Below are 143,522 nucleotides of genomic sequence, written 5' to 3'. Positions count from 1 at the left end.
CTCCGCTCCTGGTCCCCCTACCCAGGCACGCTGTGGCCACTCCGCTCAGCCTTTGATCTCCTGGGGGGACTTTGCTTTTCTCTTCTCTCTGCTCCTCCTGTCTCTTGTCTCTTGTCCAGATCAACCTTGGTTTGCAAAACTGAGATTTTTGCCATGTCTGAGGCGTTGAGCCTCCAATGGCTCCCACTGACCCCACAGTACAGCAGGACACTCACAGCCCTTTGCTCTGCTGGCCCCGCCTGCCTTTCCCTCCTCCCCATCCTTTCAACAAACCCTAAAATGCATGTTCCCAGGTGCTCTTTATTCCTGCTACCAAATGCTCCCAGAACCTGGCCTCCCCACCCCTGCGGCCTGCCACGGGCTCCTCTCTCTTCCTTGCAAAACCTTCCTGCCATTTCTACCAGCAGAACCGAGACCAGCCTCCTGGAAGGCTCCTCTGACAACGCTCCTCCTGCTGCTTCCTCAGTCCCCACTGGACAGAGCAAGCGAAGGTACAAGCAGGAAGTGAAGAGTAGCCAACTAGGTGGGGTCTTGAAAGTACCAGAGGGAAAAGCCTTTGCAAAAAGTCACTTTTGCAAAAGTATAACTTTTCAGGAAGCATAGAGACTCACCCACAGAAAGAAAAAGAGAGCAATTTCACACATTGGAAAAAGGCCCCGGGGCAGAAGAAAATGAAAAACCACCAGTTGGCGGAAGGTGCTGCTGAGCTTCGGCAGGAAACCCGGATCAAATGGGAGGCTGGGATGGTTCTGGAAGCATATGGACCCCAGGCCTCACTGACTGACTGACACTGGCTTCTGACGGACAGGGCAGCCACTTCTGTAAAGGGCTCAGCCCACCATCCATCAGGGCCCTTTCTCAAGGCCAACTAGCCAGGTGGGTGGATTGCTGATGGGCTCTGTCGGTCACCTAGGAAGACAGTGACATTTCCAGCAGGACCATCTCCCTCTCTGCCTGGAACATGCAGACAATTTCTGTCTAAAGCAGTCTCAAATTCAAGAAGCTGGACTAGGCAGGTGACAAGAGAGAATAATGTCATCCAGTAGAGATTAGGATAAGCAAACTGCCAAATTTTGTCACATCAGTGGATTTTTCTAGAGACATGATATTGGGACTTTGACAGGAAATCTGTTATTAAAATGTTTGCTCACCAGGCATGGTGGCACATGCCAGTAATTCTAGCTGCTTAAGAAGGCCAAGGCTGGAGGATGGAAAGTTCCAGGCAGCCTGGGTGACTTAGCAAGAACCTGTCTCAAAATAAATAAAAAGGCTGGGGATGCAGCACAGTGCTGGAAGGCCTCAGGTGCAACTCCCAGTAAAGAAAATTAATTAATTAAAATCTCGATTTTTTTAAAACACCATAAAGGGCCAAGGAAACACCACCACCATATTGTCTGATCTCTGTTATATAGGTTTGGATTAATCTCATTAATTTGGAGCAAAAAAGTATGACTTTTGATTTTGTATAACTCCATTTCTTTGCCTGATAATTGATAACTTTTCATTTAGTGGGATTTTTAAAAAATACTTAGGCATGTGCAACATATTCTGATTTTTCTCTGTGCATGCCCTGCATATCTGGATTTTTATGTGAGAGCAGCATTTGTGTTATCATGATTTTTCACTAAGAGAACAAGAAGACGTTCTCAGCCATCACTAGCCTCGGCTGCCCTGCACATTTTTACAGTTCAGGAAACTGAGGTCCCGAGAGGGAGACAAGCGCGAGTCGGGCCACGGAGCGAGTTAGACTTTGCAGCAGCGCCGCCACGCGCGCCTCGTGGATCTGGCGCACGCGTGTCTGCGTTTGCGATTTCCCAGGGCCTTAAGGGAAAGCCCACCCGGCCGCCAGATGTGCGGAGCTTGGGAAGTGGTTTCCCAGCGATGAGAAGCAGGCCTGGCTGGGCTGCAATCTGGCCTCCTCATCAGCCTCGCCTTTCCGCCCGCAGGAGATAAGAGGCCAGCGCGGAGGAACTGACGCGCTGTCACGCGCTGCAGGAAAGAAGTGCTCTGCCTTTTTTTATCATCGGTGGGCATCGGCTTGCCGCCCCTGGCCCTCGTAGGCATGAGCAGGGTCCCCTGGAAGCCGTCAGCCCTGGTGTGAGGGAAGCTTCTGCCTGTGGCGAGCACCAGCCATTCCCCTCCTGCATCTCTCGGGGTCCCCCTCTTCCGGGTCCTCTGGTGATAAAAGCACCAGAAGCATGCCTTTCTGTTCCCTGTGGCCGCTCAGCTCACTCGGAGAAGCTGCAGGAGGGAGGGACTGCCTAGCACAGCGGAGTGGGTGCTAATGGTGAAACGCAGGCTGATCCTCGGGACTTCCTGGTACACGTCAGGTGACACTTCTGGAGGGACCCCTTACTCCAAGTTCTGGTGAGGTTGCCCTGAAGCTCCAGAAAACTCTAGCGGCGGTCCCACGGGTCCCATCTATTTCCACATTGGCAGACCTTGGCTACACATTCCTTCAAGTGTCCACAGAGCCAAACGTGGGCTCACTTGCGTGTGCGTCAGGGGGCAGAGGGGGGAGGGGGAGAAGAGTGGGAGAGGCAGGGAAGCCATGTGTCCAAGCCATCCCAACAACCAGCCATCCCATGAAGTAGGTTTCGTTGTCCCTGTTTTCTGAGGGAGGACATGGAGGTGCCTGCCCATTACTGGCTTTCGTTGACTTCCCCCTCTTGTCCCCCCATCTTTCCTGCATCCTGGTCATCTTTAGTCAGGAAGTCAGCGTTGGTCGGTGCTGCCTGGCTGCGCATTCCCAACGCATGGATGTGGGACTGTGGTCCAGTAATCCATCTCTCCACCAGGCTCTGTACAGGGGAGTTTGCCTGTGGTGGGACATCTGGCCTTGGAAGCTGGCAGAGAGTCACAGGATACGGCTAATGGCTCTTTCGCTGGGCAGATGTGGCCCCAGAACCAAACACCACTGAGGTTCAGGACAGGAGCTCCAGTTTTGGAGTCAATGGAAGCAGGATTGCCTCTGTTGGTTGTGCCACTTTGGGTTAATGAGGCCACTTCTCTGAACCTAGTATATGTAGGATTCATACTAATGGCATAAGAAGAGTGTGGCAAAGATGAACTGAGATAATGGAGCATTTCCAAAGATACAGAGAGCATCGGTGGCACCTAAAATGATTTTGGATAATGCCCAGATGGCATTTGAAACAATGACTCCCACGGTAAAGGCACCTGGCCCCTTTTAACTCCCTTGGGATTCTCCTAATTCATCAAGAAAGTTTCCATTCACAGCAAGTGTATCTTTAACACCTCACGCCTGCTAATTATTTTGATTGGTTGTTTCTTGTATTAACAGAGAGAAGACCTCAGGCTCAGAGGCTACCGTAGGCAGCAGGATGTAAGCAGAATTTAATAAATATTTTCTTTGTATTGGAGTCACTTTTATGGTTACTGGTTGTCTATTTATAGTAATAACCTGAAAAAAATCTGCTTTGTCAGTAAATGAATTTAAGTTTTAAAGGCAGATACATGCAAAGGAAAGAAGGCCTTGGTAGATAACAGTACGGGAAGCATTCAAAGGAGGCCAAGATCATAAAGGAAGCTCGGGAGTGATCAACGTTTCAGGGTGATCGAGAGGGTCCGCATCAGCCACACAGTGATTAGGATGCAGGTTTGTTTGTTTGTTTGTTTGTTTTTGAGGGGGGGGGATACTGGACATAGAACTCAGGGGCACTCGACCTCTGAGCCACATCCCCAGCCCTATTTTGTATTTTATTTAGAGACAGGGTTTCATGAGTTGCTTAGCACCTCACCATTGCTGAGGCTGGCTTTGAACTCTCCATCCTCCTGCGTCAGCCTCCTGAGCTGCTGGAATTTTATTTATTTTTATTTTATTTGTTCCAATTAGTTGTACATGACAGTAAAATGCATTCACACATTTTGATAGATCATACATAGAGAGTAATTGCTCTTTTTTTTTTTTTTTTTTTTTTTTGCTTATACAGACTGTTCTGATGCCAACTCAAGAGGTGCCATGGGACCCGAGAAGCAGGACACGTTCCGGACGCAGACACTGTCCCCCATTCCCTCCACCACCAAAGCTCAGACCAAGAGAAAACCAAAGTTTTTGTCCCATGGGCAAGGCAGAAGCCCGGACAAGCCTCCTCACCCCAACCCTGCCAGCTGAAGCCAGGACACCAGGACGGGAATTTCTCCTCTCTCATTTCCTTCCTTTGCCTCAGTTTGTTCATCGAGAACAGATGGGACAGAGGAGCTGGTTTGGACCCTTCCAGTTCTGAAGATCTAACAATCTGGTACTAACCTCACTTTCTCTGTCAGGTTTGAAATTGGATTTTCCAAAGAGAAATGATCTTGATTGAATGCAACCTTGGGCTTCCTTCAAAGAATGTCACAATGGAAAGATGCTCTATGAAAAAAAAAAAAAAAATATATATATATATATAGATCTCAGGGAGGGTGGGGGTCAGAGAAGTTCACTTGACCTCCCTGTTTCAGTTCCTCATCTGCACAGTTCTGTGCCTGATAGTACCAACTTCTCAGGGTTCTGTGGATTCTACGAGGTCACGTGATGTCTCACGAAGCATGGGAAATGAGATCCGCGGCAGTTTTGTGAACAGGGCGTGGAGTCACGTGGCCTCCGACAGCAAGTCTCCCTGTTCACCCAGGAGAAAGTCTCAGCTCGGCGCTAATATGGTTTCAATGCTGTTCCGACACTTGCCCCGAATCCTTTTAACTAAATAGAAAGCAAAGCCTTAGGTCCTTGGCAGGCAGTAGGGTCCAACTGGAATATGAAAGAGACTCCAGGCTGTCCCTGGAAACAGAACTGGGGCTTGGGGACAGTCCCTGAAGAAAGAGACAGAGTCCTCCGGGCAGGCCAGGCACAGAGAGGTGTCAGAACAAGCAGGTCCTTTAGAGCCACAGGGGTCTCAGCCTAATTTGTGCAAAAGACCCTCAGATAAGACCTGTAAACCCCTTTACAGAATAATGTGGGCTTTTTAATGTGAAAAGAAAACATCTGGGCTGTTCCTGTGGATTTTTAAAAAAATCTTGATAAAATATACATGATCTAAAATATTTACCATTTTAACTTTTTTTCTTTTTTCCTTCTTCTTTTAGCAGTACTGGGGATTGAACTCTGGGGAGCTCTACCACAGAGCTACATCCTCAGTCCGTTTTATCTTATCTTTTATTTGAGACAGGGACTCGCTAAGTTGCTGAGGCTGACCTCAAACTTGTGATCCTCCTGCCTCAGCCTCCCAAATAGCTGAGATTACGGGGTGCACCTGCCATTTTGAGCATTTTTAGGGATACGTCTCAGCAGCATTGAGTACCTTCAAATTGCTGTACAAACGTTGCCACCATCCACTTTCCAGAACTTTCTCTTTTCTTCCCAACTGAAACTTAGTCCCCTTTAAGCAATAAGTCATTATTCCCCCTTCCCCTTTCCCCTCCCCTGAAACCACCCTTCTCTATGTTCCCCATAGAAGTGATATAAATGGAATCATTCCATATTTTATTTCTTTTTGTGTCTGGCTTATTGCATTTAGCATAAAATCCCCAAGGTTCATTACAGAATGTTTTCATGGGCACAAAATAAAAAATAGGATTACAAAGAAAATCAATCATAAGTAAAACAACAGTTCTCTAAATAATTTTTCAAACCAAGATAGCATCATATGGGCTTTTATTAAATAACAAGATCCAGAGGTGGACTTAACAATTGTTACAGCCTCCAGATAGTAATGAGTCTGTTTCAAGATAGCTCAGAACAGCTGGAGTGTGATACGAAAATATCTGTGATTTCTATTGAAGAAACATTTGACAAACTCCCTTGGAAGGCTGGGAAAAGCCTGACGTCTTGCCCACGTTCAAAACGGATAGGCGGGCTAACTTTCCGTTTGTAGGTAGCAAAAATAAAAATATCATTTTTCCCCATCCAATTTGTAGGCTCCCTGAATTCATTCCATGGAATCCTGAAGGGGCTCTTGCTTCATGGAACCCGAGTGAAGACCACCCGCCTAGAGAAGGGCTGTTTCTGTTCTCCACCAGTTTATATCATTGTTCACACAGAGGTGAGGCAAAGGCCTGATTCTCCCAGCTGCCGCCTGGCCCCAGAAATTTACCCATTAGCATGGGTCTTGGGCTAGTTTGGGGACACCAAACAGCTTTTTGCAAAGCCCTCAGCTCAGGCAGTGTGTCTGGGCAGCAGACTGTGAGAGGAAGAAATTAAAACAGAAGACAGGCCCGTTTTCCTCCACAAGCTACAGCGTTGGGCCTGGCTTGTTGCTGTTTGTTTATGCAACGAAGCACTCAGCTGCAAACACGGGCAGCCAGAAACCCGGATGTGCAGACTGCAGCACTCTAACCCAGAGGGGCCACGCGGCCTGTTTGTAGTAGTTGCTCAATTTTTCTCATTTACCAAAGGGCTTTGGATGGACAGCCTTTAATTAAGATGCCGTTTGCTTTTCAAAAGCAATGTGTTCTAATCGAGACCATCTGGGCCGGGGCGGGGGTACCACAGAAATTATAACTGCAGCTAAAAAACCAGGAGACTTGCAGCAGGCTGACCACGAAGGCCTTCAGGAAGGGAATGGTTTCCATGTGCCTTGGAGAGGAGGACGCGCCTCCTGGACTAGGTTCCGTGACTTCAGAGCCAAGCCACAGTGCCAGTGGCCTGAGTTCTGCCTGCGTGTGTGGAAGGGGGACAGGAAGAGGCAGAAAAGGAGGCAGGGTGTTGGCTTAGATGACCTCAGCCCTGCATCCCATGACTCGAGAACCTCCTGCGGATGAGTTGAGAAGCATCCTGCTTGCCGCCGAGATCGCTGGCTTTGGTAAAGGAGGTTCTTAGAAAACAGAGTTCCTACAGGTCGGAATGTCTCTGTAAGCCCATATTCTCCTCTTCCTGCCCCCCGCTTAGGGTTGCCAGATGAAATACATGATGTCCAGTTACATTAGAAGGCCAGATAAACAATGAATAATTTTAATGTAACTGTATACTACGCAATATGCTAAAATTATACAAGAAAACTGTTTGTTGTTTATCTGAAATTCAAATTTGAACAAGTGTCCTGTATTTTTATCTGAGAAATCTGGCAACTCTACCCCCACTCAAACTGGATTCTGGAAAACTGTTCTTCCGTATCTTTGTCCAAGAAATGCCTGGCCAGCCTGGGACATGCTAAGGTCGATTTGGAGACCTCTCTGCCATCAGCACGAGGTTGAAGAACAGGAACTTTCAAATCCTAAAGACTTCAAGTGGCTTTCAACCCACTCTCTGTTACCATCTCACATTTGTAAAGTGGCCTTTGGCTTTCTAGTTGGTTGACCTTGAGAAAGTTACTTGACCTCCCCCAGAGCCTCAGCCTTGTTCTCTGCAGAATGGAAAGAAGGAAAATTAGAGCTGAGGGCCAGCCCTGGCCAATGCCACCACCTGTACTAGGTGAAAACATTCCATCTGGTGGCTTCCCACTCTCACTCCATCCAGCCGCCCTGGCCCTCCCCTTCCTTTCCCCAACTTCTACCTTCCTTCATCCAGTAATGAATACCTGGCACAGCCAGGGGCCCCCAGGACCCTGTGGCTGTGCTTTTCTGAGCATCCTTTTTGATTGGCCAGTATTAGCCAATCAGCTATCACTCCTGTTAGGAATTCTCACCTCAAAAGGTTGCTGCAGGATTAAGTGAAATGGGGTGAAAGAATTGTGTGATCTAGGACTGGGCCTTAGGTATCACACATGCTGAATCAATCAATCGATGAGCCAATGAATGAATGGATGAATCCACGTGCTACTCACAAGGACTGTGCTGGGTTTTCTTCCTTCCTGGCAAAGCACTCTCCCTCGGTTTCCCCTCCCACTCTCTCCATAGGTTGCAATCACTAATAACACGGGCTTAATAAATCTTAAAGCTCATTCTACTTCCAGTTCAATCCCTTCCACCTTACATCTGAAATCGGGCATAATTCACTGACTTACCAGTGCTCTGTCTGAGCACTGGAGCTCTGAGACCTCCGTGGAAAGATCTTCTGCTCAGAAACCTCCCTCTCACCCAGCGGCGGCAAAGCCTGACATTTCATCATCAGTGTCTTTGTCATGTTGGAAAACCCAACAAAAGCTTCTCACGGTATTTTTCCAAGCCCACTCTCTTTAAGCTAGCAATGACCCAGCTCATCCTGAGAACCTTAAACACGGGGCCAGGGTGGTGGTAGGAAGGAGACTCTAAAAGAACCTGAAAGGTGACCTGGGACTTGCCAAAGACACGTGTGGCCAACCAGGAAAGTATGTGACAGCCTGGCTGTGCATTAAATTGTCCCAGTGGGCCAATTACACATTTGTGCTGTGGCATAACACAGAAGGACAAAAAGCATAAATACGAACTTATCATTTCATTCAAAAAAGCTTCCGACAAGACAGCCAGACCCCTGGATGCCGTCTTATGCTAAACAAAGCTAAAAGTCTTTCTTAGGTGGATGGTCAAGATTCCCCACCCCCAGACTGGATGGGTGGAAATGTTTTTCACAGATTTACAAAGCATGAATCATAAAACAAAGCTTCGAAATATCCAGGGGCAAAACTGTAGCTGGGATCGCATCTTTTCAGATGCACAAATTGGTTCCACCACTTGGATTAATGCTAGCTGCTGGGGTTCAGTGTCCCTTGCATCTGAATGTGTCTTTCTCTGCTGACAATTGAATTCAGTCCACCTGCATGTTGTTTTGAAGACAGTTGGTGAGAGGTAAGCAGCTGCTGATAGAGGCTAGACTGTTGTCCCCCAAACATAATAAAGCACAACATCAAAGAATTTGATTGGCTTACTTGGGATCGTCAGAATCTAAGAAAAGGAAGAAGGAAACTTCTAGAAAAACAGGAGTTAAAATTCTGGCATTTTCTTCAAATATCAATAACTGTGACTTATTAATTGCCAATGGATGATCACTGAATGAGGAAGGGATTTTCCCATCAGAGTCTAATTAGTCCCATTGTCTTTTCTCTCAAATCCATTGTCTTCCACTCTACCCATCAGCTGCCTGCTTTAATTAATTTTGCACTACATTCAAAGGTTTTGCTTTTGTGCCTCTCTGTTTGATTTAAATTCCTTTTTTTTTTCAAATAATAAATAAATAACTATCAAAGCTAATGAGACTCTGAAGATTTGAGATGTAAATATCATATGCAGATTCTTTTTGGGGCCCAGCTCAGCAGAAGACCAAAAATAACACTTGGAAGTTTGATTAAGAAATCTCAGGCTCACGCGCCCAGGCCTCCCTCCAGACAGTCTTTCTGCTGGCATTTTCAGTTATTTGACAAAAAAAAAAAATCATGCCCCCCCACCCCCAAAACCTCAGGAGTAAGTTCCTTTCAAGAATGGCCCAGATGGACATAGGATTGTGCTGAGCTACTGCGTAAGGTCTGTCCCCAGTGGACGGGTTGGAGTCATGCTGAGAGGGCTTCTGTGTGTGTCTGTGCACACACTCACACACATAAACACACACACGTACACGTTCACACACACACGTTTACACACACATACATGTTTACACACACATGCACACGCTTTTATCACACTCACAAACACACGCTTGCAACACAGGCATTTCACACTTATACATGTGCAAACTCATACTCTTATCCACACACATTCACATGCATGCACATGCTTGTACATATGTGCGTGTGTTCACACATCCTCACATAATCTTCCACGTACCCAACAGAGGCACTGAGCTTTGGCCAATCAAGGCTTCCAATTTCAAATCTATGTCCTGTGCAGCATATCCCCCCATTATCCCCACCCCCCTAAAAGGGATCTCTGCATGAAATTCCAGGACCTCCCTCCTGTGGGTCTATTACAGGACGGCTGGAGGTAGTTATTAAACTGTATCCAAAAAGCTCTTCAATTGTGCAATCTGCTTTTGCCTAAGATCTTTGTATCCTTTACCGAGAAAGTCTGATTCATTTCCCAGAAATTTTCATCTGATATTAATCTTTCAGGATATAGTTAGTGTTGTGATATTTTCAGATATTGTTTTCGGGTGACGGGGGGCAGGGAGGGCGGATTTCAAGTGGCCGTCCCCTGGCAGTCTCTGAGATTACTCAGTGCTTATAAGCAGCTCAGAACTCTGTGACAGCATTTCCATGCAAGGGACTTACAATCATGTTTCATTAATTCGACGTGAATGAAGCCTCATTTCTGGCCTTGAGGAGCTTAAGATTTATGTGAAATTAATAACAGAACAGATGTCTTCACAATTTGGTTCCTCTAGAAAGAAAAAAAAAAAAAAAAAAAAGGAACCTGATTACTTTGAAAACTTCAATGCTTTAAAATGCAGACCTAGGGAGTTCTCGCTCCAGGGTAGAGAGTTCCGCGTTGATATCGTCCGCATCTCAGAACTAAGTGGAATTTAAATGTCAGGTTTATATTAAATAGCCATATTCCCCATTATGACATATAATAAACAACAGCTTATTACTTTCATTAATAAGATGTGTTGGACATTTCCGCTAAAGCTGCGGAGATAAAGCTGGCACCTCATAAGCAGGAGGTGCCGGAAGCCTCTGGGGACGGGTGGGGGACATGCAGGCAGCCTGCTTTCTAGCTTGGTTTCTGATAATCTAATCATCGATTCCTCATAGGAGAACAGAACGCATCTGCTCACACAAAACTCACCACTTTATGAAGGAGTTGAGCCGTCTCCTGCGGGTGTGTGTGCCCGAGGCCAAATGCTCTGCTTCCAGGGACACTTTGGGTCTGGCCTGTTTATCCCATTTCTACCTCCTGCCTGAAACCCCATTTCTTCCTCTAGACTCTGTGGCTCTTGGTGCCCTGCTCGCCTCCCCGCAGGCGCACCCGTGGCTGCCCTCAGGTGGGGGCCACGCTGACCTCTCCAGGTCCAAAGGGGGAAGTGAAGTGGAAAGACCAGCCAGGGATGTTGCCCTGGGGGAGGGAGAACAGAGTCCTCGGTCCCCCTGCACCTGGCAGGAGTGCCCCCACCCCAGGTTAAACAAGCACATCGGGGTGGCCGGGAAGCAGTGTCCATGGTAAAGCTCAGAGTTAGCATATTAGGTCCCAAGACCTGGACCCCCAAACCACGTCAGATCAGGAGGCTTCGCTCTCCTCCAAACCCACTGTGTTCTTTGAACTTGTCACCTTAGGGTTTTCCCTGTCCAGGAATCTCGGGAGCTGGACCAGATGATCTGGAAGCTCCTTCCTCCGACGTACTCCATCCCTTCTCAGTTTTGGCTTCCTGATGCTGACTCCTTACTTCCTCTGCTCCTCTCTGGGTTGGGGGTTCCATGAAGCAATCTCCTCTGTAGATTGACCCAGAGATGACGGTCAGTCATCATCATGAGGAGCTGGCAGGAGATTTTGTCTGGCCCCAGCGCTTCCTAACGTGACCTTGGGTAAAACATGCAGCATGTCGGGCCCTCTGACTCTGAAAGGGGCAGGATGACCTGCCAGGGCTGTCACAGCAGGATCCGAGGCACAGAGCGTAGCTGCTCTGGGTATGGCTGACCCTCTGCATCTGGGAGCTCCCCATCCACGAATCCAACTAACAGTGCATTGGAAATAATAGAAAAAAGTTGCATGTTTTGCTGATTATGTACAGCCTTTTCCCCCTTGTCATTATTCCCTAAATGAGATTGCGCAACTCATCTCATTGTTAGCATAGCATTGACGTTGCATTAGGTACCGTAAGTCACCTAGAGGTAATGTCTACGGGAGCATGTGCACGGGCTCTATGCAAACCCTATGCCATAAAAGGGACAGGAGCATCTAAAGATCATGGTGTCACAAGGGCACCCTGGAAGCAATCCTCCCGGCAGACATGAAGGGAGACCGCTTTCACAGGTGGGAGGTGACAGTGGGCCAGAGGGAGACAGAGGTACCAGGAACCACAGCACTTTAGGATGCTCCCAGCCTGCCATGCCCTCCCCGCCCCCCCCCCCCATGCAAAGAGGATTGTCAAGTCGTCCCTCCTCTTGGCTGCTATGGGGTTGCTGTGTGCACAGCAGTGGGGACCAGCCTGGGATGGAGAGGTCGGGCCCCATCGAGGGGTGGAGGCAGCTCCATGGCAGGTGATCACCACAGGCGTGCATGCCCATGGCACTGTGTGGCAATGCCAAACCTTCTGCCCCTTTCAGGAAACCAGGAATGTGGAATTGTATGGGAAGACTTCTAGGTTTTGAGCAGAGGGCACCCCAAGTCTGCAAACCCTTATCTGCAATCCCTGGGCTCAGTTGCTTTTCAGTACCTGGAAATTTTCAGATTTAGTAAAATGATCTAATGCAACTTCTGTTTGTTACCTGACATCCTGACTGGGGCCTGGGGCCACATGTCACAGTCAAGCCCATTGATAATTCTGTGTCAAAATAGCCATACTGTGCCAGGCATAGTGACCCAGGCCTATAAACCCAGGAGCTCGAGAGGCTGAGGCAGGCAGAGTTCAAAGCCAGCCTCAGCAAAAGCAAGGCGCTAAGCAACTCTGTGAGACCCTGTCTCTAAATAAAATACAAAATAGGGCTGGGGAGGTGGCTCAGTGGTCGAGTGCCCCTGGGTTCAATCCTCAGTACCAAAAAAATAAAAAATTTAAAAAATTTTTAAAAATTAAAAAAATAATAGCCATACTAATAAAGGGTAGAGAGTCAAGGATTCATCACTTCCTTCTCCCCATGGGGCACCGGGCAAGCCCCACCTGCGGCGGATGCAGCGGGCACAGACAGATGTTCTGTCGTGGTTGTCTCCAGCAGAGCTGGCAGTTGTGACTCAGCTTCCTGCATCAGCACCTCTCACTCCAGGGACGCTCACAGGCTCCATGAAGCTTAGAGATTCCCAAACTGGAAAGACCCATGATGGTCCCTATGTGAATCACACCGTCACTACATAAGATCAACAAACCCAGCTCTAAGTGACAGAAACCCAAGTCAAATAGTCTTCAATAAGTCCTAGCACTAAGAATCAAATTTATTAGCTCATAAAACAGAAGACTACACAAAAATCTGGTCAGGGTCCTAGATCTAGGTCCTCTGACAATAACTCCAGGATTCAGTTTCTGTCTGTCCTGTGCCTCACTTTTGGCTAGGTTGGTTCCATACTCAAGCAGATACTTACCTCATGGTCACAAAATGGCTGCCAAAAGCTCCAGCCACCCCCACATTTCTAAGATTGAGTCCCAGGGGAAACACAGCCTGTACTAACCCAGAGTTCTCAATCAACACCACTGGGCATTTCAATGACTCTGATGGAGTCACTTGCCCATCTTGGAGACAATCACAGTGGTCAAGATTCCAGGCCCACCTGAGACTGACTGAGGGTTTCTTGTGGTCCACCTCTTCCAGACTTGAGAGCACAGGGAATGAACAGGAGGCTGAGGGTGGGAGCAAAGTCACAGACGTCCGTTGCCATGGAGATTCAACCGAACCCTCTTACTTCAGCAGAGCAGGTAGTAAAATTAAGAGAGTCCTGGCAAAGCCACGCGGCCTGACCACAAGGTCAAGGACGTGACCTAGATCTTTCTGTCTGTGAATCCCTCCACCACACCGTGTGAGCTGCCGGGCAGTGGAGGGGGGACCACACCAGGCTTCTCGGTAGAGCCACCCCAAAGCCCCCCATTGCCCCCCTTCCCTCGGGGCCGAAGGGGAGGAGCCGAGGAGAGCTTGGGAAGAGGTCACACGGCCCAGGCTCACCCCAGGACTGAGGCGCGAGGCCTCTGTTTTCTTACTGGTCCTGTCCATCTCTTCTCCTGGACCGCCCACCCGCAGAGCAGCCTCTACCGACTCCAGCGGAGTTGCACTCAACACGGGTCATGACTATTACTGCCCTCGTCCTTATTGTTTTTATTTCAGGGCTGTGATTCATTATCCCCCATATTCTCCTTGACCAGGGCTACGAATTTAGCTGAGATACAAATGATGGAGGGCACGGGAGGGGGCGGGGCATGATGGCCACGCCGAAGCCCCCAGAGAGGAGGCCCTTTGCGCAGGAGCTGAAGCTGAACTCAGGCGACGGCCGCCAAAGTCCTGATAGTTACTGGTGTACCTGGCTCCTTCCAATTCACACCACTTTCTCATGCTTCGCCTTGTTTGGTTCTTTAAAAACAAAATCAAAAAAGACTCAGGAGGGAAAACTGTTTCCATCCACAGATAAGAAATTTAAGACAGCCCCCACACCACCAAAGGGATATTTATGGAAGTTTTACAAGCAGTAGAATTGGGACAGGTGCTGAGTCGTGGTTGAGAAGTTTTTCTACTAAATACACGCGTGTGTGCAATGCAATGCACACATGTCCAGACATGCTTTGGACATACAGAAGTGTAGAAGTCTAAGTAAGTGGGTGGATCTAAAAGCAAAACACTCCTGGGTCTTACATTCCCCTGCCCTGATTCAACTTTGTATAAACATATCAAAAGCTCCCTGGGCCACAACTCTTTAAGTCATATGAAAAATAAGCCCCATTTCCTGCCCACCTGCTATGAGTGGGATATTGTTTATCCCCACAGGATCGTTGTTGGAAGCTGGGTGCCCAATGAGGAGATCTTAAGAAGTGATGGGACCTTTAAGAGGTGGGGCCTAAAGGGAGATAGTTAGGCCATCAAAGGTGCTGCCTCCTGAAGGGATCTCAGTGAGCGAGTTATTTTCCTTAAGAGTTTGTTGCTATAAAAGAGTGAGCCTGATCCCAGAATCCCTTTGGCTATCTGTCTTGCCATGAGACCTCTCCTCTTGTGCGTGTTCCTGCCACGATGCCATCCACCCTGAGGTAACTGATGCAGCCCTGGGGTCCTCACCAAAGGCTGAGCCAATGGGGGCACCTCTACCTGGACTTTTAACCTCCAAAGTGGTGAGCTAAGTAAACCTCTTTTCATTGTAAGTGCACATCCTCAGTTATTTTGTTATAACAACTAATATTCCCCCTTCCTGCCCTTCCTGCCCGTCCTTCATTACCAACCCCAAGGCCACCACACTGGTTGACCCATTCTCCTCTCTCTCACTTTCACGTCTCTCAATTGTGACCAAGAGGCTTCTCTTCCCTTTACTAATTAAAAAGAAATTTCACTTACTTAGCATTTACCAATCTCCTAGAAGTATTATCATCTCCATTTTACTAACCAGGAAACAAAGACTTGCAAGGTTTTCTGTAGTTGTGTGGCTAGACCCAATCATTTCCTTCTGTCACCCCATGGCCCAGGTGGCCTGTCATTTGATATCATCCAATTTCCCTCTTTTTGAAACCAGAATGACTAGATGTTCAGGTCCTACCCTTGAAACAAGGGGGAGAGAGTGACCTTCTAGCTCACCTCAGTGGAATCAGGTGCGTGAATTCCTTTAATAGCTTTTGTCGAGTTTCTACTATGGCTTTGTTCTCCTGGACCTGAGATTGTGAGGGGTTCGGAAGGCAAAGGAGAAAGGAAAAAAGAAGAAAAGTCCTTTTTAATTAAAATATAATTGATTCCAAAAGTGTTTGCTGCTGGGCTAAAGCTTATATTGGCAACTATTAATGGAAAAATAAGTCCAAGAATTGGGCTGGGGTTGCAGCTCAGTGGCAGAGTGCTTGCCTAGCACACTGGGTTCGATCCTCAGCACCACATAAAGATAAATAAATAAAGGTAAAAAAAAATAAGAATCAAGTCAGCAATACTATATGTGTATCTCTACATCTATATTTATAACTCATGTCTATATTGTAGATATATATTTATATCAGCAAAAATATATCCATTATGTCTGCAAATAGATATATTATTTTTTTTTTAGTATATAATACATGCATATGTTAAAATAATTTTAAAGTTATGAAAGTCTCTCTCACATATACACCCCATTCCTCCCCTTAGGGACAATGACTTTTTTTCTCATGAGTCCATCCAGAGAAGGTAAAGCATGTATCAATAAGACTGCTTATGTCTTCAGAACCTCCTAAATACAATATATTACCCAAATTTGTGGTAGCTGCCAATCTGATCAATGGCAAAAAATTCTGTGAATATTATATGAATGTTTATAGGAACTCTTTATATAGTCAGCAATCCACCATTGTAGGATATGAACTGCAAATATTTTTCCACATTTAGTTTACTTTGAATGTTTATGTTTCGTTACACAGTCTTATAAAGATTTCTTTGTTGACAAAGAATGCTTTCTTTGATGAATGCTGGTATTTCAGTCATATTTTGAAAACTCTTACCCATTCTGAGATATTAAGTTTCCTCCATATTTTCTTTAATTATTTTATGTTTTATTGTATGTATAAAAGTTTTTCATGTGGAATTTATTTGGGGATTAGCTGTGAGGTAGGGATCCAACTTTATATATATATTTTCCAGATATGTATCCACTTTTCCACAAACATTTATTAAATTACTCTTCTTTTTCTCACTTACGTGACATTCCCAAACCTTGGTAACAGCTTGTACGTCAGCGCGTCAGTGGTCTTTATATAAATAATGATTTCAAACTGATACTATCAGTCCCAATACTTGTGGGAGGCATTTTCGCACAAAATTTAGATGATCTGGGAAAAACTATTTTGATGGAGAACAAGGGCTTCAGCATTCACCGATCACTGAATGACATCAAACTGATTCTATGAATAAAAGCAGGCTGGGAATACTTCACATCAGGCCCCTTTGATTATCTTCAGGTTTCTACCACCAAGAGAAAATAAATTTGAATACCAAAACAGGAGACGCGGTTCTGTAAGCAAAGATGTGTAATAGGAGAGTTGGGGAGGTTTCCATGGGAGGTGCATTTCCTGCCCCCCCTGGACTGGCCCCAGCTAAGATGGCGGTGAGGATACCTCTGAACCTGCAGGTTGTGACCTCTAGCAATGACCACTCCCCTGCCCTCTCCATCAGGGCCACTTCAGTCCTTTGCAGCAACCCTGGTAACCCCCGGGGGGCGGCCTAAAGCTTGAGGTGATCCTGGGACCTGCTTCCCACGAGGGAGAGCCTGTGTACTCTTTAATCTTCTTAGAGCCAAATCCACTGAGCAAAATTCTAATTTGATATGGCTGCACTTAGCCAATAGAAACTCATAAACCGTCTTAACATCATAATGCATTGTGAAAAAGAATGACTAAGTACCAGGGAACATATGAGAACCCCAGGCCCCCATTCATCTCCAGCTTTGTGCTGGGGCAGCATATTAAAGTGATTTCAACTTCAGAGCGGAACTCCCCAAAGAGTGCTCCAGTCTTAATTAAAATGTCAATGAAATACAAAAGTGCATAAGGGACATTTTCAGAAGCCATTCCCTTTTAACTTCTGGAAAGCTGGCTGCTTCTTCCCTCAAACCTGCCTGCTGGTCTTCTCGGCACCCAGTCTCCCTTTCTGCCAGGAAGGAGCCCTTGTCTAGGCCACCGACCATCCCTGGGGGAATCTGGAGGGAGGTGAGCTGCAGAGGCCTGCTGGAGGCTTCTCTGCGTCTCGATCTGAGACTCGGGTTAGCACCGCGTGGTGCACAGCCCAGAACCACCCAAGGAGTGGGGAAGGGCCGGGAAGAAGAGAGCACACCAGCTTCACGCTGGCTGAGCCCAGCGAACTGAGAGCAACACCACCCACAAAGAATGTTCTTTAATTCAGGAATTGAAAATGCCAGGACCTGAGGGGCTGGACGAGCAACAGGACTGAAAAGGTGAGGCAGGTGAAGGGTAGTAGGGAACGGTGGGGACTGCGGGGAGGGGCGATCCTCCTCTCAAAAGCGGCGGCTTTTATTCCACCTCGAGACTATCTAGGTGTGGTATGCAAACCTGCTGTCACGATGCCTTCTGGTTTTTTCAAGAAAAGCCAGAAATTTGCATATTTAAGATGTGAAGTCTCCTCGTTCCACCCATGTGACTTACTAAATATTTAAAACCCTGCGTGAGTCAACTGCATGGCGAAAATAAAACAAATGCCATCAGAACACGGTCTCAGAAGTTTGTTTGGAGGATCAGAAGAACCAACGGATGTAAAGAGCCTTGAATGGGAGCGGCATTGTAACACACGTAACAAACTGGGCTGCTGGTATTGTAAGGTTTCTGATTCTCATCTCAGGTGGAGGTTGCTACCCAACCTCACCTTCAGACCTAGAGGGCACTGTTAGGCCTCAGCCTTGTCTCTGCTCTTGACTGCAATGTATATCCAACCAATCAGTCTATGCATCTATCCATCCACCCATCCATCCATCCACCTATTCATCCATCTAGCCATCTAACCATCCATCCACCCATCCATCATCTATCCATCTGCCAATCCACCCACCCATCCATCCACCCATCCATCCATCCATCCATCCATCCTCCTATCCATCCATCTAGCCATCTATCCATCTATCCACCCATCCATCATCTATCCATCTGCCAATCCACCCATCCATCCATCCACCAATCACCTACCCATCTGTCTATTCATCCATCCATCCATCCATCCTGTTTATTCATCCATTCATCCACCTGACCCATATGTCCACCTGTGCACCTGTCCATCCACTGACTGTCCCTTAGTGACTCCAGGGACGACACTGCAGAAGCAGAAGTCTAACCCAATCTCCACCATACTCAGCTCCACTCTGGTGCCATCCTTGACGTTAGAGAGGGAGGCTGCCGGGTAGAGTCCTAAGTACTATTATGTGTATGCTTTCTAAGTATAGGCCGGGATCAAAGGTAAGGCCCTTAGACCTGTCTCAGCCTCTAAGTTGCACGTGACTGTGAGCTAATGCCTGCCCTTCCTCAAACTTCTCTTTCCCCATCGCCCACGCTGGAGAACCTTTATGAGACTGTAAGTTGTCATAGCGAGTATTCCTGCTCTGGTTCTTGACTCCGTCTCAGGCTCAAGGCCAGTGCTAACTGTGCTGACTTCACCTCTGATTGGCTAACTGCTCCTAGTAGGTCCCCCTGTTTGAATCCACTCCCTCGCTTCCTCTCTGTGGCCCGCCCAGACCGAGGACCTCTATAACTGCTGAGATTGCAGCATCTTGTGTCTTCAGTCGGAAAGTGACATCCACCATCTCCTCGGACAGAAGAGCCGCCCGGGCTGCAGTCGAGATTTTCTAGACGGGGTTTCTCCTGGCGGACTCTGTCCTTCGCATGGTGGATGGAAGCGGTACTTCAAATGATAGGCGGAAGGCAGGGTCTGCCTTGTGGGCGGTGACCACCCTGAGGAGACGCAGCCTTCCTTCTCTCCCACCTGATGCCACTTACACCCCAGGGAGGAGGGTCCTTCTCAATTCTGCAGCCCCCGGCCAGTGTCCAGCCCAGAGACTGCGCACAGTAGGTGAGACCTTTGTAGGTTAACTGGCCCCCTGGGAAGCCATCATTTACTGATGGGGAATTGAAGTCCCAGGAAGAGAATGGACTTCCTGCCCCCTTCTCCCTCCCCCTCGCTGTCTGTATACACACGCAGGCACACGTGCACACACTCAGACACGCACTGATTCCAGACGTGTAGACACGAGGGCACATCCCGAGAAACACAGGCACAGGCACCCTCAGACACCAGACCCACAGACACAGACACACAGACAAACAGATAGACACACACACACACACACACACACACACACACACGCACAGACTGCCACGGTCTGAGGGTTGTGTCTCCTCCAAATTCCTATGTTGAAATCTCAGCTCCTGCTGTGACGGGGTCAGGATGCGGGGCCTCTGGGAAGTGGGCGGGTTCTAAGGAAGGAGGCCCTGTTGTTAGAACTGCCAACCTCAGAGAAGAGGCTGGAGAGAGACCCCGTGGCCCCTCTACCACATGTGGACACAGCAAGAAGCTGTAGGTCATGAAGCAGAAAGCAGCCCTCGCCTTGGTCTTGGATTTTCCAGCCAGGTGGATAGATGATGAATGGGTGGGTGGGTGGAACCGTGAGAGATAAGTCTCTGTTATAAGCGATCTGGTTGATGACATTTGGTTATAGCAGCTCCACTGGACTAAGGGATGGACACATGGTTGGACAGACACAGGCACATGCTCACACCCTCCTCTGACACAGACACACCTACATACAGACCTCATACAGAGGCACAAACACACTCAGACAGTTGCTCGTGGACACACGTTCGCGCAGGCTTCCAAAGACACACGCATGAGCCCTCCTGACCTTGGGCATCTGGAAGCCACTAAAGCAGCAAGAAGCCCGGGGCCTTGGACCCCTGCTGGTTGTCCTAAGAGCAGGAAGTGCCCTCGCACCTCTGCCAAAACCCACCCAGGCCCTTGGGTTCATGCTAGATCCTTGATGTTATTCAAGTTGCCCTTCTTGGGGAAAAAATGTCATTTAAGCTGAGATCTCCTGGGTCATGAGCCAAAGGATAAAGCTGGAAGGGCCTTTCTGCTGGTGGGAGAAATTCCCAGTCCCTGTTGAGGAAGCACTCGCTGCACCTGAGGCCCCCAGGGAACGTGCCCGCTCAGGTGCATGCAGCCGGGACCCTGGGCTGAAAATCGAACATCAGCTCGTTGGCACCACACAGAGAGTAAAACGGAGATGCAGGCGGCACCGGGCGATCGCCACACCTCCCTCTCTCTCAGCTTCCATCCTCTTATCTGCTCATCTCTCCTCCGCCTTCGCACATGCCTTCTGCACATGTGTGCTGATTTGGGGCCTTTTAGGGTCTGTTTTCAGCCAGCCAGGGGACTTCAGTCAATTGCTTTGCAAAATTTATGACTCTGCGTCATCTCCAGCAGATAATTTAGCCATAATTTAACTTTCTGGTCTTTTCAAGTCACAGACGCATCCCTCCTCCACGGGGCTGGCTGCGCTCTCGGGGAGGTAGGCCGGGAGAGGCTGTTGGGCTTTGCAGCGTCTGGGCGGGAGTGTGGCTGGGAAATCACGGACGTCTCGTCTTATCTGACTTCATGGCTTTTGATCAACATCAGAATGTATGTTTCTTATCCAAAAACGAACCAAATGTATTCAACAGATTAGACATTAATTTCACCATCGTGACATCGTATGAACAGATAATCCACCCCCCCCCCAAAAAAAGCTTCGGATTTCTTAAAAGTGAATTTAATTATAAGTGGTAACGTGTGCCGGAGAATTATAATTATAAAAAGTCATGTTCTGTAAGTCTGAAAGGAGAGATTATATTTCAAAGGCTTATGGCAGCGGAATTAAAGGACCCAATTTATTAGTTGTAAACGTATGATTATTGAAGCTTTGCTTTAAACAGGCCCGCGCACACAGGCGTGCGCGCGCACGGGGGATCACAGCATATTCCGGCTGGATTTAGTACGCCTAATCCTTTTGACAAGAGTCGTATTTTGCACCCAAAGCTGCCACTGCATGAATTTGTTTGTGAGACAGAGACAGGCAGCTAATCTCTGGCTTCTGACCCCTGAATAGCAATCACTTCAAGTACTTTGTGGGCATGTAGTTCTCCCCTCTGTTCCCCTCTCTGCAAGTGATCAGGAAGGGGACGTGGGCCGGAGAACAGAAGTGGTGTCACACACAGGGGACTGGGAAGCCCCGAGGCGGCAGAAGACCAGGAACTGGGCTACGTTCATCCACGTAGCCCAGTTACGGGCTCGGCCGTTAATTAAGCATCTACTACGTTCTGGGGGACGCACATTCTCCACCGCTCTCAGTGCAGCCTCTCAGGAGAGTGTCCTAAGGGAGACACACGGCAAGCATCTCTTACAGAACAGGAACTGAGGCTCGGGAGTCCACGGAACAGCTTGCCCCGCGTAACAGAGGTCGGGAGAGGTGGAGACTGGCCCGAAGGCAGGTCCACCTGACCCAAGGAGAGTCTTCCTCTCCTCACTCATGTGACACTTGCAGGTTCTCTGGTGACCGAGGGCACATCCACAGAGGTGTTGGGTGGGGTGAAGGGGGCATGTCCACAGCTCCCTTAAAGACAGGGAGGGAGAGAGAAGGGTTCATCGTACTGGCTCAGAGGAGACCCCAGAAGATCGAGTGAGACTCGGTAGACCTGACGTTGCCTGAGCCCCAATGAGTAGCAGGAAAGCGTTCCTGTCAGGAGCAACAGTCGGCAAAGCAGGCAGCCTCTGAGGAGCACTAAGAAAGAGTTTTAATGTCTAAAAGCATGTGACAAGGCTCTGGGGGTGTGAGAGGGAGCAGGAGAGAAGCATGAGGCCGAGGTAGGAGGTAAGCCCAGAATATGGATGGGAAGGAGCTTTCAGTGCCTGGCTAAGGAGCTTGGATTTCTCCTGTAGGCAATAGGGAGCCATAGAAGGTTAATGAGCATGTGTTGGGGGGATTGCAGGAAGAGGTAACCAGCTCACCCACAGGAGCCAGGTGGTTAACAAAGATGAGAGATACAGACCTGATGAGGCTGCAGAACCAGACAGAGGTGCTTGTTACTTGGCTCCAATCTACTGAGAATAATGGGAATTTGTTAAGAAGCTGGAAATAGTAGCAACTTGGTAGATGGATTATTAAAAAAATAGTCCCACCCTCCTCCCTTTCTTTATCCATGCCTTTACTATGTGCTTCGAATCCCTCCTGTGCCCTTCCCCACTGAATCTGCTTTGATCTGTTGAAGGACAGAAGTGGAAGCGTGCCTTCTGTCCCGAGCAAGCCTCAGGATACTTCAGCCCTCCCCCCATGGTGGAAGCCTCCGCCATGAAGACCAGCCCGGGATGACCTGCTGGAGGAGCAGAGCCCATGTGGAGCACAGCCAGGTCCTCCCAGCAGGACCAGCCCTGATCAGCAGACCCACCCAGCCAGCCTGCGAATACTGAGAAGTCAATGCTTGCTGCTCAAAGCCTCCATGTCTTGGGGCAGGTTGTTAGGCAGCTATAGCTAACTGATACACTAACCAATTCATGCTTCTGAAAAACAACTCCAAGCTAATTTCTCTTTATTCCCCACAAAAATGCAGAGGGATCAGAGACCTGGAAAACAGTATTTCTGGTCCAACAATCATCAAAAATACTGAGTTCCAGCTTGCTGGGGTGGGACAGAGAAGGGGACTCCTGGTAGCATTTTGCCATTAGCCACTCGCGAGTTGTTGGATGTTGCTCAGGCTGTTTCACTTTACACCTCATTTTCTTCATCTGCAAAGTAAGAATCCTCATTTTACCTGGCATAGGAAATGTCTCCTGCATGGATGAGCGAAGGCATCATAAAAAGCCCTCGTTCGGAGCTGGCTGTGCTCAGCACGGCCACCAAGGCAGCCAGTTTCTGAACCATCTTATTTTCTAGCAACGGCAACCCACAACTGTGCCTTTCCAGCCTCCCGCCAAAGAGGCCGGCCAGAGCCCCGCTACTGGAAACCAGCCCTGACCCTGCCCTCCTGCCGGGGACCCTCGGCATCTCTCTGGACCCTGCAGTCTTCTTTGTCTCTTTTTCCCGCAGCTCTTCTTGGGTTAAGTCCTCACACAGAAATAGAACCACACTCCTCACCTGCTCAATCACCTTCTGTGGCTCCCCATTGCCCATGGGAGGTAACCTCAAGGTGTGAAGTGAGCTGGTGTGATAGGCAGGGAGTGGGCAGCCCTGGGGTGAACTGGAAGTGAGCGGGGGCCACCACTGCTTAGCTCCAGCCAGCCGAGGCCACCAGGCCTTCTGGCCCGCGGGCCTCAGGTACTCAACGCCACTGAAGAGCAAGCAGCAAATCTGCATTTCACATGGAACCGTGGCTTTTAGACTCAATGGGACTTGAACCTTCTGTGGCCACCGAGAGTGGCCTGCATGCTGTGGCCGGTCCCCGGCCCCCTGTGTGTCTACAGGTAAGCATCTCACTCCAGGGCCTGTATGTGTGGCTTGGGGCCAGTTACTGTCACATCACCAAGGCTTGCTGCTTGCCCAACAGGATCATCATGTGACTTAGAAACAGCCCCCTCCAGGCAGACGGGGACACAGTTTCAGGCTGGAGGGCCAGTCCTGGCTGGACGTGAGCTCGCTGCCCTCCCCTGGGCTGGGCCCTTTCTCAAGCTAATGGGACCTATTTCCAGCTCACCAAGCCAGGCCCACCTGCCACCAGGCGTCCTCCCTGCCTGACCATCAGGGTCCCCCGGGGAGCTTCCTCTGGGTGGTCTTCCCTGACCCTCCTAACTTAGGACTCACTCTGCTGGAAGGTGATGGGTACGGCCCCCATCAGCTTCAGGCTCATCTCGGGGTCTTGACACCTGTCACTCATCCCCAGCGGACTGTAGGTTCTTGCACAGCCCGGCTGGGCGCTCACCTGTGGCCTGCAGCCTGTGGGCCGTGCTGCAGGAGCCTCAGGGGAGACCTGCTCCTCTGCTCCCCTTCACACCCCCCTCATCCACATGGAGGTGGTGTCTAGCCCTGGGGTGGGGCCCCTGGGTTCTGGAGGCCTAGAGAGGAGGCCAGCCTCCATTACCTCCACTTTGTCCGCTGGAGACGGTGCCTGGGGAGTTCCCTAAGGTGCACTCTGAACCCCTGGTCCTTCTCCAGCCCTCCTCCGACCCTTTTTATCGCCTGCCTACAATTCCACTGAAGTGCCTCTTGGTTCTGGGGTGGGGACTAATTCCATGCTAAAGGAGGTCGCAGCTGAGCAGGGAAGGCAGGGGCCAGTTGCTCAGACAAGAACAGGAATGGGACCCGCAGAAAGTTCCAGACTCGGAGACTGAGGCTTCAGCACACCGTGGGAGGTCGTGGGTGTTGGGGTTGTGGCCAAGAGGACACTGGACAAAAGTCAAATGTGGTCACTAATTCTACCCGAAGAGGAAGGAGCCGGGGCCCCTGGTGGTGGCAGCAAGGAGGGAGGCTGTGGCCGCAGCCTGGTGGGGGAGGACCGGCGGGACTTACAGGAAAGGGGATTGAGTGGATTCTTAGAAAAACAAGGGCCAGGGCTCATGGCTGGAGAGGATTAGGGTCACCAGCTGGCTGCTGCGTGCAGGCTCGGCCTGGAGGCCCCGGAAGCCAAGGGCAGCAAGTACTCCGAACCCCAAACTCGCTCCCTAGGCCCCCAGCCTCCTCCCCTGTGGCCTGCAGGTGTCCCGGTGGTCCACCCGCCCTGCCTCTGCCTGGACTCTTCTTGGGGGCAGCGCACAGTGGGGATAGAGGCTGCGAGCTGCCCACCTGAGCCAGGTGGAGGCCCCATGAGGAGCGGCGGTGCTTGAGAAGCAATCAACTCCAAGCTCAGAGCCGCTGGCCTCCTGGCCTCTGCCCGGGTCTGCTGAGGGTGGTCACTGCTGGTGGTGGCGTGGAGGCCACATCGGAACAGGTCAGGGCCAGGCTCCTCCCCACAGGGGGAAGCCACCTAGACTAGAGCCGTGTCAGGGTCCCGCTGTCCCTGGCTCCCCGGCCTCCCAGGCGCGGCTCCTCCACTCCCTCCCTGCCTCTGTAGGTCGCTGGGCGCAGGCAACCGACTTCGGGCTCATTGACGCCAACGGGAGCTTTGCGGAGGATGCTGGGGGCGGAGCAAGTCAGAGAGCCTGCGGGACAGGTGGGAACACCAGGTTGCCGGGCTCCGTCTGTTACATGTCAGACCCCCACGAGGGACAAATGTCAACCCCCTCCCTTCAGGACCACAGGGGAAGGAAGCCTAAGAAGACCTGGAGGACAACCTGGCCTCTGAGGAGGGTGAGCAGGTCCCCGGGGCTGCCTTCCCAGCCATTCCATCCTCAGTGGGAAGGAGGGAGGGAAACCCCAGAGGAGGCGGGGCAGATGTTGGCAACCAGACCCACGTCTGCCTGTTGTGGCCTTCACTTGCTCTGCTCCAGCTACAGTGACCTTCTTGCTGTCCCTCCAATACAACTAGCTTGTGCCCACCCCAGGGTCTTTGCACTTGCCATTTCCTCCTACCTGGGTCATCCTTCCCTGGTTCTGCACAAGCCTGGTCTCTTTGCATCTCTTAGACTCAGATCCAATGTCATCTCCTCCAGGAGGTTCCCCTGGACCAGCCGCTCTCACGCCGCCCCCTCAGGTGAGCTGGAACCCCTCCTTCACAGGTCTTCCAAAGGTCTAAAGTCACTTTGTTTTCTTGCTGTGCATTGACTGTCCCCTACTGAAATGTAAGTGCCAGGAGAGCCAGGCTGTCAGCTGCTCACTGCTCTGTTTCCAGTCCCCAGGATGGGGCTTCAGCAATGTCTGTCAGGCAAATAAGCAAAGAGACCCAGAGAGACGACCATGATGCCGTCCAAGGTGCAGGAGCTAAACCTCATCTGTTCTAAGGACACTGGGTGACAGAACTAAGGGCTGGGCTCTGGAGAAGATTCCCTAGGTCAGCGCTCACTGTGCAACCTTCAGTGAGTTTCTTAACATGGCTGTGCTTTGGTTTCCCCGTAAGTAAAGGGATGATCACCCTCGTGAGACATTCTCGGGGTTTGTCTGGAGGATCAGATGACGCAGCACAGGCAAAGCGCCTCACTATTGTTATCGTAAGGTCTCCTTATCCTCCTCTCAGATGGAGGTTGGTACCCAACCTCACCTTCACTCCACCCAGGATGGAGGACGGGCCAACAAGGTAGCTATAGCAACAAGCAGACAGACAGACTAGAGCACAATATGACCTGGGGCCAAGATGGTCGGGTCCCAATGGTAGCTCAGGTTCCACTTTTTAAAATTGGAAATGCGAGTCCCAGCCTGCCCCGCTCCCCTGCTAACATGATCAGGGGTGCTAACAGGCATTAATGAGCTTTGTGGGGTGTGGAATGGGATGCGGATGCTGTTACCGAACAGGTACAAACACCCCAGCAGAAGTCCCTTAGGGTCGTGCTTCTTAAACCGTCAGAGTTAAAATCAAGTGGGAACTGTATTTAAAACACAAGTTCTGAGGACGCATCCCCGATTCTCATTCTGTAGCTCTAAGGAGGAGTCTGGGAGCTGTTTTTAAAAACCCGCTCAGGTGTTTAGAAGGCTGAAGCTGAGAGAGCGTAATTGCGCGTTGTTGCCACTAGATGGAGGCACAACCCCAGAGAATGGTCTGACCCAGGCGGCTCTGCGCCTTGAGGCGGCCTCTCCAATAATGACCACCAGATGGCGCGTCTGTCTGCGCAGGAGGAGCCCCGCCTCAAAGTCCCCGGCTCTGAAGGACGCGGCCACCCTTCTCTACCCAGCGGGTTCTAGGCCCCAAGGAAGAGCTCTGGGGCCACGGGAGGCCCAATTCTATTTCAAGGTGGTGGGCTTCCAACCCCGTCCCGCCAGAGCTCGTTCCACAGTGGTCTTGATACCTACTCCACATGGTAGATGATTGACACAGACAGATGCACGCATGATGGATGAACCTATGTTACCATAAGGACAGTGGTTACTATTAAGTACTGCACGCCATGTGAGCAGTGTTGACAGCTTCATAAACATTGCAGATGCTCGCTAGAGCCCCAGGCACAGTGATTAGGGTTTTGGACCAATAAAGGAAGCTCTGTGAGTTTGTCACCGGGCCACTCAGCAAGCCATAGTCCATGCTGGAACATGCTTGTGGATCAAGGGCTCAGGATCAAGGAAGGCTTCCTCCAGGTGAGTTTTGAGCCAACACTGAAAACAGGGCAGAGATTGGCCAGGGCGGGGCACCCGGAGAACAGGGGCAACAGGAAGCCAGCAAGCAGAGGGCAGCGCAGGGCAGAGGATGCTTGGCTGCAGGCACAGACCGCAGAGTGGAGGAGTGGGGTGGGCAGAAGACCCAGGGCCCAGGAGGTAGCCGAGGCTGCAGGGAAACACAGTCAATAGACTCAGGTCTCCGCAAGAATTTGCCCGCTGTGTGCCCTGGCCAAGCTGCTTAACATCTCTGGTTTGACTTCCTATCACAGGCACAGAACTGTCACTCCAGGGTTCGCTGGGAGAACTGATCATAAGGGCCCATTGGAGGTGCCTGCCACAATTCCTGGCTCAAACCAGCCCCTGGAAATTGGTGGGTTTTTTCCTGATTGAGTGGCCCAGGCCAATCCTTCTTGGTGCCTTAGTCACCCCTGGGCCATGCCATGCGGTGGTCAGGCGTGAGGGCTCTGCAGTCAGAGACCCCCGAGGACCCTGGTGCTGCTCGAGGCTGTAGTGGGGGCAGGTCCAACTCTCTGCTTCTGGTCTACGTCCTCCACCAGCCGGCAAGAGGCTCCGCCCACCGCCCCCTTCAAAGGCCTGGGTAGAGACCCGGCCCTCACGCAGGTCCCGCGCAGGCGCTGGCCTCTCCCAGGGGGGCAGGGAGTAAGCAGCGGGTGCAGTTAGACCCTCCCTAGCCATCGTTGGGGTGCCATGCTGGCCAGTCTTTACCATGCGGCCCCTGACCTGCCCGAGGGCCCACCTCTGGCCGCAGCCCTGGCCTGGCCCTGGCCCTCGTGCCCCTCCCTGGACCACTGTGGCCTCACCTGCAGGGAGATGGGCCTGGAAAGGCACCAGGGCACAGCCCCGGCCACTGTGTGCCCGCTTCTCTGGAGAAGCATGGCCCTGCGCCGACCCTTCACGGGGACAGTGGCTTTCCTTCAAGGAGCCGTGTTCCTGGGTGCCACGGTGGCTGCGCTGAGCAGGCCCTGCCTCTGGAGGCCCTTCTGCCCGGGAATCCCTGAAGGCCGGCACCGGCCGCTGGGGAACAGGGCCCCCTGGTCAGCAGGGTCCTCTCTGCAGCCCCCTGGTGGCAGGAGCCCTGCCCCTCCGAACACAACCAAGGACAGGGAGCTCACTGCTTGGGCCCCACCGCCCCGCTGGACCCCAGCTGGGCCCCGGCTGCCGGCAGACCCAGCAGCAGCCAGGAAGGGGCCTGTCCCTCTCACTGCCGCTCCCGCGCCGTGGGGGCCGAGGCTCAGCCCTGACCTCTGCTCCAGCTCAGGCGCCCAGGGAGAAGATGGCCCCCAGAAGGGCAGGAGCCGCCGTCTCCGCCTGGCTGAGTGACCGCAGCCTGGCACCAGCGTGGCTACTCCCCGACTGGTCCACCGAGGGCTGACTGACCTGGCGGCTGCGTCCTGCCCAGCAGAAGCGCAGTGGTGGCTTTCCCAGATATCCCGGCTCTCATCCAGGGCGCTTCCAGTAGGAATAACGAAAATGCTGCCCACACCAGACTGAAGACAGAAAGAGACTGAAAAGTTCAAGCACGGCTGGATCCAACAGTCCCAAGTCTGTCCTTCTCCTCTGCACAGGGCAGCCATCACCCCTGCCCCTCCCCAGTCACCGTGGGCTCAGTGGGGAAGGGACGAGGGCGGCCCGGGCGGCCTCTGGACTGACCGTCTCTGCCCCTGATGGTCCAGCAGGAGCTCCTGGAAGGCTCAGCAGGACGAGATGGAGGAAGCGGGTGAGGAGCCGCATAGCGACACACAGACACCAGGGAGGAAGGCAGGGATGGTGGGATGGGGACCGCAAGGAGCAAAGCCAGCTGCCCGCCCGGCCCTCCCAGCGCAGGATCTTCAAGCTGTCTTAAGGCCTCTGAGTCCATCCAACCCAATCTGGGTCACAGGGAGACTTGCCTGTCTTCTGTCTCCCCAAGGTCCCCCAGGGAAGCAGATGGCTCAGCCTGCCAGAGAGACCCTTTGAGGCCTTACTCCTTCTCTTCACTGTTGGGAAGTCCCACCTGGAGTCAACACTAAATTTCTCCTGCTGTTGGTAACAAATGAATAGCTCTACTCTCGGATTCCCCAAAGTCTGATGCTGTCTGTCCTCTCTTGATCTCTGCATGACAGAAAGAGCAGATCGGGATGGAGTCCGAGTCTTCACAAGAGAAGCCCCAGAATCACGTGACTCCTGGACAGCCCAGACCAGCGCCCCCGAGCTCCTTCTGGCCTTTCCTTCTACCCCGGGGAACCACCCCACCATGCCCACCTGCGGTTACTGGGCCTGACTTCCACCTCCCCACTTTTAGAGGAGAATCATACATTTATTCAACCATTTATCCAGCCGACAAATACTTATCGGGCGCCTACTGTATGTGAAACCGTTTTAGATACTGGGGACACAGCTGACATTCCAGTCAGTAAAATCAACAAAGAAGCAATAATGGCACAGGCCTGTAATCCCGGCGGCTCCGGAGGCTGAGACAGGAGGATCGCGAGTTCAAAGCCAGCCTCAGCAAAAGCGAGGCACTAAGCAACTCAGTGAGACCCTGACTCTAAATAAAATGCAAAATAGGGCTGGGATGTGGCTCAGGGGTCGTGTGCCCCTGAGTTCAAGCCCTGGCAAGAAAAAAAAGAAGAAGGAGGAGGAGGAGGAGGAGGAGGAGGAGGCAAGATTGTCTTAAGACAGTTGTTACTGCCAGGAAGGAAATAGGACAAGGGACTCCTGAAGGCCAGGGATGAGGCCAAGAGGGCTTCCCTGAGGAGGCGGCATGTGAGCTGAGACTGAGAGGTGAGCTCTGTGGCCGCAGGACCCGAGTGCTGCCCTGGGTGGACACAGGGCGGAGGAGGCTTAGTGTCGGGGTCATGGGCGCAGCCTGACAGGAAGGGGAATGTCCAGGCTCAAAGGCAGCGGCCACCTGAAGGTCCTGCCACTGTTTAAAGAAGATCCACAGCCAGCTCAATGGTGGCCACAGCAGGGCTGCCGCTTTTCAGAACAGAGCGAGGAGCGGCCAGTGAGGCGTGAGCAGGGCAGGCATGGGGAGAGGAGCGGGGACCACAGGGCACTTCTGCTGGCCGCCTTGCCGGGGTCCCCGGGCATCCTGGCCGGGCGGCTCCTGTGACAGGCTCTGCTTGGGTCCAGCCACTGGGGAGCCCAGCAAGAAGTCAGAGGGAGGGAGGCGCCAGAGCGCCTTCCTGGCTGCTTCATTCAAGGTCCCTGCTCTGTGTCTGTGCTAATCTCCCTCCCTCCGGGTTCCAGTGACGCCCCCCCTAGGGCCCGGGATGGTGACAGCCTTGTGCCGCTGGTCCTGGTTCTTGCACCATCCCTTGACATCCCCTCCTGTCACCCTGAGCTCCCGACACACTTTTCTTATCTGGTGGCCCGTCTCCTTCCTCCTGGGCTGCAGGAGGTCCTGGCCAGTCACGGAACGTTCTGCGCCTGTTGCAAGGATTCAGGTTTCGCTCTGAGTAAGTCAAAGCCGGGGAAAGGTCCTGAGCAGAGGAGCCATGACCTCGGGCGTCTGGTGGCTGGAATCTGGGGCCTGGGCAGCAGGGCTTCAGGGGGACCGGCCTCTGCCTGGGCTCCCAGGGCCAGGGAGGGCTTTGGCCTCCTCCTGAGATGCTGTGTGTACTGGTCCACCCAGGAGCCTGGGACCCACGGCAGAGGAGAAACAGGACCCCCCCCACCCCCAAAAACCTCCACCCTAATGCTGTCGGGCCTCCACACAGCATGCGTGAGGGGTTCCCAAGCGGCAGTATGAACCGAGAAGCAGTGGGCGACACGCCGCCTCCGGAGGAACCCACAGCCCGTCCTAGCCCGGCTCGCTGCCCGGGCTGCTGTGACAGAGCACTGACCCTCGGTGGCTCCAGACAACCCCCGCTTACTTTCTCACCGTTTTGGAGTCTTCAAGTTCAAAACCAAGGGACCTGCAGGGCCACACGCCCACGTAAGTAAGTCTCCAGAGAAGAGCCTTCCTCGCCTCTTCCAGCCTCTGGGGTGTCCAGCTCTCCAGGGCCACAGGGAGTCCTCCCTGTGAGCGACCCTGTGTCCAGATGTCCATCTTCTTATCAGTTACTGCAGTAATGCCGACCCTCGTCCAGTGTGATCTCCGTGTGATTTTACCTACAAAGACCTGTTCCCTTAGGAGGACACGCAGTCGTGGGGTTAAGTCTTGAGCATCTTCTGTGTGTGTGTGTGTGTGTGTGGTGTGTATTTAGGTTGGTACTGGAAATTGAACTCGGGGGCCCTTTACCACTGAGCTACATCTCCAGCCCTTTTTATTTAATTAATTAATTAATTAATATTTAATTAGTTTTGGGGATTGAACGCAGGATAAATAACCATTGAGCCACATCCTCAGTCCTTTTTTGTTTTAAATTTTAATTTTTTTTTTACTTTTTTTATTTAGAGTTAAGATGTTGCTGAGTTGCTTAGGGCCTCACTAAGTTACTGAGGCTGGCCTCCAACTCACCGTCCTCCTGCTTCAGCCTCCCAAGTCACTAGGATTACAGGTGTGCCCCACTGGCTAGGACTTGAACCTATCTTTCTTTGGGATACAGTTCTACCTGCCATGTGGCCCTTCTTCCATCTATATTAGGATTGACTGAAAGATGCCTCGGTAGTAAACACGCCCCTCCATCTTGGAGGTTTATCAGGTGAAATTTGTTCACATATGGCTCAGCAGCGAAGCCGATTGCTTTCTTTCTGTGACTCTTGCCACATCGACTTGGGGTTCCCAGGGTGACCAGGCGTGGAAAACAGAGGGCCCTGGAGTGTGGCTCACATGCTGGGCACCATGTCCAGCACCACGCCCATTACCGCTCGATCCTGCTCATGCTCTCTCAGGCCACTGGGCTTTGTCACTGCTGGGCACTGCCACTGCTCTGCTGGACACGAAGGCCTCTCTCTCCAGCGTGCTGCCTCTGCACTTCTGCCCGCGCCAAATGAGCACCCAGTACCTTCAGTGAACACCAGTGCCCTTGGAATGCCCAAACTAGCAAGGTTTGGAATCAGTGCAGCCAAAGCCACCTGTCCCTGCTGAAGGAGCCCAAGGCATACGCTCCAAGACTTCCAAAGACTCTTCAGAATAGGTTAAAACTCAAACCCAGCAAGTAACGTTCGTGAGCAAAACTGAGTAGTGGGTCATGCACAGGGCAATAGAGAGTGGTGTGGACTGCGGCAAACCCAACCCACACCTCATTGTAGGGGGCGGCCACTGAGCCAGTGCAGCTGGTGACTACCATATGGAAATTGGCACCTGGTATTGCCATATTTGGGGGAAGTTTTAAAAGAGAAATCAGGAGTTATGATGTGTTTTTAACATAAAGTTTTCCAAATTTCAAAATACTGCTTGGGGGGCTGAGGTGTAGCTCAGTGGCAGAGGGCATGTACAAAGCCCTGGGTCCAGTCGCCAGTCTCGGAAAGAAAAAAAAAAAGAATCACGATGCTACTGGATTCAGCCCACAGGCCACGAGCCCTGCATTAGTGAGACAACTTTTTCCATCTTCCCCCTGGCTCTGGGCTCTCCAGCTTGGCTGTCTGGCTATCCGCAGGACATGGACATGAGCCAGGGGGGCTGGACCAGGAGGCAAACCCCCTCCCCAGCTGACCTCAGCCTTGCCCTCCCCAACAGCCCAGGCTTCCCACTGGCCCCACGCTCCCTCCTGGGGCCAGGTCCCTCCCCAGAAGCCCCTCCCAGGCCGGCTCTGGCAGGCCAGCTGCAGCCCCTGCCAGGCAAGCCTGTGCTTGTCAGAAGCCCACTGAGACCCAAGCTGCAGAGGCTGTCACAGGACACCCTCTTCGCTGGGCCCCCCACACCCTCCCCAGGCAGAGCACAGCTGACCCTTCCAGCTGGGATGCTGACCCCCGTGCCCCGCCCTCTTCCCAGGCTGGTCCTCACTTAACCATTCTAGCCAGATCTGCTCTCCCTTTTCAGAGAGAGGGACGGTCCCTCTCCAATCTTGCTGAAAATCTCTCCCCCGTCCCCACCACACCCCCACCCCTTAGCAATTCAGGTGTCAGCTCAGGGGCCACTTCCTCCAGGAAACCTTCCTTGACCCTTGACCTTCTTTACTAGTTTGGGGGCGGAGGTCAGGCACCCCCAAGCCTGCTGGAGTTCCCACCACGCCTCACCTACGGAAGGAACTGTCTTTCCTGAGAGAGGGAGGGGACATACCTTGGGAGACTCTGGGTGTTGGGCACCTCTGGGTTTATCTAGTCTCTAGCACTATGACCGAGCCACGCCAGCACTTATGTATCGGGGGAAGGAAGAAGTGGGAGAAGGAAAGAAGGAAGCAAAGGGAGCTACGGAAGCTAGCTGGGGCTTCCCACCTTGTTTCCATCTCTTTCCATCTCCAAACCTCTAAAATCCGTTTCTGCTCATCTTTCAATGCTGCTAATCATTCAACCACTCCGTCCCATCCCTGCCCCCTGCCCCTGGGACTGCAGGGTGTCCTGATGCCCTGGGCATCCCTCCAGTCTGTCCTTCAACCTTAAGGGCCCACAGTGATCACCAGATGTTTGTCAGCAGGGGGTCCTTAGCTGTTCTTTGGAACCGAACGGTGGGGAAGTGGTGTGGGGAGGTCGCACTGGTAGCTAAATCCTAGGCATGGGGTAACCAGAGGCTGGAAAAGAGGCGGGGAGAGAAAACTGGAGAGAAGCGGAGGGCGAGTGGGGGGCGGGGCGGAGGGGGGCGGGCCGAGCGCGCCCCCTCCCCCAGCCGCGCCGCCAGAGCCCTCCCCGCCCAGCCGGCCACATCTGGCCGCTGCCCGCCCTTGTTTCCGCTGCACCCAGACTTCCCTCCGGCGGCGGCTGGAGGCTGCGCCTCTGGGGCTTTAAAGATACAAAAGGCTGCGGCGCGGGCTGGGGCGCAGGGACCATGAGCAGCTGAGCCACGCCAAGCCGAGGTGACCCAGCCCACGAGCCCCCGGATCGCGGGACTGAGCTGCAGTGCGAGCTCCAGGCCAGCGGCGACGCGGCCACACGCACGGAGCCAGCAACCCCCGGGCAACGCGTGGGGCCCGGGAGCGCAACGATGCCAGCGCAAGTGGCCTGGGGCGCTCTCGCCCACCCGCTGCGGGTCCTCTGCGTCCTAGGCTGCCTGCTGGGCCGCGCCGCCGCCGCGCCGTCTCCCATCATCAAGTTCCCCGGCGATGTCGCCCCCAAAACGGACAAAGAGTTGGCGGTGGTGAGTTCCTGCGCTGGCCTCAACGAGCCAAGTTTAGACAAACTTCGGAGGCAAAGGACGGGGCCTCGCGTCGGCCGTGGTGGTCACGCAGCGTGGGGGAGGGCCCCGGTAAACTGCCAGGAGGTCTTTGGCAAGCGGATGCAGAGGGACCGTTTTCGTAAACGGTGGGGAGCTTTGTAAGTGGAGGCGGCCCCAGTTAAGCAGCTTGGCAACCTCAGGACACATGCGGGGATTGGAGGGGCGAGGAAAACATCAAGGCGGAGGGACGAGGGGGAGACGGGTGGGTGCTTTGAGCGACGTTTGGAAAGGGCTCTTTTTGCAAATAATGAGTACTTTGTCTGGTATCTGGGGGATCGAGCAAGGGGGGCAGGCTTCCTACACTACTTTTGGACACATCTGGAGAACGGGCATCGGAGCCTTGGCAAGCGTCTGGTAGAACTTTGGCAAACAGCTTAAGAGGTCCCTTTTGTAAATGGGGCACTTTGGAAAGGTGGTTCTTGGGCAGATCATTTGGATAAACTTTTGCATATATGAGGATGACCAGAACGGGGTTAGCAGACTACTGGGAACTTTGGCACACTTCTGGAGAGGGATCTTAGGGACCCCTTTGGCTCCAGGAAACCGCTTGGCACATAATTGGGGCAGTGGGGGAAACGGCACACCTTTTTCGCCTGGCTTGCCGGACAAGTTGGCGAGGAAGGTCAAGGGTTGAACCTCGGAAAGTTTCCTCGAACTTCTCCAAGGGTCAGAAGACCTAAGGAGCGGACAGGACCGGAGGGCGGCGGGCAGGGTGGCGAGGAGGGGTGGCAGGAGCTGCAGCGCCCGGGCGCGTGGGGCGGGGGCGGGCTGAGCCGTGCTGGGGTCGGAGAGCGGCCAGCGAGCCATGGGTCCTGGAGGAGCTCCCGCCGCGGCTCCGATGTTTTGTGAACGCGCGCGCGCGCGCTTGGCTCACGGGGCATCCTGGCCGCAGCCGTGCATAAGCCAGGCAGCAGAAAAGCGTCTCCCCTCAGCCTGAAAGCACCGCGGGCTGTGGCCCACTATCTGTCCCCTTCTTGCCTCAGTCACCCTCCACATCCCTCACCCTCCAGCCAGCCTCTCTCTCCCAGTCTGCAGAACTGGAATCCAATGCCCCCCCCCCCCCCCGCCCACCCCGCGGACGCCATCAGGATGTGACTCCAGCCCTCCGCAGACACCACGCACACCACCTGTCCCCTGGGCAGGTGGAAATATTTAGGGGGTCTGCTCTTTTCGAGGCTGGCCTCGTGATGTGCCCATTGGTTTAGCCGTGAGAGTGGACTCTGGAGCGAGACGGTGGCACCTGCGTCCTCACACCTTCCGCAGCAAGTGGACGTCTGTGTAGCCCAGAGCGGTGCAGTGGGTGCTTAAGAAGAGGGACTCTAGTGCTTATATTAGAAAAGAAAGCTTTCTAAAAAGTCAGTAACTCAAAGTTCTACCTTGAGAGAGAAAGAGAGCAATTTAAACTCAGATTAAGAGTAAGGGCAATTAAGTTATGAACAGAAACCAATGGCATAGAAAATAAAAGGAAAAGATGGAGTGAACTACACTCAGAAAAGGACTTTCACCTTTTGGGTAGCCCCCTTTCCCCCGCCAATCCCTTCCCCCCAGGTAGAGGACATATCCAGTTGGTGAGCCTGTGAAGGAATAAGCAGTCTCACAAGTTGTTTATTGAAATTCTAACTAGAACAACTGTCTGTAGTAGTTTTAAATATCCATCTAATTTAAATACTTACTCTTTGGTATAGGAAAGCCTATTTGTAGGAGTAGAATATCCCCGAAATAGATAGGCTAAAATACAAAATGACATGTGCACAGACCGTATTCATATCAGCACCATTTGTATTAGCAGAAGACAGAAACACACCAAATATCTCTCAGTAGGGTTCTGATTGAATAAAAAATGATTCGTGTACCAAATTAGATATTATACAGGTATAAATATAAGTAAATATTATCTACTGTGTGATGATTGTTAAAAAACGTGTTAAGTAAAAGTGATAACAGCAAAGTGGGTAAAAAGTATGCTGCTGTTTAATAAATACATTGTATGTCCATGTTTTAAAAAGAAAAGGGGGGGGGGGCTCTGGGCTTAGACTACCTGGCTTCAAATCAAGGAGTGCATTAACCAACTGGCCGGGTAAACTTGAGCAGCTGATTTAACCTCTAGAGTCTGTTTCTTCACCTGCAAACCAAGGGTACTCATGGTATCTGTCTTGGGGTTAAAGAAGTCATGTCGACACTGATAAGGAACCTGGCTCTTGGGAAGTGCTCAGGAAGCAGCGGCCCTGGTTACTATTACGTGATGGGGGTTGTTACACTCTCTTCCCATTTCCCAACTACCCACAATCCCACAATGAGGTCAGAGCCTCTGTCATAAGATCCTCTGGCTCCTTGCACCAGCCCAACACGTCCCTTAGCACTTAATCAATTTCACATTTATTTGTGTGTGATCCATCACCCGCCATCACCCCCCACCCTGCACTGGGATTTAAACTTTAGAGACTGGAAATGCCTGTCTTGTTTATCGGCGTGTCCCCAGCAGTAGTGCAGGGGCCACGTGGTGGATACCCACAGGCATTTATTTAATACATGAATTGGTTGGTCCCTGAACCTCTATAGGGGCCTGTTTGGTTTGGGGTTTCATTTAGGGCAAGAGCCACAGAAGAAGAGGACCGTTTTATTTTTGAAAATGGCAGATCCAGGATTTGAACTCAGGTTCTGTCTGCTGCCAGAGCTCAAACACATAACCCCTTGAAGCTCTTTGTAAGGAAAAGGGAGGAAAATAATCCCTAAGTCCCCAACTGTTAGGTGGCTAACTGAGATGATGGAGGCAAAAGATGGGTGCTGGAAGGTTTTGTGCCCCTGTGGGCTCTGGAGTCAGATTGCTTGGTCCTGAATTCATATCTGCCATTTATGAGCCGTGTGATCATAGGCAAGTTTCTTAACTCCTCTGAGCCTTATTTTTTCCCTCTCCGTGCTAAAGATCATAGTATCTGCAGTTATTGTAAGCATTAAATGTGTTGCTATATACTGACTTCAGTACTAGAGCATATAGTAAGCTCCCAGCACCAGAAGTGGGACTGTGCTTTCTACAGCTGTTATGCCACTCTACAGTGAGTGACAGCTCTGGTTTGGCACTGGAGGCTGGTCACCATGGCCTGCTTGGGTCGGTGCTACCTATCCTAACGTGGCTTCTTCCCCTGACTCTTCATTTCTTCCAGCAATACCTGAACACCTTCTACGGCTGCCCCAAGGACAGCTGCAACCTGTTTGTGCTCAAGGACACCCTTAAGAAGATGCAGAAGTTCTTCGGGCTGCCAGAGACGGGCGAGCTCGACCAGAGCACCATCGAGACCATGCGGAAGCCGCGCTGCGGCAACCCAGATGTGGCCAACTACAACTTCTTCCCCCGAAAGCCCAAGTGGGACAAGAACCAGATCACCTACAGGTGCCAGGGCTGGGCTGGGAGAGGCAGGGCCAGCAGGCTGAGGGACACGGTGCCCTGGGGCCTGGCTCCTTCCGCTGGGGGACCCACGAGGTCCCTTGAGTCAGGACTGACCATCTCGGGGCATGGCATGCAAGGCTCTTGGTAAATGCAGTCAAACGGACTCAGCCTGGGTCACACACTCGCCAACCGGGGCGTGCTGGGCTTCATTTTGGAGACTCCAAATGTTGGTTTCCCCATCTGTAGAATGGAGCAATAAAACCCTTCGTCATAGGGTTGTCTGTGGAACTGAGCTAGATGGCCTTTAAATAAAGGTTTTCTAGTGCTCGACCTGTGGCCAGCGTGTGGCCAGCCTTTGTCATTACTGTTACTGAATGGGACACTGGGGCAGCAAGGTTGTGTTCCATTGTGGGCTCTGGAGCCAGACTGCTTTGTCCCAAAGGAAAAAAAGAAAACACGGAGAAGTTAAAAAATGTGCCTGAGATCACACAGCTCTTGGAGGGAGCCCCGTGGTGGGCTCCCACCAACTGGTTTTATACGGTAGAGTTGTAACTGGTCACTAATTGTGCTAAGAGCTCTCCGCCTAGGATGGCACTGGATTGCAAGGGCGGGATCTCTATCCTGTGTCCCCTAGTGCACTTTTATGTCTTTGTCCCCGCCTCGCCCTGACAGAAGTGAGCGATGAGACTCCTGGGACCTGGCCTGGGTGTGGGCTTGTCAGTTCCCTGGGACCTCTAGGCTCACACACTCGGGCAACACAGGCACACACACTCACACGCACACACTCGCATACTCCCTTTGCTCACGCACGCACTCACATGCTCACGGACGCACGCCTTGCACGCTCCCACGAGCACACTGCACACCCTTGCACACCCTTGCACACTCACCCGCCTGCCCACCCTTCCAGGATCATTGGGTACACTCCTGATCTGGACCCAGAGACGGTGGACGATGCCTTCGCGCGCGCCTTCCAGGTCTGGAGCGACGTGACCCCGCTCCGGTTTTCTCGCATCCATGACGGAGAGGCTGACATCATGATCAACTTCGGCCGCTGGGGTAGGCAGAAGAGGGGCTGGTGGAGGCGAGGGGCCGCGTGGACGTCCGGGAGACCTGGGATCACGGGGTCACTCAGGTGCAGAGTAGCAGGTGGAGACACTGAGGTGGTCTCACGGCGGGGTGCAGACACCAGCACCACACAGAGGGGAGGGCGGGGCGCGCTGCCGTGTGAACCCTGGATCCAGGGGAAGCCCTGCGTGGCTACCGTATGTCCAGAGGGCTGCACCAACTGCATGTGGCTGTTTAAACTTAAATTAGCAAAGACATTTTTTAAAATTAAAACTCAGTTTCTTGGCCACAAGGGGCCCCTTTCAAGTGCTCTGTGGCCCCAAGGTGAGTGGCCATCCTGGCAGGTAGCTCTGTAGGGAGCTGTAGCTACGAGAGTGTGTCAGACTGGAGCAGTGTAGACATGGGAGTTAGCAGGTGGACACTGGGGTAGAGGCCTCCCTGGAGCGGGAGGTGTGGGCCCTGGGGGTTGCACAGACGTGAAGGAGGTGGTGTAGCACAGAGTGGCGCAGTGATGGGGTCAGGGACAGGCACAGAGCAGGGTCAACGGGGGTGGGAGGGCTGGACCTTGGCAGCAGGGTAGGTCCAAGGGCGGGCATGGTGGACGTGGGTCTTGTGACCTGAAGGTGGGGATTCGGTTAAGTGGGCCATGTGGACAGGAGGGTGAATCCTGGGGACGATGAGAGGAAGTGGTGGGGACAGGGAGTGGCTTTGTAGGTGCATGGATAGGGGCCGTGGCCTTGGGATTAGCATGCCCGGGAGGGCGTGTGTGGGCCGCGGGACGGCGACAGCCAGGTCACAGGTCTCTGTTCACTCCCTGTGTTCAGCATCCTTGGGTCACTCCGATGGGTCAGGGGAAGGGGACGATGCCAGGCGGGACAAGGACTGCCAGCGTGGACAGGGATGGGCTTCGGGTGCAGCGGGGGGGTGACGGGAAGCTGAGTCCCGTGTGTGTTCCAGAGCACGGAGACGGGTACCCCTTCGATGGCAAGGACGGGCTCCTGGCTCATGCCTTCGCCCCAGGCGCGGGGGTCGGCGGAGACTCCCACTTCGACGACGATGAGCTGTGGACGCTGGGAGAAGGGCAAGGTGAGATGACTTCCCTGCACGCTGCCCTGTCGCCTAGCAACAGGGCCATGGCTTCCCTAGCAACCCAGAGTCTTTCCCTCTGCTCCAGTGGGACCCGGCTGAGGCCAGGGAAGGGAAGCCACTCCCAGGTGACTCGGAGGCCTGGCCTCCAAAGGACTCGCAGGAGAGGTCAAGCCCCACCCTTCCTGTTCCCTGTCGCCCCCAGTGGTCCGTGTGAAGTACGGGAACGCAGACGGTGAGTACTGCAAGTTCCCCTTCCTGTTCAACGGCCGGGAGTACAGCAGCTGCACGGACGCCGGCCGCAGCGACGGCTTCCTCTGGTGCTCCACCACCTACAACTTTGAGAAGGATGGCAAGTACGGCTTCTGCCCCCATGAAGGTGAGCACCCCCACGCTCCAGCCTTTGGGGCTCCCTGCTATGCCCCGCCCTCCAGACTCCGCAGGCCGGGCCACCAGCATCCCCCGGCTCCCCCAGGCCAGGCCATCTGCTCCCTCCCCTGTATCATCATAGCCTGGCATCTTGTAATGGTGGGGACGCGTTCTAAGAGGCTCCGAGCTGTGTGATCACGGTCAGCGGTACCTCCCCGGGCTGAGATGGCCACAGTGTCACCAGTGGACCTCACGGACCACTGTTGCATGTGGGATCTGATGTTGGCTGAAATGTGATGTGGCTACAACTCCGTTTGCTTGATAGTTGGGTGAGATCAGTCCGGCTCTTTAAAAGCCACCGTTAGCAATGACATTTGTGAAATCGCAGGTTTAACGTGTTGATTATTTTTTCTGACGTACGTGAGAACCAACTTTGGACTATTTAAATGCCCGGTGATTCTCAGCAGGACTCCTTTGTACACTCCGGTCAGAACTGAGGGTTCAAGGGTATGAGAAGAGGCTTGGGGTTGGTCGCGGTGGGATGGGAGGCAGGACTCAGACAGAGCTGGAACCTGACCTGGCTGGGGACTGCGACCCTGGGACTATCAGCCACTGTTCATCAGGTTGTCTAGCTTGCATCTACTTCTCTGTCTGATGAAGACATCAGGCTCAACTGGATATTTTTGCGTGTTTTTGTCAGTATTTGAAATAATGTTTTCAGAGATTTTTGAAACCATCTAGGAGGAGCAGGGTTAAAAAGGGATAAGGACATTTATTGACTCAATCCTTTCTAAAACCATCCTGGACACACTGTATGATCATAAATTACACAAAGTCTATAGTAGTTCATGTTCAATCAAGTCATCATACTTGATGATTCTTGTGATCAAAAACCCAGAAGATTTGGGGAAAATGGGAGAAAAATCTGAAAATGTTTCTAAGTGCTACCTTCTTCTCCAGCTGATGAAGAATCTCCAGTTCATACAGATTAAAGTCTCTTCATCATTTTGGGCTAGAATTATACATGTCCATGAGTGTCTCTGTTCCCATTGTGACTTAACACCAGACGCTGACCATCTTGACAGTAGGAAAGAAGCAAATAGCTTGCTAATCATCTTCCTGCTTACACTTTATTACCAAAGCTAAATGTTGCATTAAGATTTCAAGCCAATGACCATAAGAAGTCAGAAATTTTTTAATAAAATATTTTCTGTATCTTGCATTTCCTAGTGAGGATTCAGGTGGCATTAACCCCTCTGTGAGTCAGCTGTTCTAATTGGAAAAGGATGCCTTGAGAGGAGAAGCAGCAGCTGTATTCCATAAGTTTGGAAGGGTTTTTCCCTGCCTTGGACATGAGCTGTTTACTTGGTCCACAGCCAGGTGCAAGCCTGCACCACACGCGTGTTTGGGGTTCCTGTTACTCAGGCCCTCCTGACTGCTGAGTCAGTGTCTGCTTCCCACCCCCTGGTTGAGGACTGGACGCAGGAGGGTGGATCTGAACAGAGACGGGGGCTTTCTGGGTGGCAGAGGCCCGGGGCTGGACTTCATTGAAATTAACACTTCACCTTTCCACTCCGAGGCCACCAAAGTCTCTGGACTCCGTTTTTGCCTCTTCCTTGGGTCCCCGTTGTTCCTGGCATTATGGGACAAGTCTCCCGTTCAGGGGAGAGTGGAACGGTGAGGACAGGGCCCTGAGTCTGGCGGTGGGAGGCCAGGGCCGCACTCCTTCCTGGCCATGCTGGAGTTAACTGGGGCTGGTGAGGTCACCTCTGGCGCCGTTGTGCACAGATGGTCCTTGTTACACACTTGTGGTTTTGCTCGTTGGCAATTCCAGAGACACACCATTTTGTAGCTTTGGGATAGAGGAGGGGATGGGGAAGCTGGAGGAGAACCTGAGAGAGGCCACATCCTGAATTCCACCTGAATTCCCCGACTCTCCAGGCGTGTGACGGCGTGTGACGGCGTGTGAGAGAGATGGAGGGGAGTGTGTTTGGTGGTTGTCAGTTACAGTCGCCAGTCATGCGACCATGAATTCTTCCGGAACCAAACTTGGTCTGAGCCTCAGTTTCCCTGTTTACCAGATGGAGAGACGCGTGTGGACGGGCCCACTGGGGGTGACATAGTTAGCAGTCCACATGGTGCGAGTGCTGACCAGGCAGAGTGGATGGTGACCTGGGCTGGGGTAGGGTCCTGGCGGCCCTACTGAGTGCCACGCGTTTCATGGCTGGCGTCCACGAGGTCCCAGGGCGCGAGGAGGTGGGCCCGGGAGGCAGGGGTCCTCTCCAGGAGCTCGGAGAAGCAGCTGTTTACCAGCCAGCGGAGGTCGTGTTTAAAGTCAGCGACCAGCAGCCTCTGTGGTGTGCGCTAGCAGGTGGACCGCCGGGCCAGGGCCAGGGCTCTCTCTCAGTCACCCGCTCTCTCCTCCACTCCAGCCCTGTTCACCATGGGTGGCAACGCCGACGGACAGCCCTGCAAGTTCCCCTTCCGCTTCCAGGGCACCTCCTACAACAGCTGCACCACCGAGGGCCGCACGGACGGCTACCGCTGGTGCGGCACCACTGAGGACTACGATCGCGACAAGAAGTACGGCTTCTGCCCCGAGACTGGTGGGTGTTCTCCTCCCGCCGCCCGCGGGCCGGCACCCTGTTACCTGCTCAAAAACCCACCGGGCCGCCCCAGCCTCTTTGCCCGGGATGGGGTGCCAGCCACAGAAGGCAGCCTGCACGAGGCGCGGATGGCCGCGTCAGCCCAGCTGGGGACACCCAATGTCAGGCCTGCCCAGGACCCTCTCTGCTGGCCTGCCCTTGTCCCTCAGTCTCACTGATGGGTGTTTCTTTCTGCCTCTGTCCCACCCCCCACCCCCGGGCTCTCCTGGCTGCTTCTCCTTGTTCTCCTTCCCTCCATGGACGCCCTCTCTCCATCCCACCCTCCTCCAGCCCCTCTTTAGCGAGCCTGCCATTTGCCCTGGACCCGGACGTTGGTCTCTGCTGGGCCCTGCCTGTGGGGTTACTCGGGTTGCATGTGTGGGACCATCGATTCTGCCCAGCCTCCTGGGTTTCTTGCCCCTGTGCCCACAGCCTTGGGAGTCTGGCAGCCTGGGTTTGGGCCTCAGCCCTGACACTGGGGGCGGTACCTACCCTTGCCAGTTTCTTCGTCTCTCCAAGCCTCAGTCTCCCCGTGCATCCGTCCCCAGGGGGCAGCACAAGGTCCCCACGGCACCTGGTGTGACTGGCGGGGGGTTGTGGGGTGCCTGCTGCTGTGCCCGGCGGGTCTCACTGTGGCCCGCAGACCTTGGCGGCAGGCCATCCTCTCCCGGGGACCTTGACCTGTGCGCCTCGTCCCACAGCCATGTCCACCGTTGGTGGGAATTCGGAAGGCGCCCCCTGTGTCTTCCCCTTCACCTTCCTGGGCAACAAGTACGAGAGCTGCACCAGTGCCGGCCGCAGTGACGGGAAGATGTGGTGCGCCACCTCGGCCAACTACGACGATGACCGCAAGTGGGGTTTCTGCCCCGACCAAGGTACGGGGCCCTGTCACTGGGCTGCTGGCCAGTCCCTCCACACCCTGGCCACACTCACCTCCAGCATCGACCCTGCCCCAGACTCCCACCCGCCCTGGCAAGGGACACAGTACCCCAGGCTGCACCCCAGGGCTGAGACCCTGCCCAGCCCCCCTGAAGCCAGGCTCCTGCTTCGCCTCACCCAGCTTGGCAGACACAACCTCCACGCAGGCCCACGCACCCCGCTGGCCTTGGTTCCAGACCTTGCCTGCACCCCAGCCCCCATCCAGGCAGGGCCGAGGGGACCGAAGCGTGTGTGAGTTCAGGGCACAGCTCGCTCTACCCAGAGCAGCCATTGTTCTAGACACATCCCCACTCCGACAGGAGAGGCCTCCAGTAGCTGGGTGGGCAACAGACAGCAGGGAAAGGAGTCCCACCCCCGAGCCACCAGACCATCCTGACCCATCAGCTGTCCTTTGCCAGGTTGTGGATGGGGGTCTCCATCTGTGCTGGGGACACAGCCAGCTGGGACAACTCCACCCTCCAGGACTCATCCTGGGGTGAGCGAGTGACCAGCAACAGCCCGTGGCCTTACAGTGGAACAGTGTGGTTGGGCACTGTGGCCACTCTGGGTTGCAGAGCCCACGAGGACCAGGTGAGAGGGCTGGTCCAGGGCCTGCTGGAGTCCAGCCAGCCTGTCTTCTTATGTCCAGTCACAATGAGAGGGAGCTTGGCCAGTGCCAGAGGCTGGCCAAAGGCCTTTTCTTACCCCTGCCAAGTTCCTGGCAAAGACGTGTCTGGTTTTGCCTGCTGTGCACTGGGCTTCTACCTGAAGGTCTGGCTGGACTGTGACTTTGAATTTGTTTCCTTGGGCCGCCTTGACAGAGTGCCACACGCCGGCCGCTTCATCCCATGAGTGGGTTTTTTTGTGCTTCTGGAAGGCTGCAAGTCTAAAACCAAGGTGCCAGTGGGGCCGTGTCCCCTCTGAAGGCTGCACCACTCTGTTCTCTGCCCGTGATTTCATGGCCTTCTCCCCTGAGGTCTCTGCTTGTCTCCATCTCTCTTCTCGTTGTGCCACGGGCCCCTTTGGATGAGGGCCACTGGCACCGGTGTCTGATCACCATAAACGTGCATCTTCCTTGCATGTGACCCTGATTGCAAAGACCCCATTTCTAAATGAGGGCACCTTCCTGGTTCCGGGGTCAAGACCTGAACATCTTTCTGGGGGGCATCATTGGACCCAGCGTGGGCTGTGTCTGCCGAGCCTGGCCCGGTGCAAATGGATCTCTCTGCTTTCCCTGGGGAGAGCTGGGGCCAGCCCTCCCCACTCTCCTCTCTCTCTGGGAACCCTGAGGAGCAGGTTTTGACCCTCATCTTTATAGAGACACAAAGAGACAGGAAGCACGATTTTTAACAAATTAGACTTTGAATTTTAACAAAGAATTTGCAGATGCTTTGTGCCTCCCTCCTGCATGGCACGTGCAGCCCACTCTGGAAGGGGCCAAGGGGACTTTGGCTGACCCTGCAAGAAAGCAAGAGGCATTCTGAGGACAAGAAGTCAGGACATGCGCTTACAGGCTTCCGGGGTGGGGCCGACTGGGGAAGGCTCCCTGCCTGGGGCCAGGTCTGATTCCAGGCTCCTCTCTCCTTGTTTTTCCACCCTCGGCCCTCAGGGTACAGCCTGTTCCTCGTGGCGGCTCACGAGTTCGGCCACGCCATGGGTCTGGAGCACTCCCAGGACCCCGGGGCCCTGATGGCGCCCATTTACACTTACACCAAGAACTTCCGCCTGTCCCATGACGACATCAAGGGCATTCAAGAACTCTACGGTAACGCTCCAGTAGGGGGACCCGGGGAGTCGTGTGATCTGGGAGGGAGCCCAGGGTGTGAGAAGCAGCAAGGCCCCGTCTGGCCAGGACTGTTGGTGACAGGGGCAGGAGTGGCCACCTGTGGTGCTGGGGTGGGTCAGAGCAGCGCTGTCCAGTGATGCATGGATCTATGCCTCTTGACTTCCTATTTCTAGGGCTTTCCGTGTTCTAAGTAAGTAAGCTGAGATCTTGAGAAAGGTAACCTTTTGGGCCCAAGGTCACTCAAGTTTAAGCAACCCTGTGGGGTTTAGATTCCAGGAGGGTTTGTTGGCCACCTTTTGTGAGTTTTTCCTTGAATGGAAAGACCCTAATGATGCAGGAGCGGACATTTCTAGACTTCTTAATATGCTTTTATTTAACAGAAGCCTAACACAAGTCCCCGATGCCATTGATTCATTTTTATTGTCAGTGCGCACAGCAAAGCTAGCATTTAAAAAGTCCCTTCATTTCTTATAAAAAGAACTTAAAATATAGTGGTACTGGTGGCACCTGGACCCGGCCACAGTTGTGAAAGTGGTGCTTGGGGGGCATCCTGGGGAACATCCAACTTGGGAAGGACCCCAAGATCTGGACCCAGAGGTGCCGGGTCCCAGTGCTGCCTCTGCCGCTGACCAGCTGCAAGAGAGTGAGTCCAGAGTGACCTCTCTGGACTCTGTCCTCCCATGTGGCTGCTTATCATCAGGAGTAAAGGGACTACCCTTGAGGAAGTGCCACACCCCCGGCGCTGGACACACAAGCAGCCCCCTGACTGCCCTGGCTCTGGGCTGTTTTAAGAATCTGAGCTTTAGTTTCAAATCCTGGCCCCTGTGTCTCAACCTTCCTGGGCCCTGTGTCCTCCTCTGTGGAATGGGCATAATGATGATGCCCAGAGAGTCCACTCGGATGTTGATGAAGCATTGACAAAGCACGTGGGCTCTCGTGTCTTTCCACTCCCCCGTCCCCAAGTCCAGGCATTTTAGTCCCAGGCCAACACTAAGGCCAGAGGACGTTTCTTTCTGAACCTCAGCTGGCTGGATGGGCAGCCTGAGGGTCCAGCCTGGTGGGGAGAAGCTTTGGAGCTGGGGAGAATCTAAGTTCAGGTACTCCTCCTGCCCCAGGGGCTTCCCCTGACACAGACACTGATACTGGCACCGGCCCCACCCCTACGCTGGGACCTGTCACTCCCGAGATCTGCACACAGGACATTGTCTTTGATGGCATCGCTCAGATCCGTGGTGAGATCTTCTTCTTCAAGGACCGGTGAGTGCAGGAGCTTGCTTCTTGTCCCTCTTGCCCTCTGTCCTCTGCCCCTTCCCATTATTCTTGGGTCCCCATCCCTTCCCTTACTGGCGGCCTCACTGGACGACCAGTCTGCTGTGTCACAACATGCACATCTCGGTTGCACAAGCATTTCTTTGCACCTGCTACTCTGTGGGCCTACTGGATGTCTAGGTGTCCAGGTGCAGCTGGGGGTCAGGCACGTTCTGTGCGTCACTCATTCTTCTGGGGTCAGTGCTGACTCGTGGCAGGTGACAGGGTGAAAGAGGGCAAATCACACCACACAAGAGATTGAAAGCATCCACTCACATCATGTCTGAGGATGTTTCACTGCCTGGTGCAAATCACCTGGCTGCACCCAACATCTGTTTAAAGGTCGGATGGCGAGTTGCACACAGCCATGCACAGGGATGTGCGATTCCCAAAGTAGGATGAGGGGAGGATTGGATGGACAAGCCCGGCTACCACTGGCCTTCTGGAGTGGCCTTCATCTCAAATGGCCGGATTGCTCTGGGTGTGGTGGGGAAAGACCAGATCCTTCATGCTGCATGTAAAGGCCCCCACGCACTTGACTCAGGTCTGAGCATCCCCTGATGCCCCACGCCCTTGGGTGATGGATTGTTGGGGTCTCTGCCACGTCCTGCATGGATGAGAAAAGGGTTAACTGCTGGAGGATGATATTGGCTATAAATCAATTAATTACCCATAAACTTATCTAATCAACAAACACACAAGAGCCAATACTCTTCTCTAATGAGAGGGGGCGTGACGGATTGGGCCGTACCCCATCTGGTCTCTAACAACATGGAGTAGCTCGACTCTCCTTTATTTATAGTCACACAGGTAAAGGGGCCCAAACCAGGTGGGGCTTCTGTGATGAACAGGATGGGGTGGAGTTAGGGGAGCCAGTTTGCTCAGGGAAACTATCATAGAACCAGATGGGGAACCAAGCCCACACAGCACCACGTACTCCCTGGTGATCTGGGACAGTCCTCCATGGCTGCCAGTTCCTGGGAGTCAGGCCTCAGTGTCCCATGCCTCAACCACGTCTGATTCTGCTAGATAAGGAGGGCTCCCCACAGTGGGTCACAGTGTCCAGGTCCTCATGAGAGGGTCCATCTATCTATCCATCATCCGTCCATCCATCCATACTTACCTGCACCCATCCATTTATTCATTCACCCACTCATCCATCCGTCCAGCCACCTCTCATCCCTGACCCTTCCATCCGTGGATCCATCTGTTCGTCCATTCATAGAGTAGTAATCGAGAAGATGAGCTCTGGTTAGGATAGATCAGCCACATGCAGGTTCCATGATCATAGCAACTTAATTATCTTCTTTGTACCTTTGTTTCTTCATCTATAAAATGATACTAATGTTCAACATATCTTACAGGGAGTTATAAAGATTAAATGGTCTTAGTGCTTAGAACATTGCCTGACATATGGAGTAAGTGTATTCAGTCACATCGACTTTTACTATTGACCAATAATTACTTGGCATCTATTGTGCCAATTACGTTGCTAGGCCTTGGTAGTCAGGGGAGGAAGGACAGTGTTCTGGGGACAGAAGGCCTGCTTAATGTCTCAAACAGTGCCCTCAAAAGGAGGTTCATAGGCCTCCTACACCAGAGTCACCTGGAGCATGAGTGTTTAATGTGTGGGTTTCTCAAATTGTGCTATATCCACACAATGGATTACTACTTAGAAATTAAATTGAGAGAAATGAGAAATGATTTATTAATGAGAAGTGATGTCTACTACAGTAGGGATGAATCTCAAAATGATTATGTAAGTGAAAAAAGCTAGGCCAGAGTACATATTATATAATTTCATTTATACCAAACTCTGTAAAATGGAAACTAACCAATAGTGATAGAGTGCAGATCAGCGGTCAGTGGTGGAAAAGATGTGTGGGTCAGTGGGCATGAGGTGATCAAGATATTACAGTTCTGATTACCGTGATGGCTTCACAGGGGTAAACACAATTCCAAACTTATCAAATTCTATACTTTAAATACATGCAATTTATTGAATGACCATTATATATCTATCAAACTATTTTTTTTTAAATGTGGGTTTCTGCCTGAAGCCCTTTGACTGAAATCTCTGAAGGCAGGCCCCCAGGAATCTGCAATTTAACAAATTCCTCCAATAATCTTGATGCACATTAAAATCTGTGCCTCACCAGTCTGGTTGGGGAAACGGGCAGAAAAAAGCAACAGTAATATGTGGCTGAGTGAAAGGAATGCAGAGGCATTAGCAGAGTGCCTTTGTGGGCCATCTAGGAAGCTTCCCAGAGGAGCCAGCCTTCAAACAGGGCTTTAGGAGGAAGCAAGATTCTGATGGATGGGGAGAGGGTGACACCATGGGAACTGGGAGAGACAGGGAAAGCTGCAAAGCCCCGCCATGGAGATGGGGACTCCTGACCTACACAGGGAGGGACAGGGAGATGAACTTGTGAAGAGCTTCATCTGCTCCGGGCACGGGGCCAGGTGCTGAGGTTCCGATGCCCTGCCCTCCCTACCTTGCCAGGAGGGAGATGGCGGAAGGCAAAGAGAAATGAGGTCCAAAATGCAATGAGGAGTCGAGCCTCCTCAGGTCCCAGTGCCACCACGCAGCCCCCTTGAGGGGATGGGGAAGAGGCGAGTCGGAACCGGCTCTCCCACAGTGCCCTTAGCCTGGAGCACTTGCCACTCAGGAAGCCCTGAGCATGCCTGTGGGTGTCAGAAGTGGCCCAGCCAGGGCCGTCCCTCACCTGTCACGTCACATTTTCTTTCAAAAGGACTTTGATGAGAATTTAATGGACTGATTGAAGTAATCAGTCAACACTTCAGCACTGAACATATGTAGAAATTGGTGCTAGACATGGGGAGTGTGGTAGGATGATTCAGCTGGGCTTTGAGAGTCAGAACCTCTCTGAGCTTCATTTGCCAAATGAGAAGCATGATACCTTCCTGTACAAGGATGGTTTGCTTCAAGTAACCGAGTTATCATCCACTCCTTTTGCGAATCTTGAGGGCTTCAACTGTGGAGAGAGGTCGCTTTGACGCGATACAGCGTCCAGGGGTAGGGCTGCTTCCAGGAGCAGAAGAGGGTCATCGACTGGCGGTCTTCGTGCAGTGCCATTCTTTGCAAGAACTTTGTCCCGAGACTGGGTCCTCTCATGGTTAAAAGAAGATTGCGGGTGCAAGTGGAGCAACAAGCGCCCCAAATCCAGTGGAGACACACACACACACACACCTAGATGTGAGATAATAAGATACAAGTGTATCTGTTCCATCTTGTGCCAACATGAGTCAGATGACAGCTGCTGAATCAGTAGCTGTTGGCAGGAAATGGTGAACTCTGATTGGCTTAGACCTGTACTTCTCAAACTTTGGTGTGCATGAAAATCATCTGGCAGGCTTGTGGAAATGCAGATTCCCAGCCACTAGTCCAGAGAGCCTGCCCTAGAGATCTCAGGGAGGACCCAATAATTTGCATTTCTAAAAAATCCTCAGGTGATACTTCTGCTGCTGGTCCTGCTGGTCCGGAGACCACACTCTGAGAACCGATGGCTGAGACTAATCAGCACCTACTCTTAGAATAAGAATAGGGACTGGGTCACAGGCAGTGGGGACTGGTGGTGGTGTTGGTGAAGGACGGAGCATAAATGTGAATTTGCAGAGAAAGGATGATAGGGAAATAGATAATAGATGCTGGGTAGACCATCAAGTGTGCATACTAGGCTATTATTGGATTAAAATTTACAAGGCACAGAAGTGTTTGTTACTCTGGAGAGATAAGACAGTTATGCCAGATTCTTAGAATTGATAATTCTGAGAAGCTTCTAAAAAGGAGAACAGAGTGTGGACAGAGGTAGTCAGAGGAGGCTTCCTGGAGGAAGTGGGGGTGCGGAGCAAAGGGGCTGCTCCTCAGCGTCTTGCAGAGGGACTCTGCCAAATCCCCCATCCTTCTCCCACTTTCTTTGCTCTTGTCTCCCCCACCCCTCATAAGAGCATTGCTGGGAGCTGCTGCGTGGGCTTGGGGAGGCACATGTGGTTAGAGCTGCAGAGTGACTGGACGTGTGGTTTCCCCTGATGTGCCCTCTTCCTGTTCCCAGGTTCATTTGGCGGACTGTGAATCCACGTGACAAGCCCATGGGGCCCCTGCTGGTGGCCACGTTCTGGCCTGAGCTCCCAGAAAAGATCGATGCTGTGTATGAGGCCCCGCAGGAGGAGAAAGCGGTATTCTTTGCAGGTGTGTGGAGGGTCCCGCCAGCCTGTGGCCTCACTGGCACTGCCCAGGGCTTCTGCATGGCCCAGGCCCACTCCTCCACCCACACCTCGTTCCTGGACACCTGTGCAGGCCTCTGCTCCTTAAGGACTCCTTTTCCCAGCCTCACTTCCCAGAGCGTGGGATGCATCTGCCACCTGGCTTCGAAGGGCTTTACCCACATAGGAAACCTTTCCTTTCCTTTGAATTCTCTCTCAGTCCTTGGGCTTCCTTTTCAAGAAGGAAGAAATCTCATTTTAGAGCCGGCATGTCTCTGACATCGTTCTAGAGCTTGAGTCTTTGGCAGGCAGTTGCTTGAGTTAGAATTTTTAAAAACTAATAGTTTTCATTTTTAGCCTATACTTTTTTTTTTTTTTAAACAGAGGTAGTTAGTTTTGAGAGTGGCATCAAACCAGGATAGAAATGAATTATTCAATACATGATATTTAGACAAGCCCCAGAGTTCTTTTAAGAAATTTATTTTTTAAAGATTTCCAATGGAATTCACTGAAAGCAAGAATTATAAATAAATAGTAGTACAAGGAATCTCTAGAAGTAGAAAAATCATCCAGGTCGGGTGCACATACATGGCTGAAGTGTGGGAAGCCTGGCTCATTCAACATTTACTGAGCATGTAGTATGTGCCAGGTTTGGCTGGGCTCTGGGAATGCAGCTTCTGCCTTTTGCTCAGACTCCTCAGGGAGACAGATGACCAGGCTGCCAGGAGGGGATGCGGTACAGGCTCTGATGGGGCTGCCAAGGGGGCCCCTACCTTGGCCGCAGGGAGGGAAAGACTTTCTAGAGTGCTGGAGGCTCCTCAAGGCTGTGTGCACCCGTTATCCCCCCAGCCGACTCCCATCTCCTCCATTCCACAGCAACCATGCGTCCTGACCAGGGCAGCTGCTGGCTCTCAGGGCAGCTTTGTGGAAATCAGGGAGATGTGCCTTTCCGTGGCAGGCACGACACTTGTGCGGGCTCCACCCCACCCCCACTCCCATGCTTACCATCTTGGCCTGGCACTCTCTATATTCCATAATTGACTTTCAAATTCCTGTGTGTGACCCAATTCCAGTGCTGAACCCCGATGCGAGCAGGAAGCTGTGTCCCTTTGAGGATGGCTGTAGTGGGGTCCTTTGCCAGACGGATGATGGCCTGGGGGACTTACCACCAGCCAACACCATACTCTCTTCCCCCCAGGAAACGAGTACTGGGTGTATTCTGCCAGCACCCTGGAGCGAGGGTACCCCAAGCCACTAACCAGCCTGGGATTGCCCCCTGATGTCCAGAAAGTGGATGCTGCCTTTAACTGGAGCAAGAACAAGAAGACCTACATCTTTGCTGGAGACAAATTCTGGAGGTAAGAGAGGCCGTGGGCAGGACAGCATACAGCTTACTAGAAGAAGTACACTGCAGCTTGAAGCCTCCTGGGTCAAGTTTAGAGGTCAGTGGGCCACGGATGCTCCTTTCTGGCCTCTAACCTGCCAGGGCTGCATCCCTTCTGAGAAGTCACCAAACAGTGAGGCATCCTGTACACATACGTGGCTGGTATAATTCTGGGCAGAATCTCTTTGCCTACGTAGCTGGCCTCTCCTTGGGTCCATGTCTGGTCTGGAGCCTTATGTCTTCGGGTGACTCACTGAAGGAGGAGGGAATAAAAACAAAGATGAAGGTAATAGCTGCTACTCTCAATGCTGTGTGCCTGACACTGTTCTCAGGGCTCTGTAAGATATGGATTGATACCATTCCCATTTTGCAGATGAGGAAATTTTGCAGAAAGATTAAATACCTAGTTCAGAGCCACACTGCCATGTGGTGAAGGTAGAGCTCTGAACCCAGGCGTTCTGTCTCCCAGAGAAGACATTGGTCTACGTTGTCCCTGATGCAGTGGAGCCCCAAGAGACGGCAGTGATGGTGCAGGGGTGACAGAAGGGAGATGTGGAAGCTGGAGAGATGGCAGCGGCCACCCAGGGGGCCAGGGTCCACATCTGAACCCTTGGAAGCAGCAGGATCTCTCTGGAATGTCCACCGCTGGCCCAGTGGCTGCAGGGGCAGACTGGCAGGGGAGCAGTTTGGCGGCAGGTGGCTCTCTGCTCCAGGTCATTTGAAGAGAATGGTCCGGTTCTGAGAGGCCACCATCAGGACTAAAGAGCCAGAGAGCCCCATGTCCTGGAATGGTTGCTGAGAGGCAGCCCAGATCTCAGGAGTTTGATGATAATTGTTCACGCTTAACAACTGAGGCCCCAAGAAATTAAATACACTGGACAGTTGCCTCTGTGTCTACTGATACAGAGCCAGGGTGTGACGGTGCCTCCTCTCTTCCCGCCCACTGCTTCCTCTGCTGAACCTTCTGGTTGTTTAGTTGGTGGGGAAGCCCAGACTGGTGTGCCAGGGATCTTGGGGTGACTTTCCATCCTCTCCCTCCTCGTGCCTCATGCTCCTTCTGTGGCAGTCACTGCATCTGGGTCCTACCCAGGAGCTACTCAGAGGGACTTGCTGTCTGTCATCCCCAAAAGAATCCTGCTTCCTCCCAGGCCTCTGTGTCTGCTGTTCCTGTCCCCTGCCCTGCCCCAGCTGCCCTGATTTAGAAGCCGCTTATGTCCCCAGCCAGGCTGTCAGCCTCAGGGTGGAACGCTGGACACACTGCTAAGACACTTAGCAACCTAAGCTGATTGATATCTCAAGCCTCAAAAGGAAAACAGTCAGCCCGGAAGCCATGGAGTGGGCCTCCCGCCCACAGGCCCTGGGACACTCCCCAGCATGCCCACGTACAAGAAATGGCATCTCAGCTCCACGGGTGCTCCCAAGTCTCAAAGCTGAGGATCCCAGATGACAAGAGGCACAGAATCACAGAAATAGGAACCTTCGAATCGTGAAGGCCTGCAGGCAGTCTTCCCAGCAAGTGTTAGAAGGACTTTACAGTCACCCTGCCATGCACTGTATGTATAGATGCATGAGAACAGACCTGTTTATGTGTGAGCGTGCACGTGTGTGCGCACCCACTGGCCCACGGACTGTGGCAGTGCCTGGCTGGGTTTCCAGACAGAGTTATCTGCCTCCCAGTCCTTCTCCATATCAAGCCCACCTCCTAAGCCAGGGGTCAAGGCAGGCCATCTGCACCATGGAGGTGGCTCCCTGAGCTCACTGTGGATGGGGCAGAGATGAGGGGCTGCTCAGAGGCCCTGGGCTGGGCTTCCAAAAGACAGCTCTCTCCCAGAAAAGGTCACTGATGAGCTTAAGACTGCAGAGGCACACCTTGCTGGAGATGGAAAGAGCCCCTGGGTGGCAGAAGGTGAGAAGCTCTTCCAGAATGCTGCGAAGCTCCCACTGAGCCCACAAATACATATGCAGCCTCTCCTATGTGCCAGGTACTTAGCTAGGTGCTGGGAGGTAGGTTCAGGGAATATTCGCCCCCGTCCTCCTGGACCTTACAATTGAGTGAAAGTGACTGGAACACGTTTGAGTCAAATGAGGGTGTCTGTCCTTATGGGCTGGTGCCCAACCCTGGCCTGAGGCTGTGCATGGCACCTGGATTTCTTATTTAAGTACTGCTTTCAGCCCTATGCTTCCCGAGGCTCAAGCAGGTTGAGGACACACGTGTTGGGAAGCCAGAACACAGATAGCCTTACACCTGCTCTACACTGCAGAGGAGAAACATCTATGAAGGCTCTCCAAGCAGTGTGCCAGCCTATGAGTAACACTGTTCAAGATGGCGGGCACAGAAGGGAAAGGGAAGAGACGGAGCCCCCTTCTAAGCCAACATCTCATGCCACCACACCGTTCTTCCTGGATAAAAAGAAATGGGTTCACTTCTCTGAGCCTTGGTTTCTTCATCTGTACAATGGGGTTGATTCCTGCTCTTCTCATCTGCTGAGGATAGAATGAGAGAAATGAGGGCAAGTTCCAGCCCAGGCTGCTCTCCTGGGATGTCATTGGAGGGGTCGGTGGAAGTGAGGCAGCTGGGAATCCTGGGATTTGAGCAAGTAAACTTGATTTTGGTAACCCAGGTCGTGAAGAAGTAGGTTTTGCAAGAGGTAAGGGCTGTGATGCGGCTGGAACGGTGGCAGCCCTTGGGGTGGTGGGCTGGTCAGAAGGACCTGGTAGATGAAGATTCGGAGAAGTTGGAATCCCCAGTGGAGGTGAAGAACCGGCTCAGAGGTCCACAGAGGACAGCTTGGCTCCTGCCCGGATGGTTTTCAAACACAGATGGGTCTAGAAAAGTTTCTCCTCGAGGGACAACTTGACCTTGATTGCTGAGATATCCACGGGCAGATAGTGGGAGCTTATTAAATATTTAGAGTATGATAAACGAGTTGAGAGAGGGTGGAGAAACAAAGAAGTCAAACTGACGACAACATTTAAAAGTTTTCCAAAACATTAAAAAAGAGCCAGGGAGAAGAGCCTGCCAGCCAAGGCTCAAGGTGTTTACCTGAGTTAAAGGCGGGGCCCTGGGTAAGTATGCACCCTGATGGCTGCAGCTGGCACTGAGGTGGCGTGCAGTCCGCCCTTGACTGACAGGCCTGACTCACACCCGCCACCTTGCATTGTAACCTCACCCTCCTGGCCACCATCATCTCCCTGGACATGGGGTGTCATCTCTGCCTGATAGATGAAGCAGTGGCAATTTGTTCAAACTACAGAGTGAAGAATTAGGGGGCGTGACCCCTTCTGTGGGCTCCTGGTCCAGTGCTCCTTAGAAGGCAGTGGGAATCAAAGTGTGTGAGGGACTAATATTTCCAAACACCTACCAAGTCCTAGACTCAGGGACAGACAGACACCTTGCTTGTGCATTTGGCAGCGACCACAGATTGCTTTGATGGGTTTGTGCAAAGCCAGGTCATCAGCAAGTGGTGGTGTTGGGATTCAGACCCCGGCCCGAGACCAGGCGCTTGCACTCCATCTTGCCTCTTGGAAGGGCCAGGTGTGGTTTCCCAGCCCACTCAGGAGCTCTCTTCCAGGTCCTCCCCACCAGATCACAGGGAAGGAGGTGGCCTTCAGGGAGGCCCACTGGTCCACCATGTCTGTCTCTTTCCTTACAGATACAATGAGGTAAAGAAGAAAATGGATCCTGGCTTCCCAAAGCTCATTGCAGATGCCTGGAATGCCATCCCCGACAACCTGGACGCCGTCGTGGACCTGCAGGGCAGTGGTGAGCGACCCAGGCCTCTGTCCGCTTTCTAGGACTCCCCACCCCCAGCCAGGGCTGCTCCTCTCAGACACACTCCTTCATTGTGTAGGGCAGGCACACTGGGCCCCAGGAAAACAGACCAGCCCCTTCAGCCCAGTGCTGGATGGCATCCAGCCCCTGACCCCTGTTCCCTCAAGCCAGGCTCCAGGCAGTAAGGCCCCTCACAGCTGTGGGCCTCCGGCCAGGGTGGGGGCGGGAAGAGGCCTTGGGAGGCAAGCAGCATGGCCTGGTGCCCTGGACTCACGCTGGGGTTGGATCCAGGACCCGTGGGGCCTGGCAGCCTCCTATTAGCAGAAGGATGCTCCATTGGCGACAGGGCAAACTTCACCCTGCTCTGTTTGCTCCCTTGCTGACTCAAACACAACCAGTGTCAGCAAGGGATAGAATCACGAATTTGAAAACCATATTCCTGAGGAGGCCTCTGAGCTCTCTAGGGCCCTGGAAATAAGTCCAGTTTGGCCTTTTTTTTTTTTAATCTACTTTTTGTTTTACTGAGAAAGTCCAAAAATGAAATAAAAGATTCTACTATTACATAACATCATCTTTTTTTTTTGAAAATATCATTTGACTCATTTTTCTTCAAAGAATAGCATTTTATTATTGTCTGTGATTTGTCCATTCAGGGTGCATTCAGTCTTTTTTAAAATTATTTTTACAGACCGCATTTTGATTCATTGTACACAAATGGGGTACATCTTTTCTGTGGTTGTGCACGATGTAGATTCATACCATTCGTGTAATCATACATGTCCGTAGGGTGATGACGTTTATAGCAGCTTAATTTGGCTTTTGAGAGGCAATTTCAATTCGATTCCACAAAGATCCTTTTGAGTCCTACCATATGCTAAGCACAGAACTCTGAACTCCAGCGACCAGCGGTCTCATGTAAGCAAGTAAAAGGACTGTATGGTCAAATGGAAGACTGAGGGTTATCTTCAGCTGAATATCTGTTGAGCACCTACTGTGTGCTGAGGTTTTAAACAAAGGAAGTAGGAGCATATATATGAGGGGGGATTGACAGACTGTGAAGCCCGGAGGAGCCACCCAGCAGAAATGAGTGGAGCAGGCAGGGAGACAGTAGGGAGTGAACCAGGAGAGACAGGAGGTCTGAAGTGAACCAGAGAGTACATAATAGGGGCAGTTGCTTCAAGCTTCCAGTGATTGTTGGCCTGCGCAAATTGGGATCTAATCTAATCTTAGATATCCTAGAGATTTTAGAAAGACGCCAAAAGTCTAGCTTCCTGTGACATTTCCAGATGTTTACGTGTTGGCAACTTCTTCAGAATTAAAGATAAAACAAAAAGCTTGTATAAGCCAAATAAGCCAAATAAATGCAACCGTGGGCCCGGGAAGGCCGAAGCCTCCTGGTTGGCCACTTCAGGCATAGGGAAGTGCTTGGTTTGATGCTTGTGCCAAGGGGAGCACTCCTGTTATTCCTAATAACGTATTATCTACTTTAACCCTATCACAAGCTCTAAGAGGTTGGTGTCTCTGTCCCCATCCTGGAGGTGGGTGAACAGGGACTAGGAGACCTTACTCCCAGAGCCAGTTCCCTTCCTCCAGCCCCAGAGGAGTTTTCTCAGGCTTAAAACCTTCTTCCCCGGGCAAGGCAGACATTCCAGCCACCAGGAAGCTTCTGGGAGTGCCAGAGTGTCAGGACCGGGAGATCACAGCCTCTTTTCCTTCTCTGTCCCAGGTCACAGCTACTTCTTCAAGGGTGCTTACTACCTAAAGCTGGAGAACCAAAGTCTGAAGAGCGTGAAGTTTGGCAGCATCAAATCGGACTGGCTGGGCTGCTGAGCTGGCCTGGCCCGGCGCCCGTAGGCCCTTCTGGGTGGCCCCTTCCAACACTGGGCCTGAGCCATGCCTTCAGCTCTGTAGCTAATCAGCTTTCTCGCCCTCACCTGGTAATTTAAGAGTCCAGAGAGAGCCTCCATCCTTGCCCAAAGAAAGGTGCTGAATTGTCCCTCCCCACATCTCGCCACCCCTCAGAGCCACCCCAAGATGCTCTGAGGCTTTCCATGCAGCCCAGCTTTGGGCTGCCCTGGTGCTGCCACACTGCGAGATATCCTCCCTCCACAACCTTCTGTGACTCACAGCACCCCACAGCCAACAGAGACTGTCTCAGCACTGGCGGCCTGACAGCCTGGCATGGGGCAGTGGGGTAGGGATGTCACCAGGTGGCCCCCACACCTGGCTTCTCACTGCTGGCCGCCTTAGAACCTTCCCTACCCTACACTGGCAGGTTGCTTTGTGTGCACTTTTTTCTTGTGATCTTTCCCCACTTTACTGCACTTCCAGACAGAAGGACTCAGGTTGTCTGAAGTCACCGTGTGATGCATGCCAGCCCACCGTAGCCCTCGTTCACTCCATTTAGGATGCCCTGCCCACCGCAGCCTCCACCGGATGGAGGCAGACCAAGCCGTGGCTTCTCGCTCAGCCCCCTCTGCCTCTCCCTTCAACAGTTCCCCATGGGAAATGGCAACCAGTATAAATAAAGACACCAATTGAGTGGCAGTGTCCGCCGTCTGTTTTAGCAGAGCCCAGAGAGGCAGGCTGCACTCCGAAAGTTAAAAAGAGCAAGTCTGCTCCCTGCGAGGTAGAGGTGACGTGTGCTGAAAGATCAGAGCCGTCACAATGAATAGCAAGTGCCAACCTCAGGGTGGGTGAGCCCGGCCTCTCTGATGCACATGCAGCAGGCGGACCCGTTAGTGACCGGGTCGGTGCCAGGCCCATTTTCTCTCGCAGTCTTAGTTTCTTCCTTAACCATGATACCCGTTCTAACACCACACTAACAGCAGCGAGTAGCACCGATGCCACCTGCTTTACACACAGCCTGTGTGTTCTGCACGCATCATTTCATTTCACCTTTGCAACCACTGAAAGAGGGAGACTATTTTAACTAGTTCAATCATATTGATGATGAAACTAGAACCAGAGAGAAGTGGTTTGCCTGGGGTCCTAGAGCTGTTCAGTAACAGAATTGGTTCAAGGCCAAAGGATGATCTAGAGGAAGAACTTGACCCTCAGCCTAGACTCTCCAATAGCAGCATGGCCCTCGACCCACCCCTAAAATTCCTCCTAAGAAAACCTGCAGTAGGATAAGAATGCTTGCTTCCCAAACACAGATGCTGTTAGTAGGTGAGCTTTCTCCTTCCAGCCAGGCACCCATCCCTTCTCTCCTCCTATAGAAATTCTGGAGCTGCTTCCAAACAGAAACTTAAGGCCTGCATTTTTCGAGGTGCCTGCCAGCATCAGTTGTCTGACAGCCTATTGCTTCAGGCCTTTCCGGGTAGGTTGGCAGGGAAGCAGGTGAGGAGTGGATGGGACAGGTTGGAGGTGATTTCAGTGGACCTAAAGTGATCTTTCCTTTGACTATAGGTGCCTACTGGTTTGGGTTCTTGAGGGCCCTGCACAGACACCCTTTCTGAGGGATCTGACTAAAGAACCCAAGGGTATGCAGCCAGTGAAGGTATTAAGAGTTCTTACCTGAAGACCACCTAGGCGGGGAAGCTTACATTGTAGATCTAATACACTACTATTCAGGTTCTCTGTAACATTAAAAGAGATTCCAGCTGATCCTCTACTACTATTAGAATATTTTTCTATGAACATTATACCTGATTTAATCCTTACTATAATCCTATGGGGGCAGGAATTAATCCCTTAGATGAGGCAACAAGCCCAGAGAGGTTAAGTGATTAACTCAAGACTGCACAGCTCTCTGACAGGGTTGGACGATTCTGAGATTCAGTGGTGGATACATTTAGAGGAGCAGCTGTCCCAGGGCCCAGACAGAGTCTCACCCTGGCCCCCATCTGCTGCGAGCAGAGTTTATCAGTAGAGATATGTTGTTTGCCATCTCCATTCTTTCACTCTCAGCCACTCCCGATCAATCCACTGGTCTCAGGCCCCGGAACTACTCATTTCCCTACACCCTCACCCATAAAGGTCCAGACAGGCCCCTCCCTGCACTTCCTCAGGTTGAAATGGAGCCACCACCCAGATCATTCCCCTTTTCTCGTCAGGTTCCTCATCTACTGTGGAAGTCAACTTGTTTTTGCCTTTTCCAGTAACAGCCCAGTTACCCTCTGGGGAACCATGTCCCCAGTCATTCCATTACTTTTGTGAGGGATAGATTCCATCCCTGGAACAATGCCTATATCAGGACGTTCGCAGCTGTGGCCTACAAACACCGAACTCAAACTGGTTCACACAAATGCAATACACACCTGGTGGTATCAATTCACTTAATGGAACAGCCCAGGGAAGCGGTTGCTCCGTTTTTCCGGGCTTTACAGGAGGAAGTGCGGATCATAAACCTGACTCATGTCAGAACCAGTAAAACACAGTGAAAACCCAGGTTTGCCTGACCCCAGAGCAGAGAACTCCGCCTGAAGCGCCCCTCGCAGGAGCCTTAGGATACAAAGAGGCCCTTCAGCGTCTCGGCGCTGAAAGAAGGCCGGCAGCTCCGAGGGGCGGGGCTAGGTTGCCAAGAGAAGGAGCCAGGTACCAAAGAGGGCGGGGCCGCAGCCGAGGGGCGGGGCGCCGGCGCCTAGGTGACTTTGGCGCGTGCGCAGAGGCCCCCGAGCGGCGCCTCGGGCAGGGACTGCGGAGGGCTGCAGCTGGGTCTTGGCCGCGATCCTTGCCTAAGCGCTCGGTCTCCTTCTCTCCCTTCGGGTCCCACGCCCAGCTCGGCCATGAACCGGTGCACCGAGGCGGCGGCGGTGGCGGCCACCGTGCCGGGCGCGGGCGTCGGGGCCGCGGAGCAGCGGCCGCCGATGGTGCCTCGCCAGGCGTCCTTCTTCCCGCCGCCCGTGCCCAACCCCTTCGTGCAGCAGACGCAGCTCAGCACGGCCCGGCGGGTGCAGGTGAGCGGCGGGGCGCAGGTGTCCGAGGGGGTCCGAGGCGACCGAGCGGGAGAGGGGGGTAGGTCTCCGGGGGCTTTCGAGGGTGGAGGACACCGGGGGCCGTAGGAAGCGCAGATGCGGAGGAGGCGGGTCCTAGAGGAGGCCAGGAGGCCGGGAGGCCAAGCGGGCGGAGACCCACCTTGCTGGAGCCGCGGGGAATGCGACCGGATGGGACTGTGGTGGAGGCAGACCTACCTCGGGAGACTGGGCTTGGGGAAGGGTGTGTGTGTGTTTGGGGGTGGTGGTGGTGGTGGTGGTGTTGGTGTGTGGTGTGTGTGTGTGTGTGTGTGTGTGTGTGTGTGTGTGTGTGTGTGTGTGTGTGTGTGTGCAGGTCTAGAATTAGAACAGGTAAGTCCGGAATGATCTATCTAGCCGAGCGGGGATATCCTGCCTAGAAAATCAGAATCAAGGAAGAGGGGTGACATTAGACTGGTCTGTTGGAGGCATTTGAGAGTTTTCAGTCTTAAATCAGCTTTCCCCCCAAACACTGTCCCTGGATGCACGGATGCGGGGGAGCCCAGACTGTCTTCCACTGTTAAAAGTGGTTATTCACACAAAAAGGAAGTTTGCTTTCCTTTCCTTATCTGATAAAGGACCGCTTTGGCGCAGCTACACTCACTTTTGGACTTCCTCTTTGATGAAGTGCGTGATTGTAGGATAAGATAGACCGTGCAAGATATATTTGTTCTGTGTGTTCTGCAGGGAAAAGAAATGATTTTTTTTTTCCTGTCTGTCTCACAGATTTCATTAATTTGAATTGAAGGAGTGTAACTTTGAAGGCTTTTTGTATGCACAGCTAAGACCTTAGTGCTGGCCTGTGAGGGCAGGGTTAGTACAGAGCAAGCAGGGGGCGGTGGAATAATGGTAGGTAGATGGCTGATTGAAGAAGACTATGGGAGAGGAAGATAGAAGAAGGGTTGTAGTAATACGCCCTTGTAAAGAACTGAGTTTGAAAAGTTGTTCTGTCTTTAAATGGAACAGGTGTTTTCTTGGTAGCCTGACATGTCCGAAACACTTCTAAATACATTCACCATTAAGGATTAAATTTGGTCAGATCAGTCATATTTAAATGAAAGCATATCCATCCGTTTGACTTCATATTTTGGAGGAAGGATCAGTGTGGCATACTTATAAATGTATTTCACCTGGAATAAATTGCTAATTTTGATTTTTTTTTTTTTTTTTTGGTTTTGTTGTTTTTGTCTGTTTTTAATCACCTGGTCTGTGACTGTTTAGAATGCTTCCAAAGAACTCTTAGAAGAGCTGTAGTAGATTGGGGGAGGCACTTGTCTCACAAGATTTAGGCATTGATTAGCAGTGTGACTTTGGCCAAGGCACTTAGTCTCCCTGAACTACACACCTGTTAAATTGAAATAAATCTCAAAGGAAGGTTAGAATTGAAATCATGGATGCTGATCTTAATATTGATCATTATGCTATAATTTGTCTTTAAGTTATATATTAGTCTTAAAATTTGCTACTTAGAGTGAATGGTTGGAACATGGTCTGGTTATTCATATTTTTAAAAAAATATCTATTGATCAGAGATACCAAAGATGTTGGAATGGCTTGAATATTCTGGATAAAGAGAACATTTTTGGGGGGTATAGGAGGTTGAACCCAGGGACACTTGAGTACTGAGCCACACCCCCAGCCAGTAAAGAGTAATGGCTGAAAACAGCGTTGTCTATGTTATTTAGTTCAAAAGATGTACATACTTTCATTCAAGAATGACAAATTAATACTTAAGATAATTCATTCAGATTCAAATCAGACAATGAATGATGACCAGTGTCTTCCTTAAGGACTGTTGTCACCTTTGGACCTCATTATAGGATTTAATTTTGTTCCTCAGCCATTTTATGACTACTTACGAGTTTGCTACTCTGTGGCATGGAAGAAAGTAGCTTACTTTTTATGTCCTCATGTACAGAATTGAAATGAATGTTTGGTTGTAATTTTGGGGCTGTTTATTCATACTAAAAATATTTGTTGAATGCCTCCAATATACTAGGTGCAGTGCTAATATCTGAGGACATAGCAGCTTGAGAAATTAGGACCCTGCCCACCCTAAAACTCATGTTTCACTGAGATAGTTAAAAAAAAAGTACAAAATATATAATTCCATGTTTTAGTCAGTGCAATGAAGGAAAAACATGGACATATTGCCATACTATAACCATATAGAGATCTGATGGAGAGTCCTCTTTATTTGTCAAAGAGGTGCTCTCACATTGCTTTTCTGTTGAGTACTATTGTGTGTTGCAAACTTTGAAAGTGACCCAGGGTGGGGGGGACACAATATTTGACAATTTGTTCAGTTAAAATCCAGATTGGTTGCTCAGGGTGAATGTGAGTGAATCTTATGTGAATTTGCTTTAACCTGGTTCCAACTCCTTCTTCAGTTTCTATGCTATGATTCTTACAGTCAGGATAAAATTTTTGGTCTTCTGATGATGAGACCTTTTGGAAGAGGATCTCAGTCAATTATATTGAAGAACAACTCGGGGATTTTAATCATCTCATCTTTTCCACAGTTCTTTTCGTCACCTCTCCATCACACCCTCTATTCCAAATCGCATATTTGCCATGTACCCAGAGCTTCAGGAAAAGTCTCCTGGATCCTAGGTCCCTTCTAGTACTAGTTCTGGAGCTCCTCCATGTCTTGATTTATTCATAATTTATCTTACAGAAAAAAGAATGATAGCTAAGTTTTACTGTATTTATAAGTCAGTTTTCAGGTGAAGAATAATTTAACAGGGTTAGTTCTGGTTCCAGGGATGGTGGAGTTGGAGTAGCTTAAATCAGACAAATCTTCTCATAGATAACAATATAAGTCCTGGTCAAAATATAAGAAACCTTATGAATGTACTCTGGAGCAAAGAAACACAACAGAAACTAGAGGGGATTTGTTCCTATACTGTGTGAAATTTCCCTATGCCCCCTCTTTTTTCCCCTGAGGGTTCTCCCTTGGTACCATGGGAGAGGATTGGTAGAAAGCTTCAGTCTTACTGGTCTGCTGTGTCAGAGGGCAGAGTTCAGTGCAGTCAGAGTGACTGGAAATTGAGGAAAGAAACAGAAAGGAGGAAGCCAGAGAGGAAGGAGCCCCTAAATTGTCATGTAAATTTTTCTTAAATTCTTAGCAGATCACTGAACTGTGTACCTACATCAGAGCTTTCAGAAGTCCTGGAAGGAAGGAAACACTAGAAAGATGAAGAAGCTGAACAAATAATTATAACCATGCCTCCCCTGTCATAGTTACCGGGGAGGAACATTTAGAATCACACCAAGTAGGAAGGTCTGGGTAAACACCTCAGCCTTTCTGTGAAACCCTCACAAATGTTTAACACCTTAGGAGAAAAGGTATGCCTTAGCTCTAAGGCTCCAGTCTAAGATTAAGGGCAAACTTTAAACAGATTTTTCCTAGCAAAGTATAAATCCAAGCTTCCACAGATGGAGGTAGCCAACCAATATTTTACTTACCCATTAGGGGGAAAATATCAGCACTCTTCAGAGGAAGATAAGAGTATCTAAATTTCTGCAGTATGTCATTCAAAATGGTCAAAAGGAAAACGATACTAGGAGTTCAAAGAAAGAGAAAACTTGACTGTTGTCAAGGGAAAAAGTAGCCTAAATGACTTCTTAAAGAAGCTGTCTAAAAACGGACCCTAAAATGACCAGAAGGAGGAATTTACAGATAAACATTTTAAATGCTTATAAACATGCTCAAGGACTTAAAGGAAAAGAGTGTCATGATAAGTGAGTAGGTGGAGGGAGCTCTGTAAAAAGAAAGGAGAACCAAATGACATTCTGAAACTGAAAGGTGTTATATCTGTAATGAAAGATTCACTGACTGGACTTACTGGCATGCTAGAGATGGTAGAGGAAAGGATCTGTGCACTTGAAGACAGATGACCAGAAATTATTCAGTGTAAAAAGCAGAACGAAAAAGAAATTGAGGTGGGACATCAGCAAAAAATGGTGAAGTCTCTGAAAACAGCTTCTCTGCAGAAGTGGTGAGAACACAATAAAAATAAATAGAATCAACTTTGTCTTGTCTCTGAAAATTAACCAAAGATTTTAGCAATCCAAGGAACATTTATTCAAGAAAAAGTGCTAACTCTTGGTAAGAGCAGTACGCTTTTCTGGCAGTTTAACTTAACTTATTCTCGTTATCAATACTTTTAGAGCTCTGTAGAGTCCTGGAAAACCAACAACAGCAACCTAGTAACACTAGAGAGGAAAGAGTAGGTTAGGACTCCATCAGAGAGTTATTCCCAGAGAAATGCCATCATTTGATCTGTCTGGTGGCTCCCTTGGGGACTACATGTGCAAGACGTTTTTTGACCTGCAGTGGATCTTATCCAGCACAGACAGCCTTTTCTCAGTGTGTTTTGAAAAACAGTCAGAGGCACTTGTTTAACATGACAGCTGACCACATATTTAAGAAACAGACTGTGTGCTTTAAAAGAGTTCCTGGGTCATAAAAGAAATCACAAGTGAAAATTTTAAAATGTTGCACCAAATGGGAAGTGAAAATCCAAAATACCAAAAATTATGGGATACAGTTAAAGCCACATGTAGAGGCAAATTAATAGATTTAGATACTTAGAAAGATTTTAAAGTAATGATTTTAAGCTTTCACTTTCAGAAGCTAGAAGAATGACAGATTACACAAAAAGTAAGTCCAAGAAAGAAAATAAATACGAGTCATAATCAATGAAATTGAAAACAAACCATAAAGAAAGTCAACTAATTCAAACATTTGGTTAATATACTAGTAGAATAGAATGAGTTAATAAAATTGATATATCCCCACCGAGATTGATAAAAGAGAAAATACAAATTACCAGTATCAGGAATGAAAGAACACATTTCATTACAGGTTAAATGACTAATAAGAGAGTTTTATCAACAACTTGAAACATGTAGGAAATGGACAAGAATTTAGTTTGTCAAAATGAACACAAAAGCTAGAAAATGTGACTAGATCTTTATAAAAGAATTTGAATTTTTTTATTCATACAATATACACAGTCACACATATACACATTTAAAGAAGACTCCTTGCCAAGATTATTTCACTTATAAATTCTGTCAGACTTTTAAGAGCACAATAAAACACTTGCACAAGTTCTTTCAGAAAGTAGAAAAGGGTGGAACACTTTCCAACAAGTTTTATGTGGTTAGCATCACCTCGATACCAAAATCTGAAAAAGATGTTAAAGGAAAAGAAAATTATAAACCAATGTCTCTCATGATTTTAGATATAAGATCCCTTTAACAAAGTGTCATCAGGTCAAATACAACAATATTTGGAAAGTAGAATATATTCCAAGTTTGATTTGTCTTAGTAATCCAAGGTTGATTTAACATACCAAAATTTCAGTTTCAGTGTAGTTCATCTTGTTAGCAGAACATATGGTAAAAAGCTTATGATCTTCTCAGTAGATGCAGAAAATTTGTTTGCTCAATTGATAAAATTCAACACTCACTGATGATAAAAACAATTTTTTCTTAATAAATTAGGAATAAAAGGAAACGTTCAACCTGATCCAGGATATTTATGAAGCACCTCCAGTTAATATACTGGTAGAATATCTAACCTGTTTCCTCAAAGGTTGAGAACAAGGCAATTATCTTGTTCACCATTTCTACTCAACATTGAACTGGGAGTGGTAGTCAGTGCAATAAGACAAGAAAAAGAAAATAAAGCATATGGACCAAAAAGAAAAGTGTACACCTGTTTTTATTCAGAGATGACAACATGGTTGTATATGAAGAAATTTCTAAGGAATCTACAAAACAACTAACCCTAGAACTAATAAGTGAAGTTGGCTAGGTCATAGGAAATAAGATCAAAACTTAAAATCAATTTTATTTCTATACTCTACAAGAATACAATTGCAAAATGAAATTAAATAATCTCATGTATAAAATGACCTTAACTACTTAAGAATAATTTTAACCAAGACAAAGTAAGACTACTACATTGAAAACAACAAAATCTTGCTATAAGAAATTAATGAAAACTTACATAAATGGAGAAATAAATCATGTTTATGAACTGTAGGAACCAATATTATTGAGGACAGTTCCAGATTCATCTATAGATTCATTGAAATCCCAATAAAAATTCTAACAGATTTGTTTGTATCTTGCAAGCTGATAAATTAATTGTAAAATTTCTGTGGAATAGAAGGGATCTGGAATACCTTGCTCCCCAAAAAATGTTGAAGGAGAAAAAGTTGGATATCATATATAACCTGATTTCAAGATTTATTTCAAAATAACTGTAATTAAGACAGTTGGGTATTGACAGAAGGGTAGATGAATGAATATGTTATATTCATTCATATTCATAGGTCCATGCTTTTGATAAATTCATAATCTATATACTTTAAAATAGGTGCCTTTTATTTCATGTAAATTGTACCCAACAGTTGATTTTTCAAAAGACTACCAACAATAATTATTGGCCAGGATATACAGCAATGTAATTCTCACACATTGCTGCTAGTGATATTTTAAAACCATATAACCACTTTGGGAAACTGTTAGTTTCTTATAAAGTTAATTAACATATGTGGCTCATCAATTCCACTCCTAGAAAAATGAAGACATATTTATAGAAAGGCTTGTACAAGAGTGTTCGTAGTGGCTTTTATGCATAATCACCCACAACTAGGAACGATCAAAATGTGCATCAGCAGGATAGTCAGTCAACAGATCATCATAGAGTTATACAGTGGGATAATACTCTGCAGGCCAAAAGAATGAATGACAGATAGGCAAAACAACATAACTGAGCCAAGAAATGTGTTAAGTGGAAGAAGTGTGCACCACATGATTCCATTTGGGTGACGTTCAAGAACAGGTCAGTCTATCTCTGGTGTCAGAAATTCGTCATCGGCTGCCTAAGAGCATAGGCAGTAACTGGAAGAAGCACAAGCTGGCTCTCTGGAGTAGTAGGTGTGTCCCGTGTGTTGAAGGGTGGCAATTACATGAGCACCCACCCATCAAGATCAAGATCACTGGATTGCCCAGTCAAGACCTGTACTTTTTCTTGTGTGTACACTTGACCTCAGACATACACATGCACTCAAGTAACTTGGCAGAGATTAGGTAACTAGACTACTTTGGGCACTTTTTGTAAGTTATTTGATAACATAAGGGGTGGTAGAGATAGAAGGAGGCGCTGTTGGATAGTGTAATTGTTTTATGGGAAAAAAGACAGTGCATTGCACATGAAGACAATTTACTTCACTTGAAAGGCAGCGTGGTATAAGCGCAGGCCACCAAACTGGGTTAAATTCTGGTTCTGCTGCTTATAATATAGTCTCACTAAGCAGTCTAATGTATCCCTCCGTACCTTTTCTGTCTTTTACATAAGATTGCAGCTAAATGAATCACTACATGCCAAGTGCTTAGAATGCTAAGCATGTGGGAGGCATTCATGAGTTATTTGCTGTTCTTGTTTGCATACTTTCCATTCTTATTTATTCTTTATTTTTCTTTTCTTTTTTTTCTCCTCCATCTCCTTATTGTTATTCGTTACTAAGGGCCAGCAGGCATATTCAGCAGTGCGTTCACTTTCTCCTACTCCAGTGCCTCAGATCACACTCTTCCTTCAACCTCTAGCTCTCAGTAACCACTTTCTCCCTCTTAACCTTGCTAGGACTTGCTTGTCTTGAAAGATCATTCAGCGCCTCCTGCGCAGCCTTCCCTGACTGCTAAATCAGACCCGCCTTTCTTTGTCCCCTCAGCATCTGCATGCACTCTATCAACATACAGATCTAGCTGTCTTAGGGTGTTCCTCACAGTTTCTTCTGTACACAGTTGGCTTCATGAGGTCAAATGCTACATCTTATTCTTTGGGTTTAAATTCTTACCTGGTGCAGCACAGAACCCAGTCCATCTGTGGGTAGGTGCATGACTAGCATAAAACGTCCCTGTCTTGTCTTTCAGCTCTATAGCAAAATGTTGAAATGACATCAGTTGATCTGCTCTTATCAACTTTGACTTTCAGATTTTCCTTCTTGGAATTATCCTGCTTCCACTTCGGGCCTTTTTTATTGTATTGTTTCTCTTACTGTTGTGGCCATTGGCTGCAATCTTCACAGCTTGCTGTCCTGAGAAGCCAACTTACCCAGTGACTGATTGGAGGAGGTAAGAAACATGGATGTCCAAATATCAGGTAGATTAAGATGATGGAAAGGTTTTATTGTCATTTAATCAGTAATGAGTATTTTTATCTAACTCCTGCTACCCACTCAATCTTAATAATTTGTTTCTCTGATAAAACTGGCCTGCATTTATGTAGAAATTACTGCTCAAACACATTCTGTTAATCTTCTATTGAAGTTATAATTTCCTTATGGTAAAAGATTTTGTTTTCTGAATTATTGTCAAAATCGATACATGTTGCCGGGCACAGTGGCCCATGCCTGTCATCCCAACAACTTGGGAGGCCGAAGCAAGATCAAAGTCAGCCTCAGCAACTTAGCGAGGTCCTATGCAATTTAGCAAGACTCTTGTCTCTAAATAAAATAGAAAAAAATGGTGGTGGGGGGGGTTGGGAATGTGGCTCAGTGGTTATAAGTGCCCCTGGGTTCAATCCCTAGTACCCCCGCAAAAAAAAAAAAAAAAAAAAAAATACATCCCTGGTTCTGATAGATAGCCAACTAGTGTATCTGAAACTAACTCAGCTGCAAGCTAGGTTGCAATCTTTGGCTTTTCCTGTTTTCACATTTGCTTTGGTCTCCCTGCAGTAACAAAATGCTTTCTGCAGAGACATATAGATGGATCGATCACATTTTTATGAATTATTTTAGTGATTGTCAGTAATAACAGCTTAATTATTAATGTAGTCTGACTCTTTCAAAGGTTAACAGTCTATGTCAGCGCTTCCATTCTGCCTCAGTTAGGATGGCATTAGAGAACAGACTGATCGTGAATGCATGAGGCAGCCGATAAAAGTTGCCACCTGTGTGTGGTCGGTGTGGGGCTTCCTCATGTGGACTCCATGGGTTCCACCTCCATAGATCTGTTTTAGGACACTAGCAAACTCCTAAAATTTTACACCGTTTTTGGCCCCCACACACAAGGATATGTTCCTTTCATCCAAATCTCAAATGCAGATTTGTCTTCCAAAAATTTTGAGAAATACCGTTCTAAGGACAAGCAGTTTTCTGTTCAGTTCATGTTCTAGTGAGCTAAGGTCAGTATCAAACAGCAGGCTGGTCTGCAGCGGAAGTGAGCCTGGGCTGGCGATGCCCCAGAGAAACTTCAGTGCTTCACCTCGTGGTGCTTTGTTTTGTAACGTGAGGTTCTGTAGAAGACAGCACTTCAAGACATGTTTTTCTGACTCTCCAGTTTCTTTCAGATGGTCTCTTTGGTTTCTATGGTTAGTGGCTTCTGTAAGTCTAGGAGGATGGGAAAAACAGCCTTAAGAATCCAGAGAAGAAATATAATAAATGGTAGAAAATAAAGTTCTTACCTTTCTCTGTGAAAGCAGTTACCGCCCACTCCTCTCAACCAGTCAATGTTGAAGTTATTATGTGACCCCAGACTTTAAAGTTTAAAACAGTTAAATGGAAGTGCCTAGTGGCTTGGAATCTGGAATTTTTTTGAAATGTTTGAAACTGAGTGAAGGGGTACACTTCATATCCACCTGTGAATAGAGGTCTCACCTCCAAACAAAGGGAAGAGGGAACTCTGGAGTCATTTCCCTTTGGAAAAGTATTTTGGTTTTCTGTGCCTTACTTCTTGCTGAGAAATAAAAGTCACAGACTTCCTCAGGGGCTAGTTGCTGCTGATTCCTCACCGTATCATTATGAGATCCCTTGTGAGCAGGATGCAGCACCCCGCTGCCCCCACAGATTCCACCCCCTGTGGATCATAGACATTGAAAAAGTGCATCTGTACTGAACAAGTGCAGACTTTTTGCTTGTTGTTTTTCCCTGTATAGCACAGTTTACTACCTATACACACTACTACATAGCCAGTTTACTACCTATGTACATAGCAGTTACCTATATTAGGTCTTATAAGTAGGCCGAGGTGATTCAAAGTCAAGGTTATACACAAATAGGCATCATGTTAGTTAAAAGACTTGAGAATTTGATGATTTTTTTATCCACAAGGGTTGCCCAGGGATCCCAAGGGAGAGCTGGACATGTTTTATTCCACCTGTCACACAAAGCTGGATGCCGGTTCATGTACGGAGCTCTCCGTCCCCCTTGCCTTCTAGGAGGATGCTGTTTCCCTCCTCCATCAGGCTGATCCAGTCAGAGGCGTCTTTGGCTGGTCCTGTGTGTCCACTGTGGGCCCAGGCATGATATTAATGAGTTCATTCATCTTGACTGGCAGAATGTTTTCAAAAGTAAACAGCTCATTTCTGGAATTGCTAGGTACTTCTCTGTTCCATGGAAGTGAGATGGCGAATTCATTTCTGAAGCTGTTTTCAAGATGTGAATTCGTTTCTTGAAGTGTGTGGGTCGCTGGGGATCAAATCCAGGCCTCACACCTGCTAAGCAAGCATTCTACCAATGAGCTATGTCCCCAGCCCCTACATCTGAAGATTCATGATGATGTCAAGGACTGTAGTGATATAGATGAGATCTGCTTCTAAAAATTATTTCTAAAGTAATTCTGACGACAGATTCAGGTGAAGGTTCTAAAGGTGTTGAGGAGATAGCAGCATCTTCATGATGCAGAGATTCCTAAGTTGGCTACTTTTGAAGGGCAATACTGATTTGAATGTCTCAGTGGGAAATGTGTTTGTTTGTTTACAGCAGGGATTGAACCCAGGGATACTTTTCCACTGAGATACATCCTCAGTTTCTAAAGTTTTTTTTTTTTTTTATTTTGAGACAGGGAGGGTCTCACTAAGTTTCTCAGGACCTAGGTAAGTTTCTGAGACTAGCCTCCAACTTATGATCCTCCTGCCTCAGCCTCCTGAATTGCTGGGATTACAGTTGTGCACTGCCTCGCCCACCTAAAATTCATTTTTATCACTTTATCATCATAGAGTAATGGAGACATTTAATAGCCACTTATCCTTAGGCAAATTACTTCTCCATGCCTCAGTATTTTCATCTGTAAAACGGGGAAAATAACAAACAATACCTACTTCAAAAGATAAGGCCAAGGATTTTAAGAAATTAATCTATGTAGAGCATTTAGAATAGTGCCTGGCACCTAGCAGAAAGAACTTCATATAAGTGCGAGCTGAAGTCTCCTGAGCTTGTATTTTAGGATGAAATTCTTTGACACATTTTGGTTTTCTTGTATTTTAGAGTAAATCCCTGCTGCTCACTTAATTCAGCAAAGCTAATTATGTCTTTTCTGCATTTACTTTTGAAGGACGGTCATTCTTTGGGCTTTGAAGCACCTGGGCCACGCACTCATCTTCTCCATGGGCCTCATAGTGTCAGTGAAAGGAAAGATGGCCAGCGTGTTGGAAGCACCCATTTTTGTCGCGGCCCCTCATTCGACCTTCTTTGATGGGATCACCTGTGTTCAGTGTGGGCTGCCCTCGCTGGTGTCTCGAAAAGAAAACGCACAGCTCCCTCTGGTCGGCGGTAAGTACCAGCGAGGTAACAGATGAGACAGGTTCGCGCTTTCAATTAAGATAATCGTGTGTCATTTTCTGATAAACGTTTTTAAAAAAAGAAATTAAAATATCTCAACGTATTTCTTTTTATTTACAAAAGATCCCGTGTGGAAAGGATGAATCTATGAAAAATGGCGAGGCTTCTATTCATCTGTAGCCTCATCATTCTTTTTAATACCTATTTTCATCACTATATTGTTCTTGTTTGTGGCCAGGGAAGACCAGTTTTCAAATACCAAACATGCTGGGATTTGTGTGTGTGTGTGTCTGTGAGAGAGAGAGAGAATTGAACCAAAGAGTCTGTAAAAGCACAGGTCACATGCTTTTTCACAGATTTCTCCTCACGGTGTTAGGCTGATAGAGGTACCAAGTCTTTCCTCTAAGCTCTGTCTTCTTCCCTGTCGCCCTGGGAGTTTCCAGAGGGACCTTTGAAAATCACGATGTGGAACAGTAAGCGCTTCCTGCCGTGACAAATAATGAAGCAAGTGAAGTGTTTTTCCCACCAGACACTGTGGCTCCTCCCTGAGGGATCAGTCTCCAAGTCACTGCTCCTAGTGCCAGGGTTCTCTCTCAGATGACGAGGAGAGCGGCCCCCAGCTCTGCAGAAATGGTAGCAGTCCCCAGCTTCAGCCCAGGCACTTGGTTTCTTGACTGTGACCACTGTTTTTTTTTTTTTTTTTCCTGGAAAGTTATGTAGCGATTAACTTTTGATAAACAGGCGATTTTGTGTGTGGTTGGAAGCTATCCAGAGAGCTCACTTTTTGAAAATATCCGTAATGTGTAAAGTTGCCTCCTACCTATGTGCACTACAGATTCAGATATTTTTCAAACTGTTCCTGAAATTCAACAGGACCATCTTGTATTTTCCAAAGGGCTAATGTCCGTCAAGGCAGACACTTAGGGAGAGAAATCGCGTTTGCCTTTTCCTATGAACCGCTGTTACCGTACTTCTCTTACATTAATGAAATCTTTTGAGATATATTTCTCCTTTCCAAATTGGAAACTAAGTTCTAATAAACTTTCTAGTTGTTTCTTTGCTCTCATTTTAGTTTTTCATAAAATTTGTCTTAAGATTTACCCTGTGCTATTGCTAAGGTGGCTTTAGCCAAAAAATGACTTGGTTGGGTTTTTTGTTCATTTTAAAGCTCTCTTACGGACCACACAGCCAGTGTTGGTGTCCCGTGTGGATCCGGATTCCCGAAAGAACACCATAAATGAAATAATCAAGCGAGCGACCTCCGGAGGGGAATGGCCCCAGGTAAAGCGCTATCCGTGGTCACTTAGCCATGTGAGTTGACTCCCTGCCTGTAGACTTACCTGTGTGGATCCACAGACGGTAACCCCCGCGGACCCGTCCACGAGGTACCTGCAGACTGATGGGTGCAGAATCAGTGAACTAGTGAGCGATCAGAAGTCCTCTTCCGCACGAGCTGCTACATGGACTTCACCTTGTCTCTCCTTCTTACCTGCCAGACTCTTTCAATTTTTACTTTGTGTCATAAAAAAATGATTCTCTATCTCTGCCTTAAATTACCATTAAATAATATGAATATTTCATGTAATTTAGGGTATGAGATACTAAAGCCCCATTATATTCAGCAGTTTGTTGGGTTTGCTGGAAAAGAGGTGCAGGCCTTTGAGTTCAGAGGGTACAGCAGAAGCCCCCGCAAGGCTGGGTCAGCCCTCCCGTCTCTCCAGCCCTCCCCGCCTGTGGAGGATGAGGGTGCAGTGCTGATTGCATGGCAAGCCAGGGGTGATTCTAATAAGTATCCCTTGATCTCGGCCCCGATGAAAACAAGGGACCTCTTGTACGCTGGTGGTCCTGCAGAGGACATGCAGACAGAAAAGTCCCAAAGGAGTGTGGCCAGCCCCGGGGCTTTAGAAACCAAGGCTTGGGAGGAATGATTTAAACGTGATTGATAAGAGTGGCCTTTGAAATTAGGGTTTGATTTTTTCTCCTGAGATCCAAAAAGTATATCTACAATGAGTAGGTGGGAGGTGACAGGTAGTTTGAGCTCATTTTGGTTGTCTCCATCCAGAGGGACAATGGCCTTGATTTGGAATCTCCAGAACTCTCTGGAAATGGCTGAGCAACCACTTGGGGGGAATATTATAGAAAGAATTCCAAAATTAGCACTGCTGGGTGACTTAATGCCCCTTCCAGCTCTGAGGTTGTATGGTTCATTCAACGGCCGTTCATTATTAGTCATGGAACTGTAGAATTTCCACTGAATACAACACATTTGCTGTTGCATCTTTCATAGGAAACCTGTTTTTTAATTTAGAGGATGGAATCACACCACACCTATTCATAATTTTTATTTACAAATAACTGTGACTATAGCAATTTAACTCAATAATCCTTTCCCTCTCTGTTATAAAATACATATTACTAACTACAGTGAGTGTAAGAATTTTACTTTTATTTGATGTTCTTAGCAGTGGGCTCATGATTAAATTTCAAAAGCTTCAGGAAACCAAGCTGCCATCCTAGTGGAGAATCTAATCATCCTGCATGTTCTTCTTACGGAAAACATAGATACATTAAAAGCTAAAACACATCCTCAAAAAATAGATATCAAATTGTATTCCATCCATCGGCCAATTCAGGTCAGCATGAAGCACACTGCAGTAATTTTCTCCTTTGTCCTCGAGACCTCTGTGAACCTTGTTGTGGGAGTAAACATCATTTAATGGGAAAACTGAAACAATGTAGGAGGTCATTTGGGTAAGGCTGTGTAGCTGCAAGGAAGGAATTTAATGTACTGTGCCTTGTGTATACTTTGACCAAGACTTAACAGCACTCTGTTAAATTTATTTCTTTTAAATTTATTCAGATAATTGGTAAAAACATCATTAAGAAAAAGATGTAGTGTGTTTGTAAATTAAGTATAATCTCTATTCAAAGCCTGAATTTGTTTTCTAACAAACTGAATGGCTAAACTGCATTTCTTTTAGAAGATAATTGAATAATCTGGTTCAAGCTTCTATTAGAATCAAGCGTTAGCCTTTTATTTCACTTTTGTTTTCGAAGCTTTGGCAGCTGTTTGTGAAGTCATAAGAAAGCAAATAAGAGGTAATCTATTCATTAGACTGAAATATTAAATCTATTCCTTTTCTCCCAAGATACTAGTTTTCCCAGAGGGTACTTGTACTAATCGTTCCTGTTTGATTACTTTTAAACCAGGTGAGATAAATTAATTTATATATTATAACAAAGTAGTGTGGAAGAGATCTCAAATGATTATAGATAGCTGTACACAAAATTATGCTTTAGATTGCTCTGAGCATTTTTCTCTTTTATGATAAAAAGTTTTTCATGTGATTCCACAGAACTTAACTCCTTCGCTTTCTCTTGGTATTATAACTTCTTCCTTGCAGGGTCTGTGTGTGTGTGTGTGTGTGTGTGTGTGTTCCTTTTCCTCCAGGGAATGCTTGCGTATACCTGGGGTTCCCTGAAGTGACCAGTCCCTATTTTGTTATGGCTTTTCAAACGCCCTCTAGGGTTCACTCCCTTTTGAATACTGGGAAGGTGGTTCTGAATGTATCTCTTGACACTTTTTAAAATGGTTTTGTGTAACTGCTGGAATGCTCCTCGCCCAAGTGATGACTCATTTCTGGCAAGTGTAGTCACTTTGCTTCAAGCATTTGGCTTTGTCTATATCTAGACATTCTTATTTTCTCTTCATCTTAATTCTGTCATGACTGCTTTTTAAACAAATCTTGTTGAGTAATAGGTATTTGGAAAATGCAAACAAGCAAGGAAATCAATGTGTAAGTGCCTTCGGCACAAGATTAAATATCTTGCTTGACTAATTCTTAATTTTAAAAATTCCTCATTTTGTTAAACATTAAGAATTGACCAATAGTTAGCAAAAAGCTTCTGTGATCTGTACGTGTGAACAGTCAGTGTACTTGTACTATTTGTGATTGACTTTTTTATTGTACAGTTTTTATTTGTATGAAAATTATCTGGTAAAATTCCTCTGTGGTTCCAGGAGCCTTCATTCCAGGGGTTCCCGTGCAGCCCATCCTCCTCAGATACCCCAACAAGCTGGTAAGCGCCGTGTTCTTTGTGGAATGATTTAAGTATCCCAAACAGCACACCTGCTCTGGGACCCCTTTCATATTTGAATAAGGAAATGAATAGGTGAATGGTGAAGAAATCAACAGGTTTGTTCTGCTTGCCATGGCTGAGTTTTTTAAAATCTTGCAAGATAGGCACATATTTGTTGGTAACCAATATTAAATATTGTTTTCTTATTATTAAGCTTCAGGAAGACATTTTTTAGCCTCTATTGTCATAAGTCCCAGATGTAGGGTCAACTTTTCCTGATATAGAGGTCATTACTGATGGAGAAGGATTGAAATAGCAGGATAAATTTGAGAGATGCTTGATCTTTAATTACTGGCTCTGTACTTACGAGCCGGGTGACCAGTGGCAGGAAGCTTGATGAAATAAGGAGATACCTGAACGAACTAAGCACCATATACATCGTCCAGAGTTAGCTCAGACAATACTGTATTCCACACAGCTGGGTATGCTGTTCTTCTCTGGACGTAGATCATACCACTGTGTCCTAAAGACTGGTGGGGATGCTTAGGTTCTGAGAGGATTTTGTTTGCTAGAGAATTTATATAAAAGGCAGGAGGTAATTGTTAGGTATCTATGCTGTTTAAGATTAAGAATTATCCAAAAACTTAACACCAAAAATACAAATAACCCAATTAATAAACTGGCCAAAAAACTAAACAGATACTTCTCAAAAGAAGAAATACAATTAGCCAACAAATATATGAAAAACTGTTCAACATCTCTAGCAATCAAGGAATACAAATCAAAACTGCATTGAGATTTCAGTTAGAATGGCAGTTATCAAGAATACAAATAATGTGTTGGCAAGAATGTGGGGAAAAGGTATGCTCATACTTTGTTGGTGGGACTGCAAATTAGTACAGTCACTCTGGAAAGCAGTATGGAGATTTCTTGATAGATGGGAAGGGAACCACCGTATGACCCAGCTAATCCCACTCCTTGGTATGTATCCAAAAGATCTAAAATCAGCATACCATAGGGATAGAGCCACATCAATGTTTATAGCAGCCAAATTCACAAAAGCAAGCTGTGGAACCAACCTAGGTGCCTTTAATGTATGAATGGATAAAGAAAATGTGTTATACATACAATGTATACAATGGAGTATTATTCAGCCATAAGAAAGAATGAAATTAGGGCATTTGCTAGTAGACGGAGGAACTGGAGACTGTTGTGCCAAGTGAAGTAAGCCAGGTTCAGATACTCCAAGGTCAGATGTTCTCTCTCATATGTGGGAGGTAGTCCAAAATGAGGGGGAAAAGGAGAGAGAGAAAGGGAGATGGGGGGATACCATCGAAGTAGAAGAAAGATCAATGGAGTATATGACAGGGATGGAGGAGGCAGGAGAAGGGACCAGAGAAGGGAAGCAGAGTGGAGTGAATCTGACCTGCTTTTCTGTGTACGTGTGTGAATGTACCACAGTGACTGTCACCATCTTGCATATCCACAAGACACTAACGGGAAAACACTAAAAGTAAATATCAGACAGATGGGTGGAGTAGAGTGAACGGAACAGGGGATGGAGGGAGGAGGGGAAGAGGAAGTACTGGAGACCGAATTAGAGCAAATTATATTCCATGCTTTTATAATTATATCAAAATGAATCCTAATGTTGTGTATAACTAAAAAAGAGCCAATTACAGAAAGAATTTTTTTAAAGATTAAGACTTCTCAACAATCCAGCTCTATTCAGTAGCTGGTTTCTCAATTTTGGAAATTATGGCTAAAAAAACCAAAATTAAAATGATCAAATTTTTACTCATCACCCCTCCACTTATAGGTTTGAATTTTTTGCATACTCACATTTAATCTTTTCTCTCAAATAACCCCTTCCATTTTTTTTTTGATAACCAGTGTATTCTGTTTTTTGTAAGAAAATTAGTTTTCCAGATACGTTCTATTGGGAGAAAAATAGCTAAGCATGTGCAATCGTGTTTTTAAAAATTCAGAACAATTTATTCCACAAAAAGATGCATAGTGACATAGGAAGATAGACATTTTGCTATGTAGATATACATTCCCTGAATCCGTAGATCAGTTGACCACTTTTAATAATGATGTGCCTGTTTCACTTTTCAATGCCTTGCTTTTGATTCAGGAAAAGTATGCACGCATCCCAATATTAAAATGAGGTCTTTCTTTTTTTTTGATATTTTCCCTCCAAAATAACCACTTGGCTACTTCTGTCGTTGTAGGACACGGTGACCTGGACGTGGCAAGGGTATACGTTGTAAGTCATTTCTGTCCATTATGAGTTTAAATACATTTTGCTTCAGTGAAGAAAATAGTTTATTTCTTCTTTAAAATAAAAAGTCAAGATTTCTAACCAGAGCTTCAAATCTTGTAACTGATGTCTGCAGAGAGCATTACGACTCTGCCCAGTAACCCCTGGTGCCTCCCGTGGGGAGAATTCTAGCCCGTGTTCAGATAGGCCTCAAGGTTTCTATTTTCTTATGTTTTTCATTTTCTCAAGATTTTGTCTTCTGATCTGTGAGGAACTTTGCGGTGACTGGTTTCCATCGTGCTCAGCTTGGGTTTTGTACTTGCAGATTGCGCATCCTCTAGAGTCTCCATCCAGACTTTACTCCCCTGTTGTGAGCAGTTCAGATCAAATTACTTTTAAGTCCTGGAATAGTTTGTGGTGTGTGTGATATAAGCTGAGAAAACAGTTAACCAGGATTTCAGTTCCGTTCTTGGATTTTAAAAGTGTGGGGATCAGCAGTTTCTAGAAGCACTTGAGTCAAGAGAGGAACACAGCTTTCACTATTAACCTTTAAATGGGCCTTTAAAGAGAACAGAGCGTGTAGCATCTAACGCTCCTTCAGATCTTTTGTTCACTTCCCCCTTGTAAAGTCTGAGCTTGTTTCAATTTTGTCGAGCACTATATGAAAACCTGGATCAGGACCTTTCCACCAGGGCCTGCCTGGCTTGATACTGTTAAGCACAGATCCACAATAGCATCATTGATGAATAGGTGATGTCTACTTGGAAATATTTAAAAGGAAATCATCATTTGCCCTCAAGTACTCTGCAGGATTCTCTGCAATAAGACATTTTAATGAGAATGGGTAACTAATGGGTCGGTGGAATAAGCCTTAGCACATGTGAAACAATTATGCTCCTATTAGGCTTCTGTGCTTCTGTCATTGGTAACCAAGTTAAGCAAATAACACCACAAAGGGCGCGTTGTAAAGGATATGGAGACAGTGTATTGTCTTACTGTAAGAAAGGGGTTGATTCATTAGACTAGAATACATGTTTCATGCTACCATGATTTTGAGTGCCTGGTTCTTAACTTTTATACAAGAGAATTAGGAGAAACAAGCAGCTTGGAGAACATTTTAGAAACAGGTGTTCCTAAAAATTGGGTGAGTACATATTTATATCTCCTGATGGGCGTCATCTTTGGGGCCTTTTCAAATTGAGTTCCCTGTGGAGATAGTGACTCTGGGTTCATCGTGTGGTCAGTATGACTTTTTCTTGGTTGCGTAACAGTTCAGGCTGATGAGAAGATCTAATAAAGTGCTTTCTGGAGGAGGGAATAGGGGTAGAAAATAGAGTGGCTTGATCTAGTCTAGTCTTCTAACCTGGCAAGGATGTGACAAAGGGAAGAAGAAAATCACAGAGCAAATTCAGGAAACAGGGAAAAAAAATACGTCAGGAATCAAGGATTTCTTAGGATTTCAAGTTTTGCTTATAAACAATACAGAAATCTTTAAAAAGCATGATTTTGTGTTTTCTGAATGCCATGTTTTGAGACCCTGTCTCAAAGCAATGACTTATATTTAATGGAAGTGGTAAATTTACTTCCTAAATTTCTCATTTTAACTGAAGTTCTTGTTTGAACTCTAACTTCCTTTAAGTACACTCTTAAAGTAATTTCTACAGATAAACAATATTTAAATTTCTTTCTAGCAGAGAAGGGTGACTGGTCATTGTGTTAAACATATAGCCTAATCCATTCTGCCAGATTTCTGGATCAGCTGTTTTAGGAGGCTAAGCTGTTCCCACGGAAATCTTACCCAGGGAGTCCAAGTACATCCTGGAAATCCGCAAGTAGGAATATCTGTTTCAAAAATTGCCTTTGAAGAGTTGGTTAACCACTTTAAAGAAGGCCTTTGAACAGCTGTGCAATGAGATTTGAGACTTTTCCAATTTCCCTGCAACTAAAGCACTTATCAATATTGGGACAGTTTTGATAAAGTTTCTGCTTTTAGGAGAATGCCAACTATATATATATATTTAATATCAAAAGTATTTAGAAATTGTAGTGTTATATTCAGGAGTTGCCCTATAAATGTGTCTTTGGGTAGTTTCTCTAAGAACTTAGGCCTTTGAGTCTTCGTTGTCAAGAGACAACACATTGGGGTTTAGACTGTTGAACTTTGGTTCTGACTCACAAAAGCATATTTGATATTGCATTTGGTGTTTTAACTTTAAAATGGTTATCTAGGTCCAAGAAGTATTATACCTGTAGTGCAGCATTTCTATGCACTTCTAGCATTCATAATAAATATATATATAAACATAAATATGTATATATTTATATAACATATATGTTTGCATGCAAATTAAGTGTGATGTGATGTTCATGTGTAGAGAAACGCTATAGAGTAACATTAGATGCTACTTGAATTACCATATGAAGATAGCCCTCTCTTTTTTTCTTTTCAGCATCCAGCTTTGTGTGCTAACTCTCTGCCAGCCCTTCACAAAGATGGAACTGGAGGTGAGTCATTCAAAATGTAGCCTTGCAACTTGAGATTTGGCCTTTCCTTTAATTTTGAATTTCTAGTCTGGAGAGACCAGATGTGAAGTTTCGCCACATTGAAAATAAGCTCTGTCTTGCCGGGCACGGAGGTGTGCATCTATAATCTCAGGAGACTGAGGCAGGAGCATTGCAAGTTCAGGGCCAGCCTCAGCCACTTAGCCAGGCCCTGCTTCAAAAGGAAAAATAAAAAGGGTGGAGGATGAAGCTCAGTAGGAAAGCACCCCTGGTTCAATCTTCAGGACCCCCGCCCTCCCAAAAAAGCCCTGGTGTTTTATAAATTGTGCATCTAAATCCATGCTGTCAAATTGAACCCTTGGAATCATGTTAGGGAAACACGTCTAACTTCTGGAAACTTCTAAGATGTGACCACCCTGACTGGCCAGATTTGCATCCCCTGATGGCATCTCTTATGCTTCTAATGCTGACCTGACCTCTACCTTGTTGAATCTAGTGCCTCTTCTCACTGACCAAAGGAGAGAAGAAGCCCACAGTAGCTGGTGGAGCCTACAACTCCTTGAAGAGTAGGGTCTGTGGAAGTCACAAGGTGCTCCTTGGGGGCTGGGGGAGAACTAAGAAGGCAGAAGCTGTCCCTTTCAGAGTCATTCTGCATGGGAACCTTGAGGCAGTTCTTCTGGGAGGTGGCTCATGTCACCATTCACAGGGGTCTTTTGGTGTGTGTTTCAGTGGCAGATGGGGAAATGGGGAGTAATCAGAACATTTGGAAAAGTCTGACTGATCTTTAAGACTCTGAAGGTTGCTTTTAGATACCAGGTGATACCCTCCAGGTCTCTGCTAAGGAGGATTACAATATTGGGTCTGCAGACACTTGCCTTGATTCTAATTGCATTCATGTATTACAGAATGAAAACCCTCAGTTTGCATACGTAATACACAGCTCTGGATGGGGGTCTGTGGAATTCAATTCCTAACAGTTCTATTTTGCTTTGTTGGCTGGCTTAGCCCCTCAGCCATTTAGAGGTTGTCAGCAATACCAGATGATATAGAAGAGCAAATTATATTCCCAAATGAGTTTGACTTAAGTGAAATGTTCCTTGAGATTTGCATGTTGCCTGCCTACCTTGAAACTGTCAATTTGATTCCACACCACTCATTTTTAAATGAGTTTTAAATGGCTTTAAACCCAGCTCAGCATCTCAGTATGACCAAAAAATATAGAACCAGCTCTTGAAGGTTTCTAGAAAAACAAAAACAAAAACTAATCTGTGCCCTTCAGGAAGTACCAGGGTAAACAAAAGAAGTAGATCTCTTTTCTCAGTACTTTTCAGGACCTTTGTAATGTTTGACCCCAGAAGCCTTTTTTTCTCTGGATATCGCCTGAAACCCATGTTCCATAGAGTACATTTCAGGAAGCCCCATATCTTATTATTCCTGAGCCCTCTAAGCACAGATGTTTCTTCTTCAATAGCGGCTCAGGTTATCTAGTCCTGTTTTCTAAATAAACAACAAAACCTGTAGTTGAAACAGCCGTGCTATCTGCTCCGCAAAGGTGAAAGATATCTCACACACACACACACACACACACCCACTGTCCTTCCTCCAAGCTGACTGCTCTTCAGTAAAACAGGATCTGGCAGCAGATGTGGAAGTGCACAAGAACTGTGCCCTTTTGTTCCACACATGTGGCAGTGGCCAGACTGCATTACAACAGAGGTATGTGAATTCCTCATTTTTTGCCCTGACCGCTATTACCACATTTCCTTTCTGTGTCATGGCTTTCTTTCTTTCTTTTTGAAATGACAATATTTGCATCCTCCAGCTGGTCCCGAGACCCGTTTGGATAATAATATTTTCTGGCAAAGAAAAGAATGTATCCTTTGTTCTGCAACTTCACAAACAAAATGGCTTTCAGCCGCTTGAAAATAGTCGACTCAGTAGGGATTTGATGTATGTGAATTGTGGTAGAGGGTGAGAGGATGGGAATTTGTGGACTTTAAATTTAGTCATCTTCTTTTAATTATTATGTAATTTATTTTATTTTTCTAATGCTGCCTTTCACCCAGCAACTCTAAGCACTTCATGATATCTGAATATTTCAATTTCCCACTGTTAGGATGTAACTGAAAAGTGTATCCGAGCAGCCCTTTAGGTACCGAGTCTATCCACACCCTGGCTCAGGCTAGAACTGCTGGGCCCTGCCTCTGATGTCCAGCTTTTCTACCCTGTCTGTGGAGGGAGAACTTGAACCTCCCACTTGGAGGTTCGTTTGAGGTCTCAGTTCTTTCTGTTCCTGTTTCAGTGTCTTGGTTGTTCAGAGTGCTCCCCTCTTTTCTCTTTTACTTTAAAATGGATTTAAATCCTTGTTACTATTTTAGATACACTCTTAGAACTTCTTGAATTAGGTAGACCTAATTCAAATGTATTATTCAAGAATATAGTCTTAGTTCTGTGGCTTATACGCTGAACTTTTTGAGGATCATTAAAGAGCTTTTCTAGACACTCTTAATTTTGTGAGTCACAGGACAGCTCAGAATATTGATGGCTACATCCTTTAGTTTCACACATCTCCAGTCAGGAATGATAATTACTAAATGCTTCACTTACCAAAAATTTGGATATTTAAAACCTAACAAATATATAGGGAATTTTCTTATCTCCTTTTCTCCATCTCTCTCTGCTTCACCAACATAGAGATATATTTTGGAAAAAGTTATTATTTTATTGACTCTTAGATCTTAAAAAGGTAAGTTCCAAAACCTCACACCCTGTGGAATCAGTCTCAGCATCCTTGAGCAATGGTGACTATGGAATGATTTGCTAAAAATTATTCTTTGAATAGAAACATTGCAAAGTGGATAAGTGATCACCTAAATCAAACAGCTACTTCACAGCTGCAGATGTTCTCTATGCCTCTCAGCCAAATGTTTATGAAGGCATTGGGAACAAGGTAGCTAGTAAGGAGCATTGCAAAGTATGACAGAAATGAAGAGCCTACTAGAGGACTTGATGGGAGAGTATTCAGGCTACGTCAGATCATGGGGCCACCAGCCAGTCTATGAATGGAAGCTGGACTTCTTTATGGGCTGAATCTCAGGATGCATTCGAAGCATTGTTGACTTTAGAAGCCACTCAGTGTACTGCAGATGCATTAAAATGATTTATCTGTCAGCATGTAGACATTTTTGGCTTTGTGAAATTCCTTCACAGAGCTCTTAGTGGGCTTATAGTGGCTGGCATTAAGCCTGAACTACTGGTGAGCAATTCATTGCCTTCAGTAATAGAAAGGAATTCTTTCCTCATTTGAAAAGAGTATCTGTTTTAGAAAAGGACTGTAGTTAAAAATGAATGTCATGGCCAACATGCATACAGATATGTCACCTTTTTCTTTTTTCTGTTTATTTATTTATTATTTATTTGCAGGGTTGGGGGATGCTAAGGATTGAGCCCAGGGCCTCAGGCATGCTAGACCAGCGTAAACCACTGAACCACCTGTCCAGCCCTATGTGTTACTTTTTAAGTCTTCAAAGAGCCAGTTACTTAGGGAAGTCAAAACACAGTTAAATCTTCCTCAACAATGAGGATACCCTCTGAGAAAGGTGGTGTTGGGCATTGTGTCCACCTGCGAACTTCGGAAGAGTGTGCCTGCATCAAGTGCTAGTCATAAATATCTTCCTTCTTTCACATTTTCCATCTTTGAAGATTTAAAGGAGAATCATGGGAAGAACTCGAACCACGTATTTGTTAAGATTGATCCTCTAAGTTCTTTTCTAATAGAAGGAAAAAGAAAAGGTCGATCAGAGTGTCACTGCTCTTCAGACTGCCTGCTCATCACTTATGTAGCGGAGAAGAATGCGCTTGATGTGGGAAAAAAACACTGAATAAATGGGTTTTCCTGAGCATTAATGGCCAGGCCTGGCTCTGGTTAGCGGTGAGCCATAAATAACACACTGAGGAATTTTGGCTTTATGGTGTGCTGTTTAAGGCTCAGGAGAAGGTGGGCGACTTAGAGGCCGAAAGCATAAACTAGCGGTGATAGTCTGGGAAATGTGTCAGCTGGTCTCTTCCTCCCGTGGGAAGGGTGGTACGGTGCCGCTGGTGGAGTCCTGGAGAGCGCTTAATGGGGTGGGGGCCAGCGAAGGTGGCCCTGGGGAGCCAGTCTCAGGTGCAGTGGAAAAGGAAACAGAAGTTCCCAGAGACCATCTTCTTTCAGAAGTTGGCAGTGATGTGCCACTGGGCCAGGGAGGGTGAGGTAAAGGTGGGACTGCAGCCTGCCAAGCCTGGGGCAGGCACGACTTCCGTCAGCATCCCTCAGCTGTCTTACAGGAGTGAGAGGGCGGGCCCAGGGGGTCTGTGGTGGTCCCCGTAGATGGGTGAGCGTCCAGGTGGCAGAGTGGCTGTACGGAAGTTCCTGACTCCTGGCCTGGTGTAGATGGGCAGGCGGCAGATGTTGCAGATAAGGAGGACTTGGTGTGACCACCAGGTTGTCACAGCCTGTGGAAGACCAGATGAGGGGAGAAGCAGGCACTCATGGCCGATGGGGCACCCCAACTGAAGAACTGGGAGGCCGAAATGAGAATCAGGTTTGTCTCCACCGCTGAGGTGGAATTGAGAAAGTTGTGGCCGGATGACGTGACTGTGTGATGAGATGTCACAGGGGTCAGCAGTGTTGAGTACTGAGGGTGGTGAGAGAAGATGGAGGTGGAAGGGGAAACGGGTCCTGAAGTCCTTGGGGTATTTCAAGGTGCATTAAAGGCCATAATGGGTAGTAGCAGGCAGGTCTCCCTCTTGATGGCTGATCTTTCCAAGGAAGGAGTTTGTGTTTGCGCTTTGAACCTTGACTGACTCGGGACAAAATGGAAGTGCGGTATGGAGGCCAAGTTTCATCCTAGAAGAGGAGACTCTTTATTAGAATTTCCACTGAATTGCTTCTCAGGAGGCACAGTGCCCTCAAGGCTCAAGAGTGTCAAATCCAGACTTTTAATTTTTTTATACTCTGGTGGAATTTATGTCCTCAAGAAATAAAATACCTTGCCAATATGAGAGTAATTAAAAATCATTTTATGGAAAATATCACCTGCACAAATAGAAACTAAATCCATAGTTCATTGTATCATGTTTGGTTCACAGTATAGCAGCAGTTTAATTTTTCTGGGTTTTCAGTGTGTGCTTTTATGACCTAGGAATCAAGTATATTATAAAAGGTCACTTCCTCTTTTTAAAAAATGAAGAATTATTTGTCATTTTAAAACTTTCCTTCCTTCTACTATTTGGCTAGAGATTTTATGAACATTGATTTTTCAACCAACCTTTTTCTTCCTTGAGTTTTCTTCTGAAATATAAAATTCTTTTCAATCAGGATGGAGGGATTTTTTTGTGATGTTTATTCGTAGTTTGTTGTTCTGGATACTGAAGTGATAGGGGGACCTCTGGTGGCTTTAACAGTAACTGGATGCTTTGAGGACTCGGAAGGACCTGAGATCATCTGGTCTGAGCTTCCCGAGGCCCCTGAGGACTTAAGGACTTTTCCAAGATCACAGGGCAGGAGCCACACTGAGGGCTTTCTGTGCGGCATGACCCGCTGCCTTGGACAGGTTCATAAAACAAATTGGAAAGTGAAATGACAGCTAGCGTGTGACTCTGTAAGTCAAGCCTTACACCCCAGCCAGGCTCTGCAGCCTGCGGTCCAGCTCTCAGGGCCTCTCGGGGGCCACTGCAAAGCCTCCTGCTTTCCCCTCTCACTTCCTCCTCCTCTTTGATGTATCCTCTCTCTGCCTCTGAAGTTACTGCTCAAAACTAGGAGCCTGGTCTTTTCACTCGCTTGCTTAACCATCTCTGAGTCATCAGTGCCTGTAGTCTTCTTAACACGACTGACACGATTTGAAAGCAGGACAATCTGGAAGAAGTGGTATCTCTTTGTATAAAACGCTCTTTTTCTTTCAGTTCATAGCCCTGCCATTTATATGTGGGCTGGGCTGTGTTACTTAATCCCTTCAAGTCTCACTCTTCACTGTCAGATGAAAATGGTAAGACTGGCCTCAGGGAATTGGTGAGAAAGCTAGTCATATAAAACCCCTAATGTAAAGTACCCAGCACATAGTGGGTGCTTAATGAATGGCAGCTCTTATTGGTTGATTTACTCATTGTAGTTTAAAAGTTAATCTAGCATTTAATGTCTTAGGCCTAAGGATTTTTATGGAAAGGTATATTTGTCTTTCAGTTTATGCCTGTTCAAGTACCAAATGATGCAGAAAAAAGTGATCCTGTACTTTTTGCCAATAGAGTCCGGAATTTAATGGCAGAGTAAGTGTCTATGTGAGATTTTGAGCAGTGAATAATTTGAAAATCATTTGGTAAATGTCATTTAACATACCTTTCAACCCCCGCACCCCCAGGGCCTCATTCTCCAGCTCACTTTGGTAAGTAAACAAAATACCGTGCCAGGGATGTGTGTCTTTTTTCTAACTTCAGCCCCACACTAATGGAAGTGAGTCTTCACCTGCCAGATCAGGGTAGGATAGCCAGAAGAGCCCAGTCAGCATCTTTCACAGCTGGATTCTCCCCAGCCAGCGACAGGCCAGACAGCGCCTGGTGATGGCTTCAGCAGCCCCCACTGAGCACCCCATCCATCCCCCAGCTTCCCCGCATCTGCCACCGCTGAGGGCTTCCAAGGCCCTGGTAATTGTGAGCACCACCAAGGGGGAGTTTGCAAAGGTTTGAAAAGATGCACAGAAAAGGGAAAAGGTTACTCTTGTGAAGGAGTGGCTACAGATTTAGGATTTAGAAATTGCAACACATGAGGCGTGTTTTCCTGCACTTAAGGGTGTTTTAGCTGGCTGGTATTCTAATTAGATAAATCACTCCCTGTCTTATAATGAAAGCCTGCCTTACACTCTACCACCCAGGCAGCCTCAGCCCTCCAGATGGTGCACTGGCTCCCAGGCACCTCCCTCAGTCATCAGTGGGAGGTTTGGAGCTAAGAGACCTGCAGTATTTTTTTCTCAATTCAATAGGAACTCTTAATGTAGCAGAATTTGGCCTTAAAGTCTCATTTTTCTGAGATATATATATATGCATACATATATCTTAATGTTGTAACCCTGACGTATATACATATATATCTTAATGTTTCATAGCAGAATAATGTTATTTTCTAAATAGAAGAAACATATATCAAAAAAATTTTTTTTTGCTACTAGGCATACTTAAGTATTCTCATTTAATGTAATTTCAAAACCAGCTACAAAATTTGCTTTTCTGTATTTTGTTTCTGATGCTTTCATACCAGCTTCTGTCCAAAAGTTAAGACATAAGTATTGGGAACTTAGATAATTTATATCAGATATTTTGACTTCCCCCAAATGTACCCAAAAGCAGAGAGGGGATTGTTGAGGCAGCTTTTCCTGAATTTGTGAGGAGGCAGGGTATAGTGGCCTTATTTAAAGAGGAAGAAAAATCTCGATTTGCTGCAGAAAGCCCTTCCCAAAGTCCCTTCCCCGTATGTGGGAAATGGAAAGTCAGACTTGCCCTTCTTGTGGCTTTGATTGCCTTGAAATTCAGGTAGGAAAGGATGTGATCAGAGCATTTGAAAGTAGAAAGGAGAGAAGTAGATAAGGTGATGGAGGTGCTGCTGCTGCTGGTGGCAGTTCACCAGGCCCTGAGCTGGGACCTGCACTTGCCTGGTGTCACCTCACAGACCCCCATGAGGGAGTGAGGAGGTGGATCAGGGAGCAGCTCAGTTACCCAGCTCATAGGTGCTGCCTGGGCTGGGACTGGAATCCACATTTCCCATTACCCAGACCCAACCTTTTCATTATGATGCAACCCTGCTTATTATTATAATTCCTGAAATATTTAAAATTTTTATTTTCCATTTTAAGTATTCTTCCATCAAAATATGTATTAATCAAAAACAGTCCAGAAAAAAACTATGTAGCTAGAAAAAACTGTTTTATTCTGATTGTATTCATTCAAAATTTAGTCTTCCTAGCAGTGATTTAACAGACACATACAATTAAAGACATAATTTTATGATTTTCATTGAATATTCACAACTAAAAATTTAGTGAAGAATCTTCAGGAAGTTATTTTCATGTGTTGGGCAGAATTTCTTCTTGGTACTGTTTTCCAGTTCTCACTAATATACGATTCCAGATCTACCTTACTATCATTCAGTCTCAGTCTCATTGAGCAGCAGTAGATAGGAGTTCTGCTCTCCTTTGAGGATGAGGGATGTTGGATTTGCAAGAAATACCAGCTTAGTATCAATTTGCTTCAGTAGTTTTAGAAGATTGCTGTCAGGGAGAAGGTGACTCATTATTAAAAATGAAGGAGCACAGATGCTAATGGTTTGGATAGATGGCACACATACAGTGTACACAAATGCCATTTATCTGTTTCAGCAATACCTCCACCAGCGTTCTTAGTTTGTCCTTAAACCTGGGGACTAATTGTTCCTATGTGCAGCTGAGAAAAATGAAGCTTGGGTCAGTTGCCAGAAGGTTCCCAGTAAAGTTAGGTTTAAACTTGAACCTAAGTCTTCTGATCACCTTCCATAAAACTCAAGTCAACATGATTATTATTCCAGTTAAAATCCAAAACAAAAAATGTCAGCTGTATGTATAGAAGCGTGCAGGCCTAACATTTTCTTGGGCCACAGTTCAAGTCTCTGAAGAAGTAAAAAATATGACTCTTTGGCAAAGAAAGCCACAGCTACTAGCCTAAAATGTAGTAAATACTTTTCCACTTGCTATTACTTGTTGAACAGTCCAGGGTGAATGAAAAATCATTCCTTTTTAAAAAATATTTTGAATTTCAGTTTTATTCTCGATGCTTCTAGATCTCTGGGAATACCAGTGACAGATCATACCTACGAAGACTGCAGGTTGATGATTTCGGCAGGAAAGCTGACATTGCCCATGGAAGCTGGGTTGGTGGAATTTACTAAAATCAGCCAGAAATTAAAGTAAGTACATTTTTAAATTATTGTACTTTCATAAAGGTGTCCAGCAGGAATCTGAAATCCTGTATGTTTATTCTCTTCCTTTATTGATGCTCAGTTCTAGAACCATCTGTTGTTTATCAGGAAAGCTAGAGTTGTAAATGTACCCACTCTTCTGTTCATCTGGTTTTGACTTTTCAGCACTAGTTAACTGCACCTGTAATCCCAGCTACTTGGGAAGCAAAAGCAGGAGGATCATAAGTTTGAGACCAGGCTAGGCAACTTAGTGAGGCCTATCTCAAAATAAAATTTAACAAGAACTGGGATGCAGCTCACTGGTGGAGTATTGGCTTAACGTGATGCCCTAGGTCCAAATGCAAAAAAAAAAAAAAAAAAAAAAAAAAAAAAAAAACCTCAGAAATATATTAACCAGTCAGGAAGAAAGCAAAATGTCCTAAGCATGAATGCACACAAATTGCCTCCCTACTCAAATAGTTCAGAACCACTGCTCAGTCATGCCCACTTCTTATAGAGAGGACAATATCGTCAGGTGATCCTGGCACGTGGTGGTCAGAACTTCACACGGGGAACATAAATTGGCCTGTGTAATGGAAATTCTGACCGTCACTGAACATTCAATACTTGCCTAGGCCAACTTTTCTCTTCTCTTCTGGGTTCCTATTATTATTATTATTATTATTAAAGACCAGAGCTCCCTCTTGTATTTTCATGATCTAGTTCGAACCATTCAGAATCTTCCCTTGGAGCTATCTGGTATAAAAATGTGTAACCCTCAAACTCCTCTCATGTTCCGTTCGTTCTGTTCTCAGCCCTGTTAGGAATTCGCACAATGTTGATTTAATAGACCTTGGCATCCTCCCTGGGAAGAGCTGCAGAACTTGTTACTATATGAAAACTCAATAAAATAAAATATTTTGACAAGTGATATAGAAAATATTATTTATACCTTCTAGATAACAAAAATGTTCTGTTGTTATGTTCACAATATTCTGTTGATTTGATAAATGTAGCTAGTCATTGGAATTGGATTTATAAGTACATGTTAGGTTACTTAATTCTACGAGGCAAAGACAGGATGTGAGGTAAGCTTCAGTATATGTTCCAGTATTTTTATCACCCTGAGAATTTCTAATATTTGAGGAAGTTGTCGTCTACTAAATCTCCTTCTCACAACTTTTTCTGAACTATAAATTCATTATCAGTCTGGAAGCTCCTTGAAAACAAGAATCATAACCTTTTATAACAACTCAATAAATATTGTTGATTTACTAGTAATGTTTAGGTTAAAATTTGCTTTTTAAATTTTCTTCTCATGAGTCATTTATTATTCCCTCCATTGTTCATTTTGTTTACTTTTTCTGTCTCAGATATTTGGTATATTATCAGTCACACTGATATGCTTTTAAAAACTAATGCTCACATACATGTTCAACGTGTACTTTCGTTTTTTAATGTTTTTAATGTCCAACACACTCTTGTTTTTTTCAACATGTAATTTTAAATACCCATTTGATTCTCCTTTTCAGATTTAACGCATAAAATATTTTCCCTCCAGACAGATGAATAGAACTGTTTATAAAATGTCCATGTCAACTGGAAAGAACTAGTAACATTTATAATTTTTTGTTTAGATTAGATTGGGATGGCATTCATAAGCATCTGGATGAATATGCATCTATTGCACGTTCCTCAAAAGGTGGAAGAATTGGGATTGAAGAGTTTGCTGAATATTTAAAATTACCTGTTTCTGATGTCTTGAGACAACTTTTTGCTCTCTTTGACAGGGTATGTTAAAATTCAGTTTTATTTTATTCTACCAGTTCCTACAGAGCATGAATGAATATGGCAGGTATTCAAAGTACTTTAGACCATTGTTAGAAGAATCAAGGCTGAGCCTGTGGTTTAATTACATGATTTAATTTTTCCTAATAATAATAATAATGTGTGTATGCAACTTTGATGATAGTGTCTATTTATTTTAAATACCAGGTGAGCAATAAATATTGTGACCATATAACCACATTTATAACATGGAAATGGAAAAGTTTATATAATTGGCAAGAATTTTAAAGTTTATATCCAAATTTATATATCAATTATGTGTGATAATGTTCTATTCTGAGAATTTCTGGATTTCCCCCAAAGTGTGTGAAGACCAAATAGATTTTATTTTCAGTTGGTGCTTTGTGACAAAGGTTTCAATTAAACTCTTTGCTGCTTATTAATATGTAAGTATGTATAATTAGTACATGTAATTGCACTGTCAAAAAATTTTCTTTGGAAAAATGTCAAGATTTCAAGTTCTCTACTTTTTAATATGTTTTCAGCATGTAAAATAGGTAGTAAAATGCACTCTTTGGGTTATAATTCTGTGAGTTCTAGCAAAAGCATAGCAGTGTATAACTACCACTATATTCAAGATCTGTAACAGTTATACACACCCCCCCATAATAATCCCATTGTAGTTATCTACTCATTTGTAGACAAGCTTTTGCCTTACCTTTAATGCTACAATCACTAATCAGCTCTCATTCTTGTAGTTTTACATTTTCCAGATGCCCTATAAATGGAATCATACAGTATTATGGTCTTTTGATTCTATCTCCTTTCACTTAGCATAATGCATTTGAGATTCAGCCAGGGCATAGTATATCTCAATAGTTTCTCCCCTTTATTGCTGAGTAATATTCCATTGTATGGATTTACCATAGTTTATCTGTTCCTCAGTTGTGGGACATTGCTTTGTGTTCAGTTGTGGGTAATTGTGAATCCAGTTGTAATCTAAGCATCCACAGATAGGTTTTTATATAGATGTCAATTTTAATTTCATTTCCTTTGGGTAAATATTTGGGAGTATGAACTCTATTTTTCCTTCTCAGAGTGGGACTGTTTTGCATCTGTTCCTAAGGGATGTGCATATTGTATGTAGAATTCTGACTTGACGGTTGTTCTAGATGTCCGCCTGTCCTCAGATATGCATGGTTTCACAGCCTTACTGATTGTTCTCCAAATTTTCACTTTCCCCACCAATCCTCCTGCTGTAGTAACTTGTCCAGAGGAAGTTACTTTTTATACTTTTGTTGAGCGATTCTAGTTGAAACTGGGAGAGAGGCTAAACCAGGCTTTTTCCATTTTGGTTGGTACTAGAAGTCTCAGTCCAGTATTAACCACCAGAAGAAGGTACTCTGCAAAGACATAATGACTTGATGACAGATAGGACAGGGGTTTCTTGTTTCTTTGACTTTTGGTTTTTTCTTTTTTCCTAGAGTACACCAGTGTGCCTAATGACTTAGTCTGTGATCTCATAGATGAACGATTCTTTAACAGGGTTAAAGACCTTCTGTGTATAGGGCCTGGGCTCTCTGCAGGGCTTGCTCACAGCATACAAATCATTTGTTTTTCCAGATGAAATGGCAGTGTATCAATGCTACAGTGTCGCTGTAAAGTATAATGAAGATTTAAGGGAAAGGAGAAGTATTTTATTGTATTTAACTTTGCAAACTGGAAACTTAGAGGAATCTTCTCCTTGTATATTTACTAGTCTTTTTATAGGATTTATGTAGCAGCTTCCATGATGGCTCTAGAAACTACGTGAGTAATTCAAAATAACATTTTTTCTATATAGGAAGGAATGTGGCAGGGACATACAAACAAAGACAGGAGCAGTGGATGAGAGGGACCTGAATCGGGGACAGAGGAGGAGTTTATAGCACATCTTAGACATCATGCTCACTGGGATTTTAAGTCAATATTAAAAATAGTACTTACAGAGGTTGCCCTGTCCTTCAGGTGGCAAATGTCATAGCTTGCAGTCTTAGCTTAAAGTCAGGACATTAGTTCTGACTTCTGGTAATGGATGGTGACTTACCAACAGCCCCACTGTTTCTATGACACTGTAAATTTTAGGAAGATTTAGGAGTGGGGAAGGTGGCATAAAGCAAGGATTAAAACCGCCACCATTTGGCTGGATGGACTTGCTCTGAGCTACAGGGGACAACTGCCAGCTTGGAGATTCCCAAGCCCTGGGGCCATTTGCTGTCACACCTCTCTGGGCCGCTTCATAGGCTCACATATTATTCATAACTGGGTTTTCTTCACTTCTCTGAATGATGTGATGTAGCTTCGGAGATAAACCATAAGCTGGTCTAGAAAATGCCTTTCTTTGGATCTTCAACCTACCGGACGATCCGGAGAGAATCGATGACTCAGGAGTGTGGCTCTCTCCCTCTCCCGCTGCCTCTGTTTTCATCACACCTGCGCGTCTGCGCCTGCGAAGGCTTGCTCTGTCTTGAGAAGCTGAGTTGTGCAATTGTTGCCACACCTTGGGCACATACCTGCTTCCACGCCAGTCTCTCATTCAGTCTGTTAAAGTGACCTGCAGGGAGCATTTGATGGAAAGGCAAGGAAGTTCAGCCACTCTGTGGTTTAGCTGAAGTAGCTTCCCTTGCTGAATTCACTGCTCACCAGGCTGCGGCGGCGGCTGCGGGGTGGGAGGGGGGCGGGCAGAGTTCCTCTTGCTCTTTGAGCAGCTGTGAGTTTTTGCTCCCAAAGCCCTCCCCCCGCTCCCTTCCGTTCTCATCGGATCACCTTCCGCTCCACACCGCACTTCTTTTGTTTCCTTTCTCAGTCTTTCCCGAGTCTCTTACCACTGTGGTTAGGGTCAGGGTGATAGAGAGAGGACCTGGTTCTCTCTGCATCTTGCCCTCACTCTTCTCAACAACTTCATAACGGTTTCTGCCTTAGTTTGTTCTTAAAAAAATGTTATTAGATCCTTCTAGCACGTCCTTTAGAATCCCAGATATTTGGTGACAGACTTTTTGAAGGTCCAACAAAAATAGGGCATTCGTGATCCAAAGCATAGCAGAGTTCACTAGTTTGGGATAATTTCTTTGGAAAGATTCCATCTCTTTGGAAAATAAACAACACAAAAAAACAAATCTTTTTATCTTTGGGTTTAAGTTAGCTTCTTTATTTTCATGAATGGGTATTGGACACTCTAGATCAGAGACCAATTAGGGATTAATCAGAGTTGAGGGCTGGAACATGGGTTTAAAATCGTGACTTCTCTCAATATCTTCATATTCCTAATTCAAATTAAGTACCAGATATTTTACTAGCACACTTGAAGGGATTTAAAAACATTTAATGAGATTAAGAAATAATACTGTCTAAATCAGAAGTAATTACAAGGCAGTCATTTTTACAGCTATAAAAATGTCTGCGTCGCTGTTGATTTCATCCTTAAACTCTCACGGAGTAGACCCGCGTGCCGCCTGACGGCAGTATTGTATGCACCACGAGATAGTCCTCCGATATTTCAGTAAGAACGCTGTTTTCGTTACTAGTTTGCCAACGTGCCATGCTGTCTGTCTTCTTGCTACTAGCGCATCTTCACCCTCATCTCAGGATACGTTCAGCGTGATGTTCCATCTGACGCCATGCCGCAACAGTGTGTATGCTCCCTGGGAGCAAAGCTGCATCCCAAGCCATATTCCAGACTTGGCTAAGTTTTTTTTGTAAAGGACTGGAAAAAATTTTTTTGACTTCATAAATGTTCATCTCTGCCACTGTGGTGTGTAGGCGACCACGAACAGTGCGTAGACAAAGGGACATAACCGTGCCCCAGTGAAACTTTACTCACAAAAATGACACCACTCTGGATTGGCCATCAGCTGTCATTTGCTGATCCCTGCTGTATCGCTTAAGCTGATGAAAACAAAGCATGCTGGCAGGTTTAAAGACTGGATTAAGGGATGTCAGTCAGTTCTTGTAGTGACCATTGTTAACCTGTGGGTTAACAATGTGGGTTAACCTGATTGTAAGCAGATCACTCTGAGTTAATCTTCACCTATCTGTGTTCCTCTTGTTAATATCCTCCCACACTCTACCTTGCGGTATCTTTTATCTTCACAGATGAGAGGAAAAGAAGGAGAAAGACTGATTTTCAGTTTCTCAGCTATTGTCTGGCATGGTCCCAACTGTCCCTTTTTACCAATACTATTAGGTTATCAGAGAACATTGCTTAGTAAAATTTAGACGATGATTATTGCCATTCTGTAAAAACATTGGACCAGTGCCGTCACTTCTGCTAGCTAGTACTCAGTTCTTGTGGCATTTCTGTGTACTTTGCTTTAATATTAGACAGGAAAACTTTGTGTCTACTTTAGCACTTTGGCAGTCCAGGCTTTTGGGCTATTGTAAACTTCTTACTGTTTCATTATGTGGAATGAATGTTTCTTTATCCCAAGTTCTTCCTGTCTGTCCTGTTCTTGGTATCAGTTCAAGTATAAGTCTTGAGTGCCAGTAATAACAAGCATCTTGCTTGCCTCTTCCTGTTAAGGAGCTCGGGTGTTGTTTCCTACAGGATTTTTGCTCATGCTGAAAGTTGGGACAGGATACCTAGATGACTTTAGTGATTGAAAATAAACTGTAAAGTCTTCTATTCTTTAAATTTCCAGTTCAGTTTTATAAGTAATACAGTATTAAATAGTTCACAAGAGAACTCATCTTGATTCCAATCCCAGTTAGCCAGAACTTGCTATGTGAAACTCACTCTGCAATTTATATTATTTAATTTTTTAAGAAAAGGCTGTAACTTTGTGGGTAGAACAGGTGAACTTCTCTATTCAGTCATCCTAAAAGTCAAGTGGTCCTCTGTCTGAGCACTCCTCTCTTTAATTCTCAGGTTGACTTGACTCTCCCATTTAGTCCGTAATTGTATCTTCACTATCTGAGTGTTACCGTACTAGAAATGTCTGTTTCGACATGAGAGTCATGTACTTTACTTTTGGCTTCTCAATGCATGTATACCTGGGAGATGAATAGAGGAGCAAAGGAGTCTGCAAAAATTCAGTCTTGATTTTTTTACTACAGCAGGTGAGCAATCACTGGCCTCATTCAAGACCATAAGGAAGCAAAGATCAGAGCTCTGTAAAGAATGGATTGTGTCAGACCATCTAATTTCCTCTGTTGACAGAGTGACAGTCTGAAACGATAAGGGAAAAGATAGATATTATCTATATGGATTCTAGAAAGGCTTTTGATTTCATCCAACATGACATTCTTATCGACAAATTAGAAGAGTCTGGTCTAGATCATGTTGTAGTGAGGTGAAATTCCCACTTGACCAAAATACTTGACCCAAACTCAGTTGTGAGTCCTTCTGTGTTAGTCTAGACCAAGTCCTTTCCTCCCACCTCGGAATTCTGGTTGGAGGAGCCACGTACGTGTGATCAGGAATTTTTTTGAAAAAGTCAGTATGTCAAAGTGGAAATAAGGTCTTTAAAATCGATGAACCCAGACTCAAGATACAAAATGATTAAGTAGATACATAGCATGCAAAGGCTTAGAGACTGAATGTAAAAAGGCTGCTACTGGGCTGGGGAGATAGCTCAGTTGGTAGAGTGCTGGCCTTGCAAGCACAAGGCCCTGGGTTTGATCCCCAGCACCGCAAAAAAAAAAAAAAAAAAAAAAAGGCTGCTACTGTCACTGTTCCATGGCACACACCAATCAAGGTTCCTAGAACTGGAGAACAAGAAGGACCCTCGGGGTCAAACTGCCCACCCTCTTCATTTTGCAGAAGGCTGCCAGCCCAGCAGAGGAGAGACAAGCTGTTAGCACTGACTTAAACAAAACTTCCTCCAGGCAAATTTTACATACCATATAATTCCCTCATTTCAAGTATATTCAATGCTTTTTTAAAAAATGAATTTACGAGTTGTGTAGCCATCACCAGCAGTTGGTTTAGAACGTTTCTCTCAACTCGGTGTGATTCCTGTGGCATTAACTGCAAACTCCTGTCACCTGCTTATCTCCCACCCCTCGGCAACCATCAGTCTCCTTTCCCTTAATTCCTATTAATCTGCCTTTCCACTGTCTCGCCTTTCCTGGCTATTTCACCTGAAGGGGATCTTACAATGAGTGGTCTCTCAGGTCTGACATCTTTCATTCTCTCTCTTTATTTTTCTCTTTTATGTTACTGGGAATTGAACCCAGGGCCTTGTCTGTGCTAGGTACCTTCTCCAGCACTGAGCTCTGTCCCCTGGATTCTTTCACTTGGCATAATGTTTGAGGTTCATCCACGTAACATGTATCAGGAATTCAGTCTAATTTATTGCTGGATAGCATTCCTTGATATGGAAATGTTCTAGTTTGTTTATCCATTCACCATGTACTTTACTTTTGGCTTCTCACTGAGGTTGTTTCCACGTTGGGCTGTTGTGAAGGATGTTGCGAATAGCATTCACGTGCCATTGTTTACGTTAAAGTTCATTAACTCTTCCCCCACAAATTCGGGTTAAATTTTCCATTAGATGTGGCCTCTTCTTCTACCCTTTTTCTGCAGATATGGACAGTAGAGTTCCCTCCAAGATAGAACTATGGTTGTTGATGATGTTCTAATAAATAGCCTTAGGGATTAGATAGTCCAGAGAAGAAAAGGGTTGTTAATCTAATAAGTCTTTTATTCACTGGTGGCTTATGAAAACTATTAACCAAATGCCCTCCTTCTTCCCAGAAAGTAAATGAGAGGGACAGAATTTAAATTGCTGCAAAAAAACCACTTCAGATAGATATAAGGAAGCACATTGTGTATGACAGTGGATGCTATCAAGTTAATTTGGCCATATTACAAAAACAAAACCCATTCAGTTTCCTCTGAGAGAAGCTTCTGTGCATGGGTTTAAATCTGTCCAAGGCCAGATGGCCCCTGTAAATCCCCAAAGCCAGGCAGTCCTTTTGTGGTATTTTCTTTGTAGTTAAGGAAGACATTTGTCCTTTGGTGTTCATAGAGACCATTTCATTGTGTCCATGAAAGATAAAACCAGTCATTGGAGAGTTTTATACAAACCACTGGCTACAAACCAGAAGGAGGCATGACATTCTCCCATGTCCTAAAGAGAGCAATGTCCCCTAGCTACTATTCTCTCCTGATGAATAGCGGTATTCATCATTATTCAGTTCTAGAATGATGTAGTTTCCAAAGTAATTTGCAATATATTAGATGAATGATCTTGAATAAGTAGCTTAACTTTTTAAGTTTTTCTTTTTTCTTTCTTTTTAAGTTTTCTTCTCATCTGGAATACTTTTGTGTCTTTAAGAGGAATCTTATGAAACCTAGATACCAAAACATATTTTATACAAATGTGTAGATTAGTATTAATAGTAGAGATGTGAATATGATCATCAGCTTATAATTGCAACTAGTTCCTGTGGATATGCACAGTCCTTGAGCACAGCAATTCTGTTGTATTTGCATTTGTACTGGGTCTAAGTTCTTATGTAATAAATCAGATTGAATTATTTTTTATTTAAAAACATTATTATTGGTACATATTATTTATAGAGAATGTTGGGGTTTGTGTCATATTCATACCTATATAAAAGTGTCATTTGAATTATTTTGAAGTAGGCAGGGGAGATGCTATTAACATCATTTTGCAGATATGAAATTGATACCTCAAGTGCTACAATAATTTAGTCTGTAAGTCCCTGAGTTTACTAATAAAGTTTTTGAAAGACACTTGGAAGACTTGAACTCTGACTCTACCTAGTATCAAAGGTAGGGTTTCTCAAAGTATGTCTGGGACTTCCTGTTACAGACTGACTTCTGAAGATGCTTATTAAAAATAGAAAATCAAGTTTCCATAAATGTAATGTTCAGGAAAACATCCAGGTAAGGAAGCAAGCCAAAAAATCAGGAATGGAAGAGGAAACATAACTATCAATTTTACAGAAATAAAAAGGATTATAACCAAGTACTATGAATAAGTCTATGCTACCAATTTGGATAACTTAGATGAAATTGACAAATTCCTAGAAATACACAATCTACTAAGACTGAATCATGAAGAAATAAAAATTTTAAAAAGATTTATAATAACTAAAAAGGAGATTAAATCAGTGGTCAAAAGCTTCCCAAAAAAGAAAAGTCCAAGGCCAGATGCCTTCGCTGGTGAATTCTACCAAACATTTAAAGAAGAATTAACACCAGTCCTTCTCAAACATTTCAATCATATTGAAGAGGAAGGAACACTTCTTAACTCATTCTGTACAGGCCAGCATTATTACCCTGATAACATAATCCTATAAAGACACTATAAGAAAAGAAAACTACAGACCAGTGTTCCAAGATTATTGATACACAAATCCTCAACAAAACACTGCAAATGGAATTCAGTAACACATTAAAAGAATTGTGCACCAAAATTAAGTAGGGCTTACACTTAGAATGCAAGGATGGTTCAATATATGGAGATCCATCCATGTAATACATCACATTATGAGAAGGAAGTGGGGGGAAATCACACTGTTACATTATCTTCTCATTGATGCAGAAAAAGCATTTGACAGAATCCCATATCCTTTTAGTATAAAAACACTGGACAAACTAGGAATAGAAAAAAATGTACCTCAACATAATAAATGCCATATGCAAAAGCCCACAGATAATGGCACACTCAGCAATGAAAGATCAAAGTTTTTTCTCTAAGTAAAAGAACAAGACTAGTTAGGTCCACTTTCCACTTTCTCCTTTTCTATTCAACATAGTACTAGAAGTTATAGCCAGCACAATTAGAAAAGAAAAAGCAATAAAAACTAAATGAATAGAAAGGAGGAAGCAAAATTATCCATGTTCACAGATGGCATGATTGTATTTGTAGAAAACCTTACTGATTACACACACACACACACACACAAAAAAAAGGTTGAGAAATGAGTTTAGCAAAGTTGCAGGATATAAAATCACTACACAAAAGAAGTTGCATTTATATACTCTAACAATGAACGACATGCGAAGGAAATTAAGAAAACAATTCCATTATAATAGCATCAAAAAAATAAAATACTTAGAAATAAACCAATAAAGAAGTTTAAAGATCTGTACACTGAAAACTACAGACTGTTGCTAAAAGAAATTAAAGACAAATAAATAGAAAGATGTTCCATGTTCATGGATAAGAAGTCTTAATATTTTAAGATGCCAATATTACCCAAACAAAATCCCAACAATTTTTTACAGGAACTAAAAAACCAATTCTAAAATTCATATAACAACTCAAGTTACCTAGCAATTACCAAAACAATCTTGAAAAGAACAAAGTTGGAGGTCTCATTTCCTATTTTCAAAACTTGCTCCAAATCTACAGTAATCAAAATAGTGTAGTCCTAACATAAAGACAGACATATAAGCCAATGCAACAGAATAAAAATCTCAGAAATAAACCCTGGTATATATGATGGAATGATTTTCAACAAAAATACGAAAACTATTCAATGGGGAATGGACAGTCTTCAAGAAACAGTGTTTGAATAACTGGATATCCACATGCAAAATAATGAAGTTGGGTCCTTACCTTATACCATGTTATGGTTTAGATATGAGGCATCCCCCAAAAACTCATGTGTCAGAAAATGCAAGGAAGTTTAGAGGTGAAATGATTTGGTTGTGAGAGCCATAACCCAATCAGTGTATTAATCCACTGATAGGAATTAATGGGCAGTAACTGCAGGCACGTAGGGTGTGGTTGGCAGAAAGAGATCACTTAGGGTGTGCCTTTGGGGCTTATATTTTGTCTCTGATGAGCAGAACTTTCTCTCTGCTTCCTGGTTGCCATATCTGGAACTGCATTTCTCCTCCATGCCCTTCCACCATGATGCTGTGCTTCACCTGGGGCCCAGAGCAATGGAGTCAGCTATTTAAGGACTGAGACCTCAAAAACCATGAGCCAAAATAAACTTTTCCTCCTCTACATTATTCTTGTCAGGTATTTTGGTCATAGGAACAAAAAAAAAAAAAAAAAAAAGACTAAAACACACTGTATATACAGATTAACCAAAATGAATCACAGATCTAGACAAAAGAACTGACACCATAAATCTCTTAGATGAAAACCTGGGAAAAGCTTCATGACACTGCATTTCTCAATGAATATTTGGATATGTTACCAAAAGCACGTACAACGAAAGGCTACACCAAAACTTGAAACTTTTATGCATCTAAGGACAACAGAGCGGAAAGGTAACGCACAGAATGGGAGAAAATATTCATAAATCATATATTTGATGAGAAATTAGTACCCACAATATTAAAGAACTTTTACAACTCAACAATTTTTTTAAAAACATGTTAAAAATGATCAAAGGATTTGAATAGACATTTCTCCGAAGAAGATAAACAAATGTCCAGTGAGCAAAGAAAAGATGTTCAACATCAAACCTTTGTGGGGAAATAGAACGGTGTAGCTGATGTAGGAAATAATGTGGCCATGCCCCAGAATGATAAAAATAGAGTTATCATATCATCTAGCAACTCCAGTTCTACGCACATACCCAAGAGAATTGAAATTGGGGACTTCAACAAATGTTTGTACACCCGGGTTTTTAGTTGCATTATTTGCCAGCGCCAAGGAGGGAAGCAACCCAAGTGTCCACCAGGGGGTGAATGGAAAATCAGAACATGGCATGTTTATGTCATGGAACGCCGTTCATCTCCAGGAAGGAATGAAGTCCTGGAAAGTACTACAACATGGAGGAACATCAAAGACGTTATTTTAAGTGAAGTAAACCAGTAACAAAGAGGACAACTGCTGTATCATTCCACTCTTAATAGCCATACAGAGTAGTTGAATTCATAGATAGAAAGTAGAATTGTGGTTGTCCAGAGTGAGAGGGAGAATTGAAGACCAAAAGTATATACTAGGTTATTTCATTTACTTAAGATGCAAAAATCAATTTATGGTGCTAAATATCAGGATGTCAGTTACTTGTGGAGAAATGAATAACTGGAAAGAAGCTTTGAAGAGGCTTCTGGGGTGCTGGTGAGGTCCGTTCTTATCTGGGTGCCATGACACAGATGAATACTGTTAATGGAACTCTGAGCCTTACAGTTACAATTTGTTTGTTTTTCTATATAAGTGATATACTTCAAAAAAAAAAAAAAAATCCCAGAATAATCACGGACCCCATAGCAGATCTCCAGAATCAGAATGTCAGAGGGTGGGACCTGGGCATCTTGCATTTTAAAAATCCCCCTTCCAAGGTTTGGTTAAGAACAATGGATTTTGAAAATCTTTGCCATAGTCAGAATATTGGGTAAATATCTTTCCAATGCCCCTAAATTCTTTAATTCTCCTCTTATAATAAATATCTCCTAGAAAAGCAATTGGTGATTTCTTTGAGTCATATACCTTCTCTTAGGAAAATGCATGCTGTCTTTCAGGTGCTGAGACAAAGAACTAAGAAAGCAATGATAGGTAGAAATGTATAGTTTAGATATTTTCTATTTAAAATGTTCTAATGTGCGCTGACACTATAATTTATCAATATTTATCTAGAGGAGTAGAAAACCATTTTACTGGGCCCTCTAAAATATGGCAGGTGCTAGGACCTAGTGGCATTCCAACAACTTCAGATGGAGAGGAGACTTCACCCCTGGAGGCGGGGTGCTGTGGAAGCAGGTACGGAAAAGCCAGTTCTCCCACACCTGAGCCACTTGGGCTCCACCTCGGCTCTCCTCACACCATCTTCAGGATTTCAGCAGCATTTACACTCGCTCGTTAAATCGAAAGCATGTTTCTTGCAAAGGCTTTGTTGGAAGGGGCCGATCGAGGTCTTGGAGAAGCTCTTGGAGGCCTCATTGGAGGAGGGGTTCAGAGAGGAAGAGGAGGAGGAGGAAGCATCGGAGGGATAGTTGGCGGGCTCGTGAATCTGATCAGCGAGGCTGCTGCGGCTCAGTACACGCCAGAGCCCCCTCCCACCCAGCAGCACTTCACGGCCGTGGAAGCCTCCGAGAGTGAGGAGGTGAGGCGTTTCCGGCACCAGTTTGCACAGCTGGCTGGACCAGACATGGAGGTGGGCGCCACTGACCTGATGAACATTCTCAACAAGGTCCTTTCTAAGCACAAGGATCTGCAGACCGACGGCTTTAGCCTTGACACCTGCCGGAGCATCGTGTCTGTCATGGACAGTGACACCAACGGGAAGCTGGGCTTCGAAGAGTTTAAGTATCTGTGGAACAACATCAAGAAGTGGCAGTGCGTTTACAGGCAGTATGACCGGGACCACTCCGGGTCTCTGGGGAGTTCTCAGCTGCGGGCAGCTCTACAGGCTGCGGGCTTCCAGCTGAATGAGCAGCTTCACCAAACGATTGTCCGGCGGTATGTCAACGAGGACGGGGGTATGGATTTTAACAACTTCATCAGCTGCCTGGTCCGCCTGGACGCCATGTTCCGTGCCTTCAAGTCCCTGGATAGAGATGCAGATGGCCTCATTCAGGTGTCCATCCGAGAATGGCTGCAGCTGACCATGTATTCCTGAAGTGAGCAGAGAAGCCCAGAGCCTCCCCCGGGGACAGGACTGCCGAGAGCCTTCCCCACCGTCTATGCTTGCCGTCACCCTGTCCGATAGCTGTCACTCCCTGGCCAGCCCTCTCAGGAGCCCTACGTATTTCCGAGAGCAGGCATCCCTTAACTGCTTAATTAAAACAGATTTTTCCTAAAAACTATTTCAGGGGTTTGTACATCAGCTTTTTGAGATACCGGATTCACGTAGATTTATAGATATAGTGGGAGGTGGTGGGGAAAGTTCCGGCAGAATAGGTTTTTAAAAGGTGGTTGCTTATTTGATGAATGAATTCCAGCCATTTGGAACTTTACCCTTGTTGTGACTGTTGTTAATAATGAAATTTTTTTAAATCCTGAAATAAATCAACAAAGCACTGAAGAGGTATATTTTCTTTTAAAAATGTGAGAAGTTTAAAATCTGTTTTTCTCATAATTTCACATCTGGTCTTTCCATTATGAAAAAAAATAAATAAATAAAAGGCACTTTCCAGGAAGCCTGTTTAATTGTATAGAAACAGGTTCAGAAATGTGAAATGAAGAAGTTTTATGTAAAGGTAGTTTTTTTATTTTTTTAAATGATGCTAAAATTCTAGAATTCTTTAGTTCTATTTTCTAGTAAAATAAACATACAGAAGTTTGGGGTCTTTTGATATATTTGTTTAAAAAAAAAAAGTCAAGGGTATCGAGGAATGAGGGAATATGCCCATAGTTCAAAAATGTCTTCAGTTGCCTTAACGAATCAAAATGATCACTCTTAAACGTACTTCATACAAAATCGGGCGTGCCCAGTTGATGTTAGACAGCTCTTGTCATGTCTTGCCCTACCTTGGAGCAGGGAAAATTCTTTTGCTTATCTTTGAAAACTACTGGTAGGAAAAAAGCTAATAAAGAAAAACAAATAAATAGTAATTAACTAAATGGAATATAAACAGTATGGAGAACAACTGTTGCCGTGATTCCCAGCCCTGGCTGAAGTTTAGATTCACTGAGAGCGATCTTTAGGAATGCTGACACCTGAGTCCCACTCCAGATGCATGAAAGGAGTCTCTTTAGAGGTGGGGTGCGTGGATGGATGGTCTGAAAGCTCCCCTGGGGATTCTGAGGAGCAGCCAAGATTGACAGCCTTAATCGCCTCTTGTAGTGTGTTGTCTCCCAGTATTTTTTGAATCCGTCTCAGCCAAAACAGGCCAAACAGGAAAGACAATGTTACCTACATCCAGAAGGAAGATAGGATGCTGAGAAACTGCCACCTGGGAAGTGAGTAGTTGTACCTTTCTTGTGCATGGCCCTTAGTTTGATGTTATAATTTGGATACAGGTTGTTAGAGTGAAGTATGCAGAATCCAGGATCCTCTGGCGAGTCTGCTCAGCAAGAGGCTGCGTTTGCAAGCGCTCAGCTCACCTGGCTGCTGTTGACTGGGTTTCCACCCCTTCTGCTGCTCCTTTTTTGAATGCATTCCCTCTATCCCAGACTACTTTGCAGGGTCCTCCTGAGTTGGAAGATAAATGTGACTCGTTCAGAGGGACTTGTAACTGTGGTGATGATGTAACTGGCCTGTTAGAAATCCCCAGTGAAACTGGGAGAGGTTGGCATTAGGCCTCTGTGCTCGCCCTCATCCCCATCATTTAATATTTATGAAACACCACACACATGTAATTTTGAGCTGAGCCAAGCACAGACAACACATCCACTTTCCTCAAGGGACTTATGATTTAACTGGGTCTGGTGAGCTACTTAGACCAGGTGTGGTTATATAGGCACGAGGCTATGCCAGCAACCACACATTAATATCAGCCTCCCAATTCAAGAATAAGCCCAGGAATATGTCAGGCCTGGAGCAGCCAGGAAGGAAGAAGACTGCCAAGATTTCTGCTAAGGACTCGAAATATTTAAAATTTTAATTGGACTTTTCCACATGATTGTTGTGGGAAGGACAATATATCATTAAATTTTTGTTCCAAACATCTCTATAACTGTTTTACTAAAAGTGAAAACAATCATCTTCCAGTAGGGGTGGTATGAAATATTTCCCTTCTTCCTCAAGTTGAGGGATTACCTGTGTTTATGATTCTCTGGCATGCAGGTAGGAAAGCATCCTGAAGCGACCCAAGTTTCTCTTCTGTTCTTTCTGACTTTATATGAAATTTGTATAAATAACCTCAGTCACTAGCATGGATAATAAAGATTTCAGTCCAAACTCTATAATATTCTCCAAGTAACCAGATCTATGCATAGTTTAGAACCCATAACCCAACAAGCGATTGAATTTCTTAGTTTTCATTTAATATTTGATGTTTTAGAGGAATATTTTCAATGTTAGAAGAAGTATTAATTGACAGCTTTTAAAAATTTGCCCGTTTCTATATGGAAGTCTCCTCTAGCCTAAGACAAAGGTTTTCGATGTATCTATCCCATTAATTTTAAATTTATAACATTAATCAATGTGGTAAATTGAAAATAGTGATAAAATATGTGAAATTATACCATTTGTGCTTTAAATTTCAAAATATCCTTTGTGATTTTGAAAAAATAACTTTATCTTGATATCATGCACTAAATTCTTCAACCTGTGAAAAGCAGGGAAGCGATCAGTGAGCTTTGTGCTTAAGAGCCACAGACTTTCAAAGACATTTAAATTTCGTACGTCATCATCAAGGTCACTTCTAAATATCTTTGAGGAACAGTGCATGTGTTTTGGAAAGCTAACAAAGCAATCTCAGTCAGAAATCTTATCAGCGTTACACAACTACCCAGAATGGGGACATAAAAAATATTTGTGGAGGCACCTGCAGGGTACTGAATTTAATGTGTATTGGTCTTGAAGAACTTCCAGAATTACTTTTAAAAATTGTTTGCTTTAATACTAAGTAAATTAAAAATATTTAATTCCAAGAACATTGTTGGCACACTGATATGTATGGGAGAAATAGACTCAATCAGAATATCCAGGTGAACAGACTCTTCTCCGATTTTTTAAAAAATATTTTTATTAGTTGTTGATGAACCTATAATTTATTTGTATGCAGTGCTGAGAATCAAACCCAGTGCCTCACACATGCTAGGTAAGAGCCCTTCCACTGAGCCATAATCCCAGCCCTCTTCTCTGATTCTTTTGGATAACTGAGAATTTACTATAGTTTAATAATGCTATTCCTTTGGATTTATAGTTTATCTTCAACAACTTGAAGATTTTGTTGTTGTTGTTGGCTGCGGGCTAGTAAATTCTGTTTTATATAAATATTTTGAAATTATTTTGAGAACATTGATTATTTCTCATATGTAGATATGACATTGTATCAATGATAACACAACAAAGAGAAAATAATTCCCATCCTTGGGAGTTTTCTATTGCAAAATATATTCCAGACACAGCCTTAAATGTTGCTAGACTTAAAAAGCTATAAAGATTATCTGATTACATATGAATAAAAATGTCAACTATATTCAACTGTGAATTAGCCTTAGAGAATTGATACCTGAGAATCAGGCCCTCGACTCCTTCTGGAACTTTGAATGGACAGTGCATGAATAAGCAGCCTAGAACCTTCCTCTGGCCCTGGAAGCTAAGCAGATGAAAGGAGCTGGTGGCTGTGGGCTGAGAGTTGACCCCACAGGCTTTTCTGATTTTTTGATCCTGCTGACCAGCAGGAAGGGCATGAGGCCCACAGCCTGGAGCTTCAGCAAGGCTTAGTCATACTTTGTGGTGACTCAGAGAAACTCCTTGGTTCCAGCTGTGGGCTGTACTCGAGCTACAGATTGGGACAAGTTATGGGTGGATTAGGGACTGCCTCCAAACAGCTGGTCCTTCCTTTGAAGTGTGATCCTGAAAAGATATTCAAGTCTAGATGTTTTTAATAAGTTTATAATTCTTCCTGGGGAACTCAGTAAGTGTCTAAAGGAAAGAACCACAGATTTTTGAAATAATTTATATCATGAAGCTGATTCATAAGTATAAAAATTAGTGTATGTTGCTATTAACTTATCATCTGTTTTTCAATGTATTTGATCAAGCTACTTTGCATTATTTTGAATGACTGGCTTTCAGACTACCTGAATTATAATTGTAGTGAGAGCAATAATGAGTTTTGTAACCTGAAGAGAAATATATGTCTCAGTTTTTTCATTAGTAAAAATGAAGAAATTGGATGATTTGTGATTCCTTCCAGTTCCAAATGATGAATTTAGAACCTTTGCAGTATCTTATTTTGTTAATACCGTAAGATCATCCCTTAGAATAATTTACATACTGTTTTTTCCCTTCACATTAATTACTAGAAAGAAAACTTTCATGTACTTTTTAATGTGATTAGGTCAAGGGTCTCCTTTAGTATAATTTTGTCAGTCAAAACTACTCATATATAAAACCGTTAATGAAAATTAAGGGTCTAGGATTTTTACCTTGTTCTGTGACTCATGGTGATATTAAGGACATTCCCTTTCTCCCTCCACAGGATGAGTTCTTAGGCTCGACCTAGGATATGCATAAGGTTTGGGAGTGTAGGTAAAATTTGGATGTCTCACAATAAAGGTGCAAAGTAAATTCAAAGGAGCATTTCAAATCATACAAGCATTCTGTTGCTGTAACTTCAGTGTCCCTGCATCATTTTTATAGCTGTTCTTAACAGAATTTTTATGTAAGGCTTCTGTTTTGATTAGTGGAAAGGGCCAACTGCAGAAGAAATTTTTCAGTGTAGAGCTGCCCAGCTATGATGCGGTCATCTCCTCAATCTCTAAGATTCCTTAAAAACAGCCTCTGTAGTGCACCAAAAAAAAGAAGAAAAAAAAAAAATGAAGAGTGGTGGCACAAGAAGGAAATTATGTTCTTAGAACCACCTTCTCTCAAACTTCCAGGTGACATAATGTTAATGTTGATTGTGGGGCCACCAGGGTGCACCATGTGTCGATCAGACTGCCCACTTAATGGATGCATTCTATTGAATGTAAATGATATCTCAATAAACTTGATTAAAGAAAAAAAAAATAGATCCCTACTTCTCTACTTTCCAGACAAATATATAAGTCACATGACCTGAGTTTTCATCTTGGGAATAAACTCTGTTACTTCTGGGAAATCTTGAAACCTCTGTTTCTGCCTTCTCTAATAGGAAAGTGAAAATAAATCATCATTCCTTTCCATTTTCACCCTATAGTCAGATAAAGAAATAGGGCAAAAACAATTGTTGACATTTTGAGCCTTAGTTATTTTAGAAGCTTATGAAGACTATCAGATTTTTCCCTAGAAAAATGTACATACAAAAAATTGCACATCTTTTCAGAGGTTCCACAGCTTCCTCTGCTCCCAAGTTCATCTATGAAACCCCAATGAAGAATGCCTGCCAGAACGTTTCAAAGTGAAGGTTCTGCACTCATTATTTTAGCAGCCGTCTCCATGGGGCAGTGGAAGTACACCACCCCGTGAAGAACGCAGTCCTTGACGTCAGGAGCTCCTGACTGAAGCGCAGATACTTAGTCACAGTCAAGATCACACTCTTGTCATTGCCAAACATTATTTGTTAGTCTATCAAATTAAGTATCGCGCTAGCTCTGTTGTTACTGGCTCATAGTTTTTCTGAGAATTCATCACTTAAAGGTTTTGCTGCCAAAATGATTCTAATGCCTGGAAACAGGATCGCAGTACTTGCTGACAGTTGTGTGTCTTTCTTTCTCTTTCCTCTCTTCTCACTCCCCTCTCCATTTTCCTCTCTGACTCTCTTCCATATTTCCTTTCTCTTTTAGCCCTCTTTCTTTTTCCATCTCTTTCTATTCTCTCTCCCTTCAGACCTCCCTCAGTTTCTGCCCGATCCCTCCTTGTTTTTTCTTTGTCCTGAGCTTTCTCATTCTGTTTTCACTCTGCCCCTGTTCCTGTCTAGGTGAAGGTGTAGGGAGAACGTCATGTCCAGACAGCCTGGAGAAGAATCACCTGTCCTTTCTTTTGTGTGGCTCTCGTGAAATGACTCCTGGGGTGTGACATCCCATTTTGATTGACTTAGAAGCGCAGGGTCTCCTGGGACCTGCTACTCCCAGGGGGCTGTTGAAGTTGCCCCAGCCGCTGATGCTTCACTGCAAATTAAGGCAGGAGGGGAGAATAGAGCTTGGCTCATGCCTCAGTTTACCCTTCTCCTTTCCCTCCTTTTTTCTCCATGTGGACAATTGTTGAGTAACCCCTAAGGTCTTTGGTGCCCCTTTGGTACTGACCATCCTGAGACAGAGCACCTGTAATGGTGAAATTAATGCTGTGGTCCCACTAAGTGCGGCATTCTTAGACCTCGCCTCTCCTAGGGGCTCCCGTGAAGGTGAGACTGAGCTCAGGAACCCACACTGGATGCTGGAGGCCACCATCAATGGCCTCATTGATAAAATATTCCTTGATAAACAGAAAGTGTGGTTTTCTTCTAGCTGGGAATGCCTGGGCAACGTGCTTGCCTCTCCCCTAGCGAGCGCCTTCCTCTGAGCCCACTCAGTGCGCCGCGATGATGTGCGGCATCTTTGAATCTCACCATGTGACGTCATCAGCAGTGATTCAGCCAGTGACCTGCCTAATCCTTTTCCCCTGTCCTTTCACAGAACCATGATGGCTCGATTGACTTCAGAGAGTACGTGATTGGCCTGGCCGTCTTGTGCCACCCGGCCAACACAGAGGAGATCATCCAGGTGGCATTTAAGGTACTGTCAGCCCCACTGACGGCTTCTTGGTCTGCCTCACAAACAAGTCTTGACTCTCAGTGTATTACTTGAAAGTCAGCAAATCTATCACATGAGTTTATAGATCCACGGACATGGACAGGAGAATAATGTGATTAAGTCAATTGCTACCCAAAATAAAGAGAACAAAAGTAGCCATCCATTTAAGCAAAATGGAAGCATCTAGGAAACAACATCCAGGTTGAAGAGCAGCGATTTAACAAATTAACTTTAAAAATTCTTTCTTTTCAGCCTCTTTGTTTTGAAGCCCTGAAGTAAGGTTTCTAAATAAATACCACTTGTCACTAGTCATCCTGATTCACTATCTGGAAAATTCCAATCTGCCCTTATTTTCTCATTCTGTATGTGAGAAATATTTTAAGTGGCATGTCGCTGGTGGACTTCACTCTGCTGTTGTGATGTCAGGCCAACACCAGCACAAACATCCCAAGTTCCACCCTCCTGTATTAGCACATTTATTCTCACGCGGCACAGGGATCTAACTGGGAGCAAATGAGTAAAGTCCGTGTCCCTGTGTCCCTGGCTCCCAGCAGAGCTTGACCAAAGTGTGAATTGTGAGGACCCAGACTTCATTTACCACTTACGCGTGCCAACAGAGGGCAGAGTACTCTCCGAAGTGTGTTCAGTCCTGAGTACAGGTGCTGCTTTGGTTTGTATTCAAATTCAAATTCACGATGTTTTCTTCAGGTCGGAATCTTTGTGATCACCTCCTGGTGAAACAATCCCCATCTCCCACCTTGCTCGCACAGCTGTGGCTGGGGACTCACACAGCCTCTTTGCTTCCATCTGGCATGGAAGCTGTGGACCTTCTCTGTTCATTTCCTGCTCTTCTCTCTTCCTCACTTCTTCCTCACTTCCTCTCTTCTTCTCTTCCTCCCTTCCTCACTCCCTCTTTTCCTCCCTTCCTCTATTCCTCACTTCCTCTCTTCCTCTCTTCCTCACTTCCTCCCTTCCTCTCTTCCTCACTTCCTCTCTTCCTCACTTCCTCTCTTCCTCACTTCCTCTCTTCCTCTCTTCCTCACTTCCTCTCTTCCTCACTTCCTCTCTTCCTCTCTTCTTCACTTCCTCCCTTCCTCACTTCCTCTCTTCCTCTCTTCCTCACTTCCTCACTTCCTCTCTTCCTCCCTTCCTCTCTTCCTCTCTTCCTCCCTTCCTCACTTCCTCTCTTCCTCTCTTCCTCACTTCCTCTCTTCCTCTCTTCCTCTCTTCCTCCCTTCCTCACTTCCTCACTTCTTCTCTTCCTCCCTTCCTCTCTTCCTCTCTTCTTCACTTCCTCCCTTCCTCACTTCCTCTCTTCCTCTCTTCCTCTCTTCCTCACTTCCTCACTTCCTCTCTTCCTCTCTTCCTCACTTCCTCTCTTCCTCTCTTCCTTTCTTCCTCACTTCCTCTGAGAAGAATATCCCACAGTGACTCCTGGCAGGGCTCTTCCACCAGAGTTCTTTCTCATGTCTTCGAGGCAACCAGGAAAATGTGTTCCATCATTGGCAAAAGGTTCCCTGAGTTTACTTTTTGTTTCATACTGGTTTAAACTCAGTTAACTGTGAGGCTGATAAGGAACCTAAGTGGTTGATGCTTAGCAGATGGTCATAAGGCAAGGGCCAGAACTTTTTCTAAAGTTTAAAACCTTCAGCTTTTACAGTCTTATTCATCATAAACCCTAAAATTACGCACATAGCTAACTTATTCCAATCCAGATAGTTGTGTTTCTGTTCTGGGATTGTATGTGTAATTATAAGTCTAGCTGGGCAAAGAGTCACCTTTGGTTTACCAATGAAAGACCTGATAGAAAATTTGACCCTTAAGTACAGTAATTACTGTTTTTAAAGATGTCGTGAGAATCTTGTCTAGCCTAGACTTTGGTTTGGGGATGGGGAGGGAAGAAAGGCAGACCCACAGCTATACTTAGCTCTTTTTTTCCAGTAAGGCAAGGGTCATGTTCACATTGGTTCTTTTTTTAACCTTCTTTAACCTTTGTTTTCAGGTATGTTTTATGTTTGGGAAGTGTTTTTACATACTCCTGTTTTTCGTTTAGCAGTCCCTTTTATAAGACCCTTGCCCACCCTTTTCCTGGGCCGCCTCCACAGTAACTGCCCATCTTTGACCTTAGTTCAACTGCACAGTGACCTGCAGAGGTAGAGTACTGGTGGAGTTTTTCAGTTGCCAGCAGTGGAGAGACTGGCTCACCCAGCGGAATCAGTCCTGAGGCCAGGGAGTGGCCTAGGGAGAACCCAGAGCTCTGAGCAGCAGCAGCCTCCTGCTCAGGACCTGCGGCACCCTCCCTGGGGCACTCTAGTTCAAGCGAACAATCTCCAGCTCAACTCATATTTCAGTCCAGGGAGGGCCTGCCTGGCCTTGGAGCACAGGTTTGGTGGGAGAGTCAGGAGGTCTGGATTGAGAGTCCTGCCGTATTCTGTGCAATGGTGGGGGGATCATCTCCCGAAGGAAACCAGGGTGTTGAACTTGACACCAGAACACAGATCATGGGTTTCCCCTCAGTCTGGGAACCACGAAGCAGGGAGATGCTGGAGCGGGGTGAGTGAGGCGGGTGGAGCTGACGAGGGGCAGCACCTGGGGAGTTGTGGGAGGAGGCAGAGGACGGGAAGGCCCCTGTGTAGACCAAGTGGAGGGAATCTGCGCAGCAGGGAGGGCCACCAGAGCACCAGCGTGGCAGGGGCTGGGCTGTGGAGACAGTTGTAGGGAGTGCTCAGGAACGGAGGCCTTTGAGGAAGCACCAGCTGGGAGGAGGGTGGTGCCACACCGAGTCCTGGACTTACTGCTCCAAGTCCAAGGCACATAACGACCCCGGTCTCTCAGGCGCTGATTCTCTTCTCTCTCTCCAGCCTTTCCTCCCCAGTCAACTGCTAAGTGGTGGGAAATGGACTGGAATCCAGTGCTTTCTGGCTGGGGGCAACAAGTTAGGTTTTTCCCGCTCCCAAGGGTGTGAGTGATGAAAACATAATTATCCTACCATTTGTTGCCCGATTATCTCTGGTGCTGATCTTATGTTTGGCCAGAAGTAGAGACCTCTGTAGCCGGAATCTATTTACCTGCCTGGATTTGAAGCCAGCTCTGCCACTTACAAGTTGGGTGACCTTAGGAAAAGGTGCCTAGTGTCTGGGCTTCCGCTGTCCCATCTGTAAGCTAGGGCTGACGGTGGCTGCCTTCATACGTGGACCGTGGGGGTTTAAGAGCTAACACGTGCAGAGTGATTTGAACGCTTCTGTCCGCGCCTGTGGAGAGTAAGTGCTTGCATCAAAGTCTTAGGAGAGGATTTGGACCATAGGACACGGATTACCTCTCAGTCACCCCTTTTGCTGCCTGACCTTCAGCCTCACCCACATGGCTGCCTTTTCCCCTCTACCTATAAACGTATCTGGTGCCTGACTTCCTGAAGACAACCTCCCTTTGTGCCTGGCTACTACCGAGTTATCTCCGCCCTTTAGTCTTAATTTCTTAAAAGAAGTGGCTCGCCCAGTTGCCTTTGCTCTTCTCTTCTGTACATCCCTGGATTCCCATGACCACGTGGCTTCCAATTCCCTGAAACTGTTAACTAAAGTCATTGCAGTCTAACAGTCACCAAATCCAAGCAACCCCTTTTGCCTCCTGCTTGGTCTTTGTATGACATTTTTCCCTGGTGGCCATTAACACCGTCAGAACCTCTTTCGCCGACACAAAAACGTTCCCTTAGCTTCCACGGTGCCCAACCTTCTTTCCTGGTCTTTTTCCTGCTGCTGCTTCTCGGTCTTTCCATTTCTCCACTCTTCACACATCTGCACTGCTGTGTCCCAGGGCTTTGCCTAACTGCATGTTCACCACAGGTAAGTGCAAACATACCCACAGTTTCAGTTCTCACCTGACTCCATGGCTCAAGCCTCTCCGGTCTCCTAAACTGGTATCTGAATCTCTTACTTATTCCTGGACCGTTGGCTCAAATTTAACCTATCCAGGTTTAACTCTTGATCTCATTTGGTACTTGTTCTTCTCCTTTCCCTCTCTTGGTTCACCAGACTTTCTTTCACCCAGTTGCCCACCCAGAGAGCCTCTGCCATCTTTGGCACTTTCCTCTCCATCGCTGCAAACCTCTTCTGCAGGTCCCATCTTTGCTGCATGGCAGTTCTGCCCCTTCCTGCCCTTCCTGCTTATCTACCCCAAACTTAATTGGTTTTCATGTCTGTAACCTCACCAGCCTGCTCTTCCAAGACTGCCTTCAGTTCACCTCCCCTCCTATCATCTACTGCAGGGTTAGGTGACATGTTTTATATCTCCCATGATCTGAGCCTTGCCTCTTGGGCTCATGAGTTAAGCCCCAGGCAGTCACCTGCCATTCCTTTTATCTTCTGGGAACATCTCGTCATGTTCTGAAACTCAGCTCGAACATCAACTCCTCTGGAAGCCTCCTTGGACCTCTTTGAGGTGGGGTCCCCATGTCCCCATGCCTCTATTTTAATTCTGGTTGTTTCCACCACTAAACCAAACCATAAGCAAAAGAGTAGCAGAGACCATACTTTCTTCATTCACATATCTTGCCCCGGCACCGTAAATGTTTGAATTATTAGAGTTTATTTTCCAAGATCATTCGATACCACTAGTGCTCAAGGAGACACACTCATATTTTATCTTGTTTTTTCCTCCAGCTTTTTGATATTGACGAGGATGGCTATATAACAGAGGAAGAGTTTTCTACCATTCTGCAGGCTTCTCTTGGGCTGCCCAACCTCGATGTTTCTGGGCTCTTCAAGGAGATTGCCCAAGGGGACTCTGTCTCCTATGGTGAGTAGGCAGTTTGACCTCCTGGTTTACACAGAGGGTGTCTAGACTGTGAATCGAGGCTCGCACAACATGTGTCCCTTAACCGACAGTATTAATAGTAGAAATAATAGTGACAGTGATGGCGGTGGTGGTAGTGGTGATACACCTAGTCCCTGACCACCAGGCATTCTTGCAGGTAGATGATCGTAGACACTGACTCACTGAACCTTCACAGCAAGCCTATTCAATCAGTATTACTAATGACTTCTGTTCGACCGAGTACAAAGAATATAAGTAACTTTTCTAAGATCGTCCCGCCAAAGAGCCTCAGAGCCTGGATTCAAACCCCTAAATGGCTTGGCCTTAGAGCCTGCATGGTTGACTGTACCTCGGTGCCTCTGACCTGTGCCAGTGTGACCGGTCTCAGCGCGGCCAGACGGCCCTGAGCGCGTTCACCAAGCCAGGCGTGACTGCTTCAGTAGAGGACGGGGCCAGGGTGCCGCGCGCTGTCGCAGCCCTGTGAGCTTTCATGTTCCTGTCTCGGGCCATCTCATTTGCAGCCCTTGTGAGCCAGGGACCGTCACAGAGGAAGTCCTGTGGCATAGTGGCAGGTCCCTCGTTAGTGCCCGTGCCTTCTCCACACAGCTCAGTCGGGCTGAAGGAGGGGAGCCGGGGGCTCGCCCAACATTCCTTGAGAGGCCTAGGGATTGTTTCCTGCCGAGCTTTGATGTGGTCATGGCAGCCAGGCTGGCTTATCTCCCCCAGTCTTTCCCCTCAGGCCAGAGGGGGATTCCTTAATTACTTCATTACTTTCCCCTTATGATGATCAAAGAGTTGCAGCCTGTAAACTTTCATGGGATGGGTGGGGAAAGTAGATCACACACCTCTCTTACCTGTTTTTATTTACTGTCATTTGGGCTGTCCCACATTCTCTTTTAGGTAATTAAGTGCCTCCAGGGCCCTTAATCTATTGAGTGCATTTAGAAAACACAGAAAGGTTGAAGTACAGGTGCCTGGACAAAACTTCATAAAGCGTGTGTACCAATTATATGGCCATTTTCCTTTCACAAGTAGAATTCTTTATTGCCAACTTTTGAAAAACTATTTGGCATAACATTTTCAAAGGAAAATAATACTAAAACTGGTTTGTCCTTTTAGGGAAGACTGCTTTGTTTTTTGAAGTTCAACCTTTTATTCTTTTCAGAATACATAGAATGTCTCTCTTTCCCCAATATTATGCAAGTCCAGATTTTTTTGAGGAATTTGATAATTTTACTTTAAATATAAGTATTGACATATGTCATGAATGTGCTCCTTTAAACTCTTTTTATTCTTGGTTTTCCATTATTCAAATGAAAACCCAAATTCCGCTTTAGAGCCTACTCACTGCGCTTCTAAAAATGAGATCCTCTTTCATGCTACTGTTGTCCCAACGGAGGATCTTAATCTTTTGAACTTTAGTTCAAGTCTTAAGTTGAAGTTCTTTCCATAAATCCACTGTCAAGCCCAGTTATCCTAAAAGTCACTTAAGTCCTCTTCCCCATCATCAAAACAGACTTGTGTTGAATAGGGTGGAGAAATTTCAAAATCGAGGGTAATGTATTTTAGAAGCCCCAGCTTACTGGAGGCTTAAGATTCAAATCCTAGTAGTTGCCTTAGTAAGCCTTCTGCACCTCCATCTCAGTTCTTAAATCTGAAACACTTGATTTAAAAAAGTCCATTCAGCGGTCTTATTCTGTACACCTTCCGAGTCACTGTCAATGATAAGCCAGGGCTCAGCTTTGCAAGATTCATCTTTCTATACTGGAGTTAAGGCTAAAATAGTTTTCAAAGCCACTAATAATAGAAAGTCCTGGATAAGAGAATTTTTTAAAAAAGCATTTTTTATTACTAAAAATAACAAAAAAATTAAAAGGTACTAAAAATGATTTTTATTACTCAAAACACAGAAAATAGAATAAAACAAATGTAGAATAGGATGAAGTTTTCTAAAGCAAACACCCACGTAACTACCGTTCAGGTCAAGACAGGGGGGTTTTCTAGAATCCCTGGGCACTGTGGGCACCTGTAGTCCCGGGTCCCCAAAGGCCAAGGTGGGACAGTGGCTTGAGCCGGAGCTCAGATCAGCCTAGACAGCGTAGGGAGATGACAAACGAACCAAGAAATCTCGGCCTTGCCTTAGCATTTCACCACACACGAAAACTTCTTTAAATATTGTGTTTTCATCTTATCTCAGTTTTCAAACTCCATGTGAATGGGCTCTTACAATGTGTATCCTTTCATATCCAGCTTTGTACAGTCAGCATTACACTCTTAAGGTTCCTCCACACGTTTTTGTCGCCTGGCCCTTCGCTCCCTTTCATTGCTGTATAACATTTATTATATCCCATGAATCTACTCCAGTTCATCAGCTTCTGCTGTTGATCGACCTGTGAGTCATTTCCATTTTTTTTAACCTATCATGAATAATGTTGCTGTGAACATTCTCATACCTGTCCCCCAAGAGCACCGAATGCACAGATGTCTCTGGACTGTGTATCCAAGGGTCGAATGAATGGGTCTTAGAATATGTACATCTGCAAGTTGAGTGGATAATGGAAAACGGTCTTCCAAAGTGATTGACAAATCAGGTTCCCATAAGCAATGTTTGTGAGTGGAGCAATAGAATCTTTCAACTGTGTGATTAAAGTCACTTGTTAATCTACATCCCATCCAAAGAAGACTCACCCATCTTATTGGATTTTCCTTCTCCTCTTCTAGAGGAATTCAAACGTTTTGCCTTGAGACATCCAGAATATGCTAAGATATTTACAACGTACTTAGACCTCCAGACTTGCCATGTGTATTCCTTGCCAAATAAAGTCCAGACGGCTCCCTCGGTTGCAAGTAACAAAGTCAGTCCTGAAAATCACGAAGATAGCACCTCGGACAAAAAAGTCGACTGAAAGCAGTGTTCCCACGGAGAAAGCACAGTGGCTTTTACCGAGATTATAAAAGCACTTATTGATAGTATTTTAAATGTGCGTGTGCGTAATGATTTTTTAAATGGGAAGCTTTTTTATAAAAATGATAAGACTTTCTTACTAAAATTGCTTTTGTTAACCGGGCTAGATGAAGTAATATTCCTTCTCTTTTATATTATATGATGCTTTACTGGTTTGTTTTCCAGTGGTAAAAACTGCATATTTTTATGGATTTTCCAGTTTAATCAGCATAACCAAACGAATACACTGGCCTTACTAGTTATTGGTCAGCAATAATCAACACTGGAAAGAGCTTTAAAATTACACTGTTTTATCAACTTTCCTCTAAAAACCAGAAATATCATGTTTTCTCTAATTCCTTCCCTTTCTGAAAATAAGAAGAGTCTGAGAAGCTTTGCAAAATTTTATATCTTTCAGCTTCACAGATTCATTTTCCCATCTAAATTTCATTTCTTGCATCACTGACTGTAGGAAGGTAGGGCTCCTTTAACTAAAACTTCTTAAGAACTCATTTTCTCTTTAACATGCATCTCTGTTGCAGATTTCCTTAAACCCACTGTTAAGGAAATCATACCTTTTTACATGATCTACACGGTTAGGACTTTGTTTTAAAGCTGACTGCTATGTCCAGGGGCTAAGTGGGAATTGCCTTATTGAAGGTAACATTGATTGCCTAATGAGAAAATGAATTGTTTGTCACAGAGTTGAATTTAATTTGGATTGGATGGTTCAGAAGGTAACACTTGTCTGATAAATAAATCAGATTTGTTCTATTTATGTGATGGTAGAATTAATATATTTTATCATCCAAGAGGGAGTTTTATTTTGTTAAGTGTCTTCTCAAATTTTAGAGCTTGTCTGAAATATCTACATGGAAAGCATGAAGCTTCCAAAGTGTCACTGAAAGCCAGAGAATTGAAAAACCTACTTTATTAATGCAAAACCACAATTTATGCCCCAGGCAAGACTCCAACAGTAACATTTCTCCTCCAGGTTAAGCAATAATTTCCCTGAAGTGCCATTTTTATTAGGTCTCATGCATGCATATTGCTAATATCACTTATGTTTGAGATTTTGAACAAAGAACCAATTTATTAAAATAATGTACAAAAATAGTTAGGTCCTATTCTGAATTCAGTCTTTGAAATCAAACTCTTTGTTTTGGCTATGTTTCAGAATGTAGTAATGATTCACCCCCAAGCTATTTTTTAAAAGTCATTTTTGAAGCTGAGAAGTCTCATGAGAGTGTCAGAGATTATATTTAACCAAGTATCATGATTTTAAACTAGTTTTTGCATATTAAGTAGTTAGTTTTCTAATTTGATAGGTAAATATGTATTTGGATAATTGAATACCAGAAAATTTCATCCATAAATATATGTAATTGTATGTCTTAAAGCATTTAGAGAGGTGTTAAGGTAAGCGGAAACAATTGCTTAAGTAAATTAATTACTGAATAATTTTAATAGTGTCTGTCATATGTGGTGAATTTATGTAATACTCAGGTACCATGATGTTTTATCATGGAAAAAACATAACTTTATTAATCATTAAAGAACAGCATTGCAAATTAAAGACTTTCTTTCTGTAAGGCACTTAAAAATGATCCTGTCATCTTTCTGTTTTTAAAATAATGGTCTATGCTCATTACTTCCACTTTTGTGAATGTAATGTTACTATTTTATGATCATGTTGCTGAATAAACAAACATACCACTTAAAATTCTTGACTGCCATTTTATCTCGATGTAAGGTACCTTCTTAATACCATAAGTTGAGAATACGTTTGCACATTGAGGAGTATGATGAATTGTTTTATTTGCATTTAAGCTTTATGAAATGTCAGACGTGGTTTTATTCTAATGAAAGACTCATTACCCTCAAGAAGCAGTCATTATTAGTCTTCAAGAACTTGGCTGTACAGGGGCTGGATGTGTCCCAGCACAGGCTGTGGTCATGAGTCATCACCACGGGCCAGGCCTCTCCACGTGGCCCTCCTGACAGTGACTTCTTCCAGAAACACTTTTCTCCTCTTGAGATTTAAATTAAAGAAGCAAGCTTCATTAAATCTGGTAAATGCACTGGTTTTATGTACTAATTTGGGGAGGGTATTTCACTGCATAATTGTAGATTTTATACCAAATCTTTTGCAGAAATTTGAGACACAACCATTATGTGAAGTTTTGTTTTTTTTTTTTTTTTAATTATGCTGGTATTGCGTAAAAGCCATGTGTTACTAACCTGTCTTCAGTGCAAAATTAGGATGTAAGGAATACTTGTAATATACTTTAATACCATAGTGACAATTATGCAGTGTGAAATGCCATATGTTTTCTTTGAAGAGAGAAATACTAGTCCCTAAAATCTATAAACCATAAAAATTTCAGTCCAAACAGTTCCATTGAAGGATAATGATGTATTGGAGACTTACAGACCAAGGTGCTTGCATTATGTATATTTAAACTTCCTCTGCCACTTTTAGCCTTTTGGAGACTTCCTGTGCTGGTCATTGGTGGTTCTCCTGAGGGAGGAGACTGCCTCCCTTTTAGAAGGCACTGTTCTACTGTCTGCATGAGGCCCAGCAGTAAAGCTCCTGATTCCCCAGACTCAGGAACCTTCCTCTTTATTCAAATGCAGGGTGATTAGTTAAAGGTAATTATTGGAACTCAAGTAGAGAGGCTGGAACTGCATTGGAACCATTGGGTTCTCTACCACATAGGTCCTTGGATATTTGTTTTGTGTAGCAACCAGCAAAGAAGATCAAAACGTACTACTGAGAAACCATTCCCTAGGAAAGTAAAATTGCTTACATCCTTGGGCTTTTTCCCTTTCCTGCTCACTTAGATAAACTCTCATTTGTTTTTGTTAAATTATTACATTAGCATGTTAATTAAATGCTCTGTTAACAACTTGATGGAATGAAAGTGTTCCCAGAGTTCTTGATACATATTCATTACGCATATCACAAACTCTGGTAGAAAACTGAAGAGTTCTGGTCTTTTTACTCCACTCAATGTAAATCTTGGGTCTAGGTAATCATTGTCTCCCAGCACAGTTCCCAAGTATCTGTCTGGAGACCCACTTGTTCTCACAATTTGTTTCCATTGCATTTTGATGCTCAGCTTGCTGTTTTTTGCAATGTTGGCTGAATCACTTCTTATCATTATTAGAAAAGAATCTAAGCATATTAGAAAATAGAAAAAATGGAAGACAGACATTATTACCCTATGTACTTATATGATTGCACAAAGGATGTGACTCTGCACTGTGTACACCAGAGAAATGAAAAGTTGTGCTCCGTTTGTGTACAATGAGTCAAAATGCATTCTTCTGTCATAACTAATTAGAACAAATTAAAAAAAAAAAAAGGAAAAGTGGAGAAAAGCATAAACAAAACAAATTGCATTTACTTCTACCACCTAAATCAATTATTATTAATGTCTGGCATATTTTACTTCATCTCTGTCTTGATATACTTACATTCTTCAAAATAACATTGTATGTGCTGGATAATGTCCTCCATTTTTTTGCACAATAACTTCAATGTCTTTATTTCTTTAAAATCATAAAAATTCTTCAGAATTTTTAAAATTCTAAAATAAAACTTTGAAATACCTAATATTTCTTTAGAAATCTAAACACATGTATATATATGTATATGTAACTATGTGTAACATATTCATCTAATACTGAACACAAGTTTGATTTTCATATAGGAGTATTTTTTATTATTATTATTTTGATTCACTGTACACAAATGGGCTACAACTTTTATTTCTCTGGTTGTACCAGAGAACTTTTATTTCTCTGGTAGTGTCACACCATTTGTGCACTCATACATGTACATAGGGTAATGATGTTTGTCTCATTCTATTATCTTTCCTTCCCCCGCCCCTCTCCACCTCTCATTTTCCTCTACACAATCCATCCTGCCTCCATTCTTGCCTTACTCCCCTCCCCATTAGGTATCATCATCCACTTATCAGAGAAATCATTTGGCCTTTGGTTTTTTAGGATTGGCTTATTTCACTTAGCATGATATTCTCCAACTCCATCCATTTATCTGTAAATGCCATTATTTTATTCTTCTTTATAGCTGAATAATATTCCATTGTGTATATATACCACAGTTTCTTTATCCATTCATCTATTGAAGGGTATCTAGGTTGGTTCCACAATCTAGCTATTGTGAATTGAGCTGTTATAAACATTGATGTGGCTGTGTCACTGTAGTATGCTGATTTAAGTCCTTTGGATATAGGCCAAGGAATGGGATAGCTGGGTCAAATGGAGGGTCCATTCCAAGTTTTCTAAGGAATCTCCACACTGCTTTCCAGAGTGGCTGCACCAATTTGCAACCCCACCAGCAATGTATGAGTGTACGTTTTCCCCACATCCTCGCCAACACTTATTGTTGCTTGTATTCTTGATAATAGCCTTTCTAATTGGGGTAAAATGAAATCTCAGGGTAGTTTTGATTTGCATTTCTCTTTTTACTAGAGATGTTGAACATTTTTTCATGTATCTGTTGATTGTTTGTAGATCTCATTTTGGGAGTATTAAAAACATCCAAATCAATACTCCATAGGAATTCATAATTAGAAATGGCTTGCTAAGTGATTTATTTATACTTTGTCAATTTTAAGATAAAGATTTTGTAATTATTAAATTTTATTTTAAATGAATTTTATTACATAAAATATTATCCTAGATTACAAAGTATGGTGATTTTAACTTCATGTAGTGATTAAAGGTAAGTAGGTTTCATCTTTTTATAATATTTATTTTACCCTCATAAAAGTAACAAAAACTATAATAATAGCTACCACTTTGGAGTGCTCGCTCTGTATCAGGCATTGTGCTAAGTGATCTACAGGAACCAACTCACTTGAACACTTAATGAAGCATAGCTATTTTTGTCCCTAATTTTATTGAACAAAATTTAGAACTATTCATAAGTCATTCATGAAATGGAAGAGCTTCGAATTAAACCAAATTTTGCCTGATTCCAAAGGCAATACTTTTAACCATTTATATAAAGCAGCGCGCTGTGTGGTTTACAGAACTTACAGACTTAGCATCTGCCATGTGTTTCCTTACCGATGGGTTCCAGATACCAAATTTTTACGTGGTTCTTAAATGGAAGAGAGCAGAGGTGGTTCAGAGCCACCTGAACAGTGTGGAGATGGGAATACCAGCGAGGCACCACAGTCCGCTGAGGATAACACTCCTCTTTGTGACCCAGGCCAGGTCAGCTGAAAATGCTGTGACCTTCCTATAATGACGATAATCCAGGTCACTATAAATCAAAAGCAAGGTGAACTTCAGGATACGACAATAATCATGTTCCTTCGTGCTGGAACGTGAATTCTCTATTTATTGGTCCCTCTGCTGTCCTGGCCTTTTTAGTTACATCCCTGCTGTCAGAGGAAGTGTGTAATCAATACAGTAGAATTGAGGGAACTGAGGGCAAAGTCAAAATTCTGATGAGGCCCTCCATCCTAAACCGTTGTAGGATACCCGCATTTGCTGCTTTCACTTTGCCCCCTCTCATTAAGCCTCTTGACTTGCGGCAAGCACGGTGATCATTTCAGAGCTCTCTCTCTTCCAGTTAGGTTGATTTCCTCCCACAAAAGCTAGATATTGCTATTTGGATAACACCCGAAATACCCAACATGACGTACAAAGCCCTACATGGTCTGGCTTCTGCTTGCAGACTAGATCTCGACTGCTTTCAAAATCCTCCATCACTGAGCTCCTAACACCAGATCCTTTCCTCAAATTAGCTAAGCCCAGCTCCAGCCCCATTCTCGACTGCCATTCCTCAGCAGGAATGCTCTTTCCCCAAGATTTTCACCTCACTTTCTCTTCTTTCACTTTTAAGCAACAACTTCATTAGAATATAATTTGCCCATTTATAATAGTTCAGTGTATTTCAGTATATTTATTTAAGAATCACCACTATCTAATTTTAGAACATTCTCAATTTGGAATTTAAATCAAATGTCATATCATTAAACAGGAATTGTCTGTCACTGATCAGAAAAACCTACTATGTTTCTATAGACATTCTCAATCCTATTACCTTCTTAAACTTATCTGGAATTATTTGCCTGAGGCACGCACACTTTGTTATTACATCCTAGCACTTGAAAAGGTGTCCCCAACACATAGTGAGCACTCAATGTTTGATGAGTGAGTGAATGGTGGCATTATTGCTTTTGCTTATTGTGTCTTATGTGGTGCGAGAATAGAGAAAATCTTTACCGCGGGCTGGAAAACCTTGAATTATGATCTCTAAAACTCTTATAAATCAAGGCCCAGAGAAGTCTTATCCCTTTTTCAGAATTACATAATAGGAGAATACCAGGGCTGGAATTCAAACCCAGTGCTGTCTGGCTCTAAATGAGGGAACTTTTGATCAGGCCAATGTAATTTGAACCCATCAAATAACTAAAGAATTATATGTCAGGTTTTATTTAAGTTCCAGAAAGAGGGAAACTAGATAAATCAGAGAACCCTCTGACCACAAAACCCTTAGAATGCTGAGCAAATATCTCAGGCATATTGTGAAGTGCACGGAGGGGCATAAAAAGTACAAAGGGACATGCTCCACAGACAAGCTGGAAACTAAAGGCTGGTTGTCTCGCAGACCTTTGTCAACCTCAGTAACACAGACGGCTGGTATTTTGTGGCTACAAAAGACAAAAGATGAGGTTTTTATATCAGGTGGAGATTTGGAACTGAGATCTCAGGGGAGAAAAAGCAGACAGCGGTGGGGGCTTTACTCCATGACAACCCTAACTGGAGAGACGGGTCCTCTGGCAAAGAAAGACGGTGAGGGGCTCTTTCTGTCTTGGCCTGAGTTCTAGAATGAGCAGAAACCTGATTTATTTTTTTCCATTCCAATTTTTTTTTAAGTTTTAACCCTCACATTCTAGCCCATTCTTGTCACATCCTGGTGAGTGATCGCATGCACTCGAAAAGAGCATGCATTCTGCAGTTCCTGAGGGTGGTGATCTACACGAAGAACCAGCGGCTGATGGGGCCGTGTGAGTTTTGTGTATTCTTAATGATTTTGGGGTCCCCTCGTTCTCTATTTTGGACACACCAGGGATATGAAATTTCAAACTCCGCTGTGATCTTATCAACTGTCAGCTGGTCTGATGCTCTGTCGTGGGGTTTATAATCATTGGATTTTTATGTAACATTGATTAATTAGCTCTTTTATCATGAGATGTTCCCCTAATTCGCTTGTTCTGATTATTCTGTTATTCATATTACCCGGTCATGCCAGCCGTGCCAATTTGTTATGATTAGGATTGGCATGATTTGTCTTTTCCTCTTCTTATACTTTCAACCTGTCTGTGTTGTTGTTTGCGATTTACATCTCGAATGAATGAATATTGGTGGCCCATTTGGGTCCTGAGGTTTTTTTTTGTCCTGAGAGCTTCTATATTCTAATTGGGGCACCTTGTCTCCAACTCACATTTAATATGTGATTATCGATGTGCTTGGGTGTGAGCCTCCTCTCTTGCTTTCTGTTTCCTGTTTGCTCTATCTATTCCTGGAACTTTTCTTTTTCTTACTTCTTTTGGATTAATTTTTAAAAGTCATATCATTTTATATCTTCTTTTGGCTTATTTGCTTTGTTTATTTTAATGCTTAACTTTTTTTTTTTAATTTTAATGGTTTTATTTTATTTTGTAGTTATTTTCAAATAATAATAATACACTTTTTTACTTATAACGTGTAAACCTGACAACAGTGTTCTTTGGTTTTATTCCACCCCATCATTTGGGCTGTTGGTAAACATTCCCTCTGGGTTTTGACCTTGAGAAGCTTTTATCGTTTTTTGTGCTAAACTGTCAGAGAATCTAAAAAGTTGAAAGAAAAAAAGAAGAGCGTACCTATATGGTTAGTGTTCCCGGCTCTCTTCTTTTTGTGGTCCCAATTTCCCATTATTTTTCTTAGTATGAAAAGCTTCCCTGAACAATCCTCCTAGCACAAACCTGCGGAAAATGAATTCTCTCAGGTTTCTTTTGCCCCAATGTGTCTTTATTTTTACCTTCACTTCTGAAGAGTGTTTGTGCTGGATAAAGAATTCCAGTGTTTGGCTGGTGTTTTTTTTAGGTTGCTTTTTAAAATTATAATTATTAACACACAACCCTTCAGGAATTTAAAGGTTCCAGTGCCTTCTTCCCTTAACTGTCTGTCTTGAGAAGTGAACAATGATTCTTTTCATTGTTCTTGTTTGTGGTTTTATATCCAGGTTACTTTTAGCATTCTTCCTTTATGGCTGGTTTGAGGACATTTTTTATGGCTTGCCTTGCTGTGATTTCCTTTGTTGACCCTCTATCCAACTTTTTGAATCTGTAGGTTTGGAATTTCCATCAAATTTGAAAAACTTTTCAGTTATTATTTGTTTAGTATTTCCCCCACCCTTAACATTTCTCCTTTCTCTCCTCCAGTTACACACATTTACACCACCTGGATGGTCACACGGGTCACCGAGCATTATGCTTTGGATATTAAATGTCCTCCAGAAGCTCATGTGTTCCAGTCTTGGTCCCCAGCCTGTTGTGCTGTGGGAGGTGTTGGAAACTCAGGAGGCAGAGCCTCATGAAAGGAAGTGAGGCCACTGGAGGCTGCCCTTGAAGGGGACATGGGTCCCAGCTCCAACTCTAGAGGCGTCCTCCTCCACCACACACGCCTGCCGCCATGATCTACTGCCTCACCACAGGCCCAAACGTGACTGGGCCAACCATGGACTGAAACTTCCAGAACCACGAGCTAAAATATATCTTTCCTCCTTTAAATTGATTTTCTTGGGTATTTTTTCACAACAACAGAAAGCTAACACGCCAAGTCTCTGTCCAGTTTTTATGACTTTGTGTCTGTGTGTCAGTTTCCATAATTTCTGTTACTCTTTCTTCAAGTTCACTGATTGTTTCTTCTGCAGTATAAATGTTTCACTTCAAATACTGTTATTTCTTACTTCTGTAATTTTCATTTGGTTATTTTCACGGTCTCAGTTTGGCTAATGTTTCCTTACTGTATTTACGGATTTCCCAAATTTCTGGATATATTTATAATAATAGTTTTAAAGCCCTTGCCTCCTATTTTATCATCTCTGTCATTTCTGGTTCTACTTCTAAAATTAGCTGATTATTCTTCTAATAATGAGTTCCTTCCTCACCTATCTAATAATTTGATCTCGTATCTAGGATGTGTTAGATTTGCCTTTTGGGTGTCTACATTGGGCTGTAATCCCTATAGAGTGTTGAGTTTTGTTCAGCCAGATAGCTGATGTACTTGCAGATCAGTCTGATTCTTCTAAGGTTTGTTCTAAACTCTTATTAGACAGAATCTGTAGAGTCCCTTAGTCTAGGATTAGATTAGCCTTATTCCCAAAGTGTGAACTCGCTGGGGTCTCTTTTGAAGTCCTAAGTACTTAGCAAGGTCTCTCCACTCTGGCTATTCAGAAATCAAACCCATCCCAACCTGTGTGAACTCCGGCAGATACTCAGCTAACTGCCGCCTCTGTGGTGTTTCTTCCCCCAGTGGATGTCCTTCATCTGGTCTCCGGAAGGCTTGCCTTCAGCATATGCAGCTTAATAGTTGTATTAATCTGCTTAGGCTGCCAAAATACGGCAGCTGGGCAGCTTAACAACAGAAACTTATTTTCTCATAGTTCTGGAGGCCAGAAGTTGAATATCAAGGTGCCCTCAGGGTTGGTTCTCTTCTGGCTTGTCAGTGGCTGCCTTTGCATTGTGTCCTCACATGACTTCTCTTTATGCCCAGGAAGAGAGAGGGACAGAGCACATGCACCAGGGCACTCCGTGTCATCCCCCTCCTCATGAGGACGGCAGCCCTCTGACACAGGACCTACCCTTAGGACCTCAGTTGGCTCTGATGGACCCATCTCCAACGTCAATCAACTCGATGTTGGGGTCTCAGCATAGGAGTTTGGGGTGGAGGGGTTAGGGAGGGAGACAAGTCAGTCCATAACAGTTGTCCACCAAGGCCCTAGGGATTTCCTGTATGGATTCTGTAGTTCTTTATCTAAACAGCACATTCCACACTCTCAATCACGTCAGCCTTCCCAGGCTCCAATCTTTGTCTGCCTAGCTAAGTGACACTCCTATGTTCTGTTTGGGTCCTTCCACCCCAGAAAACAGTCCAGAAAATTCTCTAGACAGGATGCACAGTGGACATTTTCTTATGGCATTTGTTTTCCTTCTCTTAAGGATCACAATTCTGCATTGCTTGTTGCCTAAAGTGTGAAGACCGTTGTTTCATGCATTTTATCCATTCAAATGGCATTTTATGGCAGGAAGGCCATTCCAATACAAATTATTCCATCACAGGTAGAAGCAAAAGTGCCCTGAACTACCTACATACAAGCACACACACACACACACACACACACACACACACACACACACAAGTTCAAAACAGACCTGGCCTCATGCATATTTGAGGTTTGAAATTCAGACTGTTGGCATTGTCTATGAAACCCTAAACTGAGAATTAAGAAATTCACTGGGATACATGACAGAAGCAAATGCAGATTTCTCTGGAGGGACAGATCTTGAACCTAACTTGTGCAGGATTACCACGTAAAGCCCAGCCAAACCCAGACTCTAAAATTACAGAATATGCAAGGAAATAAGGCAAGAATCAGCATAAATCAAAAGCAGGAAAAGATCCCAGAGTCTTTGGATTTCAGAATTGTTGCATATAAAATTTGAAGTAAGACCTTAAAATTTTTTTTAAGGAAATACAAGATGAAATACATGAGAAACATACATAGTACCATAGAAGGCCAGCTGTATTTGAAGAAGCTTCTAGAAATAGAGTTTCTAGGAAAGAAAACAATATGTTATGCTAAATAGACAAGTAAAATTGTAAATATTGGCACAACTATAAAAGGAATTAGGAGCCTCTGAAACCGTGAGCCCAAAATAAACTTTTTCTCTTCTAAGTTGGTTTTGTTTATTTTGATTACAGTAATGAAAAGCCAACACACCTACTAAGGTCATCTAAAAGTATTAGGAATATTTATTTTCAAATAAATGAAAACAATTGGTCACAAACAGAATTTGTTCAGGAAACTTCTAAAGTATATACTTGAGGAGAAAGGAAAATGAACTCAGAACGACCAAACTTCAAGGAAAAATGGTAGGTAGATAAATTTTAAAAATATATATATTAATTTAAAGAGAAAGAGAAGAAGCAGATGGAGGCAGCAACTGGATATCCATCAAACGGGAAACTGAAGTTCTACATGTCCACACCATTTAGGAAGAAAGTGTTATGGTTTGGATGTGAGGTGTCCCCCAAAAGCTCACATGTGAGACAATGCAGGAAGGTTCAGAGGAGAAATGATTGGGTTGTGAGAGTCTTAACCCGATCTGTGATTTAATCCCCTGATAGGGATTAACTGAGTGGTAACTGAAGTGGTGGAGCGTGGCTGGAGGAGGGAATTGGGTGTGGCTTTGGGGTATATATTTGTATCTGGTGAGTGGAATCTCTCCACTTCTTGATCACCATGTTGTGAGCTGCTTCCCTCTGCCACACTCTTCCTCCATGATGTTTAGTCTCACTTCGAGCCCCAAGAAATGGAGCTGGCCTTTTATGGACTAAGACCTCTGAAACTGTGAGTTCCCAAATAAACTTTTCCTCCTAAAATTGTTCTGGTTAGATCTTTTAGTCACAGCAGCCAAAAAGCTGACTAAAACAGAAATTGGTAATATGAAAAGGGTCATTGCTGTGACTAACCTGACCATGTGTTTCAGAAGGTTTTGGAGCTTTTTGAATTGGTGGGAGGAATTTTGAGATATATAGCAGTGCAATCTGGAACTGCTTTAGATTATTGTCAGCAGAGATTAATGGCTGATTCTGTTGGGAGCTCAGAAGACCAGAATGGCAATAGGACTGTGGTCAGTGAAGACAGGGCTCAAGAGGGTTCAAAAAAGGAGGATTCTTTTGGAAGTTGGAGTAGAGGTCATTGCTTATTATGTCCAGACTGAGAAGTTGTCTGAATTTTGCAGCGTCCTGAGACTTTCTATGAAGCTGATTTTAGGAGAAATAGACTTCTTAATCTGGTGGAAGAAATGTCTAGGCAGCATAGCATTCAGGAAGTGGTATGGATATTGCTGGAGGCTTTTAGCCAAATTTATTGTGATAATCAGGAGTAGAAAACAGCAGAAAGATTTGAAAAACTTGAACTTGAAAGGTGGAAGGAAAACTAGGGCTAAGGAAGTTGCAGTTGTTAAAGACATTACAGCCACTACAAAAATGCTAAGACTTTGCCTAGAGACAATAAGAAAGATGGCTTGAGGGCATCTCAAGAGCTGGCAAGACCACAGCCATCTCAAGCTCAAGAGTAAAGGTGAAAAATCTCTTAAGAAGAGACCAGTAGGGCACCCTTCTTAGACAAGGGGACCCGGGAAGTTCTTTCAACATGCTCAGTCACCCAGACACTCAGAGGCTGCTGCAGCCAGGATCCCTGAAGGCTTGGCTACTGTTCGAGATGACAGCAGGCTTTGGCATCAACTATGAGGTGCTGGTTCTGCAGGAATGAAGGATGCTGGAGTTAGGGGGTCTTGGAGGCTTCCACCAAAATTTCAAAGAAAGTCTGGAAGGCCAGGCAAAGTGCAGCAGGGTCAGAGTCTCTGCAGGCACCCTCTGAGAAGTCAAAGTGTGGACATGTGAGAAGGAAGCTTAAGCTTCAGTGGAAACCCCCGAGATTAAGAAATGCCAGTAACATGGGACATCAACCTAGGAAAGCTGCAGGAAATGAGCAGACAAGCCAACAGGAAGGCCACTTGGGCTTCAATCAAAAAGGTCACAGGAGTAGAGCTACACAAGCCCTTTGGAGAGAGCATCACGATGCCATGTGCCCCAGGTGCCGAACTAGGAACCACAGGACTTGTTTGCCCAGCAGGATTTGGGTCTTGCTTTGGTCCCATCCCTTCTTTCTATGCCCCTATTTTTGTAAATGGAAATGTTTACTCAGTACAGCTATGTGTTGGATATTTGTAAATTGCTTTTAATTTTATAGGAGCTCACAATGTGAGATTGCCTTGAGCCTCAGAGAAGACTGTGGACTTGAACTTTGAGCCATCTTGGAACTGTTGACTGTGGGGACTCTTGGAAATGGACTAAACGTATTTTGCATTGGCAGATGAGTGCAAGCTTTTGGGGGCCCGGGCCAGAATGTTATGGTTTAGGTAGGAGATGTCCCCCAAAAGCTCATGTATGAGACAATGCAAGAAGGTTCAGAGGAGAAATGATTGAGTTTTAAGAGTGTTAACCCAATCCCCTGATAGGGATTAACTGAGTGGTGACAGAGGTGGGAATTGAGTGTGGCTTTGGGTATACATTTGTATCTGGCGAGAGGAATCTCCCTCTGCTTCCTGACCACCTCTTAAGCTGCTTCCCTCTGCCATGCTCTTCTGCCATGTTGTTCCCGTCTCACCTCCAGCCCTGAGCAATGGATCCCACTGTCCATGGATTGAGACCCCTGACTCTGTGAGCCCTCAAATAAACTCTTCCTCCTCTACAGTTGTTCTGGTTGGGTCATTTAGTCACAGTAGCAAAAAAGCTGACTAAAACTGAGGGGAATGATCAGTGTTAAAACCTTGGTCAGGAGTAAGGTTGAGAAATAGTTATGTTAGATTTTATTAATCATCTATATCAAATATTAAATGAACAATTCAAAGACTAGAAATGGCAGGTAAAATATGCAAAGTGTGAGAATTTTAAAATTAAGCCAATAAGAAGGCATAAAAGATAAATGTGGGGAAAGCTGGGTAAATATCACACACACACACACACACGCACACAAAGCATGGTAGAAATGAATCCAAATTAGCCAAATATGAAATTGACATAGATTAAACTCGTAAATTAAAAAAAGTGATCAAGGTGACTACAGTTAATAATCCATTGTTATCCAGTTTGCAACAGTTATAAGAAAAGTTGAATATCACAGGTTAGAAGGATATACCATGAAAATACTGAACAAAGGGAAACTGTTGTATGTATATTAAAATAAAATCTTACTGGAAACACACTAGGAGGGATAGAGTCCTTATATGATGCTAAAAGTTATTATTACTGTGAAAATGTAGTAATGCTAAACTTACAGCCTCCAAATGATATAACGTCAAATATGTAAAAAGAAAAAAATGATAATTATAATGAAGAATAAAAAATCCATAATCATAGAGTTTTTAACATGTTTCAGAAATAGATAAAGCATATATAAGAAATGAGTGAGATTGTAAAACATTAGAACAAGTCAACTAAAAAACGGTAGAGTTAATGAACAAAAATAACAGCAAGCACAATTAGAGAATGTATGGGACATTTATGAAATTTGACCACTTAAGCATAAAGCAGGACTCTGGCCAAAATGTAGTCAAGTTAGAATTCAACAGCACATATTTAGGGGAAAAATACACATTAAACTTTAAACACATTAAAACAGTACATGTGGCAAAAGAAAAAAAATTATACATGGAAATAGACATTAAACTTATGGGATATAGCTATACCAACAGCTGAAGAGACTTATTGTTTAAAAAACAAGAAGGCAAAATACTAAGATATGCATCCAAGTTGAAAAAGGACAGAGAATCAAAAAGAGTAGAAAATTAATGAAGAGCAGGCATGAATGAAACAAAAGACAAGTTTTAATTGAAAATCACTCATCATACCAAGAACAGGAAGTTGTTAAACTGAATGAAAAAAGAAAATTCATGTAAACACTGAGCTGACAAAGATGTTAGAATTACTTGGGAAATATTTTAAACTAACCATTATAAAAATGCTTCAATGACCAGTTTAAAATGTATTTGAAACAAAAAAAAAGTATTTGAAACAAAAAAAAAAAAAATAGGAAGTCTCAGCAAAACATTTTGGAAAGTACAAGATATAAAGAAGAACTGAATAAATTTCAGAGATAAAAAAATAAATGGCCAAAATTTAAAGTTCAGGCAGGAGCAGAATGGAAAGGACTGAGGGAAAAATTACTGAATGGGAGGACAGAACAATAGAAATCATCTAATCAGATACACATGGACTATAGCAAACAATCTAATATTGATGCTATGAAGGAAAGGAGAAAGTGAACTTATAAAAATAAAGTATGATTGAAAACTTTTCAAATTTGAAAAAGAGAGACCTACAGATTCAAGAAGGTTGGTGAACCTCAGATAAGACAAAAACATACCAAGACAAATAAAAGTCAAACTTCTATCTCTAAAAATAAAGGAAAAATCTGAAAAGCAGCAAGAAAGAAATGTCACTTTATAAAGGAATTAAAACAAATGACAGTGAATTTCTCCTATGAAACCATAGAGACCAAAAGAGTGGCACATTTTTCAAATGCTAGGAAAAAAAAAGAGAGAACTGTCAACCATAAATCTAATCCAAGAAAATATCCTCTAGGAAAGAGGGTATATCAAGATATTCTCGACTGAAGGAAAACTAAGAGTTGTTGCCGGCAGGGCCACCTTAAGAGAATGGCTCATGGAGGTCCTCCAAACATAAAGGAAATGATTAAAGAAGAAATGTGAAGCCTCCTGAAGGAGGAAATGATAGTAAGCTTTAAAAATGAGTCATCGTGGTAGGCTTTCCTACTCCTCTTAATTGTTTGATAATTGAATCAGAAATTATAACACTGTCCAATGTGATTCTAGGTATTTGAAGAAAGATTTCAGATTATCATGAGTGTCAGAGTATAAAGAAACACCAAGGGAGGTAAAATTTATATTCTCTGTTCAAACTTGTAAAATGACACCACCAATACATTATTTTAAGTACAATGTGTATAATACCTAAAGCAACCACTTAAAAAGCTATGAAAGAGATACACTGAAAAACACTACAGATAAATTAAAATAGAATCCTAGAAAAATATTCAAGTAACCCATAAGAATACAGGAAAAAGAAAACAAACTAAAAACAGAGTGAAGTAATAGAAAACAAAAAATATTCCCTAACATTAATAATCAAATTAAATGTAAATACCTAAATGGACCAGTTAAAAATTAGAAATTGGCATACTACATTTTAAAACATGGTACAACTATATGCTGTCTGAAAGAAACTCATTTCAAACATGCAGACATAGGTATTGTGTTAGTGAGGGTTCTCCAGAACTAAAGAAGCAGAACTGAAGCAAGAGGATGTATGTGTGTATACAGATACATACACATAAATATAGACACATGTATACATGTGCACATACACAGAGACAGAGAAACAGAGAAAGATTTTAAGGAATTGGTTCATGAAATTATGGAAGCTGGCAAATCCAAAATTTGCAGTGTTAGTGACAGGCTAGAGACATAGGTAAGAGTTGATGTTGCAGCTTAAACCAAGACAGTCTGAAGACAATTCCCTTTTGTTTGTTTTTTGTTTTTTGGTTCTGCTGGGGATTGAACCCAGGGCCTTGTGCAGGCAAGGCAAGCACTCTACCAGCTGAGCTATATCCCCAGTCCAAACAATTCCCTTTTCTTCATGGGAACCTCAGGTTGTTTTTAATTTTTAATTCTATTTATTTGTTCTAATTAGTGACACAAGATAGTAGAATGTATTTTGACACAGCACACATATATGAAGTATAACTTCTCATTCTTCTGGTTGTACATGATGTAGAGTTACTCTGGTCATATAATCATGTATTCAGGGTGTTTTAAACTCAACTAATAGGTGAGGCCTACCTACATGGTGGAAGGTAATCTGCTTCACTCAAAGTCTATTTATTTAAATGTTAATTTCTTCTGAAAACTACTCTCACAGCATCACCACGTTGGGATTTTATCACATATTTAAATATCTTGGCTTAGCCAAGTTGACATATCAAATTAATCATCACAAGTCCATCCTGGGGACACAAGGCACTTTTACACACCTCCCTGAAGACAAAAACAAGGTTGTACTTCCACCCAACACAATCCAGCTGCCCTGCATAAAACTGAAAACACACTAACTTTCCCCAGAGGAGAATTCAAAGTCCTTGGGAGATGTTCATTCTTCCCCTTGATATCCTGTCATTTAAATACAAGGATTTGATGTCAGCAATTCTTACAGCCCTACCTAATGTAGTCAAAAAAACCATCGTGTTAGATGATAAAGGATAAGGGAGGATAGAAAACAAAGATATTTGCTATACATACACACATTCAGAACAAAAAGGAAGAAATGCTCAAAACAATTATTCTTGTAACTAGTTTTATAATCATATATGGTATTTATTACTACCTTCTTCCACCACCCATTCCATATTCCTTCTGCCCTCAGCCAGCACTCAGTCGGCCATGTTCTCTACTTGGAGGGCCTGTAGGTAGGTTCATTCTCGAAAGATCTAGGCCATTAGATTGGGTCAGGACTGGGTTAAGTTTTCCATTGACTTTAATCACAGGGAATGATAGTTCTAAGATGCCTTAATGGATCTCCTGTATTCCAGACTACTCTTCCTTACCTCCATTGTGGAAAGTTGTCCAATTTCCTCTTGATAGTCAGGATTAGTCACCTCAGCCATTATAGTAATTCCCATTTTTTTATCAGTTTAGAGATTTGAGAAACCCAATGTAGCTGAGTGTTATTAACTTCTAGTTCAATGGAACTAGAAGTTCCATTTTTCTTGGTGTAAAAATTTCTGGCTTTGGAAGTAAGACTTCTAGACCAGCAGGGCACAGTCACAGAGACAGGAAGCAAATATTTTGCTAGTAAAATAGTAGGGGCAGTAGTGCTTGTGACACTCCCTTTTCCATCCCTTTGATCGCCGTATCCGTGAATCCTGGCTGTGGGGGAAAGAACACCACAGGTTGGATGCTGTTCAGAATAGGCATGGCCTCCTGGAAAACCTTGCCCCGGGTTCCTTGCCTGCAAGGTATGTGCCTTGACCTCTAACTGAGTCTTCCACAGGCAATTTCACTCTCCATCAGACCAGCTCCTTCAGTGTGATCAGTGAATTTTGTATGTGCTGCTCTTCGTTTGGTGTAAAGTGAATTTTCTTGACCAGAAGCAGTATCCTGTGGAATACTATGGTGGTTGATCAGGGAATGTGCAAATCCACAGATACTGGTTCCTGCAGAAGTAATTCTGTGTCTAGAGTTAGTGTCCATACCAGTAAGAACCAACTGTTTCCCCTTTCATGATGGTAGCCCTTCCATGATGGTAGCCATTCCATTTTAAAAACCTGACACCCAGTTGATCACCTTGTGAATTAGCAATACTGGAGACTAAATGTTGGTCAACCTGTTAGCAGAGCAGATGCTCAGCAGGAGGTACAGCCATGTCATCCTAGGTGAGTGCAAGTTCACATTGCTGAGCCCAAGTGTAGCCTCCACCCTGCCAACCTGGCCACTTTATTCGTGAGCCCTTGGGACGATGACAGGAATGGCTGGTGATGTGGCTAACTGGAATCCACGGAATGGTCATCCTATCCGCTTAATTATTAAAACACTCCTCTGCGGAGGTCTCTTCAGCGTGCAATCACATGGAACACAAATACCATCACATATTTTGCCCATTCCAAGGGATCTAACTACAAACTTCTTTCCCAGTTTTCCTTGTGACTACTATTCCAATTGTGTTTCTTCTAAGTCCCTGACCATCATCCAGGCAAACCATGGGTCACAGTCTGTAAATTGGTCTATAATCCCATGTCTGGTCAGTTTTCTGCCAAATCAAAATAATCAAGTGCACTGCTCAAGCTTCTGCCCATTGTAAAGAATTTTCTCCACCATCATCCCTCCTGGATGTCCCAGGAAGGGGCAGTAGTGCTAGCTGCTTTGAGGTGGTGCCTGATGATCATATGGGACCACATATGAGCCAGGTCTGAATCTCTTCCTCTGTTGATCTTATGGAAGGGAAAGTGAGAAGGAACTCCCACGGGGCTAGAGGTGCAGCCTGGGAAAAAAAAGTCAGGGTATCAGGGGTGGGTATCATGAGCTTGTAGGCCACTTTTTGTGACTTCCTTGTGTCTTTCAGGTTCTACTCAAGTCTGATTTCACATATAGCACTTCCATTGGATGAGGTGCTGCTGTATTCACCTAACTTTATGGCTCGGTGAGTCCAATAACATCCAGTTTATGATGAGCAGCTTAGGTTACGTAGCTCCTGGTTAAGCATTCAGACTCTACTAAAGCATAGTAGAAGCCAAAAGCTGTTTCTCAAAAGAAAAGTAGTCACCACAGGGGATATAGCACTGTTTGCTCCAAAACCCTAAGGGTATGTGCTGTGGTCCACCCATAGGGATCTGCCATGGACTCCAGCCAACATCCCTATTGCCAGTGCCATTTAAGTACCATTGGATCACATTGGTCACATGGCCTATGTATTAGAGCAACTTGCACCGTTGCCTAGACCTATTCCAGAACCTTCTCCTGTTCTGGGTTCCACACAAAACTAGTAAATTTTCTACTCTCCGTAGATAGGCCAGCCGAACACAGCCAAGTAAAGAATGTGTTTCCTACAAAATCCATTTAGGCCCACTAAGTGTTGAGCCTCTTTCTTGGTTGTAGAAGAGATACAATGACTTATTTTCAAAAGTGATATTTTTCTGTGCCCCACACCACTAGATGCCTAGAAGTTTCACCAAGGTAGAAGGTCCCTGAATTTTTTTTGTTGGACTTATTTCCTACCTCCAACACACAAGTCTTGCAAATAAGTTTACATTAGTTGCTTCCTCCTACTCAGTAAATCCAATCAGGATAATATCACCAGTGTAATGGCTGATGTGATGTCTTATGGAAGGGAAAGGTTATAAGGATCACTGAGAACTAAACTGTGACACGTTGCTGGGGAACTGATGTGTCCCTGGGGTAGGACAGAGAAGGTAGACTGCCTGCCTCGCCAGTTGAAAGCAGACTGCTTCTTACTACCAGGTGTGGAGAAGAGGCCCTTGCCAGAGTCAGAGCTGCATGCGGGTGTGAGTGGCTGTGATAATTTGCTCAAGTAATGACGTCACACCTGGCGTGGAAGGTGCACCTGGTTAACTGAACCACCGTCCACCGACATTCTTCAAGACCACTGTTCTTCTGTATCAGGCCCAAAGGTGGGTTGAAAGGAGATGTGTTGGGAATGTGATGGAGAGCGCCCCCTGCGCCTTGCAGGATCTTCGTGGTGACACTGATCTCTGCACTTCCCCCTGGAATGCAGTCTTGCGTTTGGTTCACTCTTTTCCTGGGCAGGGGCTATTTTCCCAATGGCATTCACTGGCCTTTTTCACCATGACAGCCCTCACCCCCCAGTTCGGGGAACCGATGCAAGGTTTCTGCCAGTTGCTGGTGTGTCTACTCTGATTATCACCCTAGAACTGCAAAATAACCACAGGCCAGGCTCAGGGACCCACTGGCCTCCCAGGAGATGGAACTGAACTAAACTTCACTGATCCCCTGATCTCCGTAAGCTCTACTCTGACTAGTGAGGCCCGTGATGTTCCGAGTCTTCTGAAACCAGAGTTAGTCCAGAGCCCATGTCCAGTCACCCTCAATAGGTCCATCACTTCCTTTTCCACAATGCAGTCACCCTGATTAAAAACAAGTCCCTGCAGAAGAGACTAGGAGAGAGATTTACAGTATAAATTTTTGGCCATGTACCAGAATTTAGGGGTCAAATGCCCCCTTTTCAATGGGGTCTTTCCACATGTCCCTATTCCAACTTTCGGGACCCCATCCCTTCCCAATGAATGCCTTCACCTCAACAGTGGACACTCCACAAAGGTGGGAGTTCAGCTTGCAATGTGATCCAGCAGGTTGCAGATCCAGCAGGTCTGCGTTCGATTTTCAGAAGTCTCAATCCTGCAGCCGCATGGGATAAGGGGCTCTTTCTGGGCACGCACATAAGTTTTTAGATCATTTTTATGGTGATAAAGTTGGAATTGCAAATCTCTGAGCCCATCTTTTGCCTCCCCCTCTCTTTGACCAGTGACGTTAGGAGCACGCAGTCCACCTCATTCCATTTGGCAGTTGGAAAAAAATTATCTCAGTATCACATACACAGTCACTCAGCTCCTTGCTGCTTATAAACGCCCAGGTTGGCATTTTTCAGACACCCATTGCTGGATCAAGCCACAGATGACTATACGTGCTCTTTTCACTACTAAAAACGGAGTCATTACCTTCTTTAAATGCCATTGCCTTAGAAAGCCAATTCCAGACACCCCAGATACGATTCCAGACTTCTCCATAAAATTCTCCCTTTAAAATCATTCCCAGTGCCAAAATGTTATTTGATTCTCCAGAGAGACAGATGATGAAATAGACAGATGATAGCTAGATGACAGATGATAGATAGATGATAGATAAATGATAAGTAGGTAGATAGAGAGTTATTATAAACAATTGGCTTATATAATTATGAAACCTGACAAGTACCATAATCTGTAGTTGGCAAACTGGAGACCAAAGGCCTGCAGGCTGGAGACTTTGGAACAGCCAATGTTTCAGATCAAGTCTGAAGGCAGGACAAAAAAAAAAAAAAAAAAAAAAAGGACAATGTCCCAACCAGGCAGAGGAAATTTCTTCTTATTTGGCGGAGGTTCAGCTTTCTTGTTTTCTTAATCCTTCAACATTCTGGATAGGGTCCACACACTTTAAGCAGGGCAATCTGCTTTACTTATTCTACAGATTCAAATGGTAACCTCATCTAGAAACACCCTCGCAGATGCTCACTCTGAGTAGTGTTCAAGTGAACATCTGGACAGCTCATCTCCTATTCTTCTGTTTTCTGCTAGTATGATTAAATACTTGCAGTGGGATACTTAGAAAGAAATGGATTTTATTTCACTTACAGTTTGGGAGGCTGAAAGTCCCAACAGTCTAGTGCTAGCTCAGGTAACAGGACCCTGGCTGTGTCACCTCATGGCAGATGGCATTGAGGAGGGAGCACACGTAGGAAAGCGTTCACATGCAAGCCAGGAAGCCAAAGAGTGAAGCAAATGACCTGCAACCTCCCAGCAGACCCCACCCTTAACAACACCATGCTGGGGACCAAGATTCCAATATAGCAACCCTTGTGGATGAATGGCAACCAGACCACAGCAGGTTCTAAGAGTAAGCGAAGAGTTTTAAAATTTACACAAAAAAACAATCATGATCTCGTAAAACAAAAATGGATACATTGAACATCATCAACATTAAAATATTTTGCTTTTGCTCTGTGAAAGACCTCGTTAAGAAGATGGAAAGATAAGTTACATAATGGGAGAAAATATTTGCAAATCAATACTACAAAGAAGTAGTATCTAGAATGCATAAAGAACCCCTGAAAATGAACAGTAGAAACAAAACAATCCAATTAGAAATGTGCAAAAGATAGAGACAGAACTTTAACAACAGAGGCTATAACAGATGATAAATAAGCACATGAAAAGAGGTTCAATATTATTAAATCATCAGGGAATGCAAATAAAAACCGTAATGAGATACCATGACATTCCTATCAGAATGGCGAGAATAAAAAAAGGGGCAACACCAAATACTGAGCAGGATGTGGAGAAACTAGATCATTCATACAAGGCTGGTGGTGGGAATGTAAAATTGTCTAGCTGCTGTAGAGAGCAGCCTGGCAGTTTCTTTAAAAAACATTCAACTACGCTATGACCAAGCAATTACTCTACTGAGCATTTATCCCAGGGAAAGGAAAGCTTCTGTTTGCACAAAGACCCAAACATAAATGTTACAGCAGTTTTGCTCATAATAACAAAAGCCTGGAAACAACCCAGCTGTCCATCAACAGGTGACTAGTTAAACCAAGGTACCTCCACCCCATGGAGGAAGAAGGAACCAACCATTGATACATGTAACAACCCGGAGGAATCTCTAGGGAAGTATGCCAAGTTAAAAGAGCCAGTCTCCAAAGCTACACACTGAGGATTTCATGTGTGCCACAATCTTTTTTTAAAATTATTTATTTTTTAATTTTTTACAGGTTGCATTTTGATTCATTGTACACAAATGGGTACATCATTTTGTTTCTATGGTTGTGCACGATGTAGATTCATACCATTCATGTAATCATACACGTATATAGGGTAATGATGTCGTCTCATTCCACTAATTGTCATACCCCCTCCCTCTCATTTCCTTCTACATAATCTAAAGTTCCCTCATTCTTATCTCACTCCCCACACCCCCACCCCCATTATATATCATTCTCCACTTATCAGGGAAAATATTCGACCTTTGGTTTTTTGGGATTGGCTTATTTCACTTAACATGATAGTCTCCAATTCCATCCATTTATTTGCAAATGTTATATTATTCTTCTTTATGACTGAATAATATTCCATTGTGTATATATACCACAGTTTTTTTTTTTAATCCATTCATCTGTTGAAGGGCATCTAGTTTGGTTCCACAATCTAGCTATTGTGAACTGAGCTGCTATAAACATTGATGTGGCTGTGCCACAATCTTGAAATGACAAAATGGTGGCATGGAGAATGGATTAGTGGCTTCAGAGTCTAAGGGAGTTAGAAGGACAGGGGAGGAAGGGAAGTGGAGCAGCTATAAACAGCACATGGGGCACCCTCACAGTGATGGAAGCATTCTGCATCTTGCTCACGTCAATGCCTTGACCCTGGAGCGATATTGTCCTCTAACTTCAGAAGACATTAGCATGCGGGAATGGATAAACCGTACAGAGGATCTCCCTGTTTTTTTCTTACAACTACTATAGTATCTATAGTATCTATACTACTATAGTATCTATACTATATATAGATACTATATATATATATAGTATCTATAGTATCTCCAAATAAAAATATTAATTTTTTAAAACATCTGGGAAAAATCAGTGAACAGAAAAGCCACTTTAGAAATATAAA

At 45.4% G+C, this 143,522-nt stretch overlaps 3 protein-coding genes and 2 long non-coding RNA genes across 5 annotated transcripts; all 5 read left to right on the top strand.

The window, feature by feature from the left end:
• Window positions 1–2,001: 2,001 nt before the first annotated feature.
• On the top strand, window positions 2,002–4,210 carry LOC306649089. The gene is made up of 3 exons (XR_013760573.1): window positions 2,002–2,319; window positions 3,305–3,346; window positions 3,976–4,210. It is a non-coding gene; the product is annotated as an uncharacterized lncRNA (long non-coding RNA).
• Window positions 4,211–34,107: 29,897 nt separating this feature from the next.
• Window positions 34,108–59,090, top strand: MMP2 (matrix metallopeptidase 2). Its single transcript, XM_079119691.1, has 13 exons — window positions 34,108–34,525; window positions 37,765–37,991; window positions 38,899–39,047; window positions 40,014–40,142; window positions 40,348–40,521; window positions 42,944–43,117; window positions 43,858–44,031; window positions 45,684–45,839; window positions 46,976–47,117; window positions 51,242–51,378; window positions 52,591–52,750; window positions 56,430–56,539; window positions 58,275–59,090. The coding sequence occupies exons 1-13, from the start codon at window positions 34,373–34,375 to the stop codon at window positions 58,376–58,378; spliced, it is 1,989 nt and encodes a 662-aa protein (XP_078975817.1). The 5' UTR covers window positions 34,108–34,372; the 3' UTR covers window positions 58,379–59,090.
• On the top strand, window positions 34,535–36,613 carry LOC306649068. The gene is made up of 2 exons (XR_013760569.1): window positions 34,535–36,018; window positions 36,152–36,613. It is a non-coding gene; the product is annotated as an uncharacterized lncRNA (long non-coding RNA).
• A 2,051-nt stretch (window positions 59,091–61,141) lies between the features above and the next one.
• On the top strand, window positions 61,142–121,407 carry LPCAT2 (lysophosphatidylcholine acyltransferase 2). The gene is made up of 14 exons (XM_079119325.1): window positions 61,142–61,449; window positions 69,518–69,657; window positions 72,856–73,073; window positions 74,251–74,363; window positions 76,232–76,292; window positions 77,104–77,162; window positions 79,397–79,431; window positions 81,876–81,930; window positions 88,148–88,230; window positions 90,767–90,892; window positions 92,521–92,674; window positions 111,796–111,894; window positions 116,568–116,703; window positions 119,443–121,407. The coding sequence occupies exons 1-14, from the start codon at window positions 61,279–61,281 to the stop codon at window positions 119,625–119,627; spliced, it is 1,635 nt and encodes a 544-aa protein (XP_078975451.1). The 5' UTR covers window positions 61,142–61,278; the 3' UTR covers window positions 119,628–121,407.
• On the top strand, window positions 99,952–106,454 carry CAPNS2 (calpain small subunit 2). Its single transcript, XM_079119326.1, has one exon. It carries the CDS (start codon window positions 104,459–104,461, stop codon window positions 105,203–105,205), a length of 747 nt encoding a protein of 248 aa, XP_078975452.1. The 5' UTR covers window positions 99,952–104,458; the 3' UTR covers window positions 105,206–106,454.
• Window positions 121,408–143,522: the final 22,115 nt, after the last annotated feature.

This window comes from Sciurus vulgaris (genome assembly GCF_902686455.1).
Source record: "Sciurus vulgaris genome assembly, chromosome: 17".
NCBI classification, from domain to species: domain Eukaryota; kingdom Metazoa; phylum Chordata; class Mammalia; order Rodentia; family Sciuridae; genus Sciurus; species Sciurus vulgaris.
The sequence above is the reverse complement of the archived record's forward strand: the minus strand, read 5'-3'. Positions and strand labels throughout refer to the sequence as shown.

Excerpts from the sequence above, each read along its gene's own strand:
- MMP2 (XM_079119691.1), top strand. The coding sequence starts at position 34,373 with ATGCCAGCGCAAGTGGCCTGGGGCGCTCTCGCCCACCCGCTGCGGGTC. Across the intron at positions 34,526-37,764 it reads CGGACAAAGAGTTGGCGGTG|CAATACCTGAACACCTTCTA; the intron begins GTGAGTTCCTGC and ends CATTTCTTCCAG. Across the intron at positions 40,522-42,943 it reads CGGCTTCTGCCCCCATGAAG|CCCTGTTCACCATGGGTGGC; the intron begins GTGAGCACCCCC and ends CCTCCACTCCAG.
- LPCAT2 (XM_079119325.1), top strand. The coding sequence starts at position 61,279 with ATGAACCGGTGCACCGAGGCGGCGGCGGTGGCGGCCACCGTGCCGGGC. Across the intron at positions 76,293-77,103 it reads TTTGATTACTTTTAAACCAG|GAGCCTTCATTCCAGGGGTT; the intron begins GTGAGATAAATT and ends CTGTGGTTCCAG. Across the intron at positions 79,432-81,875 it reads ACGTGGCAAGGGTATACGTT|CATCCAGCTTTGTGTGCTAA; the intron begins GTAAGTCATTTC and ends TTTTCTTTTCAG.
- CAPNS2 (XM_079119326.1), top strand. The coding sequence starts at position 104,459 with ATGTTTCTTGCAAAGGCTTTGTTGGAAGGGGCCGATCGAGGTCTTGGA.